Below are 144,179 nucleotides of genomic sequence, written 5' to 3' on the forward strand. Positions count from 1 at the left end.
GAACCAAATGCAGGGCAATCCTAGTAGAGACCCCAGACTTCAAACTGGGGTGGAGGTTCACCTTCCTGTAGTATATATTGCCATATCTGCACTAAACATGGTATGAAACAAAGAACCTGAATGTGTTAGAATGAATAACTCATTCAACTCACTCATTAACTCACTCATTAACAAAGCCTAGACCTCAATCTGACAAGTGCTCAACAATTATCCAAACTGACAGAGCTTGCCAAAATGCTATATCAGGAACCAGATGTGCAAAGCCGAAAAAGACATCTCAGAAGAGTTGCAAAGACTCTAAGTACTTAAACAGGCATAACATAATTATGCAACCACCAGGTTAAACAAACTTATTTGATTACGAATAATAAAGGATTCCAATGCAATCCATGTACCAGAAATATTAAGGGGGTCAACATTTCTACAGCAGTGTATAACTAAAGGAATTGACTTGGGTTCTGATATTGAAGACATATTTCTACTGATTTCTGTGAGTTTTTTAGGTCTAATGAATGGCCGAGAGCCTTAAATACTGTACATAGTGAAACGTATTCACGGTTAAATGACAAATCCTGCTGCTTTGATGTAATGCTAAATGATGCACAGTATATGATCAGGAGCATGTGCAATATGATGTTGTGCAGTTATACACAAGTTGTGTAAATGCAATATGCCGGATCTGAGAGCTCACAACTAAATATGTGGATATGTTTGGTTGTGTAAGAGAGTTGGTTACCACCTATTCAGAAAACCAGACGAAGGAATGCTGGCAGATTGAATCCTCTGGAGCAAGGTTGTGTGTGTGTTCTGCATGCATGAAAGGGCTATGCCCACTTTTAGCCTTTTTGAGTGTGGGTGTACTGCCTTTTTATTGCCGTTTAAGCAAGCTATGAGTAGGCCTACACACTTATCTGAACTTACGGATATACAAACCATCTGGCTTGTATGGAATGGAGTGGGAGTTGCGGTTTCTGGTTTATTTTTAAATCAAAGGCTTTGAGTGTTGAGATCAGCCTCAACCTCCACATATGAACCTTCAGATAGCACCACAGGGCCACAAAACCTAGCTAAGTTGAGTCATCTGTAGATTAACCGTCTCAGGGATTATTGTTAAAAAAACTGTGACTGAAGTAAGGGATTAGCTGAGTGTTGAACGACAACTAGAACCCTAAAATGACAAGAACCCTAGAATAAACCTTCAATATATAAAAGCTGGTTATGAAGAGATAACTTTGTAAAAATGTTGGGTGGTGCTTTGTGGTGGATTGCCACCATGCAGATCCAAGGTTCCCATTTACTATCTGTGTGGAGTTTTGAATGCTGTGTCCATGTCTACAAGCCTACAAAGAGACTCTGATTGCTTTCTAAGCTTCATCATCTGAATGTCAGTTGTTGTTGGTCATGTTATGGTAGATGTGAAAGTGAATGGGAGGAATGGACTGGGTCTCAACTGTCTTGGCTTAACGCTTGACTAGGGACCTGTGTCAACTTTGGACTTTACTGTTTTTACAGGGTTGACTTTGGACTTTCTGTCTGTCTTTACATTTAAGGTATTTAGCAGATGCTCTTATCCAGAGTGACTTACATTTATCTCATTTTATAAAACTGAGCATTTGAGGGTTCTAGGGCCCAGCGGTGGCAGCTTGATGATCCTGGGATTTATACCCACAATCTTCTGATCAGAAGGACAACGTCTTAACCCCTGCGCTACTATTACCACTTCTTTATCAGGGACCTGACATGTGTCTCATCTTGTTTCACTGTCCAGATATTTCACAATCCTTGGCTAAAATATTGGTAAATAATTTTAGATATTATGAACTATTTAATATGTGGGGGATGTTGTAGCTTAGTGATTAGGGTGTTGGAAAACTGATCAGAAGGTTGTGAGCTTAAATCCTAAGTCTACCAAGGGCCCTTGAGCAAGACCCTTAACCCTCAATTGCTCAGTTAAAATGAGATAAAATGTAAGTCGCACTGGATAAGGGCATCTGCCAAATTCTGGAAATGTAAGGACATCGGGTTTCGGTTGCTTGACTTGAAATTAATTTTGCACTCAACTGTTTTAACTTGGGACTTGACTTTGGATTTAACTTTTGGCTTTATTGGGAACTAATTCGGATTTGTCTGTTTAACTTGGCAGCCTGCTTTGTTAGGTACCTGATGTCAGACTTGTTTGTCTACTACCTTTGTCTTGTGTGTTATGTAAGTGATCCACACTTTTGAACAGCAGGAAAGTTGAAGGATTCATGTTAAGTGCAACACTGGGGCACACAGCATGTGCTCTTTGCAGAAACCATACTAAAATTACAACATGGGTTTGCCACGTCTCTGGGCGTATGTTGAGTGTATTGAAGCAGTCATTTAAAATGAATACCTTGACAGCTAAAATATGTATGTCTCATACATTTGCCGCATACAAATATCCTTTGTATTCAGTGTGTGTGTGATGTGATGTGTAATACCTGCATTCTGGTGATACTAGGTTTCTTTTTCTTCACCTGACATTTAATTATTCGGTGGCTAGTACCTTTTCCTTGCTCTTCCATATCTGCATCTGTTTTGCTCTGTCCCTGTAGCATTACCTTCACTGCTCCTGCAATCGTTACTCACAATACATGCACCACCAAAACCCGCCACCCACCTACCCACCCACCCTCACTCCCACACCTCATGAATGCATTTATTTAAGTTCCAACCAGTGTAGACATATTTCATTTTCTATTCAGCATCTTTGACCCATCCCTGTCACAGACCGTGTTCTTCAGAACAGGTCTTTGCTTTGGGATTTGGCACGTTCATACATAGTTAATGAAATCCAGTCCTGGTGTCCTGTGATTCTGAAATCTTCTTCGGTCCACAAGCTTCTCAAAGCTTCAAGCTATGTACACACACATGCTATCTTGGGCTACACAATTTTCCTACTGAACGTGGAAAATGACATTTACTAGACTGTAGAAACAGAGATAAGTGAGACAGAGTGTGTTGTAGCCCTCAGAACCAGGGTGCCAGGAAGGAAATTTCTGCATGTTATCAATATTTCATGATGTAATAATCCAGATCAGACAGAGATGCATACACATGTTTGCTTCAGTCTGCATGTTTTGGAAATTTGAACTTGAACTGTCCAATTGTGTCTTGATTTCTGACCTTACAAACCAGTGTGTTTTGAATTTCTGTAATTCTGTTCCAGCACATTAATAAACAACAGCAGCTGCTGGCTTGGTTTGTTGTTTTCGACAATCCAGTCCCGCTGTTTGCGTTTTGATGAAGTTAAGGTCAAGTGACAAACCATTACATAAGGCCGGTCTATACCAAATGGTAGTTTGAACAATCCCAAGCATTCAAAACAAGTCTAGCAAACTGAGTTATAACCGAATGTCTAAGGGCAGAAGTTGAATTTCATCAATAAATATTTTATGCATGGTTCATAATACAGTACATGTGTATCTGTGGCAGGAATCTTCCCCTCACACAGAGCAGATTATTCTGAGTTTGATTATATCTCCATCGGTGTTTGGTCTTATCTCCATCTATGTCTTGTCACAGGTTGTATCCCTCACAGGTCCTTATTCCTCACACCTGTTTTAAGTTTCCCACTTAATTAGTTCCTACATTTCAACCCTTATGTGCATTTGATCAGGGCAAAGTACATGCTCAGTTACAACACTGACAAAACCAAACATTTGATCTGTTTATGTTTATCCGGTTCTTCCCTTTGCCTCATTCGCCCTGCTTGAAAAGTGCCTGAGCTGTACTTGTTCTCTGATTTTCAGATTGTTTGCTGAACTTTAATTAAAGCTGACTAACCTGAACTTCTATCTCAGCCTCTTTGATTTGACAATTTGTAGACATAAGCGTATCATAAATGTGTCCTTATACCTGCATGCAACACAAATGAGTCCACTAGGGGGCTCGAAATAAAAAACTAGATAAAATTCTCACTAAAGAATTAATCGGTAATAAAGTAGTGGATGTGTGTCTGTTTCAATATTTGCTGCTATGATCTAAATACTTAGGACTGCGCTAAAGTCAACCAGACCAGGGGCAGTTTTGCTCACAGAAAATAACAAATCAAGAGTGTAGTGTGTTGATATAGCGGCAAGTCGAGACGTCCCCTACGTTCTTTCCAGTGTCCCATAAAAATCCCTGGCAGGAGACTCCTATTGGTCACCAATGTCGTGATTTCACACGGGTTGCCAAAGATGGATAGCTTTGCAGGCACCGAGGGTGAGCCTAAGAAGAGAGAACAAAAGAGAGAAAGAAAGAGGAGGAAAAAAACACAGACACACCCACAAGGGCGAAACACCATACTAAATAAATATACCCACCCAATGCATAATAGAGTATTCATGTTATACCACAAATATTTCCCTCAGAAAGAGCTATATATATTCTCTTCAATGCAAAAAGGCTTTGGCTAGAAATAGGTCAAAGAAAAAAATGCTGCTGTGTTCCTTTAAGAAAATCCAGAGAATTCTGCTGTCTTAAATGTGGCCTTATGTTTAGCGGGGTCGTAAGTCAGCTTGTCAGATCCTGTTAATGCAAATTCTCAATCTCAAAATGGCAACTCTGTATTTCAAATTCTCAACCGTGAAGTTCTTTCTGACGCTATGATGCTGCACTCCGGTGCCAGGATGCTAATCCGTGCTACAGTGACTGTGCAGATGGGGGGTGTGATAATTAGGGCTAATTTTTTTCCATTTCATAATTGTGAGGATCATAAACATGGAGTGCCTAATGAGGAAACTCCACTGTGAGTGACATGAGAACTGAAGAGAGTGTCTAGAAAGTTCCAGAAAGACCACAGGGTTTATCTCATGCTGATACCAAGTCAAGACATCAGTGTTTTTGTTACGTCAGATAACCAGCTCAGGGTGGATTGTGTGTGTGTGTGTGTGTGTGTTCATATAATTAAGAGCATGCTGTGTGTATGTTAGGGCATTTGTCTCTGTTTGTGTAAGCAGATTTAGAAGTTAAAAGGAACTACAAAGTTTACTCGTTAGCAAAGCCAGTGATGTGCTTCACGCACAACCCCAATTACTGCTACTGCTAGTATTACTGTTTAAAAAAAACCCAAAACAAAACACTGTCCAGTGAAATCTTGTTTGTTCACCCGGTCCAGTGCCCTTTCAATTCAGTTACCTGTACAGCAAGTAAATCATCAAGGTGGCTGTTTTCTGGTATTTTCATATCAATTCCCCAGTGTTTAATAATCTATCTGTATGTGAGATAAGTATTGCGTTTTTCCTCTTAAACCCTTTCCCCCCTAAAACCCTTGCATATTAATTTTTATAATTAACATGTGACCTTCAAATGCATCCAAGATTTTTTATAAGTAGTTTAGACTTCTTTCATTGGCATGTCGTTCTATGTTTATGTTCTGAAATTACCCACAATACTCTCTGGCTACAAGTTCATAGCGGTGATAGTGGTGCAGTGGGATTTAACCCTCTACCTAAAGCGTGTTCCTTTAAAGAGGCGGGTTAGTACTTTAATCTCTCCGGTTCTCTCACTTCACCCTCACCATCTGTGTGCTCTGCTCATCTCATCTCAGTCTCAGCTGAGACTCTTCTGCTATACCAGAAATACTGCTTGACCAATCAAATGCTTTGTTATACAGTCCCTACACCAATCAGAAGTCTGTCCATTCAGCTGCAGGATGTGTGTATTAACACTTTTTCAAAGAATAGATTCCTTTCTTTGGAGGAAACAATCACTCTTTCATCCTATTTTTTCTATTGATGTCTTTTTTTTCTCAAATTAGCATAATCCCTTCAATGAATAACTGTGCTGAAAAAGTACAGTTGCCTGAAATGAGAATTTTCATATCAGGCAGGAAATAATAGTTTTTTGCCTGCAAAATAAAGATATTAATTTTTTTGGGGGGGGGCAGCTATGTCCAGATATTCCTCCTACCCTGCTATTCAGAAGGTGAAAAGCAATATGCCAAAGAAGTAGTATGTCAGGATTCTCAGTATTCATAAAAGAGTAGGTGAGAAAAACACAGATGTACTGCTGCGTCCTTCCGCCGAGATTCTGCCGTATAGAATGAATGGACACTGTTCTATCCCATAATGCAGCGGGACTGGTGTGGAAGAACTGGAGTGTAAGTGCTATAGTTATAAAACATGTAGCATGTAACATGCAACTTTCATGTAGTTAAACCGTACTTGTTTAATAACACCTAAGTAAATTATTAACTTGTTAAAGGTTTAAATATCAACAACAACAAAAAATTTTTTGAAAAATAATTTTGTGGTTATTACTATGTTGTAGATCGTATGACAATACTAGCATGGTGGATTCTATTTATGCAACACACATATACTTATCAGTACATACTGTATCAACGTTCAAGCAGCGGGTACTGAATAGAATGCAGTAGATACTGAATAGAATGCACTACGTAATGGATGGAATACATTAGGTAGTGAATAGAATGCAGTAAGTAGTGAATGGAATCCATTAGATATGGAATAGAATGCACTAGGTACTAAATGGAATGCATTAGATACTGAATTGAATGAGTTAGATACTGAATGGAATACAGTAGGTACCTGTACTGAATGGAATGCATTGGGTACTGAATTTAATGCAATAGCTACTGAATGTAGTGCATTGGAACACATTAGGTACTGAATAGAATGCATTAGGTACTGCATGGAATGCATTAGATAGTAAATGGAATGCAGTAGGTACTGAATGGAATACATTAGATAGTGAATGGAATGTATTAGATACTGAATGGATTACATTAGGTATTGCATAGAATGCATTAGGTGCTGAATGAAATACATTAGATATTGAATGGAATACACTGAATACTATTTAGAATGCAGTAGGTACTGAATGGAATGCATTGGGTACTGAATGGAATGCAATAGGTACTGAATAATTTGCAGTAGGTACCGAATGAAATGCAGTAGGTACTGAATGGACTGCATTAGATAGTAAATGGAATGCAGTATGAACTGAATGAAAAGCATTAGATACTGAATCAAATGTATTAGGTACTGAATGGAATGCATTAGATACTGTTCATGCATTGGATACTGAATGGACTGCATTAGTTACTAAGTCGAATGCATTAGTCGAATGTATCAGGTACTGAATGGAATGGGTACTGGGTACTGGTAGCTCTGCCAAGACCTGTTGATATCTTAACTAGTAAGTGTCTACTCACATACTTTTATTGTTCTGTTACATTCTTAACCTCACTTTGACCAAGCCACAGACATGTGCCTCGAATCCATTTCTGTTGTTACCTCTTACAGACACAGGCACTTTCACCCACGAAGCAGAGGTCATGTTTCCAGCAATTTTATCCACCCTCCCCTGTTGTCTCAGTCTCAAACAGCGGTGGTAGGTGGGTTTTGGAACTGCCAGTCTGCTGTAAGGAAGGCTGATTTCATCTCAGCTTTAGCCTCCCACTATTCCTTTGATTTTCTGGCACTAACCGAGACCTGGATATCCCCACAGAACACTGCTACACCGACTGCTCTATCCTCTGCCTATGCTTTTTCTCACTCACCACGAGAATCAGGCAGGGGTGGTGGCACAGGTCTGCTGTTGTCACGGAGATGGTGTTTCACACCTCTCCCCTTGTCTCATCTAACCATCTCTTCTTTTGAATTCCATGCAGTTTCAATTACCGCTCCAATCAACCTCTTCATCATTGTCATCTATTCTCCTGGTCCCCTAGGAGACTTCATGGAAGAAATGGACACACTCCTTAGTGTCTTCCCTTCTGACAGCACCCCTCTGATGGTCCTGGGAGATTTCAACCTCCCATCTGACAAGCTTCAATCTTCTGGCCTTCTGACTCTTCTGAATTCGTTCTCCTTGTCATTCAACAGTTGCCCTCCGACACACAAGGGAGGAAACGTCCTGAATTTGGTCTTTACCTGCCCTTCACCAGCTACAGACATGACTGCTACCCCACTTCACATCTCAGATCATCACTTGGTATCCTTCACTATCAATCTCCCTGTCCTACCCAAACGTAACTCCCAGCATCCTTCTCTCATCCGCCGAAACCTTCACTCTATCTCTCCTTCCTCTGTAGCTTCCTGCACTCTTTCATCTCTTCCTGACTACAACTCCTTTTCCTCCCTACTCGTAGACTCAGCTACAGACACTATACTCTCCACTCTTTCATCAACCATGGACCTTCTGTGCCCTTTATCCACTAAATGCAGGAAGACTTCTTGTCCTGCTCCTTGGCTGTCAGATTTGCTTCGCAACAATCAGAGAGAACTACGAACAGCAGAGAGGAAATGGAAGAAATCTCAACTGGACACAGCTCTCACCTCTTCTTGTACGCTGTCCAGATTTTCTTCGGACGTGACTTCTACTAAGACTTCCTTCTACAAGGAAAATCTTGAAGCTTCTGCACAAGAACCCCGAAAGCTCCACAACATCTTCTCTGCACTACTCAACCCTTCGACTCCACCTGCTCCATCCTCCCTGACCGCTGAAGATTTCGCCACTTTTTACACAGAGAAGATTGAGAATATCTTCCAGACCTTCACTTCTGCCCCAACTTCATCTACATTACACAGTCAGGACTCAGCTACTCGTTTACTGAAGCATCTCTCAACCAGAGCAGCGGAAGAGGTTTTGCAAATCATCCCCTCCTGTAATCCTACCACCTGCCTGCTGGATCCAATCCCTTTTACCTGACCATTTCACCTGACCTCCTGCCCTTCATCACCACAGTCATCAGTGGATCCATAACATCTGGTCAGGTACCAACTGCCTTTTAGAAAGCAAGGGTTATCCCTATACAGAAGAAACCTGCTTTAGATACCTCTGACATCAGTAATTACAGACCGGTATCAGTTCTCCCCTTTCTTTCAAAAATTCTCAAATGAATTGTTCATAATCAGCTGTCTGACTATCTCTTGCAGAATAACCTCCATGACCTCCAAACCAGTCTGGCTTCAAAGCAGAGACTGCCCTTTTGGGAAACTACATGCTGCTAGATCAGCCAAGCTTTCATCGGTCCTCATCCTCCTCGACTTTTCTGCAGCATTTGACACGGTTAACCACAAGACTCTCTTGTCCATCCTCAGAAGTCTTGGAATTTGTGGAACAGCATGGGAATGGTTTGCTTCCTACCTGGAGGGTCACTCATATCAGGTAACATGGAAGGGATTGACATCTGCTCCATGCAGACTCTCTACTGGTGTCCCACAAGGCTCAGTACTTGGTCCTCTCCTTTTCTCCCTCTACACCCACTCTCTTGGCAAAGCTATATCCTCACATGGCTTTTCATACCACTGCTATGCTGATGACATCCAGCTTATCTTCTCCTTCCCTCCCTCAGATACTACAGCTTCAGCTTGGATCTCAGTGTGTCTGGAGGACATTTCATCTTGGATGACAGCTCATCAGCTGAAACTTAATCCCAGCAAAACTGAACTGCTGGTCATCCCAGGTGATTCATCCCCAGCCCAGGATCTTGCATTATCTCTGAACAACTCAATGATTTCCCCTTCAGCCACTGCTTACAACCTTGGGGTAATCATGGACAATCAACTGTCCTTTTCCTCCCATGTTGCTAATGTGACACGCTGATGTAGGTTTCTTCTGTACAACATTAGAAGGATTCGACCATTCCTATCCACACAGGCTACTCAAGTACTTGTTCAGTCTCTGGTTATTTCGAGACTGGACTATTGCAACTCTTTACTGGCATGTCTTCCTCTGAATGCAATTTGTCCACTGCAAATGATCCTGTGTTACCTCCACTGACTTCCAGTAGCTGCACGCATCAGATTCAAAGCACTGATGCTTGCCTACAAAGCCAAGAATGGACCAGCACCATCTGACCTCAAAGATCTTATTACTCCTCACACTGCACCTCGTTCCCTCAGGTCAGTGCCCACTTGCACTGCTTGACTGATCCCACCCTCTCTCAGGGTAAATGGTAGGTATACATATAGACTCTTCTCTGTTCTGGCACCAAGGTGGTGGAATGCACTTCCAATAGAAGTCTGTACAGCCGAGTCACTGACTGTCTTCAAACGACGTCTGAAGACCTACCTTTTCCTGAAGCACTTAAACTAGCTCTTATTTTTCCCTGTTTTTTATGTATAGTTATTAAAAAATAAAAATAAAAAAAATTCAATTTTAGGCTGATGGTATCCTAAGTCTTTAACCTATTGAACCAGAGTTAATATATTCATTGATAGAGACTTAAAGCACTTTTGTATGTCGCTCTGGATAAGAGAGTCTGCCAAATGCCAGAAATGTAAATGTAAATGAATGGAATACATTAGGTACTGAATAGAATGTAGTAGATACTGATTGGAATGCATTTCGTACTGAATGGAATGCAGAAGATACCGTCACAGTACGCCAGTTCGGATGAACACAATGTTTGTTTTTTTGAAATTTAGCTGCATATGGAGAATATTTTCAGAAAGCTCCTTTAGTTTCCCTGTTTTGACAGGAGCTGAAAATGGAGGCAAAGACTTTTTACATGACTTTCATATTAGTGTGAACAAGGCCTAAAAGGAAATAAAAGATTCCGGGATTAAACAAAGTATTATGATGCATGAAATAAACAGAGTTTCTCAAAGGAAATAAGCTTACCGCTCTCACTTTATTGTGTTTGTGTGTGCTGAAAGCATGTTAATAGGAGATACTGTCACATATGCGGAGTGGGTGGTGTAACCTAAGTCATTTTGAATTTTTTTTATCATGGCAGTGGCGGACGCCTGGGGGCATGTAATGCAAAATGCAAACACAGGCGTATATATATACACTACTCACAAAAAGTTAAGGATATTTGGCTTTCGGGTGAAATTTCAGGATGCACCTAAAATGCACTATAACCTTTGCATGTGAACTTAATATGACCTTCTCTACACTTTTGAATGCACATGTCCAACTGTTCAGTGTTTCAGTACTTTTTGCATAACTTGCTGTTCTGTAACAAGGTGCTTAATGGCAAAATTCACAACTGGTGTTTGATCCATGAATCGACCAATAAAGTTTCTGGTTCAATTAGAATTGGTATTTAAACAGTCCTCTTCATCATGCTGTTCACATTTTGACATCATAAGACCAAGACAACACCTAACAATTGATCAACAGTACCTCGCCATTGCGAGGCTTCAAACAGGATGTTCTCAGAGGGAAGTGGCCACTGAGCTTAAAGTATCACAGAGTGTCATCAGCAGGTTGTGACAGAGATACAAAGAGACTGGAAGAGTCACAGAAAGGCCTAGAAGTGGACTTCCTTTGGCCACATCCCACATTGACGACCGCTTCATTGTGAACAGTGCCCTGCGGAACCGGATGATGAATGCCACTCAACTCCAGGCACATTTAAGGGAGGTGAGAGGTACCCAAGTGTCATGTCAGACCATTCGAAACTGTTTACATCAGCGTGGTCTGCAAGGGTACCTGACCACACCACCAGACACAGGCGTGATCGTCTTGCATGGGCCAGGGAGCATTTACGCTGGACGAGGGACCAGTGGGCCTCAGTGCTATTCTCTGATGAAAGTCGATTCACGTTGAGCAGAAATGATGGCCACCAACAATGTTGGAGACGTCAAGGAGAGCGCTATGCATCAGCCACTGGTGGTGGTGGTGTTACAGTCTGGGCAGGTGTGTCTACTCAATACAGAACTGCCCTACATCTTGTGAATGGTACAGTGACAAGCCAATACTACCTGAATAACACCATTAATCCAGTCATTGTGCCCCTGCATGAACAACACAGGCCTGATTTCATCTTCATGGACAACAATGCTCCAGCTCATCAAGGCCGCATCATTAGAGAACGGCTGCTGGAGGCTGGGGTACCTCAAATGGAGTGGCCTGCACTTTCTCCAGACCTGAATCCCATAGAAAACCTATGGGATCAGCTGAGTCGGCGTGTAGAGGCTCGTAACCCTGCACCCCAGAACCTCAATGACCTGAGGGCCACCTCAGCAGACAATAAGTCGACCCGTGAACAGCATGAGACGTCGTTGTCAAGCTGTAATTGATGGTCAAGGGCACATGACAAATTATTGAGACATTGACATTTTTTGTTGTGGTATACCCACCACTGTTATTGCCTTTTGTTTCAATAAATTGTTTGAGATGAGGAAATCACCATTGCATGCTTCTACTTAAATGCCCTACTTTCATGATATGATATCAATGTAGCGTGAACTTTTTACATTTTCCATAGATTTCATCCAAAAGCCAAATATCCTTAACTTTTTGTGAGGAGTGTATACACTACCAGTCAAAAGTTTGGACACACCTTTTAATTCAATGTTTTTTGTTTAGGGATTTATTTTCTACATTCTAGAACAATAATGGAGATTTCAGAACAATGAAATAACACACATGGACTTCAGTAATCCATATGTAATGACAACAAAAAACAGTCAGTTGTTATTTTAAGACACGAAGGTCAGGTGTTCTGGAATAGTTCTTGCAAGAACAGTATTGTCAAGTGCATTTACAAAACCCATCAAGCACCATGATGAAACTGGCTCACATGAAGACCATCCCAGTAAAGCAAGACCAAAACTGACCTCTGCTGCAGAGGAGAAGTTCATTTAGAGTTACCAGCCTCAGAAATCACCAATTAACAGCACCTCAGATTAGAGCCGTTATGAAGGCTTTACAGAGCATCAGTAGCAGACATATCTCAATATCAACTATCCAAAGGACATTATTGTGGATTTCGGCCGCCTTCAGCATTCAGCATACAATGTAGAAAGAAATAAACATCAGGAAAGACCATGGAATTAGAAGGTGTGTCCAAACTTTTGACTGGTAGTGTATATATATATATATATATATATATATATATATATATATATATATATACTATATATTTGGTCCCCCGTTTGGTGTGTGTGTGTTTGTGCATGCTTGAGGCAGTGTGTCAGGACAGAGTGAGAAGCTCTGATAATTACCCCTGTACCACTGCACAGTACGCCACTGCCATTCCTCTGCTTGTTGTCATTAACAGATCTGATCCATAGGAGGCCATATAAAGCAGTTTCATGTGACTCTTCTCCATTTATTTTAATGTCTTCCACATTAAGGCTTATATAGCTGTTTATTACATATAAAAGATGCTGTAACATGAACTTCCAAGCTCCTCTTTCAGAACTAAACAGCTGAATATAGATTCTTACTAGATGAAGAAGCACCAATGAAAGCTAGAAGGAATGTAAAAATGCCAGTTTGGGTTTTTCAGAACCGATGATGCTGCAGCCAGTGACCTTTAGTCTTAAAAAGAGAAATGGGGAAAAAACAGGAAACATGACTACACAGTCTCCCTGATGGCTCTCTCTCCCTTCATGAGTCAATATGTTTAAAAGCATCTTCCACTTTACAGAGTTTCCACTTAATGGTTATGTCAGGGTTATTTTCATTTGGCACATATACGTATACTTTCCAAGAGCGGGAAATGAAATGCTTCTGCTTTACCTTTACGGTCAGTATTTACGCTGACGCCTGGTTGAGATAGTAGATCATTAGATTAGATAATTTCTGGAATCTAATATTGATTAATAATTGATAATGAAGCTATGAGGTATGGGTGGTGCAATGTGTTATGTCACAGTGTCTAACCAATGGAATAATAATAATAATAATAATAATAATAATAATAATAATAATTGAAATCACACTCTCCCAGCCTGCACTGCAGCCTATAGACATGATATGACCACTCTGATCAGACCTGTTTCCAATCCAATTATTTTCTGATATAAAATTAGTTTCATTTTTAGCTACTTATGAACAAGCAATTGGGGCATCTCAGAGAGCAGAAATAGGTTTGATATCATTATTTACTTTGAAAATAGAAACATTTATGTGAAACTTTTCTATAAACATATTGCCCCTAGTGGGATGGATAGTGTCTGGTTTTATATGAGCTTCATATTAACCACCACTGTAGAGTGTGACATGGCAAACACATTTATTGCTAAAATCAGGCAGGAATTACATTTTTTGTCTCCTAGTTTAACACACATTTCAGCTGTGACCGGTTTTTGACTACACCAATACTTTTTTTAGAGTGTATTTTGTATTCCTTTGCTGGTTTGATCTCTCCTAGTTACCTCTGTTCACACCTAACTGACTGCCTGTCTGCTAACATTTTAATAACGCTGCCTTACCTGCACTTCATCTGTCTCACACTCCCTGTTGTGACAAATAATAATAACAATATTAAGAAGAAGAAGAAATATTATTTCACTATTTCACAGACACTTAAAGGCAGATAGAGATCTACATTCCTGAATTAATTAAGTATTTCAAGTCAGTAATGCTCGATTGAATCCATGCTGGACATCAAACACCACTATAATAAAAGGTGGAATTCTTTAATACAAACCAAACAAACATTAAACTTACATTTTTGTCATCTGTCATTTTTGTGTTTTCTACTTTTTGCACTTGTTCTACCTATTTTTTCCTTCATTGTGTTTCCTTCAAAGGCTTAAAGGGTAAATAATCCAACTAAAGAACATCACACCTACGACTGGATCTGTACCTTGACTGTAAATCTCAGCCTGAACGAAGATCACATGACTCTGAACGTATCATCTGTAACACTTAAAATCTTTATTTAGAAGGTTTCTTTGCTGCATTTGGTTGTTGTTAAGTTGTCTTTATTTGTCACATATACATTACTGCACAGTAACATTCTTTCTTCGCATATCCCATCCTTGGGGGTTGGGGTCAGAGCTCAGGGTCAGCCATGATGCAGCAACCCTGGAGCAGGGTGGGTTGGGGGCCTTGCTCCCTTGAAGCCCAATCTTTCCGGTCAACGACCCAGAGCCTTAACCACTTGAGCTACCACCAAGTGTCGTTGTTGTTGGCATAGCACTGGCAAATTCACAAAATGGCATCCATGGGAATGAAATCAGGACATTAATGCCATTCTGCTTCGATCTACTAAATTGTTTACCTGAACAATTTATATCTAAAACCTCATTTTCATGACATCACTGAAATAATCACAAAAAAATTATGAACTTACTTTTCTTCTTTACAGAATCTCCAGGGAATTCAGATGATCCAACTTCCTCTTGAAGATGGTGAAGACTTATGGTATATATCACAGGGTGAATGTGTTCAGGTAACAGGGTTAAGGAACTAAAATGTGCATTTTTTATAACCTATAATGGATGACTCGTGGAAAAGGACGTTTCAAGGATTGCCTTTAAATATTTATGTTTTAATGATTATATCTCAAGCTAAAGTGTAGTTATAGTTGGCAGGATTAGACAAAATCCAAAGAGGTACAGAGGTTTTATTAATGTTTAATGCTATTTATTTGAAATATGCACAAAGGATGAGGTAAAGGATGCTTTATACTGTATGTGAGATCAGCTCAGCGAGAATTCTGTAATTATTTACAATTATAATACTGTTTGTATTTTACTTGGTTAGACATTTATTTATTAATTCTGTTGCCTGTATGATCTTTGAGCTTTCCCAGTCTACTGTATATCCTGCATAATCAATTGACTGATTCACTTTTAGCCCATTACCCCTTTGTTCTAATTTGTTACACATAAAATTCAGGAAGTCATGTGACATTAAGGCTTTTAGACCTGTCTGTAGTTTGGGCTTCAGAGGTTTTCTGTATTGACTTGGATTTGCCTTGGACACACAGTGGAACTATGGCATACAAATTTATTTGGTTGTGGGGGCGAGTTCTTAAGGCAAAAATTTGTATTGAGAAATTAATTTTCCCATAAGAAATAATGTAAATGCAGATAATCCGTTCCAGCAACCCAAAAATATTACCAATTTCCAACACTATAATCATATTCTTGCAAGCATTCCATGTCAAGGGTCCTCACAGGAAGTCATGCCACCAAGCTTGGGCTAAAAATAGAACAGGCACCCATGCCATCAATCTGTCAACAAAGAAACATGCAAAAATCATGTAGCTTTCAAACGCATGCGAAAGGCAGTCGTTCATGGTATCATGGGTTGACTCTTTCAAAACAGCTTTCGCTGACTGAGAAAAAATTTGCAAAATTCATAAACTCGCTTTGGTTGGCTTCGCTTGCCTTTCCACTGACACAAAATTTTGAATGGCTCCCGGATGTACACACAACTTTGGTGGCGCTCGGTTCAGTTCGTTTCGTTCGTATGCTGAAAATGCTTTGTATGGGATGCAAATTTCTTGCAAAATTTTAATTCTTAAGGTGAAAATTCATAAGGGAGGGCATTCATATGCCTAGGTTCCACTGTAACATCATTTTTTGCTTGGACTTGGTCTCAGTCTTGGTATCAGACTCAATAAATATGATTTTGGTCAATTTTGAGTTTTGAACAATTTGTAGATTTTGAATGTTATAAACTCTCTTGCATTGTTTTATAAAGTGTTTTTAATGTACTTCATGTCTGAGTCCATGATCTGATTTAAAGCTAGACATGATTACCATATTTATACATTTCTTGCATTGTGCCATTTTAGAAATGTCAGTGATTAGAGCTGATGATGCTAATTAAGCAATGAGATTTCTGGCTAAACCTCTCCAGGCGTCTAAGAACTGCTGCTCCGTCTCTAGACAGAATCCCACGAAACAGGACGAGCAGAAATAGCGAAATGTGGAGGACAGGGATTTGAGCCATGGCCAGATTTGACAAAGCAGTGGGTCATCATCCGCAAACAATGAGCATATCACAGCAAGGCACGCCATCTGTTTCAGGGAGTGGAGAGGAGAAGAGCCCAGGCCGTCGCAGTGTGTTTTCTGTGTGTACATCGGCTTATGAAGACGTTCATGTTGGAGACCGAATCTCAATCCAAACTGGGGAAAATAACAAGTGTGGCAAAATTGCAAAAAGACAAACAAAAGAATTAGAGCGTTATTGAGGATTAAGTGATGTTTGTGGTCGTCTAATGTTCCAAAAAAAATCCAAAAAATTTCCTAAACTACCAGATGGCCTTTAAAAAAATTTCTTGGAATGATGAAGTAATGTTTTAAGAGGGGGATTTTAAGGGAAATAAAACGTGTGGAAATAATATTTTTCCTGCAAGTATCAGGGACACAGCAATGTTTAATTAAATTCTAACATGAGAAACATGCTGTTTGGAAATGTTTGAATTGTTAAATTCACACCACAGGGCTAGAACAAAGTGTGCATAATTAACACTTTAGCAGTGATCTGACTTAAAGCAGAAGGAAATTACTGGTGGAAAAGTCTATTCTGTTCAATAAGGAAAAGATAGAACCAACAAAAGCATTGAGAAACGAGTCCCAATAACTGTGGAGTGCCAATACTTTTGAAACCACCATTTTGAAAAGTTTAAAATGAATTTATACTGAATTGCCATGTGTTTGAATTGGACACATTATTTTCTTAAGCATCAGGAGAGAAAGAGATCAAAAACAGAAAGTGTTAATGTGTGGGAATTCTGACACATGCATCACTCCTTTAATTGATCATGTAGAAATTCTGTTGATTAAATGAACTCTCCAATGTCCACTTGAATATAACGTCTCTGGAAAATGCAATAACTAGTAATATCATGCTGAGAGAATGACTCAAAAATGAAGAACGCTGAACATTATGCATGCTAGGAAATGATGTGTGCTAAATAATGCTAAATAAATTCACATAAATGTCGTAATTACGGTTATTTAAGACCTGGAGTGCCAGGTGCAAGCAATTTTGCTTGGAGGAAATGGAGGTTCTTCATTTACTTCAGCGTTAAAGAGCCGACATCCTCACGTCTAGGTACTCGCTGGAGGTCTCGAGTGTGTTCCAACCTTTTTATAACCAAAGAGCTCAATTAATTAGCAGAAAAGAGAAGCTAATTAGTTCAATTAGATTCTGGCCAGTGGATAGTTAGAAATGAGGACCTATAGGCACTGCTGCTCTTAATAGACAGAATAGAGCACTTTTGTGTAGTAATTCAACATACAGACCTCAGAGAGTTGCTTGAAATTAAAGGCATGTTGCTTGTCATTATCGACATGCTAATTATAACACTGCACTGATGAACTCTCGAATCGGAAAGTGTGGATTACGTTTCTTGATCAGTCTGAAAGGAGCTGAAAGGAATTCTGGCTGTACCGTGATTGTTAGGTTTATATGAATTCATTCTATGTTATCATTTCCACAGTAACAGCTTACATAGCTTGGAGAGCAGACATATAAATGTGTACTGTTTTGTTTTCTTATTCAGCATTGAATGTCTTTGTCATGTTACTCCACAGTGGTGCTTAATATGATTCTCATATGAAAGTAGACACAATTTTTCTGTTTTTCTAGGGGCAATATATTTGTAAAAAGGCTCCAAAAACCCCAAAACAGTTCATTTTTCCACACAGATGTTTCTATCTTCAAAGTAAACCATGATATCAAACACAATTCTGCTCTCTGAGATGCCCCAAGTGCTTGTTCATCTAAAAAGTGTCCAAAATTTAAAGGTGTTTATCTTCAATCAGTAAAATTCTGTGTAAAGTTATCCAACAGAGGGAAAAACACACAAAGTCCTGACTCATTTTATATCAGACTCAGTGCCAGAAAATAATTTGTTTGTTTAAACTGATTGAAAATATAAAAGTGTACTGGTAAAAAAGGGTTAAGAGTTATGGAAGGAGACTCCAGTTTCAGGATGCAGATTTTGCAAAGATCTTTGAACAAAGTTTTGAGTGAAAATAGGAACTCTTTGTGTTCCAAAACTTAGGAATAAAAAAAATTATCAAATTCATTGGAGGTTGTGTAATAAAACTCTAGGACTCTAAAGTGGTCACAGAACTCCGCTTCTCAGTGGGCAATATCACGCCACCTCATCACTGATTATTTTCCTATTCCATCACATTACTTTTATATGACTTCATTACCAGTTCTGTTCGTTCCCTTTAATGAACCTGATTCTAGACATTAATGAACCACATAAAATTGAACATTTGTTCTTCAACCTCTCACTTCCTTGAAGATGGATCTGTTTTTGCCTGTCATGGCTTGCTGATTTGATCATACAGGCTTCTAATGACACCTTTATGCATCGTCATTCTTTACTTCTGCTGGACAGCAGGTAAAAATTGCAATGACAGGTTGCATAATAAAAAAGCCGCTATACAAAATGAGATATTTTATTTGTAATATATTTATGCTTGTACACCAGTAAAATAAAATGCATATCTATAATTCCATCGCAATCTCAGTGAACAGATAGACAGCATTCCGTTGACGGTCGCCACCTGTAAAAATCATGTTGTGACGCAGACAGAATGCTGCATGTTTTAGGGAGAAATAAACATTTTTTATCTTTACAGAAATACTTATAAACATAAAAAACATAACAGTATTGAACAAATGTATCACTCTTTGAAGAATAACACTGGCAACGGAAATCTTCGTCTCGCACCTTCAACATTCTTGTGTGCTTTCGGCTCTCTGGTTTTGTTTAAAGATCTTTCTTTTTTTTTAGGATTTTTTTAAGTGTGTTTTCGGTAGTCACTTTCTGGTCAGTGTAAGCTTTTGCGGGTAAAGGGGAAGAGGACTCTCTCTGCGGTGTTGCTTAAACACGGCACATTTAAAGTTTACATAGAACAAACATTTGGGCACTGAGTTTTTATATACATTAAATCATATGGGTTTTGTAAAGGCATCCATTTCTTTAAATGTGTCTTTAGCTTTATATTTTGTTCATTCTCAACCGTGCAGGTTAACCTCGCAACCCATTCTACAGTCTCTGTCTGTAACTCTAGGTTACCAAAGGTATTTTTTGTGCCATTGTCATGAGCAAGACTGATCCGAGAATTTGGTCCTCTTTAAACTAAGACATGGTTAAGGACAACCAGAACATGGGAAAAAAGAGAAGGCCCAATGCTCTAAGAGTAGATCCATGGCCCTTCAGACATGACTGATCTGATTTGGGCTTTTTGGAGCACTTTTTTTTCCTTTTAGGTGCTGTTGAGGGTTCCATATCCAACAGGTCTGGGTTGAGTTTGTCCAGGGACTGATCTAGGTTGTTGGAAAGGGTTGCCAATGGCCCATCATTGAGACTTACTCCTTGCTTGCTGCGAGTGTCGTTCTTTAACCGTTCTGTTTCTAGGACCTTCGTCTTCGAAATGTTCTCCTTCTCCTTCTGGGGGTTGTTTGTGATTTGGCGGCTGTTATAGGATGAGGGGTCAGGTAGGGTCTTGCTGGAAATGATGGAGGATTTGTCGTTATCTGAAAGGCAGCATCTTGGAATACTCTCCCCCATGGGGTCGTCAAAGGACAGGAACTTTCCAGAGTGAGGATTGGTCTCGATACATCCTTCCAGGTCATTGCTTTTAAGTCGTTTCAGGTCCTTCCCCACTAGAGTGACTGGAAGGTGGCATTCAAGATCAGAGCTGGAACCTTTGAAGCGTTTGAACCAATCCCACAGAGGCCTAGCTCGGCAGTCACAAATCCACTGGTTCCCATTGAGACGTAAATACTGAAGTGATACCAATGGTTCCATCGTTTCACCACTCAACATAGTGAGATTGTTGAAAAACAGAAACAAGGTAGTGAGCTTCCCGAGGTCGTTAAAAGCTCGCTGCTGTACATGAATGATACGGTTTTGATGCAGGAGCAAGCGGTCAAGGTGGATCAACCCTCTTAACATGTGGTCCGTCACCACCTTGATCTTGTTGTTGTGCAGGAACAGGTAGGTAAGGTTGGCCAGATCCACAAAAGTGTCATCGTGCAGGGCTAGCAGATTGTTGTCCTGCAAATACAGGTACTGAAGTGAGTAGAGTCCGCGAAACACCCCAATAGGAAGTTCAGACAGTCCACATCTGTGCAGGTGTAAAGTATGCAGCTTGGTCAGACCTCGAAAGGCAGAGGGACTGATGATCCGAAGGTTACTGTTGTCACCGATATCCAGCTCTTCCAGTCTCTCCAGGCCATAGAAGGCCCCAGACTCAATGTGGCTGATGTTGTTGGAATACATCCAGAGGACGGTGAGGTTATGCACGGAGCTAAAGCTGGTGGAACGGACCACTGTGAGTTTGTTGCTCTGGAGGAATATCCGCTGGCTACGGACAGGGATTTCGGTAGGAATAGAGAACAGGCCTTGCTGCTGACAGGCCATGGTTGGTCTCGGCTCACTGTAGCACACACACTTTGCTGGGCAGCCATTCAATACTGGCACAACATTCAGCCATAGCACCAGGCAGAAGAGTCGGCCTCCTGTAGAAAGAGGACAGAGAAGTATGGGTCAGTCTGGGCATATTTGGTTTCAGTTCATATTTGTGTACCTTTTTAACATACATGAAAGGTTCTTTGCATGGTTAAGCTTCCTGATGGGACACTACTAGGGTGTCAAGCAATCTGCTGAAAAGCTCTTTAAAAACCTTTTTGTAAACCAATTCCAGAAAAGACAATAGGATTATTATTGTTATGAAAATGTTCAAATCATCCTCCCCTCTACATTTGCCTGTTTATCCAGACCACTCCAAGCAACAATTCTGATTTGGATTTGGTAACAGCCATCAAATTTGTTACAATTATCTGCTTCATAGCACAACACCTTCAAAATTGCCAGCTGTAGCGTTCCAGTTAAAAAAGCACTACCAGCGGATATCTTCATCATGGCACCAATTCCATCTATCAGCCAGTGAAAGCATGAGGACCCAGGCAATTGGGAATGCTGATAAATTAAACAAGGAAGTGGGCCTGCCACAAAATTAGCTGGCACTAACAGGAGTGGTGGAACTAATCAGATTCCTGCATGACAGAAGAGTTGACCTTTTAGTCTGTCTAAAGAATGTCAAGTGCTTTGACGAGTCTCTTCATGACTTTGTGGCTGGATCGGTCAGGGGGAGGTTAGATATAAGTCCCTTGATCATGTTGAAGTTTTGGAGTGTTGTATTAAGATAAGATGGCCTGAGACCTTATAATCTTTGTAATTTATTTAATAGAAGTTGGGGTTAGATGCTAGGTAACCAGCATATTCTGTAGGTTCCATCAGGCAACACATTAATCTGGAATTTTAAGTAATATGAACATTTGCTTTAAATGCCATGAAAATACATTTTTTCTATTCTATTACATCCAGATTTTCCTTCATATCAGCTAATGGGCAGAAAAGTACAATGTGCTGAATAGAGATAGAAGCATGGCTATGTTTCTAGCATCTTGCCAGCCCTCAGCTCATCTATGTGTCTGTCCCTCCATCCTGCGGCTTGTTAAATGGAGCTTGCTTGAGGCTTGACAGCAATCCTGTGCTACACTTTCCCTCAAAACCTGTCTTCTCTTTTTCCCTCTTTCTCTCCCTCATCCCCTCTCCCATCAGCCTCTACTGCCGAAAAGCTGTCAGACTTTCACTCTTTCTGCTTCGCAGAGGATAAAAATATTCTATTGCCAGGCTGTTCTGCGTTAGGCTTCATGAATCCATCAGGCCTGCCTTTTTTATCCGCTAGTCATTAGCAGACTATGCACAACCTTACACAAAGCATAGCCAAGATTTGCTTTCAACTCCCTTTTCTCTTTGCCTTAGCTGCTTGTGCTAACCTGCATGCAGCCTCTTTTGCCTTTCATCTAGTTAGTTTTAATGGAGTTTCTTGAAATGTCATCTACTGTCCTCCAATTATTTTAAAGCACCGTCTGGTCTGCTGGATGGTCATATATCCATACCCTTTATGGTTAGCCACCCTTGATATTAAAAGGCCATTTGATCGACATCAGCCACATGTTCTTTTGTATTACATTCTGTTTTCCTCCTATCCACTTCTATCTTCTCTGATCGGCATCACATCCTTTCTACTTTCACCCTCATCTTTCATATTCAGAACCAAGGTTGTATAGAAAAGTCAGCTAATATGTTCACTAGTTGGCACTGTAAGTTGAAAATAGTGAGACGGTTAAGAAAGCAAGCTAAGTGTACATGAAAATATTTTGGAGTTGATGAAACCAATTCTCAATTAATGGCCAAAAAGCTGAATTAATACTAATAAGACAATACAGAGGAACCTCAACAAATGAATGCCCTCCTTTACGAATTTTTGGCTTAAGAATTGAAATTTTGCAAGAAATTTGCATCGGTATACGAAGCATCTTTGGCATACGAATGAACTGAGCCAAACCAAACTGGGAGCTGTTTAAAACTTGTTTGCGTCAGTGGAAAGCCAAGCCAACCAAAGCGAGTTTACAATTTTTACCAATTTTTTTTCAGTCAGCGAAAGCTGTTTGGCGTCACCAACATTGCCTTCAGCTTGTGTTCAAAAGCTAGTTGTTTTTTCGTGCATTGTTTTGTTGACAGATCGGTGGCATGGGTGGCATTGGGCTAGTTTTAGCCCAAGTTTGGTGGCACGACTTCCTGTAAGGAGCCTTGACATGGAAGGCTTGGCTTGGGCCAGTACTTTGTAAGCAACAATACAGTTTATACACTTCGTATTGGTCATATTGGTAATAATTTTGGGTGCCTGGAATGGATTATCTGCATTTACATTATTTCTTATGGGAAATTCCCAATAAGTTCCGCAATAAAATTTTTGCCTTAAGAACTCCAGAACAAATTAATGACGAAATACATATGCTGAGGTTCCACGGTGCTAATAATAAACTAATGAAGAGCTTATCTTATGTATTCATACATGAATAAATAACGACCACCTCAAGTACGTTCCTCAAGTACGTTAGTACACATTTGTTAGTTAATATATTAATTAACACGTAAACTAAATATCAAACCTGCTTTATGAAAGAATTAAAAGTGCATCATTTCAAATTGCTTTGTACACAAAAGTCATTGAATGGCGCTGAATCGCTTATATCATTTACTATGACCCTCCTTAGCACAAGAGAAAAATGGGTGACTGTTCATGATAAACACAACATAATATACACAGCGACACATACAACTAAAACATGGAAAAAAGCATCTGCTAAATAAGTAAAAGTTAATTTCACCCTTTGGGGTAAAGGCCTGAGCTAACCAGAGCACATACTAGCACGTTAGTGAGATTTGAAGAGAAATGGAGGAAGAACGATGATAAAAACGAGTTAAAATGGAACAATTGGTGAGTCTATAAGAATCAGTGTAAATTCTGAAAGTAATCCAGCTCCATCTACTGACTTTTATCCTTTCTCTTCCGTTGTTGGAGCCTAGGGTTTCACACCAGTATCCAGTCTCACTCAGCTAGATGAGAGTTAGATCAGACGCACAAGGCGGCTTGACGGAGCCGATCCAGACTCATTTTCGCATGTTTTTATTGAACATGGTGGAAAAACCTCTCAGACACTGTTGTAGATATTATTTAAGCTTTAAAGAGGCTTAATTCCCTGCCATGGTCTCAGCATCGGAATCAATACCTTCAGCTTTTCAAGTATCAGTCAGGAAGTCAGGAATTGGTATAATATGACTAATTGGTGGATTATGTTCTTTGCTGCACAGATAAAACACCCTAAATATTTCCTGAAACATATTTTGCTTTACCTTATGGAAAAGGCAACTAGTCAACTCCTTTTTTCACACCACCAATCAACTAGCAGCTCTAACTCGGAATAGCTCGACAGCCTTTAAACATTAATGCATGTAATAATGTAATCACTGTATAGAATAACATCCTTGAGAGTTGTCTGGTTCTGAAAAAGCTGCTTTGAATTGCCTTTCAAATATTTCTCTAATTACAGAAAGCACGATGCATAATGACACGGTTTCTTTCTTTCTTTCTTTTTTTAAAATTCTACAGCTCGTGGATTTGACACTGCGGAAGAGTGAGGCAGTATTCTCGAGTGACAAGAATATTAGGATGCCTCTTAGCATGACGAGGACCTCTCTGACTCATTACAGGGAAAGCTGCACTCGGCACTCGGCTTTGCATGAAACGCATTGATCGATGTTCTCTCTTTCTTTCTTTCTCTGTCTCTCTCTCTACATATATATATGTGCAAAAAAAAACACTCATCCTGATAAAAAAAAAAAAAATCAAAGATACATCTAACACACCACAGATGAACCAGGATGGAAAAAAAAAAAAAATCAAAAACACTTCTCTTGCATCTAATTAAATTATTTGTGAGGACAACAAAAAAGAGGAGCACTACAGAGCAGGCACTTGAGATAACTGTGAGTGCAGAAGGGGAGAGGGATAGAATAAGAGGGAGGGAGGGATCTTGTTGACTTTGAGCAGTGAAGTGTGGCAATCCTTGCCGCCGTGTTCATTTGCATGTGTCCCTGCAGAGCGCGGGGTGAATACAGAGACGTTTCCAAGTTTATCTCCTCCTCACGAGCACTGCAACATGGCCTGCCCATTTCCTAACCGATATTGTCCTGGTGCCACCGGAGGCATGTTGAAAGGGGGACAATACATGTCCTGCGGGACTCTGGGAGTTATTGATCATGTTTGGAATGAATAAAGGCTTGCAGATGAGGCATAATGGGCTAAAATGTAGAGAACTGAGAAACCGCTGAGGTTGATTGCTTCTAATGGAAAGTCTAATAGAGCTCGAACATTAATGGGTTATCCTAGTTACAACTAGTCAGATCTCTAACATCTCTGTCAACAGTGTAGAATTACAGCGGAAACTCTGCATGCGAATTTAATTCCTCCTGGAGGCAAGTTCTTAAGGCGAAAATTTGTATTGCAAAACGAATTTTCCTATAAAATAATGTAAATGCAGATACTCTGTTCCAGCCGCCCAGAAATATGACCAATATTACCAATATGAAGCGTATGTAAACTGTATGGCTGCTAACAAAGAACTGACCCAAGCCAAGCATTCTGTGTCAAGGCTCCTCACAGGAAGTTGTGCCACCAAGCTATAACATGATCAAATCTAAAGCATGTGTATCAGCTTAAAGCACATGTGGATTAAGAGGGTGGGAAAACCTGTTACAAAAATTATATTCTGGTCCTGAATGCAGGACGTGCCTCCTGTCAATCATTTTAAAGCCACTCTATGGGCCACTATAGATGCTGGGAGGCGGTGCTTCATGAATGGGGTGGAAATTATTAAAATCTTACAAAATAATAACTATGTGTCTGGGAAGTCATGTGGCCTAAATGTTATATAAATCCACTTGGACATAAAGTGATATAATCTGAAATTTTTTAACCAGTATTTCATATGCCTTGTTAAAATATAATTTAGGTCACATGACCCAAATGTTGATTCCATAAAGCCGTATGACCAGAAAATTCTACTGCTACATTTAATCTACATGACCATAAAGGCTTATGACCCAAGCTTTATGTTAAAGCCATGTGAGCATTAAGTAATATAAACATGCTATCATGTTAAAGCCAGTTCACCATATAATCTCATCTTAAAACTATATGAGCCAATATTATATTTAATCAATAAGACTTGAACATATGAAGTCTAATTATCATGTTGTAAAATCTGACCATAAAAGCATAAAACCATGATGACCATAACACCAGATGAAGATAATGCAGAACATAAAGCTTGGCTCTGAACCCATACAGCAAAGGTTTCATGTTCAACTATATGGTGAATTATATAACGATATCTTTAATCTATATAATGAAATATGACCCAAACATTATATATTAAACCCATATAACTAAAATACCACATACTTTAAATTTATAAGGCATCATTACAGTTAATAACTTAACATCTTAAAGTTTAAGCATAACCTTAAGTCCATATGTCCTGAACCTTTTCTCAAATCCACATGAAGATCACAAAACTTTATTTCACTTCTTCAGTCTTGCCCACTCAAACACTCTCTGGTTCTTATCCAGTGTTTGGTGTTTCTGTAGTTATGGTGACAATAGCACCGAATACATTACACACACACACACACACACACACACACACACATAATCGCTGAATAACCAGATCTCACTATATATTTCTTTCACACTTGTGAGCATACAAGACAAGGGCTGAGAGTTTAAAATTAGCATGTCTGAACACCAGCACTGTTGATTTGACGCTTTGAGTGTTAAAGCCGTCAGCAGCTACATCGCAGAGGAGTTGCACCTCCGAAATTCGACATGTGAAAAAATTAACGCTAAATTAACACAAGACAAGATGGTGTTAGAACATGAACTGACTTAGACTCTGTGGTGTTAAATAAACCTCTATAACCTCACATCACCCTATCTATCTATCTATCTATCTATCTATCTATCTATCTATCTATCTATCTATCTATCTATCTATCTATCTATCTATCTATCTATCTATCTATCTGCCTGTCTGTCTGTCTGTCTGTCTGTCTTTCTGCCAGCCTGCATGTATATCTAACTGTGTCTGTTGGTTTATTTGTTTGTAAGTTATTTACTTATTTATTTATTTTTACTATCTATCTATCTATCTATCTATCTATCTATCTATCTATCTATCTATCTATCTATCTATCTATCTATCTATCTATCTATCTATCTATCTAATTATTATTATTTCTTCATAAAAAATTTTCTTTTAGTTACAAATCTACAGTCTCCCCATAATTGAGGCTCGGGCTTAATTTTGGGATCGGAAAGTAAGTCGCAAATACACAAATTAGAATCATGAACCATTGTGAGCAAGGTTTCCATTATTCCAGTAGAAAGACAAAGTACTTAATCCCCCCCCCAAACTGCCCCCCCCAAAAATAAAATTACGATCGTGATTTTGAATGTGTAAATATAATTTATCCCGCTGATTTAATTACCCAGATATGTATTTCTCTGCTGATAGAAAAATGAAAGCATCACCTCATGCATCTTATTTGTGCACATGTACCCGAGTTGATTGCTGAGAAAAAGAACGAGGGGGGATTCAGACGGATGCAAACGAGACACAGTAGGAACTAAAGAGTAAATAACCTTCTGTTGAATTTACTTCAGAGAGATTTCCGTTTGAGCAGTTAGTACAGCTTCAGATTGCTTTTTTTTGAGATCTCATAATTTTTATATCGATGAATTGTCTTTGTGGACTGGATGAAAGAAAGGGGTTAATAATTCGGAGACACACAGAGAGAGAGAGTGAGAGAGAGAGAGAGAGAGAGTAACTAAAATGATTTCAGGAGCATGTTCTTTGGCATACAGACGTTAATCCTACTAGCACTGAGAAGCAAAACAAGTGACTCTGCGAGCGTTTATTTCTGCCTGCTGTCCCTTATTGTACCAGCCAAGCAGATGGCTCATGAATAACAGAGACTCACGGTTCATAGAGAATCAAAATAACCAGGGGGTGGGGGATAAAACACGTGCACGTGTGCTCTAAATACTTGTAAAGTAAATGCCACAGTGGACACAAGGGATGCCCTGAATCTGACCGAAGAAAGGATTGGAAATGTCACTCATGTAGGCAGAGTGTGAAGGTAAAGATAAATACTGTGCACGGTTTCTTATATAATCGAATGAAGCAAACTTCCTGGAACTGCAAATGGCAACTGAATGAAATGCAGTGATATGGTCATGAAGGGGGTACGTTCTCTAGGATGTCAAATTCTCCCGTTAGTCCAGACTCCTCCTGCGTCTGTGTATGCAAAAATTAACAGATATAGAGAATGCAGGGTACAAAACATGACAAATAAAGATGGCATTGGTTATAAACCTGACATGAATAGTAGCATTATTTGTGTAACTTCAAGCTGGATTTGCCATCTGGCTCACGGGGCGCTGGTCATCAGTCAAACTCGAATGACATTCACTGCCTCAGGGTTGGTCTCGAAACTATTTGTTGCTGCCAGAGTCTATTGTACGCAGTAACTGTTCTAAGAGCTGTTGCCAAGTCAAGCAACTGATTTAGTGACATACGAAACTGCATTGCAAAGACAGAGCGTAGCTCTAGAGACTCCTGCCATGGGTGCTCATATTAAAACAAATCACAAATATGTGCTTCACAAATAGAGGATACAAATCATAACTATGCGAATGCATGCTACATTTAGACTCTGGCTTATATGCCCTTGCCAAGGGTTCCTGCCTAAAGGCATGATTGATTCCCCTCCATTTGTTATATGAGTCATGCTGCCACCTAAAATATGACAGTTTATTCTTCCTTTTTTTGGGGCCATAGTCCTGTTTATGTCTTGATTCTGGAGGCATCCGGAGCAAATTACATTTTTAACTGAGCAATTGAGGGTTAAGGGCCTTGCTCCGGGGCCCAGCAGTGGCAGCTTGGTGGCCCTGGGAGTTGAGCTCACAACCTTCTGATTAGTAGTCCAACACCTTAACCACTAAGTTACTACATCCCTCACTAAACCACCACATCCCCCACTTTAATGTTCCTTCATGCTGCTCATGAAGTCACCCTATTACACAAAAACACCAATAATCTGAGTACATGGTGAAAAACAAATTGACAAAATTGCTGGAGAGAGAGAGAGAGAGAGTGTAACTAAAATGATTTCAGGAGCATGTTCTTTGGCATACAGGCATTAATCCTACTAGCACTACAATGGCATTGCCATAGTGAGAAATAAGAACATCTCCAGCACTAATGATCCAGTTGAGGAACAGTGCAAACTTCTCGCTTTGTTCCATAACACATTACTGCATTTACACAATAAAAGCCACAATGAGACAATAAACCACAACAATCATTGATTTTCCAGCTCTGAATCTTGTGATACAAATTTTTATGGTGTACTGTATAACTCTTTATTTTTATTTAGCTGCTCATTTCTTGTACATTTCTAATACATGCTAACAAAAGCCTTGCTCTGATATAACAGTTTATGGAAATAAATTGAATTGGCCCATGTATTTTCCAAACTACTGATTTTGTAATGAGTGGAAAATGTAATGCGTGTGAAGAAAATGCTGCGTCCTAATCATCTAGTCTAGACGCTATCACTTGTGCTTCTGTTGGACTTGATCTCTCTACATTATTTTTGTTGTGTTTTGTTGTTTTTTTTCTCACAGAGGTCTAAAAGGTCTCAGAGGAAATTGGTCTTTTTGTTAAGATTGTACAGGAAACCAGGTAGTACAAAAAGCAGTTAAAATCCTGAAAGAAAACAATGCTGAAAGCCTGTGGTAAACACCTGAATCTGGGGCAGAGTTTTCATCATTTAGCAGGTCAGAGATCCAAGCCAGAATGCACAAGCCCTATAAATGGGGCCCCAGCAGGCCCTTATAAATATATTTGCTCCAGCGCAGGGGATCACCTCCCTGTAAGCAGGCCTAGGATTCTGAAATAGAGCTTGGATAGGTGAGAGAAATATCAAAATATTTGAAAAAGATTTGTTGGTGAATAAGATGACAATGCAAGGCAAGTGATAGATCAGCAGGTCTGGATTCTGGCAGGTGTGGGATTAGGTACTTAAACTCACAACCTTCCCACAGAACCCCAACTTCTGCCTTACCATTGGCCTTTAACACTTACATTTCTGGCATTTGGCAAACATGCTTATCCAGAGCGACTTATGTTCTATCTCATTTTATTTAACTGAGCAATTTTGGCCCTTGCTCAAGGGCCCAGCAGTGGCAACTTGGTGGAGCTGGGATTCAACTCCCAACCTTCCAATCAGTAGTCCAACACCTTAACCAATAAGCAACCACATCCCCCATTAACCATTGTTTTGTTCCTCTACCAATTTATCAAAGGTTTAGACCTGTCCCAGGGGCATTCGATGGAATTTGCTTTCCCTCACTGAGTCGAGACCCCAGCAGCCTGGACAATGTTTGACCCCCTTATAGTAACTCTGCACCAGGCTTTGTCTTTCAGCCTATTATTCATCTTCATTAAAGACTTGTTGGATCTGGAGTATGTCCCAGGGCAGTGGACACAAGATGGGAATCCACCTTGGATGTGGTGCTAGTCCATGATCCACACACTTGTTCACACTAAAGTGTGATTTTGTTTTGCAGGTCCACCTCAGAAACTAAACAATAGGAGTTTAAGGCTCTGGGTTACCTGTTGGATGGTTGGAGGTTCAAGCTACAGCACTGCCAAACTGCCACTGTTGGACCCTTAAGCAAGGCTCTTTACAATCTCTGCACCAGGAGTGATATATCACGGCTGACCATGAAAACCCACTTGAACACAGGGAGCAAATGCAACTCTCCAGACAGACGGTATCCTAAGCTCAGTATTGACATTTGGACCCTGAAGCTGTGAACTCTGGAGTCGTGCCAAAATACAAAATCACATATGCAAATAGCATAATCCACACCATATCCATCAAACCAGTAAGAACTCACAGAGCTTCCCATTTTCTTAATGGCACTTCAACTGAGTGCCAAATGTGGTACTTTCATCACTGTATAAAGAATTAATTTCCCTACAAGTCAAGGTAGATGTTGGAAGCCTCCCAAAATCCGCAGATTGACTTCCTGTAGGTGCCAAACATAATGAGATATTGGATTAGCAAATAGGCTTACTAATTCAGTTTAGTGTGATCAAGTGATTTTAGGACCAGCATGGAGCATATGTATGTTTGTAAATTATGTAGCCTGCAATGCAATTAGCTACTGCAGTGCTTATTAATATCATAAGTTAAAACAAGCCCTGCTTAAAATGTACTACATCTGTTAAGTCAGGCTCTTGAAAATCTTCATCCAATGAGCAATATAAATGTATTTCTTAATTGCTACTGTTGCAAAATCCACTATGAAATCCACCCACATCATTTTTCGAAGACATTCTGGTTATAATGCTGGTGATACCCATGACATCGTGTCTGTGCTTTACTCAGAAACAATGAGAGCATGGCATTTTAATGCATTATCTCCTCTGAATCATTTGCAATGCTGGCTATAGACCGCAAAACCCTTCATGCTGGCGTCTGTCTTCTTGTACTCAGCACCAGGGGCTAAAACAACTGCGTATCACGTTGCAATGAACTGCAGCGCAAAGTAGGCGAGCACCAGAGAATGGAGCTGTCAGCTGCCAATATTTAGCTCCTATGATGAAGGGGGTGAGGAAGAGCTGTGGCTACACGGCTCGTTAGATGATGGGGATCAAACTGTAGCACAGACTAAACACCACACTGAGTAAAAATATTTCAAGGAAGTACAGGCAAGTTCAAATACTTGGATAGTGAGTCATGGAAATCTAGCACCCTGGAATGTTCTTCAGTTTGTCCATCTCAAAAAAATCTTAATTCAAAATGAAGCAATCTTAGAAATTTAGTATCACTGCCCAAATTAAAGCCACGCCTCTAATCAGAGCTTAAATAACCATAGCTTTGGAATGTTTCTGTTAGAAACATTTCGAGTTTAAGTGAACTCTATAGCGAATTCTACTTATTCCAAATCCATCACCACAAAAACATGCAGCTATGTGAAAACAGTGAAATAAAAAAACAAGAAATAGTCATATTATTGTCCTAGAATACCAAAACCAGCCACCTAATGGTAAAATAATAAATAACGATGCTAGCTAAACAGGTAACAGCTAATTAGCCACAAAAACAAAACAATAACAAAACAAACAAACAAAAAAAATGTTTCGCTACATTAGAACCTTTATTAGATGATGATGATAATCACAAAATCATTGATTTTCATCTGTATTAATGCATCTAACATGTTAATTCTGCATACTTAACAAACTGACATTTCGTTAGCTACCACTTTTTAGCCTGACCAGCTGTGTTTCCATGGGATTGTGCAAGACACATGAGCTTTTCCTTGCTCTGATGGTGAGCTAATGAATTTATGATTTGTCCATTCCTGTGTTGTGTTTTTTAACCAAGTCCCTTAACTCTCATCTTAACGGCTCATCTGTTTTTCGATTGCAATTTTTTCCCCCTCACTTGTGAGTCACTTCAGCTAAAAGCATCTGACACCAAACGAATCAATGCAAATGAATCAAATCAAATGGTGTGTGAACAATATATTTAAATTAGATTTAAATCTGTCCAATTTAGTTTACAAAAAACGCGTATCAGCCAAGTAAAAGGAATAAAAACCTCGAATTAGTTTTGATAAGCGATTAAGTAGACAGCTGTTGGTAATTTTCAGCTGTTTTGCATTCCCACTCTGATTATATTCATTAAGTGGTCGAGAACTTTTTTTTTTTCAGTTACGCAACTTTTCCAGAGCATCTCGTGGGAAATTACTCCCATTTAGCTCTATATTACACAAACCTAATCTCTTAGAAAATCGTAGCATCCTGTAAATCTTTACAAAGCTACGATTTTAACCTGACATCCGATGTCTGTTTATAGCTTTGTCTTCTCCCTCTGCATAGTTCATCCACTGGGGAATCAAGTTTTCATGACTACCGTAGGCACTTTTTGCCTTCCTCATAAATATTTCAGTGGTGATGCTAACCTGTGCATGCTGCACTCAAATGCTATCAACATTTAAGAAACAGTAAGAAAAGAATCTGGAATAGGAGGACGTCATGAACAGACCGTTTCCTTGGAGAAAATCCAAGATCCAAGAAATAAGATCTTCAGACTAATCTAAAACACGTTGGTAAATACAATACAGGTTGTGTTTGACTACGTGTGGTTTTAGTTGTTGCTATACCACCTCCGTATGCTTCGAGGATGATGCCGAGTGCTGTAACATACTGCCGACAGCATAAACAGAAGGCGAGGTGAACGCGGCAGGAGCCATCAAAAGTGCTGGATGATTTCTTCCCATGTCTCATGAGAGGAAAGAAATACTGGATCACCTTAAAGCCATGAACTGGAACCGTACTCCTGAATGTTTCAATTAAAGCCTGTAAAATTAATCACATAATTTGCAATTTAATTTAATGAACAATTTGCTTGCTCCAGTCTGCTAATTGCAAATTCTAAAATTCGCTCTGGATTGTAGTTAGAAATAAAACATCCACATGATACATAATAAACACGGAAGAAAACATGCTGTTACAGGAAAATGGTCAGATTGGTCAGAAGGTCTTGTGTAATTTTCCGTAGCTCTGAGAGTACTTCCTGCTTCACAATATTGTTTCTATAGCAATGGCTTACACGGCAACTTGTAGGCTGGAATTTTTTTCAAATATCTGTAAGGAGAAGTTTATTTAATATTTTATAGAAGGAGTATAAAGTGTAACTGCTTAGTAACCGTAGGTTCTCAGACACGGGGAAGTCTTGACTGAAGGGGATAATGCTTTCTGATTGTCTGTAGCATGTCTTTCTGATTGTCTGTAGCACCCTATTGTGAGGCAAAAGAGAAGTGATGGAAAGCTGCTATAATGTAAGTGATAACAGGAAGTTAGTTTCCCAACATTACATGTTACTGCAAATGGATAAAACTATGACATAGTTGTTATTAGTAGTAAAAACTTTTTTTTGTTGTCTCGTCTTACCTCAGAAATCAGAGCTCGTAATTTTTTTAGTAGACGAAAAGCATAGATGCCTCTTTATTGGTCTTTAGTTAGCCAGCTAGCAGTGAAGAGTCATGGTCATGTCATGTTCATCCTCAAAGACAGTAAACTCTAGAGTCAGTATTATAAACTGAACAAGTGAATATGTCAACTGATCGACAGCTAATGCTAAGTCTATAATGAACTCAGAAATTACGCTGACCTATTAGTTCCTCAGGAACTCTTGGTTGCACAACTGCCTGTGAATATAAACGTTTGAAGAAACTTTAAATTATTTACTGTCTGATGTCACTTAAATGAGAATGAGGTTCCTTTCTGAGTATGGTTCCTTTCATGGTTTCTTCCTCATATCCTCAGTGAGTTTTTCCTTGCCACCATCACCTCAGGCTTCCTCATTAGGATAAATGTTAGAGATAAATAGTACCTTAACCTTAAACTTCATCATGTTTTCTATGTTTCTCTACTTCTTTGAAGCTGCTTTGAGACAAGCAGCAATTGTCCGTTGTTAAAAGTGTTACACAAATAAATTGTATTGAATATACATTAAAACTCACATAAGGGTAAGAAGTGCTGCTATGGTTACTGCTGATGCTGATGTGAGCAGCCATGTTGAATTGGTGCCACTTGCTGAACTCAGAGGTGAGAAGACCATCCTGAGTTCTTTTACAGGAATTCTGAATCAAGCGGGTCAGGAATTCCAGGATACAAGATCAAGTCAAATACAGAATTAGCCCCGTCCTATTTTAGGGTATTATTTCATGGTACAACATTTTCTAACTTTAGCCGTGCACATGTCAAAGGCTAACATGAGCTTGCTTTGTCGTTCTCCTGAATTGCGAAGCAACCATCATGCGGTTTTCCAAACGATTAAAAAGATGTTCCTTCCATTCTGCTAGACTGACTAACTGCTTCGCTCACCATTTTCCCAGAGCTTTTATTAGCAATAAAATTCAATTTGGAGTTGGTGGGTTTGCCAGCCTTGAGGGTGGAAAAATGCATTACCCCAGAATAAAAGGGAAATGGCTAGTAATGACTCAGTGCTGTATGATCTGAGAGCCTCTCCATCATTCCTGCTGAATTACTGGTCTGATGCTGCTGTGTTTATGCATGTGTGTGTGTGTGTATGTGTGTGTTCGAGTGTGTGTGTTGGCTTGTGGGCTAGACAGCTTTGTTCTCAAGTCTTTAAAACAGTCCTCATATGTCTTTCCATACACCGGTGCTGTCCCTGAAGCCGTGAAAACGTCTCGTGTTGCAGGAGCTGAATTACACTACGGCTTATTGAATTGTATCGCAGATTGGCTTGAGCGAAGGTTTACAGACCTGAAATGATGTGCTCCTCAGATCTAAAATGGAAAAAAAGGCTACTGGATCATTTTCTACCTGACCTGCTCTTGCTGGTGCACATCATCAGAGGTAAATGTCAGCGTGTGGCCGATAATATTACAAGAGCTGCCATCTAAAAAGATATCTGAGATCCCTCTCTATCTCTTTCTCTCTCTCTCTCTCTCTCTCTATGTGTGTGTGTGTGTGTGAAATTTCTCCATATTTTGAATGGAGAGGAGGCACATCCTGGTCACAGTCTTTATATAAAAAGAAGAGTATTAGTATCAATTTTCCAGCAGAAACCTTTGACTTTAATTCAACCGGACACATTTACACTCTGCACGCTGATCACTATTTTTAATCTAGTAAACTGAATCATGTTTGTAAAGGCACTGCATTAGATTCTAGTATAAAAAAAATTAAAAATCAGCCAAATACTTTACAGACAATCGCTAATTTGTCATACTGACCCCTCCTCTGATTTCCATTTAGCTCCACCCCCTGCTGAGGAAGAGGGAAGAGATTGTGTTTATTAGAATAACAATTGCAGTTCTCCTCACTGCCAGCAGAGGGTATTAAATATAGTGGAACCTTCGGCATACGAAAGCACTCCCTTATGAATTTTCGCCTTAAGAATTTCGCCTTAAGAAAATTTAGCAAGAATTGTGCATGGGCATACGAAGCATTTTCAGCAAACAAACAAACCGAACCAAACGCCAGCTAAGTGTACGTGTATGCGTGTACATCCAGTAGGAGTTACAATTACAAATTTTACAGATATTTTTCCTGTCAGTGAAAGGTGTTTTGAAAGAGTCAACCTACAATATCAACGTTGCCCCTTGATTTTTCATGTGTTTTTTTGTTGACAGATTGGTAATGTGAGTGGTCTCTTCTATTTTTAGCCCAAGCTTGGTGGCATGACTTCTTCTGATGACCCTTGACATGGAATGCTTGGCTTGGGTCAGTTCTTTGTAAGCAGCCATACAGTTGACATACGTTTTGTATTGGTAATATGGGTCACATTTTTGGGTGGCTGGAACAGATGATGTGCATTTACATTGTTTCTTGTGGAAAAATTCGTTGCGCAATACAAATTGTTGCCTTAACAACTCGCCTACAGAATGAAATAAATTTGTTTGCCGAGGTTCCACTGTATTACACACTGCTCCTTTAACTGTTAGATCCTTTTACCTTGCATGTAGAATTACTTGGGGTTTTGGTTTAACTCAATAAGGAGTGAGAAATCACTCCTAAGCTCAGCTATTAACAAGCTCATTCTCCACAATCCTGCGGTTTGGAAACTAAATCAGAATTGACATGTGCTTTAAGTTGGTGATTGTGGAAGCCATGCTTTTCTTCAACAGTTCTGCACTCTCAAACACTAGCCACAAAAGTGGATAACATGTCGCTAATATCGTCTGTCATTAACTCTGAGTTAACATAAAATTCTGTGTGTATGTGTAGGTGTGTTATCTTTTACTTGAAAAGCTTTGCTCCAGACTATCATTCTGAATATGGATAACCTTATGTTTACATAATACTTATGATATTACAAATTGAAGAATTTCTTGGCTGGATTGATGTGTATATTAGTACACACTTTTCCTATGAGATTCCACCTTTGCCCCATCCATATATTCGTTACCTTAACTCAAGCACTCAAACAGATACCTGATATCTCATACGCTTCTCTGAGTTCCAGGTTCTTACCATGAAACACTAGTACACACATTTAGAGCTGTAGCAATGGTCAGGTTGGTGTCAGCTCTCATGTTAGCACTGAGAGAGAATCAGCTAAGCTTTGAGGTTGTTGTCATCACTACTAAACCAGCAGCATTGAATTTGATCTCAGATATGAATGACAAGGGAACAAAACCGACATGTGATATTCTAGCTATAACGATATGTAGTATCTGTAGTGGGGTTCTGTGTGTCTATGGCTTATTGTTATGCCACATGTACATTAATCAATGTTTGGTCATTATGATACATGGCATACAATCAATTGGAATCAGTCATTATTGATATTGGAAACTAGGGAAGCCATTTGAAATTAGCAAGTTTATTTGTTGTGTCTGGTCTGACAAGGATACCTGAAAGCTCATGTGGTTAACACTCTGGGTTGTTGATCAGATGATTAGGGTTCAAGCCCCAGCATGGACAAGCTGCCACTGTGAGTCCTTGAGCAAGGCCCTTTGTAAGTGACAATCCCACTCCAGACCACCAGAGGTCACTATCACCAGAAGACTGCTGCTTTTGGATTCAGTCACTGTTTGTTTGCCATTTTGTGTTTTGACCAATCCTGGTCCCCAGCGATTTGGTGTATACAGTAAACTCTGTACTTTGGACCATATTCTGTCATTGTGTCAGTGTTACAGGTGTCACTGAAACAAGGGTGAAACTTAGGGAATGGATTGTTAATGACATGAAGAATGATTGTGTAACTAAACTTCTACACCTCAAGAAAGCTACTGCTTTGTACTAATGAAAAAAGTCAGACGGGGGAAAGTACAGACACTGAGCGAGTAGAGGGAGTTCTGTGTTCTTCTTATAGCACAAATTAGACTCTACATAGAATCAGTGGATCTTACACAAATGCTAATCTCAAAAATGAGTGGAGGGATTAAAATAAACCGGAAATATGGTCTCGATCAGTGTTTCTCAGGACCTAAGTGGTTTCCCCAGACGAGGATCTGCGTAGGATTTAGTCGACGCACATATAACCCACACAGTGCATCAACCTCAGTTCTTCCATGGCAGCTTCTCACTGATCTCTTTTTTTCTCATTTTCTCTTTAGCATGTGTAAACACCCTGGAGACAAATTGACCTGAAAAAAAAACTCCTTTTATCTCTTTTCAGCTCTCTGAACAGGCTACGAAACACATTAAGGCCAGCGCGAATGATAGACTATTTTCTGCATCTGTGGTTAACACTGGGAGAGCTTAGCTTTCTTGCTAGCAGAGAAGCTACAGAGTGCTTTGCTTTATAAGATAAGGACTGATACAGGTAAATCTGCAGTCCATGAGGTTTATGATAGACCCTTTGCTACTGTGATCTGGGAGATCCCTGAAAAATGACGCTTTTGTGCTTTTTCAGTAGTAGCTAGACCAAAACAAATAAAACTCCTTTACTAAAAACATCTATTCACTGAAGGGGAAAGGATGTGATTACTTTCACTTTACTCTGAAATTTGACCTATGGATTAACAAACCTGTGTCTATACACCAACAGAAATCAGGTGGGTGAGACCTTTTGATTGGTACAAAATGGAGAAACTTGGAGATTACCTCACACCAAGCATTAGCTCACAGAAAAAAAAGAAAAGTGACACTGTTTTTTTCTTTTTGCCTGCTAGGGTTTTCTTAATAGCCATGTTAGCAAGTCTGGGAGCAGAAGGTCTATCATGCAATTGCATCACCTTCGAAGCTTTACAATCCCTTTTTATTTAATTTTTTTAAATGAATTAGCATTTTCCCACAATCATCCTTTTGAGAAAGAAGTCAGTATCTAGGGATTTATAGTAAAGTCCCTGGTTAAATTGGCTCCCTTCACTGTTCTAGAAAGTTCCAGAGAAAATAGAGAAGAGAAAATGAGTTGAACAAATCAAAATGATGCCCTTTCTGCACTATTACCACTCTGAGGTGAGACGAGAGAGAATTAAGGACTGCAGAGGAGAGATTGTAGAGCACAGCAGGAGAGCAGAGGATAGATAAGAAAGAGGAAAAAAGAGGAAAGTGTAAGCATGGCAGCTAGAATAGGGGACAAAATATAGACAGAAAGAGACAGACAGGAAGAAAGAGCCAAAAGGAAGGAGCAAAAAACTACAGAAGTGACGGCAAGACAGCAGGAGGCCTTAAAGCACTTGAACTTGAATTCAATCAAGTGTTTCCAATCCCTTCCAGAGAAGGACGTGAGAGGCGGGACCATCTGTCTCCTGTTTGATGTTCACTGCTGTCCGCACTGTAAGCCGACAATTACAAGGCAAATCAGCCTGAACAATACCCCCACATCCCCACCCATCCTCCAGCCCCCATGTTCTCTCACTACCCATCACATCAGACCCAGCAGAGACACAGGTGTGGCTCTGTAGGCAAGTAAGAACGCTGTTCAAATGTGTTGCTTTTGAGCGAGGTGGTCTCGGTTCACTTCTAAGTGTACTCTAGTGTGAGGTAATTGCAACAAGAACATGATGAGCCCCTGATTCAACTGAAAATGCTATATTCTTGTGATTTGTATGCACACTTGCCAAAGAATTCTGACCTTTTTCAGTCAATATATTATTACCCAAGGAACAAAAGTGTTTTACCAACCTGTTGTCAGCTCTATACACACTTGTCTGCTATATGAAACCAAATAGCAAACAAACCAAAAGCATCAATCGTACTTGATTTGGTCTAATTGGTGTGAAGGTGCCCTAAAGCAAGAATGTGTCTTATAATTGCCATTTGGAGTGGCCTGGTCCGGAGCCATTACTTTAGCTGACATTATTACAAGTCTCCTGGTGGCTCGAGGGTTATAAGCGACTGGTTATAGCTAGAAATGGCCCTTGCTTTCAAAGATTCTGGGGTTTGGATGGCTAATATGGTAACAGGTGTGGTAAGGCTTATTTCATTTGGCCGCACCCTTAGCAAGCAGATTTGCTCACTTACATCATACTAACTGCTTGGGAGTGGACAGTACCGTATGGCTTGTCTATTGTGTGGACTATGATTTGGCTCCTGTATGTATTTTGGTGTAAGTATCAAATCATCTGAGGGGCCACATGGGCAGTTCATTGGACATCATGCCTTGACAATTCTTAAAGTCAATCAAGGGGTTTAAGTTAAGGTTAGCTTAAGGTAATGCAGGTTATTGGGAATTATTCCAAGTAACCATAGTAGAAGGGTCCTGTATAACAAAAAACAGTTGGGTGAAGGATCCCATTGCATCACATTGTCAAGGGCACCAATATTTTTACATCCACCCTAGTTTTCACTTATCCTTATTTCCGATTTACATACTTGCTCCACCAACCTGGTTTAAAAGATCTAGAAATAGCCAAAATCTTTCTACCGGTCTGAACAACCACAAATTTAAGAAGCTCCCTAAAGTACTTGTGATGAAGGTTAATACATCTCAGAAGCTTAATAATACAAGTATATGTGCATGTCAGATTTACTGATGGTATATGACAGCAATTGCCTCGCGGGTACTGCCGAAATAGAAATCTCTACAGCCATTTAGTTCTCTGTAAATGGTCTTAAAGCATACCATATACAGAGCGCCATTTTCTTTTAAAGGTCAAACCTCTGCTCCTTGAGTTCCCAGTACAGAGAGCCAATCAGTCCTTGCTAAAATTAATAACGGCATCTGCATTATTTAGCACCTGCCTGTGTTCCTCCATGCTGGGCCATTCAGATAAAGCTCTCTCTGCTGCAGCGAGACAGATTTAGTGCGGGAATGGCAAAGGAGGAATGGACGACCAGAGGACTGAGACAGACTCTGAGCTCCTCCACCCCACCTTTTCGTACTATTCCCTTTGGCCATCCTCTTTGAAATCTGTGAAATCTTTTCCTTCCATTCTTATCTCTCTTGCTTTGCTACTTTTCCTCTGTATCTCATCTGTTCTCCCTGTGTTTCCACACCAAATTTCTCTATCTCACTCTCTTTTGCACGCTTCGTTTTTCATCGCCTCGCCCCGTCTCTCCGTTGCCATGCCTGATAAGTGCTCGTCCTATATGTACCCTCACCATGGATCACTCCCCTTTTCTCTTAAAGGTCACAACTCTGCTCCTCGCTCTTCCTGATGCACAGAGAGCTTATCAGCCAGGCTTTTATCTCCTGTCTGACAGTAAAACAGAGAGGGAGGTCGATCCACACTCCCGTACACACATCTCGCTAAAAGGATGAAGGGTTTACGTGGAGGGTGCCGCGACCTAGGCTTCAGATAAGAGGAAATATTCTCTGGCTGAACACAGCCATGTCAGTGAGAAGGATGATTTCTGGTTTGATTGCTTATCTGCAATGTAATGTATTGTATTCCCAGAGGTATTATGGGCAAACGTATAAATCCGTAGCAAAGTCAAGCGCAAAGTGGTGTAAAGTAGCAGTCATGCCACTATTTTTTTCCACCAAGATAACACAAAACTCACAGTCCTTATGGAGCGATAAGAGATTGGAGGGAACACAGTGATTCAATAACATCTAAAGTTAGATAGCTAGGTATATATTTTCTTTTTTTTTTTTGTGAGCAAGTGGCAAAAAAACTTTTTTTGTTTTTCCATCTAGCTAAGTTAACCACAAAAATAACCACCAGATTCCTTTCACACATTCTAGTATCATTTACAATTCAAGCTAATTTGATTTGTGCTCCCTCTGACTGTAGCTTCCCTCCTTTTTCACATCTCCTTTGAGTCCAAAGAAGCTAGTAACATTTATAAAATGTAACCAGTTCCGAATGAGGGACTCAAACGTACACCATGTCCAACCCTTATCCAGTTATACATTGTGTTCTAACACACAAACTTTTGGAGAAGGATCTTAGCACAAATAGCGTTTTTTTTTTTCAGCTGAGAGTGATGTGCTAGTACTAAATCCGATTGTGCTTTTTGGTAGCCATAAGCTGGTATACTTCAAATCTAAATGCTATTTTAATGCTAAAAACTGGGCACTTTCACTCTGTGTCCCTATTTCTTTCAGTATCATGTATCAAAATCATCCAGAAAGGGATGTAGTACAAAAGCTTTCCTACTTAATGCTACATTTCTTCTACTAAATATACTGCAAAATAGCATCTTCATCTATGTAGCACTTACTGATCCAAGTTGCTAGACTGTGAGGACTAATTAGCTAGCAAGTACAAAGATTCCTCTGGAAATGGATCTGTGTTTTTTCTCTTGCAATCACTTGGCTGTGCACATCTGCAATATATACACGTGTAATGACCTGGCTTACTCGGGTTTGTGCTTTATTGTGGTGCTAATGAGAGCTTTTGACACACAGCAACAGACCTCCATGTTCCAAACAGCCATTATCGACTTCGGAGAAAGGTGTCGTGTGAGTCTGTGTTATGGAAAGCCATTTTCAGCACCGACAGATGCTGCGTGATTGAATTAAGAAGAGAGGTAAAGAAGAAGATGAAAAAGAAAAAAGGGGAAGCATGGTTTACCTCTAGTTTAGTTAATTAGCCTTCACGCTTCAGCTAAGTGGCTTTATGTGTAGCATGGCATCAGGTGTCGCTAAGCATGACTAGAGTGCTGGAGAGACCATTAGGCCGGAGAACACACACCAGGACAGTGCTGAGGTGGATAAGGTGATTCATTCACTTCATATCGCCTTGGGTTCTTTTTTTTTTTCATCTGGTTATCCTCACAATATTGATTTCCCTCCATCTCTCGGCGTATCTTCTACTCGCTCCTAAATCAATATTATTTTCTTTCTCACACACCTTTTGTTGCACCCGATGCTGTTTGAAAGGCCTATTTTATTTCCTGTTTACTTTTCTCTGTTTTCACTAGCAATTTCAGAAAGGACACGTCCAAAGCGACAATAGCACTTTGCAGCCCTATTCATAAGCAAAGACAAGACACGGCAGGTTTTTGCTTACGAAGCCATTAGCTGTGATCACCTCCGCCTGCCGCACCTGACAAAAGACATTTCCAGAAAGTGCTGAATCGTGAACACTGCTTAGCATCGTCAGGGACAGGCTGGCTAATTTGAGACGGTGCAGTGTTCAGTGTGTCAGTACAGCCTATCTGGAAGCTAATACAACTCTCAAATCTTTCTCGAGGTTTGTTTTTCTTTGGCTATTAGCATTTCTTTTATACAGTAATGATTCGCAACTCGGATGTTTGGGAAACTTAAAGCTTTGTATGTCACCCATTTCCAATGATATATGTATTTATGTAGCTTTTTTTCCCAGCATATGAGACATATGAAGCTAGAGTAATGCTGAAGCCGTGTCTGAAAACAGCCGGAGTATGAGTCATTAAAATCGCCCTGTGTCATTGCTCTGCCCCTGCTATCAGCTCTTCCCAACACTGCTTGTTTAATGGCCCTGTGATCGTTCTCCAGTGTTTCTTAATTAGGTTTGGGTGCTTTTAAAGTTCTCTGCACAAATTCATGCTCTCACAGGGGTGGCCAGTTTTAAGAGAGTCGGCTAAACTGCTAGTACTGCTGCTTGAAATTAGCTTCCTCAAGCATCTCTTCTCAGTCTAAGAGCTTAGTGTTTGAAATATTGCATCTCCCATGTGTCCTAGTTTTGTTTGGTAGAATTTGTTTCGATTTACTTAAATAACAAATGTACTCTGATTTATAAAAGGAAACATGTTTCGCTTAATCAGGATACGCAATGGTTGCTTTTACGCCAAGTTCATTTCCATTTCTGGAGTCTGGAATTGAACACAATAGGTACTTTTGGCTCTTTGGTATTTGGTGTGGAATGGCTTCACACTATGAGGTTCACAAAAGAACCCCATCTGAAGGAATCACACTAGGGTTCGATTCAAACTGACTAAACACTGGATGTGAAAGCACACTTTTTCATAATAATAATCTCTGGTATTTATCTCAGTTAAACATGATCATGCCTTCTGAGCCTTCGGAGTGTGGTTATGTAAGTGCCTCCAGTCCAAGGCTGAGGAATGCTGATGTCAGAAAAATGATAATTCTCCAATGCATCAAATTTGAATTCGTCAGCATGTAGATTTCACTTTTTAATATGTAGCTATTCAAAAACATCGCGTTCAGTATACCAGTAATAACATGGATCTGAATCTGAAATTATGGGTCCCAGAAACACCCTCTGGTTGTATGAATTAGCCATCTTAAACAAAATATAGAGTCATCTATCAGCAGCTTCGTTACACATAGAAAATGATTCCTCAGCCCAATAGAGCTGGAGGTTTCGAAATGGATTCCTAATAGAACCATGTAAGGGAAGATCAGGTTTTTTTTTTTTACTTTCTTCCTTCATCCTGCCATCTGCTTTGCCAGTTTCTGTGGACGCGTCAGGAAGTCCCTCAACGCCAGCCTGCCTTGCTCCACTGCAAGGAAGTGTTGGAGAGCTTGGTGGCACAGGCACAAGACAAGCTAAATGTGGGCTAAAAAATAAGGCGAGAATCCCTCAGGATGCGATGCTAGCTCGGAGCCTGGATGATCAAATCAGGCCGACTCAAATAGTAATGCAAGTAGGCAGAGTATGCACAGCTTTGCATCGAGCTGCATTTTTTAGTATTGTAGAAAGAAAACCAAGTCTGCAAAACAAAAAGGAGACTAAAAGGAAGAGAGACAGGTGAGATAAGTTATGTGGACTGGACATAAGGAAGAACAGTGGCAAGTCTGAGGTAGCTAAAGCATCAGCTGAAATAAGAGAAAGAGGGGCTCTGAAAGGAGAGCTAGAGACGTAGAGTATATTAATAGGCTTCTCCGTTGCTCTCTCTCTTGCCTCAATCCTGTCGATAAGAAAAGCTCAAGCTTGCCCCCTAGTGTTTCTGGGATTCCCTAAGGACTTCCGATCAAATAATAGATGACCTCCTTTACCAGCAATATGAGATTATGCAGCTCACGCTTGACATATGATGTAGACGTTGTGGTTTAACTCGCAGTACATATCAGCCTTTTAGGGACGCCAAGACAAAGCTTGGAAGATTAAAATATTACATCTTTATACATCTTTGTTATAAACTCCTGCTCTTGGTGCAGCATAGCTCGGTCAGGATCATGCTTTTTATGTTAGCTAAAATAGATAAATGCCAGGAGTCTTTCTGAATATATTTGAAACAACTTAAAGAAAAAGTACAAGATCAGGTCTGGACAGAAAAAAACAAGCTATCCTTTGCTGTTAATCTGGGCATCTCTTGGTAGTATGTATGCCTAGAATTTGTTTTTCTTCCAAAAATCCAGACAGAGCTTCACAAACGTTGCCACGAATTTCAGAAGCACGATATGGGCTGATGCAGACGTTTTAGGGAGTGAGCCATCTGTGTGTTTTAGTCTCGGCGGAGCTGGCTAAAGGAGAGCAGCAGGAGCAGGATGGACCACAGCTCATTAGAAAGGCAGAGAGAGAAACAGCAGGTTGCCTCCCTCACTTTCTCTCTCACACACTTCCCCTGTTCTGTCTCTCTTTTGCTCTCTTCTGCAGAAAAAAAAAGATCGCCATTTACATCTACCAACATGACTCTAACGACTCCAGGGTTTTCCTTTCTGCCTTTCTCCTGTTTTGGGCACATTTGCTCACATCCTGCCTGTATTAGATAAAGCACTGAGAATCAGGGCTATTACAGTTTTAATACCAGAGCCCTGCCTGCAGGCAAGTGTTAGTGGTAGTTGCATTTATTAGCTACATCTACCCTCATCCCAAGAGGAGGCCACCAACATGGGGGATTGAATAGTTCACTTACGAGCTGAAAACAAAACACTTGCCACCACTAATGAGGACTGGCCTCCTTTTATGCATAACTAGTAAAACATCTTGGGAGCATGCAGTCATAGGGAATTAATCAACAATAGGGTGTTGTGGTGTGGTGTGGACCAATACAGTGTGGAAGTTGATTATTTTCAAACAGAATAATTAATTCCTCCTGTACTGTTTATAAAAACATCGTACTTTATATCCATTTATTGTTACAGGTACTGTTGTAGAGTATTCACAAAACAGGTCAGTAATGTTTATCCATCTTATAGCAGCTGCAAACAGCCATTTTAAAAAATTTTGTGTAGTGAATAAGACAGAAAAACTGATTTGTCATGTTACAGATAAACTGGAAAAATCAAAGAATCACTCGAAGGGAGGATACACCATGGGTCAAGTCATACAGCCTAAACTGGTAAGCTGAACTTTGCTATATTTGGCACCCTTTATATAAAGTTTCCACATGACAAATACTTATTTCTCACCTATTTCCCATAGAAATGACTTGGAGGTGGTTATGATAAAAGGCTACGCCCATTCCATTTTTTAGAAGATCATGTTCACCTTAAGCATAAAATTCCCCTGTTTTACATGGCACCTTACCCCAAGGCTTTGAGCACAGACGTAGCAGACTACAGAATACTACAACTAGGAGGCTAGACTGGATGAAGACTTTCCAGCCCGTGAACCCACATAAACAACTTCATGGCCTCTGGTTGTTTTGTTAGCTTGTTAGGGAAGAGTTTCTGTGGTTTAATCTCTACAGTGGTTGTTCTGTGGTCGAATATTGATCGACTACACACCCTTAGTGAGAGTGATCCTTCATAAACCCACACTGCTCTCTCTGATAGGCTTTGACTGATGATCAGTGTCATTGTGCCCAAGAGGACGACACCAGCTGCATCCGCCACTCTCGCCTCCTTCCTCATCCCATTCATCATCATCCTCAGTGGGGCTGAAGCAGATCCTTCCTCTTTCCTCCCCCCTCTCTTTGCCTCAAGTGACCATTGGCTGAGATTGGCAGTGATGTAGAGTCCATGTACTTTAGGTTTATTTATTGAAGTGAAGCCATGTCTTTAACTAAGCTTATAGGTCATTGATTCCCCTTGGACTGAGGCAGTGAGGGAGGAGAGGAAGCTAGCAAGGAGTCATTTATGTGTGGAAGCCTTAATTCCAGCTGTCAATACCTAATTGCTAAATGGCATTCATCTGCATTAGCCAGGATAACCTTACATGATAAGAACATGCAAGTGAACTAGATTATATAATCAAGCAGTAATGAAATCCATCAATAACTCTGACATTTTCTAATTACCAAAGGTCCTTGTTCTTCTGTCTTTTGCCAGTCTGGCATCTTTTCTGAGCTTTTTTTTGTTTGAGTCTGCTTCTTAGTAGGTTACTAGAAGACTCTACCAACCAATAAGTAAGCTTGATCTTGTGTCTCTACACTCCCTACACTCTTAGAAACAAGTTTACCGTAAAATATCTCAAGCTTTCCTTGAAGATTCTATGCAGAACAAACTGATTCCCCTTCAAGAAAGGTTTTTAAATAAAACCTGTTTAGGGGCCTAAAAAAACTTTGTAAAAACATCAATGTTTTTATAATATGCTGATTAGCTACTGTATACTCTCTGTACACTCAATAACTGGACATTTACTTATGTCTGCAATAATGAGGAATATTGCATTACTTTTATTAATGGCCATTAATCCCCTGGCCTGTCATGGAATTTTGATAACAATTACAGAAAGGGTTTTAGCCCTGCAATGGTTTGACATCCATCTCCCAGCTTGTTAGGAAGTTTTTGTCAGTGTGCAGGTTCAGCCATGATACAGCACTCCTGGGGCAGAGAGGTTTAAGGGCGATGGAGGGACTTGAACATTAAATTTGGTTACCTTTATTTGTCACATATACATTACTACACAGTGATATTCCTACTTCGCATATTCTGTCTTTGGGGGTTGATCAGAGCACAGGGGCAGCCGTGATGCAGCACCCCTGGAGCAAAGTGGGGGGGGGGGGGCATGGGGGGGTTGGGCCTTGCTCAAGGGCCCAAAAGTGGCAGCTTGGTGGTGCTGGGCTTTGAACCCCAATCAACAACCCAGAGCCTAGCCTTAACCACTTGAGCTACCACTGCCCAATCAGTGGTACCACCATCCAATCAGTGGTGGTTCAAATGATTAAGGCTCTGGGTTGATGATTAGAAAGTCATGGGTTTAAGCATTGCCAAGCTGCCATTTTTGGGCTCTTGATCAAAGCCCTTAACCCGATCTGCTCCAGGGTGCTATATCATGGCTGACCATGTGCTCTGACCCATCCTACGCTGGGATATGCAAAGAAAAGAAATTCACTGTGCCAAATAAAGGCTTTTTATCTGATCAGTAACCCAGAGCCTTTACGGTTGAGCCACCACTGCTCTGAAAGAATGAAAAGATTTAAGGGGAACATCGCTAAACATTCTCACAGTTAGCATTATAAGATTTCACAGTCACCAAGTCAACACTCCCAGAGTTTTAGTGCACTTCCAGAAAAGTGTGCTTAGAGTCCCCGGCATCGCTCTGAGTGAGTGCGCCTTGATCGATGGCAATTAATGGAAGCTCAGCCACCGTTTTCCTCTTCTCCTGAGCATGCCCTGCTTTGCTCTGTCTCCTCATTATGATTCAATAAGGCATAGCAAACAAAGCCTGAGATCCTGCAGTGATACCTAAACCTATTATCTCAGCAGTTCTGGCTCCTATGCTGTGACAAATTGGTGTGGGCTTTAAATGGAATGGAAACACTAGCCAGAATACAGAAAGTAAAATGATCCAGATGGACAATGTGTAGTTAAGCAGTGCGGCACTGGTTTGCAAAAAACCTGAATATTACACCATAGGAATGAGATTAACAATGGGGATTATGGCATGATCGATGCATGGCCAAGCAATCATCTGTACACAGCAGCCTGTAGCACATGAATAACTAAGTCAGAGAATTTACAGCATGTTTTGATAGCATTGTGCTATTATCGAACCCTATATTGAAACTTTTGCTTTTAAAACTTGTCCAAAATGGACCTTGGATGCTGCTGTGCTCAGTGCTGTCATTGATCAACAAAAAGCACTCGCCGTGTCGAGGCTGACAGGAGCCTTTAATTAGTCCATACGCGAAGGTCAAAGTCATTTGCGTGCAGCTCCAGCTGCCTGTTTGAACAGGGATCAAATCAGCTAAAGAACCAAATAGTGTGGGTGCTTGCCATTTCCCAGATTTTAAGCATTGTAAATAGGCAACCAGGGCAAGTTGCAGTTCACATCCAACTGTGGCTGATCTGCTGCTGAGCAAACATGGACATCAGCAATAGAGAATGAATCCCAAGTAATCCTGGCACATACTACATTTCATCAAAGTGCAGGCTACAGATAAAAGAGGCTTTATTTGTTTTGCACTGCTGCTGTTGCATGTGCATTATGACAAGGGATTTGGAGGTTTTACAACAGATATTTCCCATAAAGACATCCGGTGGAAAGATGGAGGGGAAAGACGGGGTGCTTCGGCAGCTCGTGTGTAAGGGCATAATCTTAATACTTTCCTCTCAAGCCCAGCAAACTGATGTTTTTTTTTTTATTCTGACAAGTTGGTAATGTTTGGAAGATGAGAGAGAGGGAGAGAGAAAGAAAGAAAGAAAGACGTTATCAGGAGTGAAAGCTTGCTTATCTTCTTGTGTTAAGTGCCCAGACTGGCCTTTAGGAGATTAAAAGAGAGGAGCTGCTTGTTCGTTTCTGGGCTAAGCCACCTGGAGGAGACCACAGTGGCAGTTCCAGCTCCTGAACTGATAACATCTGCATCCACATAAACAATGGCTTTCACTCTAGAATAAACTCAGTCACCTGCCATCTCCCACACAGTGTCTGGCATACACAAACACACTCCTTCCTTTGGGAGCAGGACATTTCTGAGGCATCAGAGAGCGGGAGAGAGAGAGTGAGAGAGGGAGAGAGAGAGAGACAAGACAGACGGCAGCCTTGTCTAAGCTCAGAAAGCCTGATAACACATGAAATGAGGTTGCTTGGAGATTTGCCGTCAACTGCTGACTGACAAGCAAGACACCCGGTGGTGGGAAAGAGCAGCTGACAGAACAAAATGGAGTTTCCTGATAACTCTCTTTGATCGGTTCATCGGCTCATTTGTCAGATCTTCACACTTGCTAATCCATCACTCATCGGGTTAAGAGCAATTCGTTCTTAATTTATAACCGTAAGAGGCATCACATATCCGAAGTGAGAGAAATATACCATCTGTGTCTGGGAATGAAAGCGATATCTCCTGGAAATCTGTTGTAAATCCTCTGCCAGAACACCACTGTGAGCCTGTCTCTTTTAAAATAAATCCAGTAGATAAATTTTCCTACATTATCTCATTCATGTCTCTCCATATCCATTCATCACCTTCTTATAGTCTGCATTATAGTAGCTATGTAATAAGTACTAGATAGATAGTGACAATCCCAAGTATCCAAACTAATCTCTAACATATAAACTAAATCAGCACAGGCAGTAGGGGCCATAATTGAGTGGTGATATGCGACATTTGACTTTGAAGCAGCTGTCTCCTGATGAAGAATGCGGTGATGAAGAGCAACATGTTGACATGTTAATCTGCAGCTACTACAAATGAGTAGTGACTAGTATCGAATGAAGGCAAATGATTTGTAGTCAATGACAACTTACAGTGTAATAGAAGTCCACTCAATCCAAATAAACTGTACATTATTCTAACAATGACAATTAAATATTGTAGACATTATAGTTTACACAAAAAAAAAGAGTTTGATGTAAAGACACATAGTTATAGAGGATCTAGTTTTAGAACCATGAATTTGATGCTCTACTTTGAGGACCATAAACATAAAGGGTTCATGGTAGACTTTGAGTACCATGGTTATAGATGACTGAGAACCATGGGAATAGATCAGGTACAGTACTTTGAGAACCAAAGGTTTAAAGCAGGGGTGCCCAATCTTATCCGCAAAGGGTGAGTGTGGGTGCGGGTTTTCATTCTAACTGAGTAGAAGCCACATGAGTCTATTGACAAGATCAGGTGATTAAACAGGTGGAATCAGGTCTGACTTAATTGGAATGATTGGACAATTGTGGTTTAGAGGATCTCTTTTGAGAAAAATAGCTGGAGAGGTTCAAATATGAGAACCAAGTGCAGGGACAACATAGTTTGTGAACAATGGGTTCAATAACTATGGATATAAATGATCTGCGAACATGGGAATAGAAGATCTACCATAAGAGCAATTGGTTTAAAGGCCTAATACCAACTTGGAATTGGATATATTGTACTTTAACAACCCTGATTAGACGATCTACATTGACAGTTTTCTTTTATGAACTGTCAATCAACCTCGGAGGAAGCAATCAACTTTTTAATAGAGGAGTAGTAATTCAAGTCAAACTAGACTAGGCTAGGTTTTAGGGGATTAGGTATTAGGAGATTAGGAGAATCCCTAAAGGTACTGTGTAAAACCTTACAAGAGTATGTCTCCTAAACAAAAAGGTTCCAAGCAGATAAGAACTCTTAATTATCCAAAGAACTCTGAAGAATCTTGTATTTCTAATAGTGCAGATGGTGCAGTAGTATTAACTGTTTATCTAGTTATACTAGCTAACTTTATTGCAAACTGGCATATGCCATTACCGTGAACAGGGGTGAAGAATCATCTGGTTGGAAGGACTGTTTTCCACATAACTAATCAACTTTCATCTTGAAACCATGCATGAAACACAGCATTGACTACTTTACTCTTAAATCTGATCTGTCCCACTGAGATAACCGTATTATGAAATAAAACCAGCAAGGAAAATGACTTGAAATAAAACTGACAAGAAAAACGATATGGAATAAAAGCAGCAAGGAAAATGACATGATATAAAACGAGCAAGAAAATAAAACAGCCACTCATATAAACAAAGTAATAAATTACATCAGATATATGTGGTCAGCTCCAGAACTACTGTATTGCCACCCTTGGTGAAGATTGGTAATATTTACTACAAATATGTATAATAGTTATTACTCATTATTACCAATGTCACCAAAAACTCTTGACATATATCATAGTATAATATAAAAATTTAATATCTAATAATATTTTACAGATAAACATTTCATTATCATCACATAGATTTCTTTTTGTCTGCTCTCCCATTCTACAGATTTGCCATGTGCTAGTCATTTGTAATATTTCACATGGCTCTCACATGTAAGCATTTTGGTTGTGTATTTTTCCAAAGTTTGTCCTATCCAAAAGGCAACACAACAGGATAGTTGTGTTTCCTCAGTTTAGGCACAGTTAAAGGCAAAATCATATGTACCTCAGAGAACACAATCTTTCTCTGAGAAGACAGTGCTAGTCACTGGATGAGAGTTCAACAAAAGTTCACCATAAAGTGTGAACCGAACATTCGGTGAGGAAAAGGGTATGACCAGGGTTGCTTCTGAACTTTTAGTGGCCCTAACTGACAGCCTACATCCTACCCTAACACTGTGTCCTACACTAGAGCTAGAAATGCCAGTGTAGTCAGCGTGGTGTGTGAATTCCAGCTCTGACAGTTCCTCTGCTTCAAATACATCAGAACAACTAGTGGGTTAGTTTTAACCGCCATTCCCAGGCAACACTCACATCACTTTCTTTTGTTGAGTATTTTGTTTAAAGGCCCAAGCTACTGCTTACTGCCACTTATATCTCCAAACCTAGATATATTAACCTGGGCTAAATGGAATATATGGAACAAAAGACAAGCGATAAAATATCCAGTACACATGCTGAGGACTTGTGATATTTAATGGTTACATTTTTTCCGTCTGTTGCCTGTGTGTCCTGGCTGAATGTGTGTGAGCGTCAGAAAGGCAGAGAGATTCACTACGTCAGCTAAAGGTGAGAAGACCTGCTGGCAGCTGCGAGTCCTCACACAGTCTAATGTACCATGAAATTTTATTCTACTCAGCTCACATTGCAACTCTGCCCTCTTCAGTAAGTGGAAATCTGATGGCTGAATTGTTTCCCCTCAAGGGCAAGAAGTGTTTTTTTTCCAGGTCTTGCTTCTGCTCAGCATGATTACAGTGATTTGAGTGGGTCGTTAATGAGTTTATGTGTTCATTGTACCTTCAAGTTTTATTACTAAGAATTTTATTTTCATAATTAATATAATATTATATTCCAGGCATCATCAGCAATAGATATTAAAAGTTGTTTCTGATGATTGGTGGTACAATTGGTGGTACAATAAAATTATTATGTTTCTAGACTCATGGCCAGTTTTCTCTCTTAATTTATTCCAATATTCAGCCACTGGTAGCCAGATCTATTTTTCTAACAATCTAAGTGGCTAAAAAATGCATCGTCCAAAATATATAAAGCCACTGAATCCCTTCAAAGCGTTGCTCATGCAACAACTGTGATTGGCTTGCATTGCTCTGATTGACAGGAGAGAGTAAGATCATCTTTCTAGCCCAGAGAGCAGGCCAGTTATGCTTTCATGGACTTCAAGACAGATGGCTGGACATCTCCAGGATTCCAACTAATGATTTGTTGAAGAGAGGGCAAATCTGGAGCAGGCACTGAAGAAATAGTACCAATCATGGTAAAAGCATGACTGCCCCTCTTTTGTCTCATGTCTTTAGTAACAGTATGGCCTTAAACACAGTAATGATAAATAAAACAATCGAGAAAAATCAAAAGAAAAAAAAAAGAAAAGAGCCTCATATTCTTGTCCAGTCTTTGCCCCTCTTATGCAACTGCTTTGCTATCCTACTGTGGTCACGTGTGCTTTATGACAGTTATTGATTAGTTTATCTTTTTATATTCTCTCATCTTTTATATGCTAAATAATGTTTTTATAGTCTCACTGCTTATTGCAGAATCTTATCATGCATCAGGTCACTTCGAATCTGAGTAGTGTTTTCCAAATTCAGGTTCCTTGTACTTCCTGTGTTTGTGCTTTGACCTCTGCTATGGACTCTGACTACAATTTTAGATTTGCTGAAATAAAACACTGTTTCTACATATATTTCTTATATTACAACACCATAAAAATGATGACTAATAATCAACCACTATACGACAGTGGGGTTTGTGCATCATGTGGAAGCTTTTTCCTGACTATCAACTCCACTGTGTTTTTTTTTTTTAAGTTGTTTTGAACATTTCACCCTAAACACACAGAAATCTACCAGACCATTTCACAAGGATAAAGTACAGTAAGGAAAACAATTCTTTGGGTGATATTTTTACCACAGTCAGGGTTAAGTGCTTTGCTCAAAGGTCTAACTGTCACAAATTACTCCTCTCAGTGCCAGACATGGTTCCTCACACAGCAAACGCTCATTCTTTTCCAATGTGCTTTTGTTTTTGTTTCACCATGTGTGTTTGTTTTGGCTCTGGTCCTGTCTCTGCCTCTGTCGAGTCATTGGTTCATCATGTAATAAGCTGTAAGGGTCGTCTTTTTGTGGATTTGATCCCTGTTAAATGACAAGATGCTGTGCAGAAATGAGTCTGACCTTTGCATCTGGGACTAATTAGAAGAAGAAGCTGCCGTTATTTGTCACTTATACATTAGATTGCAGTGAAATTCTTTTTCCCCCCTATCCTAGCTTGTTAAGAAGCTGGGGTCAGAGCGCAGGGTCAGCCACGATACAGCCCCCGGGAGCAGAGAGGGCTAAGGGTTGTGGGAAAACAAGTTTTCTAGTGTCACTAACCTATCCGGGAAATGTCGTAAACATTCTTTTTGGCAACCAAATGGGTCACAAATCTTAGTGAGTAAACATAGTCTCTAATAGGGGTACTGGAAATTAAATTATTTTTCCCCCCTATCCTATCTTGTTAAGAAGCTGGGGTCAGAGCACAGGGTCAGCCACGATACAGCCCCCGGGAGCAGAGAGAGCTAAGGGTTGTGGGAAAACAAATTTTCTAGTGTCACTAACCTATCCGGGAAATGTCATAAACATTCTTTTTGGCAACCAATTGGGTCGCAAATCTTAGTGAGTAAACATAGTCTCTAATAGGGGTACTGGAAATGAGGGGTTTACATTAACATAGCCTGAAGGACAGCCTACTAAATACCAGAGGTTTCTTGTCTGTTTGGTGGAGATCTTGATGACCACAGAAATTCTGAGTGTGCTCTAATCTTCAATAAAAGATTCCTGCAACATACTTCCAAGTCTCCTTGATCGCTCTTCTACTGGTCTTCGGTTAATTTACAACAGGGTCTTGCTCAAGGGCACAAAAGTGGCTTCTTCTGATCTGTAGCCTAGAGCCTCAAACATTGAGTCACTACTGTCCCAAAGATTGTGAAAACACAATATTTCATGTAACAATGCACTATACGAGCATATAGTCTCCAAATATCTGGAAATGGTCTAGTATATATTATATAGATCTCCTTCTGTCTTATTTGTGTTGACAGTTTCATGTCCGGGCTCAGCTATAGGCTCTACGGATACTGTTCTACCTTGTTAAATGTAACAAAACCTGGCATCCCCCTGTGCTTGTTTTCTGATCTATATGGGAAGTACAGCTCTCCAGCTCTATGACTGAGTCTCTGGGGGCGTTTTTGATGGCAGACGATGGATGGCTAGACGCTGTGGAGTTAGCTGCATCACTGATTCTCTGAACTGAAGAATTTAAAGGTAGTGTCTTATAGACAGCGAGCCTGAGAGAGGGACAAGGAGAGATAAAAGGCGATCCCTGAGTACATGAGAAAAGCATCAATATTCAATGTGCTCACCGCTTTGGATAAATCTCTGCAGCATGCACATATACAGTACCTCCACAAGCACCATCCATCATTTTAGCTGAATATTTTTTTTAATGAAGGAGAGACATTGCATGGATTCGTCAATCGGAAAAGAAATCATCTTTTCTCTGCTTGTGTAAAATGCTATCGGAGATGAAACTGGATGGAAGAAAAAAGCATGAAAGCAGGCCTATAAAAGTCCAAGCTGGGCAAACTTTCAAAGAGAGACTGCAGGTTATGAAATATGGATGTCCAAGCTGAGGAGGCGGTGTTTTTTGAGCAGTGTGTGTTCCAGGGATGTAGCACGGGGGTGTGGACTTCGCAAAAATAGATGATTCCTGTGATGGATCAGGGAAAAGGCCCTGACTTAGTAAAGCTGTTTGTGATTGAGAACGAAACGCCCTCCCACGATAAAGCCGCCTTTCGCTGTGACTCATACAGGCTTTTCTCAATCTCTCCATCACCCTTAGATTTAAGCAGACCAATTTAGTGGGCCTGAGCGTGTCCAGTGTACCGTTGCATTTTATCACCGGTTTATTTATAATTGCTCGACTCGAAGACGTCATCTGGGTATGGCCTTGCCAAGAAAAACAAGTCAGGAATAAAACAGAGAAAACACTGAGCTGTTGATTGTTTACCTATAGCAGCAAATCCTAAAGTATTTTATTACTTATACCACAGCAACCTGCCCTGGTTACAGTTTATTTTTATTTTTTTATTAATGTCACATTACTTAGCATCACAGACTATTTTTTAACAAACATGGCTGCCACAAACTCCCAGCAACCACCAGCACACAGTCAACATCCTTCTGATTCTATTCACCTATGTTTAATTATGTATGTTTGGTTTGCGCTCTTTATAAGCACCTTGGTTTCAGCTCCTTGTTATGAGGTATACGCTACTTTTAATACCTGATTAACTGCTGATGATTTTGGATTGTTCACTGTTCCCAGTTACAATTTCCTGAACGGTTCCTAATTTTTTCAAACTGTTCCTATTTTCATTTAACTCTTCCTAATTTTCCGAACTCTTCCTAGATTTTCTAACTCGTCCCTTTTTTTTTAACTATTTCATAATTTTCTGAACTTTTGCTAATTTCCTGAACATTTTTGGAACTGTTCCTAATTTTTCAAGCTGTTCCCAAGCTTCTGAACTGTTTTTAATTTTCAAACTATTCCTAATTTTTCGAACTGTTCTTAATTTTCTGAACTCTTCCCAATTTTCTGTTTTTCTGTTCTTATTTTGTTCTTTTCCTATTCCTATTTTTTTTTTTTGACTAACTCATTACCATGTTTTGAACTATTTCATAAGTTTCTGAACGTCTGCTAATTTCCTGAACATTTTCTAATTTCCTGAACATTTTCTAATTTCCTGAACATTTTCTAATTTTTCACACTGTTCCTAATGTTTTTTTTTTTTCACTGTTCCTATTTTTTTTGACATTTGTTATTAAACACCTTGCACTTGCATCCAATCCTCAGTGTCTTCTCTGTGACAATTAGTGCATGACAAGTTTTAGCTTTGTTTAATCTTAGTTTTTTGTTTTTTTTTATGGTTACTTTAGCATATGTTAAAAAAAAAAAAAACTCAGTTCCTGTTATCATTATCATTAAAGCAGCTTCACTCATCTTTCTTTTTTTCACTCTCTTGAAGGTATAATAAGACAAAAAGAAATAAATAAATGCAGTTTGTCATGTTAGTGAGAAACCACACAACCCTCCTGAATGTTCTTGAACATTTCCCCAGGTGTTCCGTTAGACTGGGCGCACTGCCTATGCGTACACTATTTAAGAGTTTCTCTTCAATATTAGCCTTTTCAAAAGAAAAAAGTCAGCAATATGCAAATGAGCTCTTGATGCCGTGACAATTCCAAGGTTCATTTTTTCCCCATAAAATGCTGTTCAGTCAAAACGGCACAGTAACTGACATGTCGTCAGTTTTTAATAATGTGATGTAATGATAATTTTGTAACCTGTAATAAAATCTTGGCAGTTTTAATCAAACAACTATCATGCAAAAAAAAACACAAACGGAGAAGAGACTCAGGATGAAACCGACTGAACTACGCAACAAAATCACATCAAATCTTGCTAGTTTTATATTAAGTAGCTTTATTTATTTTATATTTTATATTAGAATTAGATACTAATATTCAGCCAAACTTGTAGTGGCTCTTTATGAGTAGATATTGAATTAAAATTAAAAAAATTTATTAGTCACACACAATCATACCTAGTACGACAAGCCATGAATGTTTTATAATGTCATAAAAATAAATTCTAAATAATAACAGAATCTGAATGGAATTTAAAAATAATAAAAATAAGAATAAAATGTAATTAAATTACAAAAATAAAATAAAATAGAGCTAAATTAAATTAAATTAAATTAGCTGTACAGAACAGAAAATATTGAACAAATCTAAAATTATTTAAAAAAAAAAAAATATACAACATATGAATACAATAAAATGACTGATGTTACGAATACCGATATGGTGATATGACTATAGTATGTTTACAAATAAAGTGCATTTGTGTGTAATGTGTGTGCAATTTCAGTATTTTAATATAATTGTATTTTATCATAGGCCTTTGTTTCCATCAAGGAAGTACTTTAAGTTGTACTTCATTACCGTTGATGCTAGATACTTTTAATAATAATCTTTTCTTTATAATTATCTACTAAAAGAATTTTGTTGCAATATATATATAAACATGAAATAAAAAAGCTTTTTGCTTTTCTTCTTTAACATCAATACATTTTCTACAGCCATGGAATTAATATTGTTGATTGGACATGCAATATACATTTCTTGTGTGTGTGTGTGTGTGTGTGTGTGTGTGAACATGCAATATCCTATAACTGAAAAAGAACCGATTGTGCATTTTTCATCTAATCGATGTTAATATCCTGCTGCTATTTTTTATCGTTTTCTGTAGTGGATGTTTACTACACTGTTATTTATTCCTCTGTAGTTTATTTTCCAAGACACTGGTGTTCCTTCACTCGTGGAAGAACAATCCTGGTATGATTCATGGTTTTTATTTTTAACTTGAACTAAACCTCCTGATCAGAGAGCAGTTGGGCTCCAGGTTACAGCCGGAGAAGGCTCAGCTCAGGTGTAGGGAAGAAGCTGAAGCGTGGATCACTCGCGCTCTCATTAACGCAGAGTTCGTACTCCAGTCTCTGGGTGAATGTCCGTCCTAAACCACAACACGACTAAAGGTGAATTCCACATGGAGGTTTCTCACTGTGAGATTCATTAACAAGAACTAGAGCTTTCATTCCTCTCTCAGCAGCACCTTGATTTCCATTCCTCATTCTCATCAGTTCTCTCTCTCTCTCTCTCTCTCTCTCTCTCACACTCATTCTCTTTCTTTCTCTCACTGTATAAATCTTGGATAGCAAATTCTTGATGATTTTAAAATAACAGAAAAGTAAAATGGCTGTGACCTTGTCTTTTATTAAAAAAATATATCTTTGATCACCAAGAGTATAAATTTCAACATTTGTCTGCTCCCTCTATCTTCCCCTCCTTATCTCTCCCTCTTTCCCTCCCCTTCTCGCTCTCTCACTCTCTCTCTCCCTCCTTCCCTCTCCCTCTTTCCCTTCCCTTCCTCTCTCTCTCTCTCTCTCCCCCTCCTTCCCTCTCTCTAACTCTTTGTCTTTCTTTCCCCCTCCTTCCTCCCCCCTTCCCTTTCCCTTTCTCTCTCTCGTTCTTATTCTCTCTCTCTCTCTCCTTCCCTCTTCCCTCCTCTCTCTCTCTTCTCTTCCACACCTTCCCTCTTCCCACCTTCCCTTGCCCCCCCCCCTCAGTCTGGGTTATGAACTATAACTGAACTGAACTGTTATATAATCAGATGTTGGAGTTTTATAAAACATCAAAAGTCTAACCTCTGGCATGTTTTAATCTTTCAAAGTCAAAGCCTTCAGCATTTGCAATTAAACGTAAGAAATACATTTTTTGAGTTTTAGATATTTATTCACTGGATAAAAAAAGGAGCAGAAGATTAACTAGCATTATTATAAGTCTTCTTCTTCTAATTATTATTATTATTGTTATGATTACATTGCACAGTTTAGTTTATTGAAATTGCCATTAAAACTCAACCATTAGACACAGTTGTGATATTCAGATTCATAGATGTCTCACTGAAATTAAGTTAATATGATGCCGTACTCTTCGTTCCTCATCTCTGTGTGAATTCCCTGCTAGTACACTCTCAAACTGTCAGAAAGTACAAAAGGGGTTTTCATTGTTTTTTTATTCACAATGATGCCACAGAAGAACTATTTTTTGGTTCCCCAAAGAACTTTTCAGTAAATGTTTCTTGAAAGAAACCCTTTGTACTGCTATACAGCAGAAAACTATAAAACTTTTTATGGTCTAAAGAACCTTTTTTCCACAACAAAGAACGTTATATGCAATACAGGATTGCTCTATGAATGTTAAAGGTTCCTCGTGTTACTCCTGTTAGAACCAAACACCCTAACAAAGAACCATTTAAGAATCTTTATTTTGAAGAGTGTAGCTGCTTAACCATCCTTTGCATGGCTCTAGGTGTCCAACTGATTCTTCCAATCGCTCCATTCAGGATTTCATGTAGTTTTTTGTGATAGTTACGGCCAAAAACGATCGATTTTGCAGCTGATTTCCCTCCCCAAAAAATTTCCAATACAACATTTTTGTGCCTTTTTCTTTTTTTTTTTCCACAAAAGAAACTGGTGAATTGGTGTAATCACAAGCCCAGGAATCTTCTTTTAAACTCTTCTCAGTGAAGACATACAGTATGTAATGGGTTTTCTATGACACCTGTACTCATTCCACACATGTGAATGGAAGAGGGATTCGGCTGAATGTGTGGTGATGATGTCACACGACAGGTCCCGGAACAAATTTGTGCCGTTTTTGCAAAAATAAAATCTCCAAAAATTTCAAGAAGTTTCCTTGAAATCTTGTTCAAATGGAATTACATTTACATTTGACAGATGCCCTTATCCAGAGTGACATACAATTTATCTCATTTTATACAACTGAGGGTGAAGGGCCTTGCTCAGGGGCCCAGCAGTGGCAGCTCAGTGGTCCTTGGAATCAAACTCACAACCTTTTGATCAGTAGTCCAACCCCTTAACCACTAAGCTACCACATCCCCAAAAGTGACCATAATGCATATGATTGTAACATAAACATAGGTAGATTTCTTGCCCTATTTACCCCCATGAGTTCAACTGTACTGCACATGTGGCTCAGAGTTTCTCATCTAGTAAACCACAGCGTTGTGTCTCTTTAAGAACACACATTTTACTTTCGTTGTGTGGATTCACTCCAGGTGTGTTTGTAATTCGTTTTTGATTAGGCTTGCAGTTTTATTCTGGTCCTGGTCCTGTGAGGCTTTATTGTGTGCTAGAGGTCCAGTAGTGCAACAATATCAGGGAGCATCTTACTATTTTAAGTGCTTTCTAACCTGATCTGATGTGAATTTAGTGCAAATTTGGTACAAACTCTATCCCTGGTCTTGATCCTAAAATAAACCTATAGAGCAATCGTTATGAATTTGCATGCAAGATCATGCTGGTGTTTTTATTAATTTATTTATTTATTTATTTATTTATTTATTTATTTTTGGCACTAATGCCCATGTTTGCTTTTTGTTTTTGTGCTCTAATGAACCTACAATGCTTTCAAAACTACACAAAGGTCATGTGCATGTGTCAGTTGTCCCATTTTTCCAAGTTCTTCCAAATTTGTACACACTTTACTTCTAAAAGAAAACAAAAAAGGCCAACGAGGTCAATTACTGACCCAAATATTTGGCTCAGGTTTTAACTGGAAACTCATACAAATGTGTTGCTTTGATTTGTGTCTTTTTGTTCCTATGGTAACGGCTCGTTCACATTGACCTGTATGATCCAGATGATCCACGTTAACGTATTTTGTAAAAAATGTGAGCAGATGATATAATAGGTGACTAATACTGTATGTTAATGTTTTCTGTGATGTTTCTTTTGCATATTTGAAAGGAGTCTCCAGTGTCGGTGTTTTGTAAACATCAAAGCTGTAACTTTTAGTTTTCAGACATTTGCTTGACAAATGAGGATCTTGGTAACATCACAGGCTGATTGATTGATTGATTGATTGATTTGATCATAATAGCTTCTAACAAGAGAAAATGGTGATGCTGGTGAGGAAATGATTGTTTATTGTGGCTATAACATAAGTGTTAACAGGATCCTTGCTTCTCAGACGTTCCCCAACATTAAACATAACTATAAATGAATAAAAAGTGTGTTGTTCTTAAATAAGCTGAAGAATTTAATCAATGGCAAATAAAGAAATTATTAGAGGAATAAAACATTTCAGGATTTAATATTTTTTGCTATAGTGCTTTTAATAATAGACATTGTTGCAAAGAAGCTTTACCAAAATATAAAAATTCAGGATAAATAATATTTTTGAAATATAAATTGATCTCTGTTGAGCAAGTCAGAGGTGATGGTTGGTGAGGAAAAAGTTCCTCAAACGATATGAGGAAGAAACCAGAAACTGCGTAACGTAAGGATGTGATTTTGTTCGAAAAAATAATGATCTTTACAGCTGAAATTTTACAGATTAATTTGATTACATCAATTCATTCTTTAATTCTTGTTGAACAAAAGGAATAAATAAAGAGCTCTAAGGTCTTTGCTTATTTGTTGCTGTAATTATAAAGTTGCATTGGGTTCAAGCTGCAGCCCTGCCACACTTTCTCACCCCTCTGAGATCCGACTAGTTTCTTTTATTGCCATTGATTTGATGAGGTAATACACCTTCTTGAGTGAATCAATGAAGCACCAATCACCATTAAAGCAGCATCTCACTCACAGGACGAAATCCCTGGCTTCTCAAGTCAATTCTTTAAGTGAGAAAGATGCAGGAGAATTTTTGCAAAGTCGGTTGATCAGATGGAGTTTACTGCATACTGCTGTGTCATGGTGCATTATAAACTCTGACGTTTTGTTTAGGAAGGAATTTTCTTCCACCATTTTTGTTGGTTATAGCTGTTGTCTTTGGCAGGTCTTTTGTCTTTGGCAGGTCACAGTATGGGCAGTAAAATCAGTGTATCAAATGTACAACACCATAGGCATATTGTACAGCAGTCTTGTATGTTTCATTGTGGCAAAAATAAATCAGATATTTATTTGATTTTTACATTTATTTGTTTTTTTGTTTATGTCTTTGTTCACTGATTTGTTCATTCATTCATTCATTCATTCATTCATTTGACCACACTTTTTTTCATCCATTTGTTCTTCTAATCATTTATTATTAATATGTATTTGCTTATCCATGCATTCATTCATTTATTCATTCAAATTTATTTATTTATTTATTTATTTATTTATTTATTTATTTATTAAATGTATTCACATATTTATTCTTCTATTTTTTTAATTTAGTTTATTTATTCTTCTATTTAATTTTGCATTTGCTCATTAAATCATTTATTTGTTTACCCCTTTTATTCTTTCTTTTATTTATTTGTTTGTTTGCTCATTTATCTATTATTGTTTTTACTCAGTTAATCAAAAGCACTACTTTTTATCAAACAAAATATTAAATGCATCTTTTTTCATGGGAAGACCATTAACATCTATTACAAAATCATTCAATCTACTGCTAGTAATTTCTATTTTTTTCTCCCTAAATCCCTAAGTGCTCGATGGTATTGATTCCTCTTGTAGGAGAAGAAGTTGGTGTTGGAAATTCTATGAGTTTCTATTCATCAGTCCAAAAATGAGCTCTTTTAATTCTGGCTTATTAATTCTGCCCATGTTGTGTATCTCTTTGGTTTGCTTCACAGTATGAAATCCTGACAGTAAGATTGCTTCTTTCTTTCTCTCTCTGTTGTGTATTTTTAGTCTTTTTCTTGTGCTGAATTTGAAGTTTCACCTGCTATCCTTGAAACTAATGTGGAGATAAAAGGGATCCACGGCTGTGTTAATTCCTCTTTGAAGATGTAGTCGAGTTGGCCGAAGAATCCCCGGCTTTTCTCCTCCTCCTCCTCCTCCTCCTCCTGTGGAATATGCGATGAGACGATCCTGCTTCGTCAGCTCCGGAAAGAACGACAGATCAGGCACGGTTTCCTCTCCTCTTTATCCTCCATCAATCATGCTCAAGAAATCTCCTTCCTCATATATTTCCCCTCCGTACAACAGGCACGTCTGCCTCACAGCCTGTCTGTCTCTTCATCCGTCTGTCTTTCATTTTCTTTCCCATGTAGTGTGTTTAAGCCGACGCTGAGAGTCTGTTTATTCTCTGCGGATGTGATAAGCATCTCAATTCAACGCTGAAGACAGACAAGAAAGCAAAAATAGGAGCAAGGCCTCCAGATCCGAGTAGCAAACAGGCCGCTATCACGAACGCCCTGTGCACATTAACGAGACGTGATGTCTGCCTCATGAATATTCAAACAGCAAGGGCTTTGATCAAACACTCTGACACTTTCGCTCGCTTTCCCTCTCTTTCTTTTCCTATCAGTTTTATTAAGTCTCCCTTACCAGATTTTCTAGCTGATAGCGGTGCTGATTGCAACCGTGAACAGTTATCTGGCTCTTGATATCACGCTGAGCTGAGGACATCTCATGAGGACGTCTGTGACAAGATCCTGGCTGAATAAAATATACTGTATATACTCACAAAACCAGAACATAAAAAAACAACAAGTACGTCTTTTCAGCTCTTCTCTGCAGACCGTTGAGGTTCATTGGTGCTGAAAAGAAAAGACTAGCCAGTTTGAGAGGCGGACATGCAGATGGATTGTAAGTTGACTCAAACAGGAAGTCAGAGTGAGGGTGTGTTGAAGAGCAGATTCAGCAGATGTCCTTATACAGAGAGACTTACATTCATATCATTTTTTTAAAGTACAGTTGAGGGTTTAGGGCCTTTCTAAAGGGCCAAGCAGTGGCAGCTTGGTGGACTGGAGATTACAGCCATCCAATCAGTCATCAATCAACACCTTAACCACTGAGCTACTACTTCTCCACTGTTGATGTATGAGTTAATCTCTGAGCATTACCAACAGCCATGATGTTGTCACCAGGAGGCATCTAAAGCATATGCGCTTTAATATTGTGCTATTTGAGAAACTAATACAGTGGAACCTTGGCATACAAATTAAATTAAATCTGGAGGTGAGTTCTTAAGGCTAAAATTTGCATTATGAAACAAATTTTTCCATAAGAAATAATGTAAATGTAGATAATCCGTTCCAGGCACCCAAAAATATTACCAATATCACCAATATTAAAGTGTAAAGTGTATGGCTGCTTACAAAGAACTGACCCAAGCCATGCATTCCATGTCAAGGGTCCTCACAGAGTCACAAGTCATGCCGTCAAGCTTGGGCTAAAAACAGAACAGACCACCACTCTGTCAACAAAAAAACGCCAGAAAGTAGTTTTTGAACGCATGCTGAAGGCAATGTTGGTATAATGGGTTGACTCTTTTGATACAGCTTTTGCTGACTGAAAAAAAAAATGTCTTAAAATTTGTGTACTTGCTTCAGTTGGCTTCGCTTGGCTTTCCACTGATGCAAACAAGTTTTGAACGGCTCCCGGATGTATGCGCAAGCCGGCGTTCGTTTCGTTTAGTTCGTTTGCCGAAAATGCTCTGTATGCCCAATTTCAGTTTTAATTGTCAAGGCGAAAAATTTGTAAGGGAGGGCATTCGTATCTCAAGGTTCCAATGTATTACTTACTCTTCTGGATGGAGAAGCTTCGACTGTGTATAAAGATACAATAAAATTCAGTCGGAATAACAGCATTGAACATCCACAAACTAGAGTAGTGTGGAGCAAATCCTGCCCTAGTGGGTGGCACAAATATCTTCAAGTGAGCATTTAATCGAATGAACAAATGAAAAGTGAAGAATAACTCCCATGTCTGTGGGAGGGAGGAAACAACGTTAGTCTCTCTTCTGTCAATCAGTCAATGTGACATCAGTCCATCATGCGTCTCCGTCAGGTCATGTGTTAAGCTGTGCTGTGATGTCGCATGAGCAACCGTGTGCAAAGATGTCATGGCTTTTTTTACGTGTCATATGCTAGTCTCCACCTAGGTGTGTAGTTCTCAAGATGATTTAGATTTATTGGCCTGTTGTTTGTATTTAGACTTGGGTGTTGGTCTCGCTAAGAAATATACTATTTTGATTAAGAGATTGTGAGAGTTTGTGTTGTTGTTTCTTGCATGTTCAACAAACACAACATATGACAAGAAATTCAATGGTACAATTCACAAATGACACCAACTCGATGACTTGACTTTGACCTGATAAATCTCAGTTACTCCTGGTTTTGACAACTGTCCTACTTTAACCCTTCTCACCAATACTCTGACATTCGAATGGAAATCGACTTATTTTCAATCAGTATAAAGAAATGAATGATGTTCTGGCTGTGAGTCTGATATAAAATGAGTCAGGACTCTGTTGGCTTTCAGTGTGAGACGTGTGTTCTTATCTCTGTTGGATAACCTTACACTGAATTTTAGTAGTTGAAGATAAACAACTTTAAATTTTAGCTGCTTATGAACAAGCACTTGGGGCATCTCAGAGAGTGGAAATGGGTTTGATATCACGTTAAAGATGACTTTTTATGACTTGTCTAAGTTACTCTTATACTACATGTACAACATATGGCAGATGCTCTTATCCAGAGTGCCCTACCTTTATCTCATTTATACAACTAAGCAATTAAGGGTTAAGGTCTTGCTCAGGGGTCCAGCAGTGGCAGATTGGTTGGTCCTGGGATTTGAACTCACAACTTTCTGATCAGTAGGACAAATTCTTAACCACTGAGCTCCCACATCTCTAATTCATAGTAGTCCCAATGTTTTGCCACACACCTATATTTTGTTCAATTTCCTCTACATTCCTATTGATACAGTTCAAATGCTATATTTATTTTTTAATTTAAAAAAGAGCAACAGGCTCCAATGTTGCCAAAATAGCTGAAAATTTTAGCAGGCAGGGGGAAAAAAAAATAATTCAGTTTAGTTTTATTTGAATAGCACAAAAAAGATTTACAAGAATATAGGATAGAAATTTTAGCTTGTATAGATAGCATTTTGTTTTTAGAATTAAACATAGAGTTTTATCCCAAAAAAACTGAGAGTATGTAGGTTTTTTTCCCCTCTATTCTATTTTTATGACAGTCGAAAAAGCCTTTCACTGCATGTCGTACTGTGCGTGGTTGTGTACGTGACAAAAAATATTTGAATTTGGCTAACATTAATGGAGGTTAAAAAAAGCTCAGGTTTAATTTCATGGCCACTTTAAAGAACACTCAGGACTAAAATGCAACTGGAAAAAAAACACCACCGTATCAGAGCACAAAACAGATATTTTTTGCACCTATCAGCTCCCTCCCTGTGCCCTTGTTTCTTCTAAGGCCTCTTAAGCAATAAAAATGGCATTGTGAAGGTTTAATCACCGGTTAATGACTCTGCTCTCGACCCGCGGTGCACGCCGCATGAGCCGGAGACGCTATCTGTGTAAAACGCATTAGTTCACGCTTTCCGTGATTGCCTTAATTAGTCAAAATGAAAATCCTGAGCAGTCTAAACAGAACGGCTGATATGCAGATAATACACGAGTCAAAAGGAGGATATTTTCTCACATTCTGTTTACTCAGTCATAAACCATCAGTCACGAACACATCAGCGAGTTTTTAATTTAGTAACGACGACTCAGAAACGTTGTCAAAGTCATTGAGTAAGTAATGTCAACTCGAATCGAATGAAATTTTAATAAAAATGTGTTACAACCTATACAACTATACAACCAATAAACAGCCAGAATGGAATTTATTACATTTAAATAATCAGCCTGATATTTACACAGTGGGATTCTGTTCATAAAGTTAATCTGTATTATAAAATGTCTCCAACTGCCCTATGATCCTGTGTACAGATCAAACAGATGGGCTCCTGTAAGTATCTGTAGACCTACAAAGTGACCTATATGTAGACACAAAAAGAAAGAAAGGGGTTCCTCTAGGGTTCTTTAGACAAAGAGTGTCACTCACTATAAATTTTTTTGAAAAAATAAAAAATTAGAGCACTAAGTGTTCTTACTGTGTCAAAAAATATCCCATCTGGAATAAGGGATTATTTCAACAACTTTTCAGACCAATTTTCAATGTTCTGCTAATCCAATTTTCAATGTTCTGCTAATCTTATCTTGCAATATGGATAGCTTTCTTGGAATGCCTTTCTGATAGAGTTTAAAGTTTTTTGTATTTTCCTTTGAAGGAGCAAATTGAAGCAGGACTTTATAGTCTTACACTCTCTAAGCTGTGATTGGTTAATCTTTGTTTGGAGGAGGGGTTTGTAGTCTTAGAGCTAGATTTATACTTTTTTAACTTGTAACTTTTATATCTGCAGTAATGTTAGCTCTGGGTGGTGGTAGATCAGTGGGGTAGGGTGGTGGTAGCTCAGGCTGGTGGTAGGTCAGTAGTGTGGGGTGGTGGTAACTCAGTGGTTTAGGGTGATGGTAGCTCTATGTGGTGGTAGCTTAGTGGTGTAGGGTGGTTGTAGCTCTAAGTGGTGGCAGCTCAGGATTGCAGGGTGGTGGTAGTTCAGGGTGGCAGTAGCTCAGTAGTGTAGGGTGGTAGTAGTTCATGGTGGTGGTAGCTCAGGATGTTGGTGGCTCAGTGGCTATTCCATTGGATCAGAAGTCTTGAGTTCCAATCCCAGCACTGCCAAGCTTCCACTTCTTGACCCTTAACCCTCAACTCCAATCAGTCAGTAAACTAAGTTGCTCTGGACAAAATCCCTGAATGTAAATATTTTAACTTTTTCCTCTATGGTGAGGTTCTTTCGGCCAGTGTGAACACACCAATTACTCTTGGGTGCAAGTCAAAATCAGGTGGGCTCGGTCTGTTTTTCAAGTCCACCCCAATGAGCAAACGATTTGACTTGTCCACAGGAAATGAATCAAACCTGCTAGATTGTAGGTTTATTACAGATGCGAGATATTAAACGGATGCCAAAGGACAAAGCTGTAGTGCTACAGAAACGCAGGATTCTGGGCTTTTGGACCAACAATTAAACAATTTGAAGGAGAAAATAAATGCTGGATGGGCCACACAAAATGTTTTAAGTGAATTATTACTATAACTGTCGAATGATTTATTTCACAGTGAATCAGTGTTCTCCAAGCTGTGGTGATTTCTGAGCACTTTGCAAAGGTTTGTTTTTCTGTTTTACATGTTTAATGAGTACACGACCCTCAGCCAACAGCGTGAAACCAAACCAAACAGAAAACAAAGCAAAAGTATCAATTGCTTCTGACTCAGCAAACAGACTAATAGGTCTGAATGAAAGCAGCTGAAGTGTTTACTGCCTGTTTGGGCTTGTTTATTAGGCATAAATATAAAAAGTCTAAAATTAATCTTGAACTTTATGTTTTATACATTTCTTATGTTCTGTAAAGATTATGTTCTTTAAGACAATGTCTACTGTAAAAAGCGCTATACAAATACTAAAAAGTAAACTGAAAAATTTAATTAAAAATAAATACAAATTGAATACAAACACAAACTGAAATTGTTAGTATAGTTTAATATGCAAATTCTATACACTGTAGAAGTAAAAGTTCTCTTTTTGCCAGGAGCTAAAAAGGTCTTAAGAGTACAGTTACTCACTGGTTAAAAGGTTATGTGGTCGTTTGTGTTGAAAAGGAGTTCATTGTGATTTTTGTTGTTGTTTAAGCTAAACTGTACTGTAATTGTGTGCAACAGCTTTGAAGGAAGAAACAGAATATGCTCTGTGTTCCAGTGGGAATATCCTTTATATTAAAAGTGTGATAGAGTTTCTGTGGGAGGGATATCAACCAGCATAGTGATGGAGTGAATAAAGTGAGAAGGGAGGACAGCAAGGACGGAGAAACTGAGAACGAAAACTCAACGATGACTAATAGAGTCTGTCATAAGCAAAACAGCAGGGGTTCCAGTTTGCAGGTATGTGATTATTATTATTATTATTATTACTACTGCTATTGTTTTCTTTGGTTTCTCCTTCAATTAGATCACTGATATATTTGGTATATGGTCCATCTGCATGTATGGTCCAATACTGGTGACGAGCATCCGCTCATATTCAGCTGTTTGGTAACGCAACGTAATTGGTAATGCAAGAGATGAGTCAAACGCTATAATAATAATATTTACATATTTAAATAATATTTATATATTCCGATGTTTAAAAAAATCTACATTCATAATTTCGGTTTTATACTTGTGATATGATTATTTTTAACACTAAATATAAGAGAATAAATAGATGAAGAAAGGTGTGTCATTTGTGGTATGCTTCACTAACATGACATGACTTCACTGACATGACATGACAAAACACAAGATACTGCTAAATCATAAATGCTTTGACCTTTGAAATTATGTATCCTAAAAATAATTTTTATTTTTTTAATTTCCAGTAATCACTTACTGGAGTCTTATTTTCTGTACCTGAACTTCAGATGATGGTTTGTCCATGCCACATTATACACTATGTAATGAAGATACATATTGTGTGTGGTGGAGATTTGGGATTTGGCCTCACTTCATTTTAGAAAAAAAAATTTAACAATGGACATTGTCTCAAAGCAGCTTAACAGAAGAATAGAAGCATAGAATAAGGATGATCAAGTTTAATATTATGTTACTATTTATCTCTAACATTTATTCCTAATGAGAAGCCTGAGGTGAAGGTGATAAGGAAAAACTCCCTGAGATGATGTGAGGAAGAAACCTTGAGAGGAACCAGGCTCAGAAAGGAACCTCATCCTCATTTGGGTGACACTGGACAGTAAATAATGTAAATGTAACTAATGTCCTTTCGACATATTCTTGCATGAAGACATGTTGAAAATCTTTGCTTTGGTCCCAAGTAGGCTAAACTATTTTTATTTTCTTTTTATGTAGCACCTTGATACGTAATAGAAGACATGTAAAAAATTGAATAAATGTCTAAGATAATTCTCAGTATAAAAGTACAGGACAATTCATTTCTGAATGCATTCCAGTGCTAAATATTTTTTTTAATTAAATTGCAATTTTGAAGGAATTTCACAGTCCTGGTGCTCTCTTGGCTCCTGTATCTGAGCTGCTCATTCAAGCGATGCCTTTTCCAAATGCGGAAATAGCTCCGCTCTAAGGCACTAAATCCAATTTACTGAAACTCTTCTCACAGCAAACAGAAAAACAGTAAAAGAGACCAGGCATGGTGGATCACTAATTTTTAATTCTCTGAAAAATCTCAGCCATTTGAGACCACACTGGAAGGAAGGAGGACAGGGACTCTGTTGATTAGCTGCCACGGCCTCGGTTTTTCAGCACATTTTTTTTTTTTTTTACAAGGCAGTAATAAACAACAAGGGCAAATTTTAATGCTGTTATCAGTGACACATGGAAAGGAACGGTGCCAATATCGCCAGCCTCAAACCAACAGAGATGCAGTCAAACCTCCAGCATGGAGCTGTTTACTTACAAACACCAATGCTGGAGCCAATCGTAGGCTGAACTGGTCACTGGGTCATTTTTTTTTTCTCACTTTCATTTCCTTTCTACTCATTCCTGCAATTTCATTTATGCAGTATTTACTATGTGGGTTTATTTTATTTTTATTTTATTTTATTATAAAAAAAAATGCACAGAGAATAAAATTATGCTATTGGCTTTATCAGAAGTTAAAAGTTAAAAGTCCATCCAAATTTGAGTGATATTGAACTGTGATATCAGTTGGATATTGGCTCTCGGTTGCTCTTGTAAAAAGGACATTATAAGCATTTACATTATTTACTGTCCAGTGTCACCCAAATGAGGATGAAGTTCCCTTCTGAGCCTGGTTCCTCTCAAGGTTTCTTCCTCTTATCATCTCAGGGAGTTTTTCTTCGCCACCGTTGCCTCAAGCTTTTCATTAGGGATAAAATTGTAATGTAACTTTAAACTTTATCAATTTAAAATTTAATAAATTATATAAATGTATAATTTTTTTCTATGTTCATAATTCTGTAAAGCTGCTTTGAGGCACTGTCCATTGTTAAAAGCGCTATACAAATAAATTGTATTGAAAAAATTGAATTGATATGCCAGTGCGAAGCTAGTTTTAGGCTATATATATATATATTCTATCCTACAAAAAAAGCTTATGTCCTGGAAAAATCCTTCCCAATTTTTGTTGAGTAGATTTCACTAAACCCCACTTCGGACTCATCACATTTTGTATTTATTTGTTCTCAGTAAAGACTTCGGAATTGATTCTGAATGTCATGTGATTTTGAATAGTTAATGCTTATATTGATTCATCACAAAAATCTTTGTCAGGCTCTGAGACTGAATGGCAGTTTATTTATTTTTTTTTCATTTTCTTCCTCTACTAATTTACTTACCGTCAGTAGAAATCGAGATGCTATAGGCACGACTCTTTAGTATGTCTGGTTTCTGAATTAATTCCATTTCCAGCTGACCGGAAACTCCTGAATCTGAGACAACGCCGATCTTCCATCGGAGTCACAAAAGTATCCGTATTATTTACATGGAATCTGTTTTATTCGGAGCAGAGCACTCGATCACGTGTCCTCGCCCACAAAGACACCTGCTGTGTCCGACACTAATGGGCTTCTCATTTTACCCCCCAATCACATGCTTTTTTAAAGCTTCTTTTATGCGTGTAAGCGGCGCTTCGCTACAAAGAATGGACTTTGATTTGACTATTATGATCAAACCGTGAGAAATTATTTCCCTTCTGCAAATCATTTTCGTTCTTCTGCCTTGCCAGTCGATGGCTTGTCTCGTTTTTCTAGGAGCTCATAGAAAATGGATGCTAATGCAAAATGAAATCTAGTGTCCTTCCATGACCTTGGCTCATCGCAACAGTTTACTACATTTGTCGTATTCACATTGACCCTCACTTAGAGGTCATGAGTTTGTGCTGGTTTTCTAAAGCTGAATAAAAAAATAAAATAAAACTAACGACAAAGCTATACAAATTCAAGCAAGCATTTGGATGCTGTAGATTCTATTTTTGTTCCAAATCATGTAGGTAAGAAAAGCTCACTACATTTTTTACAACTGATGGTTAAGGGCCTTACTCAGGGGCCCAGCAGTGGCAGCTTAGTGGATCTGGGATTCAGACTCACAACCTTCTGATCAGTAATCCAACACCTTAACCACTAAGCCAAACCAGACATCCCATTACTACACAGTTACCCACAGTAATTGTAACCTTCTTAACCTTAAATACCAATCGAGTTGTACAACTAAGACCATGTGTATGATGTCATGTGCGTGTGTTTAGGAGGTGTGGCTAATTGATGTTCAATAAAATTGCGAAATTGCTGAAAAGGCTTAAAATTGGTTGTTCATACTGATACGTTGCTCTGGGACTTTGTATCTTCATTCATTAGGATCTGTGTAGAGGATCTGTGCAGTGTAATATATAATGTAATAGTCTTTAACTTTCAGAGAATGTCCTAGATTTAGTCCAAACACCTGAACCTACTATGGCTTGGGGTTGGCACAGAGTAACTGATGTAAGCAAAAACTGGACTCTGGAGTAAGAGATGAAAAATTTGTGACATCATACAGCTCCAGATATCAAGACTAGCAAAAAAAAAAGCCTTGGTTGTGAGTTTTAATCCCAGGACCACCAAGCTGCCACTGCTGGGCCCTTGAGCAAGCCTCAATTGCTCAGTTGTATAAAATGAGATAAAATGTAAGTCAGTCTGGATAAGGACATATGGCAAATGCCTGAAATGCAAAAACTGTTACAGTACATGATGTGTAAATTTCAAGCTAGCATGTTTCTGAGTTTGTTCTCATAAAATTGCACGTCATATTATGTTTCTAATGCATTTAAATTGATATGCTGTGTGATTAAATCAACGGAAATGTGCAAAATGTTTAAACCAAGGCTTGTTCTAATCACTCAGTCATGTGGTGACGTATACTCAGATCCTGCTCTGTGCTATTTATTCTGTACCCGAATTGTCCCATCTTGCTTTGGAAAATTCATAACAGTCCTCCGGTGCAGGATTTGCAAGCTCTGATCTATATTCTCCCTCGCCTAACCTTCTCTATCTTCCTACCACATATAAACACATGCTCTCTCCTCTCCCGCAAAAGACCTGATCGCATTATAATGGACATTCTGGCAAGGGCGCTGTGGTCACATTTAATTTGCCATTTCATTTGTAACATCTATATACTAAATAATCGGCGACTAGGCTATCTAGGATTATCAACTGCAGACACACACATGCCCGCAAGCTCACTTGGAGAGGCATTGGTAAAACACAGCTGGAGTGTACTCATGATTGCTGAATAACAATAATGCTCTTCACACTCCACAGCCTCCTGTTCGAACGTACTCTCTCTTCTCTCTGTCCTTCAATGATCATTTTGCTTTATATTCTGAAAAGGGACTAAACTGTAGTGTTGTGGTACTCAAGAGTAAGACCGGTCTTAAGACTACAAATCAATGGTCTTGCTCTTGTTAACACTCAGGAGGAAATTTCACTCACTGTTGACCTACAAAGATTCAAAATATTTTTCCAACTCCTTCTGGGAATGCAACATCGTATCAGGGAGTTTTTTCTGGCTTGTTAATTGGGGATAAATATAAATTGAAATTAAATTATTTTCTGAATTTTCTTAATATATATTCCTTTACAACTGTTTTGCGACAACGCACTATAAAAATAAAATGGAATTGAATTGAAATTCTAGGAACAAATAGGGTTGTGGTAGCTGGGTGAGGTGGGGATGTGGTAGCTTAGTGGTTGAAGTGTTGGACTATAGCTAGAAAGGTTGTGAGTTTGAACTCCAGGGCCAACAAGCTGCCACTGCTGGGCCCCTGAGTAAGGCCCTTAACCCTCAGTTGTATAAAATGAGATGCATTGTAAATCCCTCTGGATAAGGTTGTCTGCCAAATGGCAGAAATGTAAGTGCTGTTATGGTAAAAGATGTATAAATTTCAAGCTAGCATGTTTCTACATCCTCTTATGTTTATAGCTGTATTTACTCACAGAAAATGGTGCATCAAATTCTAGTTTTTAATGCATTTCAGTTGACATGCTGTGTGTTTAAATCAACTGAAACATGTTGATTTAAATGCTAGCTACAAGAATGCTAAGTCTGTATTTGTGTATTCTATTTGTAGTACCTGGGTTCTTGTAGTTCATTCAATTAAATTTTGCCTTGGTCTCAGTCTTGATTTGGACTGAACCATCTGTGGTGTTGGTCTCATCTTGGTCTCAATAGAGACCACCTTACAGCACTCCCAGTCTGATCCTGAGCTCCATGTCCATGTGTGTTTTCACTGGTTTCCTCCACCTTACAAAAACATCCTGGTCTGTCTATAGTCTTTACCCCTCAGCTAACACGAACATGCTAGCATGATGTTATGCTGTGTTCTTCTCTCCTGTCCCTTAGTGCCTGGATCTAAATGCTGGTTTCATGGTTTCATTCTTTTTTTTTGACCCTGGCACGGGCACTACGTGAAATGCAGAGCAATTTCAGTGTGTTGTGTTGTGCGTATGTTCAGGGGGCGGATGAGGAGGTAAAACATGTCATCCACCATTCAGTGTTTTCACACGCTGTAATTTGGTTCCTTTTGATCTAATCACACTCTGGCTCGTCCTTCCACTCCTCGCTTCCTCTCTGTGTCAGGAGCATCAATGATTTAACTGGTTGGAATGATGAAATCTTCACGCTGAGGATCGGCTTCGGCAAAGCGTCTCTTTTTCTCTTGACAGCTTCCCGTCTTTCCCTCCGAGACTCTCCCAAATTTCTCTCCTGAAGTACTATTTCCACCGCCTGTATTCATGGCTTTTTTCAGTCCACAGGTAAGGACAAGAATGCTAGTAAACAGAGAGATTTGTCTGCAAACTGAGCTGCAAACTGTTTCTCCACCACATACCAGTGCAGAAGCTTTAACACCACATACCACTGATCCAATCTGCTCACCACGATGAGAAAGCCTTCCATTCAGGAAGAAGCTGCCTTTGTAGGCGAAATTTTGGCCAACCCAAGGTAAAGTCCTTTAATACCCCATATATCTATTTTCTAAGCTTTCTTATCTTGGACAAATTTGTGCGCAGCATCACATGAGCCTTTCTCCTTAAATTGAATCCCATAATCCTGTTCTGATAATGGATCTGAAATGAGATTCTCTCTATCTGAGGTTCCTGAGGTTTTCAGTTCAAATAAAAAAATGACTGACCGAGAAAACAGTCATTTTTAAAAAAGAAAACAACAATATTGGAATATTTTTTTATTGTAAAAATCTTAAATCAGCTTATATCTCTTCAGAGGAGCAGGAGTCTGGCTTCATCTACTGCATCTTTTTCACTCGATGCTCTGTATATGAAATATGAAATCTCATCCGCGGAGATGCTCTCATAGATCTCTTTCATAAATGTTATTGCTGGAATCGTTCATCATTTGAAGGTGTTTGGGCAAATGCAGTTGCTTATACACTTGCCAAATAACATCTAATGTGTTTACTAGTCATAGAACGACCTCCGTATCTGTTCCACCCACGAAGCGATGTGACAGTCTAAATGGACTCTGTGCTATACGGCCTCAGCTTGCTAGAAACTCTTTTGTCTTCTAAATATAACACAGTAGTCCGATTGTTTATTTATTTATTTAGTATATCTTTCATTAAAGTTTCACATTAAACAGATGGATTGTTCTGGAACAATCCGAAGTTGAGGAACTCAGTGTACAGCTTTCTTTTCGATCGAGAACAGTGGTACCTTTATTGAGTAAGGATGCAGATCTAATTATAATAAATCAACTCGAGTCATTACCTTTAAATGAACCTTTAAACTGTCCGATGCTGGTTCCGTGCTCCAAGTTCATAAAGATTTGCTTAAAGCAACTAGCATGGAGAATTGATCTTTAGCTTTTCTAATTATGCTATACAGCCAGATGTATGTGGACACCTGACCATCATGTACATATGTGATTGCTGAGCATCCCATAATAGTTTTAGTCCCCCTGAGATATTTTCATATAAACATATTGGAAGAGATCAGAACAAAAATATTTGGCTTAAATGTAACCTGCTAACAGCACATTTTCCAGGTACAGAAAAAGTATTACATGTGCAAAAGTTTGTGCACCCCTGTCCATCACACCTATAACTGCTGAACACCCAATTCCAGATTTATTCCCCTATTCCCAGTTATAATAAGCTCCACTCTTCTGGGAAGGCTTTCCACTAGATGTTGGAGATTGCATGGCTGTGAGGATTTGTGTTCATTCAGCTTCAAGAGCATTACTGAGATCAGACCCTGATGTCAGGTGAGGAGGTCTGGGGTGCAGTCGGTGTTCCAGTTCATCGGTTGAGTCAGAGTCAGGGCTCTGTGCAGGACACTCGAGATCTTCCACTCCAACCTTGTCTTCATGGAGCTTGCTTTTCTTGCTTTGTGCACAGGTGCATTGTCATTGTCAAATAGGTTCGGGTTCCATGAAATGGAAATGATATAGTACAGTACAGCCTACAAAGACATTCTATACAGTTGTGTTCTTCCAGTTTTGTGGAAGACCCACATATCGGTCATACGTTTAGTCACATACTGTACTTTAATCACACCGACGAACAGTTCCATGGCATGAATGGTGCATTATTTTTAGCGTAATTTAAAATTATCTCTGCAAGAACAGCCTGTAACATTAAAAAGTTTTATAGGCCCTGGATCTGCTGTGACCCTGACTAGGATAGAGGGATAATTGAATGAATGGAAAATCATTGCACAGCATTGAAAACGTATCCAGAATATCATGAATGCATCGGTTTAAACTGGTAACACTGATACAGGAACGTTGAGAAGATTGGAAAGAGTGGACTAAAACATTCATCTTTTCGTAAATGGAATGAAAAAAAAGACTTGCTGCACTTGATAAAAGCAACGGTCTTCACTACCATGATAAAACTACATGCATCTCAAATGAAGACAAATCAATGTTTGGTGCTTTTATAGGCTCTCTTATGTTGTAATGTGTCTTACAAATCTGCTTTTAGCTTGCCCTGCAGTGGAAAGATAAAATATCCCTAAAAACTAAGGCATTAAATATGACTTAAAAAAAAACTATACAGGATTTGATGTAGTGACTTTTGCTGGATCCGGTGTCATCCTGATCAATTGCTGTAATTGAGTAAATGTCATCGAGGTCTGTGGGATTAATAAAAAGTCAAAAAGTCACCTTCAAAACAGCCTACACCAAAAGCCACCGATTTCCGATATATCTATGTCTGTGATGTACGAATGTGTGCACTACAGCTGCCTGACACACTTCTACATTTCCACTGCTGTGGCTCCTCTCACTTCTCAGACCTGCCTGATTCATCCTGATGCTCTACTTTTGCACTTGGATCTCAATGGTCCCACATGAACACCGTAAAAACAGACCTGGGCATTTTATGGCCCCTGGGCCACATCCGACCCTTTGGCTGTCCCTGTCTGGCCCGTGTCAATCTGTCAATCAGAATTTAGAAATCAGATGAAAATATGTATTTTTATGAAGCAAAATAATGTTTTTTTTTAATTAAAAAAAAATCTTTCCAAAACACCAATGATCTGTCCAAATATATCATTCAGATCAAATAGATATTGTGTTCAAAATGGATCATTTTTTTTTTTTAGAAATGTTGCTTGAAAGGTTCAAAGGGTACTGAGATTGGAAAGCTGTAGAAAAAAGGTCATGTGATAGGAAGTTTTTTTACTCAGTAGAAAAGGAGTCTGGCTTCATCTGCTGCACATTTCTCACTCGATGCTCAGTATATGAAATCTCATCCGCGGAGATGCTCTCATAGATCTCTTTCATAAATGTTATTGCTGGAATCGTTCATCATTGGAAGGTGTTTGGGCAAATGCGGTTGCTTATACACTTGCCAAATTACATCTGATGTGTTTACTAATCATAGAACGACCTCCGTATCCGTTCTACCCAAGAAGCAAGGTGACAGTCTAAATGGACTCAGATATACTCAGTGCTATACAGACTCAGCTTGCTAGAAAGAACTCTGGGACTGGTATTCTGTAAAGGAAAATTGTCACGTGATTGGAAACGCTTTTTTTAATTTCATGTTTAGCTTGCAGAAAAAAGACCGACCAGTTCTCTGTAATGCATTTATATACTGCATCTTTAGTACAGTGGAACCTCAGCATACGAATGCCCTCCCTTACGAATTTTTGCTTTAAGATTTGAAATTTTGCAAGAAATTTGCATCGGCATACAAAGCATATGAACGAACCGAACACAGGCTAAGTTGCACATCCATCCGGGACCATTCAAAACTTTTTGCATATGTGTCCACTAGGTACCAAGATCTACAGATAGTGGCCCATCTGGTACAGAAGAGAATGGCTTCCCTTGTTCCTGAGTTTGGTTCCTTTTGATATTTCTTCCCAATGCTGTCATCTTTCCATCTGGCTTGTTTATTAGGGCTCAATTCCATATTTTTGTGTCATTGTCTATTTTTTTATGAATAAAATGGATTCGAATTGTTGTTTAAAAGGGTGTATAATATAATCTGTTGTGTGTTTGACCTGGTCAGGCTTCAAACAAAGAGAAACCTACAACAGAGAAGCATCGAAATCGCACCTTTATCTTTCATACCTGCTTCCTTTTAAACTTTAATAGGCCTCATTTCTCTAAGTGATGGCATGGAGGCACTAATGGATTTGTGGGTTTTACTATCAGAACAAATGTGTGTGTGTGTGTGTGTGTGTGTGAGTGAATGAGAGATGGGAATATAGATGGACAAAGGTATTAAGAGATAGATGAATACAGCGGCGAGGATGAAATATAGAGACGATAAGCTAAAAAAAAATGTCTAGGAGAGACTGAATTATTGTCCTGACAAAGACTCCAGTTGTGCGACTAATTTTAGGTCCTCCTCTGCTGTGTCTGATTAACTATTTACCACACCATCCGTCATGTGCACTAGTGGGCCCTGATGATCCTCTTTGATGAGGCACACTTTCTTCAACTCCCCCTTTTTCAGCATCGGATTAAACGATAAAAGTTTCATAGCCTCTGTTTGGCTCCAAACAGTCGTTAGCTTGGTTAGCTGTAGCATTCCTGTCCACGTGCCGTGACAGGGAGACTGGCCTCATTGAACAAACATCAATTAGCTTCTATAGGGACAAAGCAAGGCCACTGGAGCCTGAAAAGAGCAGGAGGATCCGGTCATTAGCTTAAAGATTTATGTGGAGTAAATTTTTAAAGCTAAAGCAATCCCGGAGTGGTGCGGAGCTGCAGCTAGCATATATTAGCAGCTTAGCTTGATTGGACTTTTCACTCAGGAGCCTTTTTGTGGAACTTGCTTTCTGTTTGAGTTTCATCATTTTGAGCAGATTTTCCAAGTGCTTGTTCATGTAAAAAGCAGCTAAAATTTTAAGGTGTTTATCTTCAACTACTAAAATTCTGTGTAAGGTTATCCAACAGAGGGAAAAACACACATCTCACACTGAAAGCCAACAGAGTACTGACTCATTTTATATCAGACTCACAGCCAGAAAATCATTCGTTTCTTTATACTGATTGAAAACGTCCCATAAGTCGATTTCCATTCGAACACTAGCGTACTCATGGAAAGGATTAAGAAACACTGGAAGTTTCGGGTCAGATTTTGAATCGTGTTCTGGAAATTGTTGACTAGAATAGATCCTGTTTAGAGTGTTTTGCCCTTTGCTTGCCCATGAGCCTCTCTAAACATGCATTTCACGCTCGCTGCTGTCCGACATGGCCTCTGCTGTCCTTTAATGGATTACCATCCAGTCTGAGCTGAGCTGGGCTTTTAAAACACCACAACTAAAATCCTTTGCCTTTAGCTTGTTTTTTTTTTTTTCATTTTTTATAAAAAGATTAGCAGATTCTACTGGGGTTTATTTTATGCCTTGTTTATCTGACAGCTCCAACATTTATTTTCTCTTTGGAGAATATGTACACACAGATATATGGACATATCTTGAACATCATCTTGATACATGACTCTGTTTTGCCGTCTCTAGGCCTGTGCAGACGTATCTGCATCTATCTGCTTATAGTCTGTCAGTCAGCAGTGTCTGATACAGCGCTCTGCGATACAGAAGAGGAACGCACCCAGTCTGCTGCGCTTGGCACATTATTTCCTGCGGTTTATTTTTGAGAGCAGCCATTTTGTCTCCCCACAGCCTTCACGGTCTCTGAATCAACTTTTTTTTTTTTGCTTTGCAGAAACCTGGTGCTTCTCCGCAGTCTATCAGCAATGTTTTAACAGACAGTCTTCTCTCTGACAATTGCAGAGTGTAACTGGAATCTTACTGAGAACTTGTTAAACCCCTATGGGCTTGTTACTGGAACACCACAGGTGCCTGATCTTAGTGAAAACTGCAAATTTATGCCTGTCAGTGAGTCTGCGTTCCTACGTCTTCGCTCTCATTCATTCATTCAGTACATTTTTTATCCTGATCAGGGTCAGAGGTAAATTTAGCTAATTTATCCATAACCAATCTGGATGTCTATAACAGTGGACTGTAACAGTGGAACCTCAGCATAATGCGAATGCCCACCCTTACGAATTTTCACATTAGGAACTGAAATTTTGCAAGCAATTTGCATCGGCATACGGAGTATTTTCGGCATACGAACAAACTAAATCGAGCTCCGGCGTAAACTTAAAGTTGTGCGTACATCTGAGAGCCAGAGGAAATCCAAGCGAAGCAAGTTTACAAATTTTTTTTCAGTCAGCGAAAGCTGTTTTGAAAGAGTCAACCCACAAAACCAACGTTGCCTTCAACATGCGTTTAAAAGCTAGGTGATTTTTCACACGTTTTTTGTTGACAGATTGGGGGTGTGGGTGGTTCTATTTTTAGCCCAAGCTTGGTGGCACAACTCCCTGTGAGGAGCTTTGACATGGAATGCTTGATTCCAAAATATGACTATATTGTTGGAAATTGGTAATATTGGTAATATTTTTGGGTGGCTGGAATGGATTATCTGTATTTACATTATGGGAAAATTCATTTCACAATACAAACTTTCACCTTTACAACTCGCCTCCAGAACAAATTAAATTTGTATGCCTTTGGACTTACATTTTCTTATAAGCTCTCTGGGATTGATGAAGAAATCAGCAATGGCAGTTTTCTGGTATCGAAATTCTTTTCCTCTATGCTACAACACAGTAGATAAACAGTTATAATGAAAAGATGAATCAAAATCAATGTTTCAGAGCTTCAGGTACGAGTTCTGCCCCATGGATGCAAGTAAGCTGCAGTATATCCAAAAAACACCAAACATGTATTCTGATCATTTTTTAAAGATTTATCATTTCTGGGGAAATTTTTGCAGAAAGTTTCCCTGACTCATGCTGTACTCACAAATCTACGTCCAATCAAATACTCTCTAGAGCCGGTAAACCCCATTCCTGTAAACAAACTGTGGCTATCGCTCTACAGTAGCAGCTAATTAGCAGAAAACACGGGTCATTTGTGTAGTTAATTTCTCTTCCAAACTATCCCTTGAGTGTTGAAAAGTTGGCTGCACTGACTAACGGTCTATGAGGTACAAAGCACAGTTAAGTTACACCTAATGTGTGTCGACACTGAGAGCAAACAAGATATCGAACCGTGTTAGTGTGTGTAAGTTGTTCAGAAACCTGATTTCTCAATATAGGTTTTTTTTTTCAGTCTATTGAGTTGAATGACACCCTTTACTGTGGGCTAGTAAGAAACAACTCACCAATCCAATACCCAGTGGTTGGAAAATTTCTGCTCTTAGATGCTAAATTTGATGGAAAACCTTTTCTAAGCCACTATGTGTATTTCAAAGGCTATTGGATGTTGTAGAGATGTTGAACAAACTCATTCCCCAATCCTCCCCTGACTTCTCCCCAGTATCGCTAATGAATATGTCCACATATGGAATATAGAAAACCAGTTACAACGTTCAAACTTGGTCACTTTTCTAACAAAGTGTTTAAATGTGAAATGTTACACACAGTTTTTTGTGATTGGTCAGAATGCTCACATTAACAAAAAAAAAAAGTCGATTCTTATGAAACTGTGTGTATTAGTGTGACTAATCCCAAGTGGAAACAGATTCTTAGTTTCAGCTACTATGAAGGTAAATAGTTCATATACTACATTTGATAGCTAGATCTCACTGCAAAGTACAGGTACATAGCAAAGAAATGCAAAATGTTTAGCATCTACCAGAAGTGCAACTGTAGAAATTGTGCAAATGAATAAATGCAGATAAATATGTCAATATATGTACATCAAATAAATAAGGATATGGCATGTAGTACATAAAAATATGTGCAAATTGTATTTACAGCACATCATGTGTGAAGAAAAAATATAATTATAATGTATATTTGTGCAATATATGTGCATTAAGTACATGTATGTACAGTGTACAGCAGTAACAGATATATGGGCAGTGGTGGCTCAAGTGGTTAAAGCTCTGGGTCGTTGACTGGAAGCTTGGGGTTTAAGCCCCAGCACCGCCAAGCTGCCACCGCTGGGCCCTTAAGCAAGGCCCCCAACCCACTCTGCTCCATCCACTGCATCATGGCTGACCCTGCGCTCTGACCCCAACCCCCAAGGATGGGATATACGAAGAAAGAATTTCACTGATTTCACTAATGTATATGTGACAAATAAAGATAACTTCTCTATAATATACAGATAGTATACACATATATTAAGGATAAATATAGTTAATACACAAACCTAGAACCCAATTATTTACTGCTCAAATTATGAAAAATGCAGTCACATCTGCCCTACTTCTGACCCCTTTTGTGCTCCATATTCCCATTTTGCTTATTTGGTCGTAGTTTCCTGTATGATTGCTGGTTTCACCTGTGTCTTTTCACAAGCAAGTGCATTTACACTGCTTTGTTTGTTTGCTAGCGTTTTATCCTCCAAGCTGTTTTCTGGTTGATTTTAAGCTTTTTTTTTCCATCTCCTTTTACTTCGTATTCCTTTCTTGTTGTTCCAAGAAATATATATATATATCTCATTGGCAATTACTATTCAGTGCTTGTTTGCTCACTATATGGATTTGTTAGTAAAACTAAAACAGTTCAAGCAAACTGAAGAAACTAGAATTCTCTTTGTCTAGTTTTTGATGGTACATAAGCTAAAATCTAATGTAAACCAAATATAAAAGTCCTTGAATAAAGACTTCAGTCTTCATAAACTAAATGTGCTCTGTTGGCTATTAGCTTAATGTAATTAAAATGAACTGAATAAATGGCCTTATGGAAGTGATAGTGTGGAGTCTCTTATCCACATCAATGCATAATGCATTTTTTTAATATAAAATTCAAAATATTTGGTAACTAGACATATCTCTGGTCATGCAGTTACAACATCGAGGTGTATTATCCCTCCGGGAGCTTGTTATTTTGATTTTTCAGCATAGCTACAAATCAAATCAGCGTTTTTTTCCAGTCATTTTATAAGAAGAAGAAGAAGAAGGATTTTTTTTTTCATATTCTGGTTTTCAAACCTACTTGTCCTATGAAAAGCAAATAATCTCTTCTTGCCCCAGGCTGGTGATTCAATCCACCACCATTACTAAGAAGTACAATGACTATACTTAAAAAATCTAGGTTATAGTCACAGATACAGATTTAATACATCAAATGGTTGAATTAAAGTTCAATTACATTTCACAGGAAGCTCCAAGTACCATAGATTTTTGGTTTATTTTCTGGTTCGTGTGTATTTAGTGCCTGAATTCTAAACCCTATGTTTATCATTTGCTTGAGAAATGAAATGTAAATCTAAAATAAATTATATTTCTAGGCGACCAAATAAGAAACCCTAAACATGAGGCTTTTCTACGTAAAAGTAAAGATTTTTTTGATTTAAAATATATTTCTATCATTGATATTCCACAAGCAAAATGAGAGGCGACATGAACCGATTTACACCTGCTGTGATAAATGAATCGAACTCCCCAGTGACTCATTCACGCACATGTAGACGTGCAGAACGGAGCTTACTGGTGTCTGAGCAAGCTCGCTCTCTTGCTTTCTCTCTCTCTATCTTTGACATGCTTTCGTATCATGCCCATAATTTGACTGGTAAATAATGAGGAATGCATTGCTACTTGCTGCTTCTCTAAATGAGCCATCATATTGACTCCATAGTTTCCAGTGTCAGTGTGTGTGTGTGTGTGTGTGTGTGTATGTGTTAGCAGGCTGGGCTGAAAGAGGCTCATTATAACATGCTGTAAAGGAGGAAATGAGAGAATGAAGATGGCATTTAGAAGCCATTAATATAATTAGATAAAAGGAAGGATAGAAACTGTTTTCCTTGCTTACCTCCAAAATGGCCTGTTTACACGAAACTAATATAAAGTCATCAAGCCGTGAGCTCAAATCTCAATTAAAATACCGTTTAGGAAAACTCCTATTAACGGCAGGTGAATGTGTGTTAGTATGGATTTATCAGGTTGGGCTACAGCAGGCTTGTTAGGAGACGCTAGGAGGTAGGAAGTCAGAGAGACACACACACACATTATTCTGACACACATACAGTAAGTCCACTGGACTGTCGCCAATCAGTGCTTTCACAGACCGGGTGCTGCCTTGCTCTACAGCTCTCTCACGGCCAAAACACACCAGCAGAGATCAGCAAAATGCACGTCGTCAACCACTTTTCCTTTCTTTCTCTCTTACTTTCACCCATTTTATTTCCTCTCAAATTTCTGTGAAACTTCCCAGACATTACATTCTGGTTAAGGTCAACAACGTTGGTGGATGTTTTGGAAATATTGACTAATCCCACACTGAAAAAAAAAAAAGGAATATGGGGTCAGTCAGACTGAAGAAAAAAAATATATTATGTCTAGTTTTCATAAAAATATTTAAGAAAAAAAATATTATGTCTAGTTTTTCTAAAAACACTTAAGAAAAAAATATTATGTCTAGTGTTCCTAAAAAATTATTATGTCTTTTAATATTACTTATGCTAAACTTTCTTTCAATCGGTTTCTAATGACTAAATGAATGAATTATGGTGAATGTGATCAATTCACCTAATATTAACATAAACCAGTTATATGGTGCAATCTCATGTGAATGCTGCCACTAATGGGATCTACAGTATAACTATTGGATTAAATTTAGCAAATTAAACGAAACATGATAGAATAGTGCAGTGATAATGCACTATTCTTTACTATAAAGTGTTTGGTTTTTATTCAGGGTTTTGAACTAAAGTCCTGTTGGATGTATAAAAACTAATCATGCTACTCAGTTCCATCATGTGGAACCGATTCTTTGAATGATCTTTTTTTCCACTTGACCAATCCCATCTACTCATGCAGAAACTCTTGACTAATCCCACCCATTCTGAAGGAATCCTGACCAATCCCGTCCACCTTTCCAGAAATTCTTGACCAATCCAGCATTATTTTTGTTCAAACTTCCCAACTGGTTTCCCAATTTATAATAAATTAGTCAAACCAGAATAAAACACCAACCAATGATGAATGAACAAACACTGAAAATGCACTGCATTATTTATCCCACAAGCTTCACAGCTGACCACCCACTCCAGTCTGTATTCAAATTAAAACCGGCCATTACTTTTGATGGGTTGTGCAGGATCTCAGTCCTAATGCACACCTCTAACAGTCCCTCCAATTTAATTCATTCACTTCTCTTTAATAAACAATTCATCCTGGTCAGGGTTGCTCAGGATCCAGAGGCTATACTGGGAACAGTGAGTATGAGGTTGGAATACACTCTGAATAGGATGCCAGTCCATTGCAGAGCATCATGGACACACACATTCACACTCTTATTCTCTATAATAATACAGAGCAGTTTAGATTTGCCAATCCACCCATTGGCATGGATTTGGATGGAAGTTGGATGGAAACCAGACAACCTCAAAGAAATCTACATGGACACAAGCAAAATTTCAGAGACAGTAACCCATGTTTAGACTCAAACCTTTAACCCTGTGTAAAGTGGCAGTGCTACCACCACCATGCTGTCCTTCTTCCATTTTAATGCCACCTCTAAGGCTATTATAAACCTAGAATCTGTAAACATATTTGAAACAGATGATGACAGTTGGATTTCATTCAATTTAATTCTCAAGACACCATTCAAAATCTGTATACAATAACCCTGAGTAACTTTTTGCAAATTGAATCATGACATTGTTTTCCAAGCTGGAGACCATCATGGCCTATGCTAGAATGCCTAAATCCTGCTGTAAGAAAGGCAGCATTCTGCATTAATAAGGAAGTGAAGCCCTCTTTGTTCTTATTGGTAGGATATGGTGGTCCTCCTTTCATAAATCTACCATTTCCAGAGCCAAGCGTGGATAGAGAGGACAGACTCGGTATAAAATTTGGACAGCCACCAAAGTATAAGATGAACTTCACCAGATATTAAGAAAAGTATTCTAATTAAACATCTCACACTGCACCTTTAAAAGTCACATGACTACAGGAAACCGTCTTTAGGATAATCCATCATCTAGCCTCCACCTGAGAAGCAGATCAGTTGCTTCAGGTGCTGTGCACAAATATATTCACTCTCCTACACAGCCAGACCAATTGGCTGTCTTAATCAAATAAAGGGTTTAGTTAAAGGAGTTGGGGAATTGAGGACTCTATCCTTTTCTCCATCCAAAAGAAACAGACTTGGGATGGAGCGCCTCTTCAGTGTGTTACATAACAGCAGGGTGGAGCTCTGCTGATTTTCCCTCCCTGGTTCCTTCCTATTTTTATGGATCTTTTTTTTTTTATAAGCAAATCATCTGGTATACAACAGATCCTAGCTATGGCTGCTTGCAGTCTTGATTGAGGATGCTGCATCAGTAACGCCGCAAATCAGGCTGACATTGTCCTCTCGTCTGACCCGTTTCCTCGAGTACATGTGAGGAAAGCCAGTGCTCATAAAGCATGTGATAAGACGTTACAGATTAGATGTTGCATCCTTGTGTTGTGCTGAGCTGGGAAAATGAAAAACGAGCCGTGATTCTTGGGCAGCACTTTAATAGGACAGGAGATGAAAACAGGCAGGATGCCCAGTTTGATGTCTCACTCTTCTTGCTGGAACTGGATATCATAAATGATGAATGTCTGTCCACATACAGCGCACCCCCCCCCCCCCCCCCCACAAGCTTGCACCTATGCTTCTATGCTAAAACATATTGCATATGCCAGCAATGCATTTCAGTAACTCTTCTACACATTACATGAGAGGTTAAAAAAGAGAGGTTGAAGAATAAAATCAAGACCTAAAAAGGTACCATTTCTCCCCAGGCGAGACACTGCAAAATTTTAACTCCTGGAGTGTTGAATTAACTCGTGCATTGCTGATTTATCAGCTCAGGTGTCGGTAAACTCTAAATGTCTTAATGTTTAACACGCAATGTTGAGCTCGTGCGTTGTTGAATTCATTCTCACAGTGTCGCATTAACACCCACGTTGTTGAATTTGTGTTTAGAACTTACACAGATCTCTAACTGTTAATTCAATGTAGCATGAGTTAATTAAACACTGTGAGCATTAACACTGTGGTGGGGCGTTTTGCACTCCAATCGTGTTCAGACAAGTGTAAATTAGAGCCGAGATGGGCGCTAAATCTGCAGGAACACGTATGCACGCGCTCCGAAGCGACCAAGCGCGAGCTTTTCGTGCATTTTCTCATTAAAACAAGCTTTCTTCTTCTTTCTTTTTTTCCCTCTTGCATACTTGTATACGTATTTCCACTTCATGCATCTAAACGGGACAGGTTTATCAGGCATCAGTGATTTAATATTATTACTTTTTTTTAATTCCAATGACCCCCTCAAGAAATAAAAAGAAAATTGACTTTAGTAATAAATAATAATAATAAACTTTAGTTGAAAATAATCGTGGTGTGTATTCGGACACTTACCCTCGCGCAGGAGAGACTTCATGATTGGCAATGATAAGGATAAATCCCTTTATTTTTTAAAATTCCAGTAATTCCAGCTAAACGGTCCACGAAAACCCTCTTCGAGATCAACAAAACAACAAAAACAACAGAAAGGCGAATCCCGTATCCCGCGCGTGCTTGAGGAAGGAAGGAAAGCGCGGGTCGCGGATTCAGCCAACAGAGGCGCGAGACGGAGAGCGGAGTCTCGCGCCGACGGGTCCGCGCTCACTCATCGGGCATCGGGCACGCGAGCGCGGTTAGGATCCCGGACCGAAGACCAGATGCAGATACACGCGCACACACACACACACACGCGCGCGCGCGCACAGACGCGGAGGTTCAAACACTCACGAGCCCGATGTACTGGAGTGTATGTGAGTGAGGAAGAAAGGGAAGCAGGGGGTGCGGTAGTTGAATAATAATAATAATAATAATAATAATAATAATAATAATAATAAATGTCCGGTCTTGTAGTTGAGAACGGAATCCTAAACGAGTCAGAGGTGATCCAGAGGTGAAAAGGGAATGATTAATGTAGTATTCCAGAAAATAATGTCCATGCAAAGAGTGATAGAGGAAAGGAGACAAGCAGCGCTGCTGGGAGAGGAAAGAATTGAAGTGAGGCAGGGAAAGGGAGAGGAGGGGAGAGAGAGAGAGAGAGAGAGAGAGAGAGAGAGAGAGAGAGAGAGAGAGAGAGAGAGAGAGGAATACATGGGCTGTGTGAGAGAGTATGATTAAGAGAGAAATACTGAAAGAGAGAAAATGTTTAAGAGACGAATACACAGAGTGGAAGAAAGTGATGAGAGAGAGAGAGAGAGATACAAATAGAGGTGGGGTAGTTATAAGAGGAATACACCTAGTGAAAGAGACACAAATAAAAGTGTTAAGAAGGAGAGAGGGTGATGATTATTGAGAGATAAATATATTGATGGAGAGAGAGAGAGAGAGATGAGCTGAAAGAGGAGTGCAGAGAAAGAGAGATGATTGTTAAGAGAGGAATGGATGGAGAGATGTAGAAGGTGGGAAGAGATGAAAACATGAATGTTTTACACCAGCCATTGAGTGCTAATGAATCTTTCATGAATTTGGTGCGCTTTGAGTTGGATGGCCATTTGAATAACGACGCAGCAAAAACGTCTTCACCTTCCTATATAAAGACTATTATAAACGCCCAGGCTGTGATTTATAGAGGCGTGTAATGGACACTGCTGTCAGGGTCAAAGTCCAGGGACCAGCACCATGAATTTATAAGGCTTATAAGCAGGATCGTCAAAGAGTCAAAACGAAAGGGTAAAGGAATACTGCAGCAGTTTATTGCCAGAATAAAACGGAAATTATTAGGAAACTAATCAATGACTGGGTGGCGTGATGCATGCAGCCTGACGTGAAGCCGAGTTACTGTTATCACCACCAAGTTGATTATTTTCCAATAACAACACAACTCCAATAACATCCTGTGGACCGTCCACCATTCAAGTTCCTGTAAATGAGCTGTTACTATAGAAACTACTATAGACTCTCTATATATTATAGAGATCTGAACTGAGAGAACAGCGCTGCAATACACTACAACACAACAGTTACACTATTCCAATAAAGTGCTTAGGATGAGACAAAATCCTTGCTGGAGTTGTTCTTACAATTTGGATGCAGTACAATCAAAGGTCATTTTGCTTCATCTTTATGCTGTTGTGAATGTTTCGTGGCATCCGTGAACAATCAGGCAGAAATTGACTACTCTGATAACAAGTAGTCCCATGTCTGGAAAAAGATGAATTGTTCCAATTTTAAAGCTCATATACAAAGACCTTTGACTAAACAATTCTACTATGAAAGCGTTTTACGAAAAATGGTTTGCGCATAAATGTTTATTGACCAGGCTGCAACTGCCCCAAGACTTTCATTAGAAGAGAATTTTTTTTTTTATTTTGCTAAAATTCTTGTGGTAATTGCACACAGACTACAGATGACGAAGACAAGAGTTTTGATTATATATTTTTAAAAAAAATGGTGTACTGGTTTAACCGAGTTCTATAGTTCTTTTGTGGCACTAATGATCCATTGTAGAAATTTCTCTCTCTCTCTCTCTCTCTCTCTCTCTCTCTCTCTCTCTCTCATTCAAGCTGAAGGCTGACACATGATTCCTCCAAGACAAACCACATATGCTACTTCCTCAAAGGGCAGCATTACACCCTCTAAGGAAAGTGCATTCTACCCTCTTTCACATACCTGAGTTCACAACTATCCTTGATTGGCTATAGTTTCAATAGACAGTATAGAGCGAGAATGGTTTCCTTTCCACCATTAACATTTGCCGAAGAAGCCAGTGGAAAGCTAGCCATTTAGATGGTCATCCAACATACAGTACCCCTACTGGTGCAGCTACAACTCTTCTAAATCCTTCATAGCATCCCCCTCATGTATTTTTTTCCATCTATGCACCAAATCAGTGGCTTAAAAAATAAACCTGCCCAACATTCTTCGTAGGAGCTTCAGGTAACTGTACATAATTTAATAGATGATGCATGATGGACAAAAATAGACTATGATGGTAGATCATTGACTGAGAAAAAAAAAACAAACAAACAAAATATTGATTGCTGGAAACCGCAACGATTCACCTTCACTTACTCAATTGCCATGAGGTCCCTCTGGTCTTGGTGGTCTCTTCCAATTAAATTTAGGCAGAGTGATTTGGAAAGAGCTTCCAAGACTGCAGGGTCGATGTCGGCCTGAAAGACTTTACCATGTGATAAAGGATTGAATTGGCAATCATGGCAATATCAAGGTGTTCACTGAAATTTTGGACCGTCTGATGGACTAATGCATTGCGCCCAAGATTAGACTGTATTTATTACGATACCTTTAATCGCCCTATCTAATCCGGGCTCCTGGAATGATTTTGCATAGCCCAGATTCCCCAACATTAAATGTAACTATAAATGGACAAAAAGTACAATGTGCCCCTCTTTAAAAAAAAATAAAAAATGCAAGCACTGGCAAATTTCAGTGGTATAAGTAAAGCAAAATTCCCGTCATTGGAAGGTTTGGGATTCAGTCGTTCTGATACTCAAGGACATATTTATTTCTAGAATGTCGTAGATCAAACGGACATAAATTGCGTAGAACTGCTTGCGTTGGCTATTTTGACTGGGTCTAGCTATAGACTCTTAGGGAGAAAATGATCCTCTGGGGTTCTTTTGACGGTTAATTCATTTGTACATGAACCCTTTACTAAATAGGAAACCTTCAATTTTAGTGTTCTACTTAGAATCTCCAATAGCTTGATCTAAAATGGTAGACCGAATTATATACTGGTATTTTGGTTGTCCAAGAATCTAACAGTGTAGGTTATACTGGTTCCAACAGACTCATTTAAACAGCATCGTAGTTGGAATCTTGTCTTGGGTTTCTACTAAGACTCTTGCCAAAATTGGACAATTTGGACTGTTTTTGTGTTTGTTTGTTTTTTAACAATCTGAACTTTATTTACTCCACAATAATCCAATTATGCAGATTTCTCTTAATTGATTGCATTCCTATTTTAAGTTGCAAATTAATTTGGCATCAGCTTCATGTGCTCTTGTATGCATTTGTACAATCATGATGCTACGTGCATGTTTCAACCGTTCTAAGCTTCAGGGTTTTCTATGCTAGCGGGTGAAATGAAAATTGTCCATTTACAGTCCTCGAGCTTAATCATGCGACTCACAGGTTAATTGCTTAATTTTGTCTTTTGAGTTTAAAAAAAAAAATAGCTGGCATCTTCAGCAAAATGTCCAAAGCACAAACCGAGATGAGGAAGAAATAAATTAGCCAGGGAAATTGAAGGGATCCCTGGGAAATCTAGAGCTCATTCTTGAGCACAATACGCCCCCCAGCGACTAGTGAGAGAGAGAGAGAGAGAGAGAGAGAGAGGAGAGAGCGAGCATGAGAGAAAGAGGGAGGGAAAGATGAGAAGAGAGAAGGGGGGGAGTTAGAGAAAGAGAAAGGGAGCTGCAGCACTTACAATAAAAGAGCCTGATATTGAAATATTTAACACATGGGCTAAATATCCAAATGGCTCCCTTTTATATACCATGGAATAATGGCTTCTACATCCTGTGGAGTGCACTATATGTCCAACATGATGCCGTGATGTGACTATTGATCAGGAAATGATTAACCCCCTCAGAGAATGAATGAAAACCATCAACTACCACTGGAATATTGGCTATACGGCGTCAATATTCTGGAATCTAATTGGCCTGAAGGTGTTGACTAATTTTCTAGCAGCTCTGGCAGTAGTTTCGGCTGTGATACAAATAGCAGGTTACAGTAACAACCTACACAGAAATCATCAAAACATCTGGTTTTGTGGAAACTGCATGACATTGACTATAAACGTAAAATGTAGCTAATTATTTGATAAATCTAAATTGCAGCACCGTGCTCCATTCTGTGTTTTATTCTTTACTGGATGAAGCAAGTAGTCCTAACCATTCACACCACTTGAGAAACCCTTTATCTGTAGATGTAGAATGTGTAGATCCTTTTCTGAAGAAGTGACCATCCAAAGTGTGGAGAGAACAATTATAATCATCAACACCACCTCCTAAAAGGGTTCTGCTTTTATTTAAGAACACTGTCTGATGTGGAAACCTTAAATAATTGATTTCTTTATAGACTCTTTAAGAGATCCACATTCTTCCAGTCCTGCAAAGAAATCCATCTGGTTAGTGTATCACATTTGGTTAGTGAAAAAACAAACACATTTTTTTAATTCACTTTTAGTAAGCACTTTATCCTGGTCCGAGTGTTGATGGATCTCGAGAACATTGTGTGTGAGGCTGGATGTGAGGAATTCAGCCTGGATGGGATGCCAGCATCATAAATTCACACCTATCAGCAATTTCCCAGTGGTTTAGGGAAGTGCAAGGAAAGCGATGAAACCCACAGGGACACTGGGAGAACATATGAAACCCCAGACACTAGCCTGAGGTCAGGATCTATAGACTACAGAGCTAGAGCTATAGACTCTTAGAAAGAAAAAGATTCATAGGGGTTCTTTTAATGTTTAATTCATTCTCACTTTGACCCTTTTGTTAATAAGAAACCCTTAGTACTTAGAACCTTATAAGGTCTTCTTCAATGGCTCAGTCTAAGGTATAATTTTTTACTGCCATTTTGGATGTCCAAGAATCCAAGCCTTTTTAAAGTATAAGTCATACTGGGTCATCTAAAGGAAAGTGTAAGTGTCGGAGCGCAAACTCATGATCGAACCTGGGGATCATTGCGCTGTGAGGTGTTTGCCGATGCAATTTTTTGCAAAATTTAAATTCTTAAGGCGAAAATTCGTAAGGGAGGGCATTCGTACGCCGAGGTTCCACTGTATTACATAACAGATGATTGTTCAAGCCATGCTGTGAAGTCTTTGAGTTACAGTAAACAGCACATCTGCTTAAAATAAGTCTGGGATGATAGACGATGTCGATATCTCCTATCCCCGTGCTTTCAAAGAGCTAAAAGGGTGTCTTATTACTGATGCTCTTTAACACATACTCATGATGACTGACTCACCGGACTAAATTACAGTGATCAAGGAGGCACATATGCTGTTCATTTGAGTAAATGGAGAAGTGACTCGAACTATAGAAAAAAACCCATCCCCATACAATCTATAAAGACATATGAGCCATAAGCTTCTGATATGTGTTTGGATATTACATCAGGAAAAACAATGTCTGATCTCTTCATGTCACCGGCCATCAGAAAAGCTGCTTAGATTAGCTTTTGATTCCCCTCGGACCTACTGACATCATGTCACTCTTATTGTTTTATGATGAGATTTGAGGGATATACTAAAGTAACTGACACAGTAGCCAAACTACAAGAAAAAGAAGTAATTAACCTTGTGAATTAGTTCTTTATAATAGCTTTAAATAAATGAAGTCTAGCAAGTTTGTAGTCCTTGAGGTCCTTTATGTTTATTTTATAATTTTTTCATTACTTCTAGTAATTTTCATAGATTTGTTTTTTAATTAATTTCCGATTTGATACTATTTCATGTAAAGAAAGCAGACTCGAGCCAGAGCATAGAATTTTTTTTCCCCCCAAAGCATCCTTATTTCTGAGTATGTTATTTATGCAGAACAGGGAATATGAATTACTTTAAAACTGCTAATATGTGAAACTGCCAACGATCAGTCTTCATCAAGCCATCAAACATTAGCAAATGTAATAAGTAGGAAATAAAACACAGCATGTATATGCTAAACAACTTGACAGCTCTAAGTGGTTTAGATCTTAGATCACGAAAGTTGATCATTTTTATTATTGATACCACAAATGCCTGAGAAATACGTTCAGTCTTGTTCTTATTTACATACTAGCTACTGTAACTAACTGTTCCTTCACTATTCACTATTTTGCCTTCCTTTCTTATATTACATTGATTAAATTAATATACTTTAAAATATTCATTTATTTATATTTAATTAAATTCATAGACATCATGCTGTTTTTGGAAATAAATCAAAATCTCATGACTAAACAGAAATGGAAATTATTTTAAATTAAATAAATGCAGAATTAAATCATATATTTCTGATTATATAACTGTAAATTGTTGTGTGTGTTTGTTCTCAGGATGACACAAAGGTCAATTTGTAGAGGAAACTCCACCCTGTCAGGCTGCTCAAAAAGCCAAAGGCACTGCTTACTAGAAGCTTGTTTAAGAGAAAGCATCTGTCCTTTGAGGTAGTGATAAGGCTAAATAACTTTTCCAAAACCTCCTAATAGGCAGCTCATTGCAGGCTGTTAGTAGTTTCTTGGGTCACATTTATATAATCCATGCATTAAAAAACATTTGAAATGTTATCACATTGTATAAAACATTGACATTGAACAAGATTATATTGGACGTTCTCCCTGTGTCTGTGCGTGATGAGCTGGTGTCGTGTCCACGATGCATTCCTTCATTCTCATGATAGGCTTCAGGTGTGGTATGTGACACAGCGAGTCCTTCATTACTCTTCATCCTGTGTCCACAAGGAATTCTTCTGGATTCTATGGTTTTCTCCCACCTTCCAAAAACATGGCAGTGTTGATTCTACATCTACAATGGTGATTCTACATTGCCCCTGTATCTGCGTCATGCTCTGCAGTCAACTGGTAGAGCTGAGTTCTTAAGTCTGTGACCAGGCCCAGCTAACACTGAGTATTAAGTGAGTTGAGGCCAAGTGAAGATTGGGTCCAAATGAAAGAGACCAAGCCAGGATTAAAACCAACTGAGACCATGCCTTTACTTCTAATAGTTATTATTCCAGTGGACTGTACAAGTCCAATTATAAATGGTAGTATGAATATACATATTAAGATAAATGAGTGGTGGAAGTTCAACTGGACTTCAAGTGGGTTGTTGATCGGAAGTTCGGGGTTCAAGCCCCAGCACCACCAAGCTACCACTGCTAGGCAATTGAGAAAGGTCCTTAACCCTCTCTGCTCCAGGGGTGCTGTATCATAGCTGCCCCTGCGCTCTGACCCAACCTTCCTTAGCAGGGATATGTGAAGAAAAGCATTCCACTGTGCTGTAATGTATGTGTGGTTATAATAAAGGCTTCTTCTTAATTCTTATATTTTATTTTCCTTTAGATTGTACTGTAAGCAACTGCAACTTAACAATTTCACTGAGGGGATTATTAAAGTATTCTCTTGATTTGGTAAACACCCTTATCCAGAGCGACTTAAATTTATCTCATTTTATACAACTGATGGTTAAGGACCAAACTCAGGGGCCCAGCAGAGGCAGCTTGGTGGACCTGGGATTCAAACTCACAACCCTTTGATCAGTAGTCCAACATCTTACTCTACCACAGTCCGTAAAACATTACTTTTTAAAGGACAACAGCCTCAACGTTTTCTCTCTGCACTCTTGAGAAACATTCAGTATCTGAGCTGCCATTTTGTTATTCTGAAGCGCACGAGTGGAACTCTAATCGTAAAAGCCAGCCGTGCAGCCTCAAAGAGTCATAAATTGAGTCAGAACTCGGTTGAGACCGATGACGATTCAGATGGAACCGTTATATGACAAGTTGACAAATGTTGAAACACTCTAAAGAACATTAAATGGTCTGAATCTCAACCACTTAAACGCTTTTACTCTTAAGAACTTTAATGTTCTTTGTCTTGCTGGAGATCAGGCACAATTCTAAAGTGTTCAGATAGGGAAAACAACTATATATTTTTTTATTTTTTTCGTTTGTTTGCTGGAGTTTAATTTGCCAATTGCACCATTTTTTGCTATGAACATTTGACAGTGAAACAATTTTTAGAATCCTAGAATCCTATTTACCATATTAAATTAACCTATTTTCATATTAAAGGAAGGTTTTGTTGCTTCACATGTGTTGCGTTTTCACATTTTAAAATACATGTGTTATGGCTAATTGCTGTGGTATGAAGTAAAGACATTTTTAGTAAATATTGCTGTGTGTCTATTGGTGGGTGCCAAGTTGGAGTGGTTCCTTCTATCCATCCAGCCTTCCATTTTTGTACCACGTATCCTATATAGGGTTGCAGGAAGCCTGGAGTCTACCCCAAGGGACTTAGGGCACAAGTCAGGGGACTCCTGGACACGGTGCCAATCCATCAGAGAGGATAACTGTGCATGCACTGACAATATCTTTGGTGGACTGTGAAGGAAACCAGAATACCTGAAGAAAACCCCCAAAAAACACAGGGATTGAACCCAACCCCAAAGATACGAGGCAAACATGCTAACCACTTAACCATCGTGTTCTCTTCAAAACTTACTCTTTCTGAAACAAAACTGTTTTGTGATGCGTTTTGTCTAGAGAATAGAACCAGGCATAATTCCCAAGTTAATTAAATATTCAGCTCATCTCTCACCCCTCTGCAGTTATTGGGGAACATCCAAGGCAGAAGCCATGTTGGCAGATACAAATCTCTATTTAATTGGTGTAATGAAATGCGCAAGCTGTTGGATTTCAAAGCTGCTAACTCGCACTAAATAATCCATTCGTGGTGAAACCACAGGGAACAGCAGTCTGAGCTGTCATTATACCCTGATCTCAGATCAATCTTGGTATTTCCTGCAGTGTTTAAGCATAAGTTCTTGGAAGTGACAAAGATTAGATGGGAGGTCTAAAATCTAATATCTACAGTATCAATAATGGGACAATGTCTCTATTAGGGAGGAGCAATCTCCTCAGTTTTCATCAAATGGAGTAATAAGAATAATGAAGAATGTGTATATAGCCAGCGTGAGTTTTGTTCATGGCAATCTGGGGAAAAGTCCATAGTGTCGGTCAATAAAGAGGAAGGCAAAAGAAAATAGGGAGGATCCATAATCAAAACAATGACAAACATGGTAAGAAACAATAATAGAAAATAAGTGACAGTAATGCATGAAAACACTTGACAAGAAGAACATCAGGGAATAAACAGGTAAAAGAACACAGGATAGGTGAAAACAATCGGGTAATCAATGACAGGACAGTGCAGAAACAGGATCAAAACAAAAACACTTTCAAATAGGAAGGAAAACACATGGAATGCTGGGAATTAAACCCTGCTGAGCTGGGAACCAGAATTCATGCTTTAAAACTTTTTACATTTCAAGTCATTGATTCTCTACTGGATTCATGCAGCATCTTTTTTGAAATATCAAATAAGGTAAACAGAAAAGTAGCAACTCCAACCAAAAAGAAAATAAACACTGACAAAATGGTTTAGTGGTTAGCAAGTTTGAGCCGGACCTCTGGGGTTGGGGGGTTTGATTCCTGGCTCTGCCCCATATGCATGGAGTTTCCCAAGGCTTTGTGGGTGTTCTCCTGGGTTCTCCAGTTTCCTCCTGCAAACCAAAGACAAATGTGGTAGGCTGATTAGTGGAGCTCTAAATTGTCCATAGTGTGTGCTTGTGTCTTGTGATGGATTGGAGCCAGGTTCAGGGTGTCCCCTGTCTTGTGCCCTGGGATAGACTCCAGGTTCTCCTGCAGTAAACAAAATGGATGGATGGATGGATGGATGGATGGTTAACTTGTCTGTCTTTTGTGTACTTTGATTAGACAAAGCTTTCTCAGATTATCTGCTTTACCTGCAATGGCATTTTGGAGAAAATTCGAGATAAAATTTAGGGATAGATAGATAGATAGATAGATAGATAGATAGATAGATAGATAGATAGATAGATAGATAGATAGATAGATAGATAGATAGATAGATACCAGAGGAAAATCAAGAAGCTGCATGAATCTACAGTCTGTGGTAGAAGGAATTCAGCCCTGCCCTTCCTTCTTTATACTTTCACTCTTCTATACTCTTGAGCTTAGCTCCACAAATTTTCAATATGATTCACTTTAAAATCTTGTGTTGTATATATTTTACTTTTAATGACAAGGAAGGCAAATTTATTCCAGAATGTCCTAGCTCTGGCTGAGTCTTTTGGTTGTCTTTAAAAGGGACACTTAAAAAAAAGTCAATGATGAATGTTCTTCTTGGAAATGGCAGATGTTTTCAGGCCACACAGCTCCATACAGACAACTGGCAAACATCAAGAGCCTTTCAGAGATTCTAAGATTATGGCACTTTAGGGAAATTCGCCCTGGTGCTTGGAATGCCAGTGGAAGTCAGTCATAAGTCATAAACCATGGCTATATATACTGCGATGGCTTCTGAGGTCACAAAGCTCTATCTGGGACACAGTGACAAAGCGGTTGTGTAATATGTCGTCCTGGTGGCTCATTTAAAGACATGCTATTTGTTGTTTATTTAGTGTAGCACTTCCATCTATGCAAAATGTCACGTATATGTTAAGTGCAGCAGAAAAGCAGCTTTTAAAATGACAAAAAAGTGGCGCTTGGAATCGTGTGACAAGCCGGCGACGTGGAAGTGTATTCATCTGACATCCTTTAACAGCCATATAATCAGGAGAGACCACTTTCATTTACATGTCGCGTCAACATCCACTGGAGGCCTATTATCCAGGGATAAGTTTCTGTGGCGTGACAAACGGCGTTCTGCCACTTCTCTGCTGGTTCTGCACTCACACACTGGCACATTTCCATTCATTCTGGCAGATCTGCTCCCCTCTGCGTCGCGACACTGCCGTCGTGGCGGCACGTTCAGCGACGAGGCCAGAGAAGGCAATTTCCATGATGGAGCTGTTTTTGCGCTCTGTCCAAAACTCATTAACTCATTGGAATAAAGACAATGTCGACTCGTTCACATTAAGTTGTAATTACACAGATCTGATTCCCTCTCGCTGCCTAGCTCTCTCGTTTTTTCCCGTCTCACTTTTGCCTCCTCATTCGCCCTTTCTCTACTTCCATTTTGTCTTGTTAATTAGAATCTGGAACATGGCAGTATGAGTTAACCTGCCTTGAAGAAAAATGGCTAGACTTCTTCCAATGCTTCACTTTACTGCTTAGCATAAAATGCAAATAACTTTTCTATAATAAATATAGTGAAAACTCATGATTGGAAGAAACTTCCTGCTGATTTTAGAGTTTTTATAATATGTTTAAAAAATTATGGTTGCTGGAAAATCAAAAGAGAGGAAACAAGGTTTACTTATAAAATAAATTAAGTTAATGATTTTCATGTAAATTAGCCATCTACAGCCGGAGGAGCTAAACTGGCCTGCTGTTTAGGTGGGAGGGGCATTCTCTCTCTCTCTCTCTCTCTCCTTCTCTCTCTCCCTCTTTCTCTTGTCAATCACAGAGACACCCTATTATGGGATTCGATATGTGGAAGAGGGCAGATAGCGCGTTTGTCTGAGTGTCTTACTCTGCCCTATGATCCATCATAATCAGCATGTCTTGGGGGTAATAGCATGTGCTATTTTTGCCTCTTAAAAACCTAAGGACAGAAGATGAAAATTATCCAAGATTCTGCAGATTTATGTCACAAAAAAGTGATGTTGATTAACGTTTGTTGTACCCGACTAATGCTGATTAACGTGCATTGTCCCTGTTAAACAAATAATTAAATAAACAAAAAAATTTCACTTTCTGAAGTGGAGGGTTGTGGATGATGCATAATTACCAGCAATTCATTTGAAAGAGCACTTTCTGTCTCAAAGAGGAAATTAGCAGTTTTTTGTAATGTCTCCGCAATCAACAGCTTGCCTAGTGCAATCCCTTTGACTATTTCTGTCACCTTGCTTTGCATTGCACCTGTAAGTGTTAATGATGGGTGGAAATGGTTGGTCACATCATTAGAGTTAAGAAAAATTAATATGAAAATTGTGAAAATACAGTCTAGCAGATTCTATAGATCAGCAGTATTTGGAAGGTCTGAATACATTGGTATGGACTTTAATTGTCCATACCAATGTATTTACATAATGGATAAGCAACTAACATGACTCGATGACAACAGTAAGCTTTTAATACTTTTGGTGTTTGAGATGTTTGTACCTCACTTTTAGTGCAATGGAACTAGAATAAAGCTGTGGGCATGTTCTTGTTTTCATTTTACAGTTCACTTCTTGGAAATCATTCAAACGTTTTGCTGAAGTAAATCTCAGGCACTCTAGAACCATATACACTACATAGCCAACACAGATGCAGGTAATAATCACACAAGAACAACCTAAAATGGCATGAAAAAAGGCAAGGTCCAGGTCAATGGGCAGATGCAAGTCAAGAACTTGTGAAAATGAACTATTGGCCTGAGTGTGTACTTCAGGATGACTGTGAGTGTGAGAGTCTTTAAAGTCAGTCTGTGAAAATGTATGCGTTCAATCAGTAGCTTGGTAGCGAACATGGAAATGTTCTTGTGAGTGTGGTCCATGGTAGCCATGTAAGCATGCCATCGTGGATTGCCATGTCGTGACAGTGGATCTGACCACTACACTCTAATGGACATGAACCAGTCAGGATTTATTCACTTCACTTTACTGTCATGTTCTGTTAAGCTCCACTAGATGTTGGAGAGTGCATGTGTTCCATTTAACCAAAAATATCAAAATAGATCTACGAAGCCGTTTCATAGGAATTGAATCATTAATCTTTTTTTATTTATAGCCATGTGAATCTTTTGGCTGGTTATGTTTTGTTTTGTAATCACACTTCATGCTAGCACACTTTTACCACACTACTGGCACAAAGTCTGAACACATTAGTTGTCTGATTTGTGCTAAAATAAATGTGTCAGGAATCCGCCATTCAGCCTGCGCCTCTATGGCACTCGCTTCCTCGTTGTTCTGTGTTGTTTACATCACTGCATGTGTTTTGTTTCGATTCACCCATGTCTTGTCATTGGTTGTTTCTTTTATAAGTCCTTTAAGTCCATCTCTTATAAACACTTGTGTATTTGCTCAGTCCATTACCTAGCAGTTGGATCATCTGCTGTTCCTAAAATACTGACTACCTGTGACAAAATGCACACTTTTTCACTTTTTCCATGTCATCAGTCAGAGCAAACAGGGTAAAAACTTCTTCTTTTTTCAGCTTTTCCCTTCAGGGGTTGCCCTAGCAAATCATCTCTCTCCACCTATCCCTATCTTCTGCATCCTCAATACCTCAATACAATACCCACTAGCTTCATATCCTCATTTATTACATCCATATACCTCCTCTTTGGCCTTCCTCTTTGACTCCTGCCTGGCAGCTCCATGTCCAACATTCTCCTACCAATATACTCACTGTCCCTCCTCTGAACATGTCCAAACCATCTTAATCTGGCCTCCTTAACTTCGTCCCCCCAAACGTCTAACATGAGCTGTCCCTCTGATGTACTCGTTCCTAATCCTGTCCAACCGTATCACTCCCAAAGAGAACCTTAACATCTTCAGATCTGCTACCTCCAGCTCTGACTCCTGTCTCTTCCTCAGTGACACTGCCTCTAAACCATACAGCATGGCCGGCCTCACCGCTGTCTTGTACACCTTCCCCTTGATTCTTGCTGATAGTTTTCCATCACAACTACTGACACCTTTCTCCACCCATTCCAACCTGCCTGCACTTGCTTCTTTACCTCTTTCCCAAACTCTCCATTACTCTGGATTGTTGACTCCAAGTCAACTTCTTCACCTCTTCACCCTGTAATCTTACTGTTCCACTTCCCTCCCTTTCATTCACACACATGTACTCAGTCTTACTACGACTGACTTTCAATCCTCTTCTCTCCAGCGCAAACCTCCACCTCTCCAGGTTTTCCTCCACCTGCTCCCTGCTCTCACTACAGATCAAATCTCATCTGCAAACATCATTGTCCAAGGAGACTCCTGTCTGACCTCCTCTGACAACTGGTCTATCATCATAGCAAACAGGAAGGGGCTCAGAGCCGATCCCTGATGCAGTCCCACCTCCACTTTGAACTCCTCTGTCTGCCCTACAGAACACCTCACCACTGTCCTGCTCCTCTCATACATGTCCTGCACCAATCTGACATACTTCTCTGCTACTCCTGACTTCCTCATACAGTACCACAGCTCTTCTCTTGGCACCCTGTCATACGCTTTCTCCAAGTCTACAAACACACAGTGCAACTCTCTCTGACCGTCCCTATACTTCTCCATCAACATTCTCAGATCAAAAATTGCATCTGTTGTGCTCTTTCTGGGCATGAAGCCATACTGCTGCTCATAAATGTCCACTACATTCCTTAACCTACCTTCCACTACTCTTTCCCATAGCATCATTGTATGGCTCATCAACTTTATCCCCCTATAGTTGCAGCAACTCTGCACGTCACCCTAATTCTTAAAGATCGGCACTAATACACTTCTTCTCCATTCCTCAGGCATCTTCTCACTCTCTAAAACCCTATTAAACAAACTAGTTAAAAATTCCACTGCCGCCTCTCCTAGACACTTCCAGACCTCCACTGTGATGTTGTCAGGACCAACTGCCTTTCCACTTTTCATCCTCTTCAAAGTCTTCCTGACTTCATCCTTTCTAATCTTATCTACTTTCTGTGCCACAGAGTTCACCCCTTCTACTCTTTTTTCCCTCTCATTTTACTTATTCCTCAACTCTTCAAAATACTCCTTCCATCTCCTCTGTACACTCTCCTCACTTGTGAGCACCTTTCCATCTCTATCCTTAATAACTCTAACTTGCCGCACATCCTCCCCATCTCGATCCCTCTATCTAGCAAACCTGTACAAGTCCTTCTCTCCATCTCTAGTGTCTAACCTAGAGTACAACTCATTATACGCCTTCTGCTTGGCCTCCCTCTTCACTCTGTGCTGTAACTCCTTGTATTCCTGTCTATTCTCTTCAGTCCTGTCCATGTCCCACTTCTTCTTGGCTAACCTCTTTCTCTGAATACTATCCTGAACTTCCTCATTCCACCACCAAGTCTCCTTATCTTCTTTCCTCCTTCCAGATGACACACCCAGCACCTTTCTTCCTGTCTCCCCGATCTCTGCTGTAGTTTCCAAGTCATCTGGCAGCACTACCTGACCACCCAGAGCCTGCCTCAACTTCTGTTTAAATTCCTCACAGCAAATCCTCCTTTTTCAGCTTCCATCACTTGGTTTTCTTCTCTACCTCTATCTTTGACCTATTCTTCTTACAGACCATCAAAGTCATCCTACACACCACCATCCTATGTTGTCTGGCTACACTCTCTCCCACTACCACTTTACAGTCACTAATCCCTTTCAGATTGCCTCTTCTACATAGGATGTAGTCTACCTGTGTGCTCCTACCTCCACTCTTGTAAGTCACTCTATGCTCCTCCCTCTTCTGAAAATAAGTGTTAACCACAGCCATGTCCATCCTCTTAGCAAAGTCTACTACCATCTGTCCTTAAAGGTTCCTTTCCTTCACTCCAAACTTGCCCATCACCTCATCATGTGTTCCCCTCACCATCATGTGTTCCCCTCACCAACATGTCCATTAAAATCTGCTCCTATCAGCACTCTCTCACCTGTGGGAATACTCTCTATCACTTCATCTAATTCACTCAAGAATCTCTCTTTCTCCTCTAACTCACAACATACCTGTGGGGCATAACCACTAACAACATTCAACATTACACCTTCAATCTCTAACTTCAGACTCATCAAACTGTCTAACACTCTCTTCACCTCCAGAACATTTCTCACAAACAGCCCTGTAGGTCAACGGCGCCAATGGTGGTCATTGTTAACCCAGGCCACGACCGATCTGGGATGAAATTCAGAGTATTCATGATTCACATGGTTAAGTTTGTCAATGTTTTACGCCGGATGCCCTTCCTGATGCAACCCTCTCTATTTATCCAGGCTTGGGACCAACACAGAAGTCACTGGACTGTGACCCCCATGGCTAGACTTGAACCCCGATCAACAAGCCAGAGCTTTAACCACTTGAGCTACCACTGTCCCCCCTAATTTTGGAAAACTAGCTGAAAAACCTCGCTGTATATTTTACACATTTGTTCTCCTGATCCAGAAAATGGAATCTAATCTCATGGAAATTGGTTAGATCTGATTGGTTTGATTTGATTCTGATTGTGAAGTTTTCCAAAATCCAAACCAAACCAGCATCTCAGTCTCAGTGTCCTCTCGAAAGCAGAAAAGGTGGAAGCTTTGAGACTCAGAAGCACTTCTGTAGCCTTTAAACAGTTGAGAGTGACTGACTGACTCAGAGCTGCCCGAGTTCTCCTGTGAATCACTTTGTGTGTGTAAATTGAATTCATAAATCATTATTCAGCCAGAAGCTTGCAGATGGGAGAATCACTGAATCATAAACAGGACTTTGGTTTAGGTTTCAGCTGATGAACATCACAAACCTGTGAGCTGAATGTGTTTTCTACAGAACTGAGAGCTGCAACTGAACAAAACCAGAGCACTGAAAACATCACTTCACTTCTTAATGTAAGTATAACCCGGGGCTCATGCTGTCTTTCCGTCTTTCTTTCTTCTTTCTTCCTTCCTTTAGTTTTTGCTTATATATATATATATATATATATATATATATATACACCGATCAGGCATAACATTTTGTCCTCAAAGTTGATGTGTTAGAAGCAGGAAAAATGGACAAGTGTAAAGATTTGAACGAGTTTGACCAAGGGCCAGATTGTGATGGCTAGACAAATGGATCAGAGCATCTCCAGCTCTTGTGGGGTGTTCCCGGTCTGCAGTGGTCAGTATCTATCAAAAGTGGTCAAGGAAGGAACAGTGGTGAACCGGTGACAGGGTATTTGACATGTACCACCTACCTAAGCATTGTTGCAGACCATGTACACCCTTTCATGGAAACAGTATTCCCTGATGGCTGTGGCCTCTTTCAGCAGGATAATGCACCGTGCCACAAAGCAGAAATGGTTCAGGAATGGTTTGATGAGCACAGCAGTGAGTTTGAGGTGTTGACTTGGCCTCCAAATTCCCCAGATCTCAATCCAATTGAGCATGTGTTTGATGTACTAAACAAACAAGTCCAATCCATGGAGGCCCCACCTCACAACTTGCTAACATCTTGGTGCCAGATACCACAGCACCTTCAGGGATCTGTTTTGGCAGCAAAAGGGGGACCAACACAATATTAGTCAGGTGGACATAATGTTATGCCTGATCAGTGTGTATATATATATATATATATATATATATATATATATATATAGATATATATATATATATATATATATATATATATATATATATCTTTATCTTTAATTTATCTTTCTCTATTTCTTTCTGCAATTTCACCTTTTTCGGTTTCTTTCTTTCTTTCTTTCTTTCTTTCTTTCTTTCTTTCTTTCTTTCTTTCTTTCTTTCTTTCTTTCTTCAGTATTTGCTTCCCTGCTTTCTTCACATTTTTCTTTCTTAATTTGTCTTTGCTCTCTTTCTTTCTTTCTTTCTTTCTTTCTTTCTTTCTTTCTTTCTTTCTTTCTTTCTTTCTTTCTTTCTCAAGTTCTTTTTTTCCATTTCTTTTTATGCAGGACTTTTTTATTTTCATTATTTCTTTCTCCATTCCTTTGCCCATTTCTTCCTTCCCTCCTCCTCTCCCTCCCAAAGCTCATACTTCAGTCTTGCTGTATGATGTGACAGGGATTTAAGTGAGGACAAGGTTCCAAGAAGCACCACCTGTGTACGATTCCTTAGTTTATTTTCACAAATCCCTCTCTCTCTCTCTCTCTCTCTCTCTCTCTCTCCGTCTCTCTCTCTCTGTCTCAAAAGATTACTCGATTCCTAATATTCCTATCACAGCAGATTACGGTTACAGTTAATCTCTGACAGCAGCTTTCAAAGCACTTGATCTTTCAGAAAGCTCTGCTCTGCTCATCACAAACTGCATTTCTCTTTCTGTGTTTCATAACTTTCTCCATTTTGACAGTGAGTGTATCCGGGGGCAGCTGGGAAATTACAGCCATGCGATGGAGACACTATCACGAAACATGTAAATTACAGGTATTATCCGTCATCTACAGATGAGAGCACACTTACAGACAAGACACAAAGCAAACACAAGTCCATCGTGCACAATAGAGAGCTGTTTTTTAATTCAAAGATGGAGGCTTAGGAGAAAAAAAACTCAAAGGAAATGGATGAAAAGTGCTCTTCAAGATAAAGGCCTGAATTGCATAACCGCTGAAGAAAATGTCAGATGAAATAAGACGAGTGTGCGATTGTGAAGCACGTATGTATTTGACTCTCATTTGTGTCCACTGTGTCGCTGTAACATTCATGGTATAAGGTGAAACCCACTCATTTTCTCCTTTAGACAGGGGAATTATTATAAATACAGTGGAACCTTGGCATACAAATACTCTCCCTTACGAATTTTCACCTTAAGAATTGAAATTTTGCATGAAATTTGCATCAGCATACAAAGCATTTTTGGCATACGAACGAACCGAACCGAACACCAGCTAAGTTGTTCGTACGTCTTGGAGCCGTTCAAAACTTGTTTGCATCAGTGGAAAGCCAACCAAAGGGAGTTTACAAGTTTTATGAATTTTTTCAGGCAGCAAAAGCTGTTTGGAAGCAGTCAACCCACGATACCAACATTACTTTTGGCATGCGTTCAAAAGCTAGGTGATTTTTCGGGTGTTTTTTTATTGACAGATTGATGGCGTGGGTGATCTGTTCTATTTTTAGCCCAAGCTTGGTGGCACGACTTCCTGTGAGGAGCCTTGACATAGAATGCTTGGCTTGGGACAGTTCTTTGTAAGCAGCCATACTGTTTACATACGCTTCGTATTAGTAATATTGGTCATATTTTGGCTGGAACGAATGTCTGGAACGAATTATCTGTATTTACATTATTTCTAATGAGAAAATTCATCTTACAATATAAATTTTCGCCTTAAGAATTCGCCTCCAGATCAAATTAAATTCGTATGCCAAGGTTTCACTGTATTACAAAAAAAGCTCAGCTCCAGCTTGAGTTCACAATGGACAAGAACTGAAAAAAATATCTACAGTAATATCATACCAACTAAATCAACTGAACACTAAAAAGCCACTAAAAGTGTTGCAGAGTCAAAGCATTATCAAAATGTTACTAACAGATTCATAACATTTTCTGTTTCAGTGAAGTTTTTGTGCAGGATTCGTCACTTTCTACCTCTAAAGATAAATTAGAGAAATTAGATAGATGGGTTTTCAGAGTTCTACACTATGGCAGGAAAATCCATGTAGAAGATATTTGTTTATCCGAACCAGCAGAGCTAACACTGGAGACTCCTTCCATAAATATTAGTCTGTACATAAAACTTCATATCAAGAAAACAACAAAACTACAATACCTCACAGAGCTGCTGTTATAGAAAATGAATCACCTTCTGACCAATCAGAATTCTCAATAACAATGTGAAATATATATATATATATATATATATATATATATATATATATATATATATATATATATTATACACATTATGTTCTGTAAATGCAACATCTATCAAAGGAGAAATATATTTCAGTTCAACGAAATTTGATATTACAATTCTGATAAAACTATGAGAAGGTAATTAGGGAGATAATACTTCATTTTGGACGCAACTCCTCACATGCTGCTGATTGTTCTCTTTCAGGCGTTTTCTTTTTTTTGGCAGACCGTCGTAGATGTGCATAGTAATCAGTAATAGTTACATAACTCCTTTCATATGCTCTCTCTAGTGCTTTGCACAGCCTAAAGCCTCTTAGTGTGAGGCAAAGGAAAAACGGATAGATGATTTGGGGGTCATGAGCTGCTCTGCCAAAGTTGCATACAATGTTTTAGCTTCGTATTTACAAGCAACCATTTCCAGGGTTAAGAAAATGTGTTCTGGCTTCAGAGAATTTTTGTTTAATGAAAATCAGGCAGTGATCATCGCAAGCTAGAGAGTGAGAGGATTTGCATGTTGAAAATGTGCAGGTCTAAATCTCAAAGTTAAATCTCAATCTCTTTCTCTCTCGCTCTCTCTCTCTCTCTCTCTCTCTCTCGGTCTATTTCAGCTTTGCATAATGATGTGCTGCACGGTCACATATCGAGGCTTAAGCATTTTTTGATTGCAATTGGGAAAACCTGATACTGGTCAAGTGTACATAGGATGAAAATATGGCTTTGACAAAAAAAAGCCTATAAAAAGTAAAAAAAACAAAAAACAATTCTGTACAGTTTCCTAAAGTGTGTTTTTAATCAGCGGATTTAAAATGTGACTTCAGAGCAGAAAGCATCATGACATAGTTTAGTTAATTAAAGGCAATTAAATTTCATTAAATTGCTGCTTAGGATATATATTTCAGTAACTAAATCTCCATTGTACCCAATATTATATTCTAATATATCTATCATTGAGATCTTTGCAGCACTGGGGTGTCATTTGTGTCGTAATAATGTCATCAATATTAACTTTGAATACACAATCCTAGACATGCATTGAAATGTCTATGACTTTATGACTGGCCATGCTTTAAAAATAGAAAAGAAATAAAATAACAAAAGTGGATAGATAGATAGATAGATAGATAGATAGATAGATAGATAGATAGATAGATAGATAGATAGATAGATAGATAGATAGATAGATAGATAGATAGATAGATAGATAGATAGTTCTTTTAACCAGGTTACTTATTTAAAAGCAAAATGCAAAGAAACCTTGGACAAAGTAAGCAATTGTTGCCTGAGATGGATTAACACATATTTCTGAAGGGTTACTTGCAAGTTAGATTAATATTAGCATCATTTAAAAAACATTTTACAAGGATTTAAAGACACCTGAATCATGGAATCACATATACAGTAGATAACTGACATCAACCATGTAACTGCACCTTTATTAAGGACAAACCTTCTGATCATAGCTTGAGAACAATCCTCATGACATAAGGTTAAGAATCACCATAATGGTTCTTCATAGTATCCCATGCAGCTAAGATCTGAGCAGGTCTTGCAGATGACTGTGCCTTTTGTCTCTAAGCAGGCAGTGAGCAATGGTAACAGAGAGCTCATGACAGCCATGTCCTTCATTTCAGGTTCTATCATAAATTTCAGCCTCAGCAAATTGAGAAAGTTAACTCGGCCTTGTTCGCTCTGGGCCAGAATTATGACTTCGCCATATTAGATCTATATTATCAATTCATATTTAGTTATGTTTTATTATTTGGCTGACAATTTCATCCAAAGTGACCTACAACAGAAGCAGGATCCAATCCAAATATATAGCACAGTAGTTCATGGTCTTGCTCAAATGTTGAGCATGGATGAAGATTAGAGTAGGGTTCATGGGTTTGCTTAAAGGTGTACCATGGATGGAGATTAGAGTAGGGCTCAAGGTTTTACTTAAAGGTGCATTATGGATGGAGGTCAGAGTAGGGATCAATGGTTTGCATAAAGGTGCAACATAGATGGAGGTCAGAGTAGGGTTCAAGGTCTTGCTCAAAGGTCTATCATGGACGGAGGTCATGGATATTTTAGCAGTCATTGAATTTGATTAAAATGACAATAAATGCTCCTTGACTTGACTTGAAAATGTCAATGCAGGTCGAAGACCTTGGGACAATTTTGGATGACCAGTCGACATTACTGAGATATTGCAAAAAGCATTAACATTAGAAGGATTTCTGTCCAAGAAAACCCCTCAGCTGCTTGACCAGTCCCTTGTTTTCTTCCAACTTAACTACTGTCACTTTATCCTGGCTGACCTTTCTGGTCAGATCATTAGGAGATATCCAGATTGCATCAATCTCACTTCTTTCAACCTTCCTAAGTTTACTCACCTCAATGCATTGCTGTGTTCCTCCACATAACTACCTGTATTAGATTTAAAGCCTTGATGCTTGCCTACAAAACCAAAAATTGACCAGCCTAAAGGCAAGGGTCAAATCCTTCACCATAACTCAAAGAATTGGTGCCACAAGAGTAGCTCAAATTCACTGACCTTCCTTCAAGACACAAGGACAGTTCTCTGTAATGATGCTCTGGTGGTTGAATAAAGTTCCCGAGAATGTCTTATGATCTGAATCCCTATTGGAGCATAGATTGTCCACTGTCTATGTGAACCCTGAATCAAGGCAAGAACCATGGGTTCACCAACAGTTTCTTTCATTTATTCATTTTAAAAATGATTTTATCCTAGATCCAGAGCCTATCCTGGGGTGTGGTGCAGGAACAAACTCTGTATGGGATGTCATTTCATTGCAGGAGACCATAAATTCATCAATCCCATTCATTCACTCCTCCAGGCAACCTACTAACAGGTGGGAAGAAATTCATTGTGGGTTTCCTCCAGGTCCTCTGACGCAGGAACTGAATATGCTAAACGTCACACAGGCACTAAGCCAAGCTCAGAATTGAACCTGGGTAACCAGAGCTGTGAGGAAGCAACAGTACCCAGTGCTTGCCAGATATTATTACAAAATATACAGTATAAATATGTACATAACTCCTGCATTCCTGTGGGGCTCCCTGAAGGCTTGGGGGGTCCTTAAGCAAGTAGAATACCATTTATTGCTAGAAACAGCTCTACTCCTCACAGTCTCAGAGTCAGACTTCCTCCCTGATTAGTTTTCCGGGGAGTGAAGCTGTGCCGAGGAATACACACTACCCCAAAAGGTCAGCCTATACCCTGCATGTTCACAAGAATAGTCCAATTAAGAGAAGCCTGCTGGATCAGCATTATTTATTTAGTGAGGAGCAGGAGGAGAGGGGAAGAAGATCAATGGAGTGCTGGAACTTAATCACCGCTCTCTCGGCAAGGCTTCTTTTGCCAGGGCGTAATCCCTCTGCACACTACAGGGGGCTTAGACACCATTAAATGCCAGTACAACTGTTAGACTAGGCAACAATTAGACCACTGTAATAGTATTTGCTTATAAAACCGTAATGCATACTCAAATGAACAAATGAGCTACCAGTTTCAAGAGAGAGCTCTTGCATCTGAGAATCATAAAGACATGACGACATGGATGGATTTGATTTAGCAAGTAATTACCTTGTTTTAGCAAGTAATATTTCAGGCAAAAGTTCATTTTTTGGTCGGAAAAGACCATAAACAAACCATCAAACATGCATTAGCAATAATAACAGTGAGGCATTAAAGTTTGATTCGAGACCCATTGAGTCTTTAAAAGTAATGAAATTTCTCTCTACACCACAGTGCACCATAATCAGCTTTGTCAAAGCCAACTAGAATCTGAGTTTCTATTTTTCTCTGTGGCTCTGTTCAAATCCATTTCATTACTGTGTTATTGACGCAGCTCCTACAAAGTAGTCTGTAAACGCTGTTTTTAAAACGGAATTCAGACAGAATGATTATCGGCCCTCTTTGTAAGGTGATGGTTCTGTTCTTTAGATACCATATCAGGAACTAAGACCAATCTGAAAGGAGTATTAGGAACATAATGTACAGAATTAATAGCAAACAATAAACAAAAAACAAACACATAACTAAATATAATAACACAAAATATGCTTTTGTACTTGCAGCTTTTTTGTTTCCACTACAAATGTTTCCTTTGACTCGGTTCCAAATGCCCTCCAACTGACCATATAGCGAACCATATGGTCTGGAAGCCGTTATGTTATGCCTTAAATAGTGAGCAAGTGAGTAGATGACCATTTGGAATGAATCCTGAAGAGAACATGAAGCCAAGTGGAAAATGGTGAAGTGTATTTTTACAGAAAAATCAACATTAATATCCAAGTTAATCATGATTTCTGAGTATTTCCAAAACTGCTGGTTTCCTGCGAGGCAGCAATCTATAGAACTTGCACAGAATACTGTGGAAAAACTAACCTACAGAGGCAGAAACACCTTGATGATGAGAGATCTCCGAGGAGAACAGACTTGTTCAAGCTGTCAGGAAGCCTACTGTAACTAAGATAATCACTCTTTACAACTGTGGTGAGAAGAACAGCATCTCAAAACACACAACACACCAAACCTTGAGCAGCTCAGCTACCACAACATGTCAGGTTCCTCTCCTGTCAACCAGGATTATCAGTACAATACACTGGGTCCATGATCACCCGGAAAGCGGAAAGTTGTCTTCAGTCTTCAGCTCTTAACGTATTCGGAATGCAAATTTCGCACACTATGATTACTGACCTTTCTAATAGGATCATCGATATATATGTCATGGATAATCAATAAATAATACATTAAATGTCTGTTTGGTCAGAACAAACCCATAATAGGTTTGTGCTGACCTATGAGCCAGTTTAGGTTTAGAGTTGTTTTAATGATTAGAGCTTAAATCAATCGGTGAAATCATGTACCATGTCTAATATAGTAGTAATAATCATTTTTTATTTTCTTTGCTTTATGTTTTTGGGTGATAATGGTGACTTCACAACACACAGCATTCACAACATAATCTTTAATTATTTCCTATACCAGCAAGCCACTGAGCAATATTTATATAGAAATATTTCACGTAGTTATGTAGATGTATACTTTTTTTACTTTCGTCTAATTTTCATTGTTACATTCACGTCACTTTGAAATTAAAAATTAATTTTACAGAACAGTCATTAAAGTTTAAATTACCGGGCGACTGAAAGAACTTTTTTAGCCTTTATTCTGTGTAAAATTAATTGCTTATGCATGGCCTTTGGTGGAGCTAAGAATAGCAGCTTTGCCTTAAGACAATTCAGTGAATATTTTTCAACTTGTTGAAGATTTAATTAATGAACCTCACTGTATGCAAAGCAGATGATACAGCAATGTGTATAGGGTGACCACTGGATTAATCAAGCACAAGTGTGTGTGTGTGTCTGTGTGTTTACATAAAATCCTCGCCCTTACCATCTGTGTGAGAGAGAATTAAAGTATTATGTGTGGATTTGATTTTTGCTAGGTATCACTCATCTTTAGGTGGCCGCCGTCAACAGATTGCAGCCCAGATTAAAAAGCCATGATCACATTTGCAGCCTCGTGTGTCGAAGCGTGCTCCTCACGCCTTGGCCGCTGATTAATGAGAACATATTAGATGGAGCTTAATAGGGCATTACACATTACGGCGGCTGGAGCACATTATCGTCTCTATGGCCTGTAAAGTTCAACATGTTCCTTAGGAGAACGTGTATTGATGGATGGACCAAAGGTTATGTCACATTCATTAACCTTCTCTTATACGTAGAGCTTTCAGAAAAAGAGCTGGAAGAAATTCAGGACTGTTTTTTGTTTTTTTTGTCAGGGTGAAACGACCAGTAATGTGAACAATAAGCTTCGCTGTCAGTATTGGATAAACAGCTTCAAAACAATAAGTATGGTCGGATTAGGAGGTGTGTGTGTGTGCGTGTGTCTTTGGCATGTTATATACTTCTAGATAAATAGCGTGAATCTTGCACAATAACAATAAGTATGGCGAAAATGGATGTTTTTGCCCAGAAACTGCAGAATATTACTATGCTTTAGAAACAGAAAAAGGCCTTTGGGTCATGAGACAATGTACGTGTTTAATGATCGCCATCCATCATATTAAGATGGCGGGGGGATAAGTAGGGGAAGGAAATATTATTTCTGTGTAGTGACCTTAACCCTTTCGTGCACAGTGTCCACATCTGTTCAGTTGCTGTCTAGATTCAGTGCATAATGTTTACAATTTTCCTCTGTATAGAACTGTTGTGTGGTTATACTGGGAATCTAACAGGTTTAATCACAATCCTGTTTGTGAAATATTACCTAATTCTATAGTTTTTACATTCCAGAATAAATATTTAAAATTCTGACCTCTGATTAGCTTTTTTAATTGTTGACTATAAATTGTTGCTATACATCTAATGCATTTCATTAGGAATGAAATTCAGAAGAATTCACATGGATTCTAGATGAAGATCAGCCTTTCACAGAGAAAAGTAAAATTATTACATATCTAAAATAAGTGAGGGGAAAAAAAATTGTTGTCTTAAAAGATCAAGTGATCTACAAAGCATTTTCATGTTCTGGTAATAGTCTTGGTCTTCCTCATCCTAGTTTCTGTTAAAATATGTCGATGCTTCTCTTCATAAGCTTGTGTAAACATATTCCTGCATGTACTTAATGAATCGAAGCAAAATTACACCTCCATTTCCATCCCACAAATCCCTCCAGGCAGTCGTCTGATTGGTAAATATAATACCACTGAATCTCTCTGAAGTAATATCAGTAATATAATGCAGGAAATACGATGAGGATGATGAGAAATTTTGCTTTCTGTTTGCTTTTCACTTTCTTTTTTTTAGTGTGGATAACATCCTGAACAACCTTTTTCAAAAAATCTTCACAGATAAACAAAGTGCTGAGTGAGGAGAGAAAGCCTTAGAGACCTTGATGTCTGTAACATGTCTGTTGCTTAATAATAATAATTTCACCACACATAGCGTGATCATGAAATCCTCATGTCCAAGTGATGGTTTCTTGAGGGACCTGAAAGCTCGGAACAGACCGGAGGCATCGGGTTCATCCTGAATAAAAAATAATGCGTAAAGCTTACACCAGACCATGAGCGTGATCATCCTGCTGTCTGAGGAATGAAATTTGATGAGAGTTCATTTAAAAAAAAAACAACAACCTTTTATTTATTGACCATGCTATATTTTGATGTAGACTGCATTACCTTTACATTTATAGATGATTATACCATCATGGACCACTAATTTTACATTATACTTTTTCTTGCAGGTACAGTTGCGCATTATTTCCCTTCTCCCTCCATCTGTTTGCAATATTTTTGTGTTTCCCTGTTTAAATTATGCCAAAAGTTGCTGTAGAAGTCGCAGGGTGAGAATCTCATTGTACTGTATTAACAGACTGTTCCTGTACATATGACAATAAACTACAACAAAGTGGCATCGTTTTATGTTGTCTTTCTTTTGGTCTAGACTGTGTAGAATTGTGTATATATAGTGAGATAAGACTGTGTAGAAATGTATATACATTGAGGTAGAAATGTGTATATACGGTAAGTGAAGACTGTGCAAAAAAGTGTATGTAAATGGTGAGTTAAGACTGTGTAGGAATGTGTATATGTACGGTGAGATAAGACTGTGTAGAAATGTGTATATAGAGTGAGGAGAGTGTGTAGAAATGTGTATACAAGGTGAGTTTAGAATGTGCAGAAATGTGTATATATGCAATGAAATAAGACTGTGTAGAAATGTGTATATACAGTGATTTAAAATTATTTAGAAATGAGTATATAGAGTGAGAAGGGTGTGTAGAAATGTGTATATATACGGTGAGTGAAGACTGTGCAGAAATGTGTATATACAGTGATTTAAGATTATTTAGAAATGTGTATATAGAGTGAGAAGGGTGTGTAGAAATGTGTATATACGGTGAGTGAAGACTGTGCAGAAATGTGTATATAAATGGTGAGTTAAGAGTGTGTAGAAATGTGTATATGTAGGGTGAGTGAAGACTGTGCAGAAATGTGTACATATGGTGAGTTAAGACTGTAGAATTGTGTATATAGAGTGAGATAATACTGTGTAGAAATGTGTATATACAGTAAGATAAACTGTGTAGAAATGTGTATATAGAGTGAGGAGAGTGTGTAGAAATGTGTATACAAGGTGAGTTTAGAATGTGTAGAAATGTATATATATGCAATGACAAGAGACTGTGTAGAAATGTGTATATACAGTGACTATTTAGAAACATGTATATAGAGTAAGCTAAGACTGTGTAGAAATGTTTAAATATGCAATGAGATAAGAGTATTCAGAGTTGAGATGCAGTGATGAATTAATGAATGAATGAATGAATGATTAATAATAGACTTGTGCACATCAGTATTCAGATCTCAGCTCTAACTACAGACTTCAGTGCAACTCTGACGGTTTAGTTCCAGACATGTCCATAAGCGTCCATAAGAGTTTAACCGAACCAGATGTGTGTCTTAGTGATGCATGATTTTGACCTTGAACTTAAATCAGTATTTCTGACATATAGAGTGAATTAACATCATGAAATGAACCCCATCAATTTGTCTGATCAAAAGAAGTGCTTAGTCAGCTAGTCATCCATTAAACTGGGGACACGTTTGATTTCATGGCCCATTTACTAGAGCAGTACACACATAAAAAAAAAAATATATAAATCATTTCAACCAGTCATTTCAGTGCTTTCTGCTGCTGTTGGAACAAATGAATAGGCTACTTCCAGGTCTTGTGTTTATGCTAGTTTGTACTGCCCTCAGCGGGGGGAAAATTGATCTGCTTTAGCACTTCTAATTTTCTTTTCCCTCTTGTTTGGGCTTAAAGACCAGAGCTTGCAACACAAATAAAAAAAAAACAAAAACTTGTGTCTCAAGAACTTTAAAGAAGAAACATACTGCCATTTTAAAGGTGGAATTATACAGTAGATGAGTTATTGTAGTCATCAGAATGAGCCAGTGAAAAAAATAGCTTAAGCAAATATATAGTGTGAATGTAAATAATGTAGATAATATTCCTGTTTAAATACTGACATATTCACACAATTATTGAACGTTATTCACCAGCTAGGGGCATTGGTGGCTCAGTGGTAGGTTTCTCTACCGCTCTATGAGGTTTCTCAGGTTCAATTCTCAGCCAGTGGCCAAACCCAGGCCACTGGATGCAGGGCCGATCCCAAGCCTGGATAAAAATGGGAGGGTTGTGTCAGGAACGACATCCGGTGTAAAACCTGAGCCAAGTTGTTGTGCGGACCGGTTGGTCTGTTGTGGTGACCCCTTATACTCGTAGGGAGTGGCCAAAAGAGCAACAGCATTTACCAGCTAGGGGCCTAGTAGCTGGTAAACAACTTTTGCATCTGACAGACATTCTTCATCCTAGAGCAACTTACATTTATCTCATTTAAATATTTGGGAAATTGAGGCTCAAGGGTCTTGCTCAAGGCGTAGCAGTGGCAGGTTGGTGGTCCTTGGATTTGAACTCACAACTTTTTGATCTGTAGTCCAACACCAAAACTGGGGAGCTACCACTTCCTATTGCTGCTGTTGTTGTTGCTCGTGGTGGTGGTTGTTGTTGAGTGGTGGTTGTTTTTGGTGTTGGTATTGGTGGTTATTGTTGTTGGTGGTGCTGGTTGTTGTGTTTGTTGTTGTTGGTGGTAGTTGTTGTTTTTGTTCTTGGTGGTTGTGGTGTTTGTTGTTGGTGTTGTTTTTGTTATTTGTGGTTGTTATTTTTGTTGGTGGTGCTAGTGGAGGTTGTTGTGTTTTATGGTGGTTATTTTTGTTATTGGTGCTGGTTGTTGTTCTGTTTGTTGGTGGTGCTGGTGGTGGTTGTTGTTTTTGTTGTTATTGGTTGTTGACTTTGTTGTGGTGGTGGTGATGGTGGTTGTTGTGGTGGTGGTGTTTGTTGTTATGTTTGTTGTTGCTGGTTGTTGTTTTTGTTGTTGCGGTGGTGGTTGTTGTGGTGGTGTTTGTTGTTATGTTTGCTGTTGCTGGTTGTTGTTTTTGTTGTTGCGGTGGTGGTTGTTGTGGTGGTGTTTGTTGTTATGTTTGCTGTTGCTGGTTGTTGTTTTTGTTGTTGTGGTGGTGGTTGTTGTGGTGGTGTTTGTTGTTATGTTTGTTGTTGCTGGTTGTTGTTTTTGTTGTTGCGGTGGTGGTTGTTGTGGTGGTGTTTGTTGTTATGTTTGCTGTTGCTGGTTGTTGTTTTTGTTGTTGTGGTGGTGGTTGATGTGGTGGTGTTTGTTGTTATGTTTGCTGTTGCTGGTTGTTGTTTTTGTTGTTGCGGTGGTGGTTGTTGTGGTGGTGTTTGTTGTTATGTTTGCTGTTGCTGGTTGTTGTTTTTGTTGTTGCAGTGGTGGTTGTTGTGGTGGTGTTTGTTGTTATGTTTGCTGTTGCTGGTTGTTGTTTTTGCTGTTGTTGTGGTGGTGGTGTTTGTTAAGGCTGGAATAACTTATTTACCATACAATACAGAATGCTCAATTTAATTGGCTTCAGACTGAAGGTTTTTAGTCCTATGATTGGCTGTTCAGCCTAGTGAATCAGTATATTATTAATATATTTTTTTGTTTTTACCTCATGTACTGGTACACAAATGATTCTATCCAAAGTAAATGTTGATATAAAACCCACTTCTGCTCTCTGAGATGCCCCAAGTGCCTGTTCATAAGCAGCTAAAATTTTATCTTCAACCATTAAGTTAACCAACAGAGGGAAAAAGCGCACATCTCACACTGAAAGCTAACGGAGTCCTGACTCATTTTATATCCAACTCACAGCCAGAAAATCATTCATTTCTTTAAACCGATTGAAAATGTCCCATCAGTTGATTTCTGAATGCCAGCCTACTGGTGAAAAAGGGTTGATATGATTACCATGAAAATGTTAGCTAGTCTAGTGTATTTGGGAATGTACCAAGCTAACAGGGCTCAGTTTTTAAAAATAAAAGCACTGCAGTTTAAAACCTCTTATTAAATTCTATTGAGCTCTATTTCTATCAGTTAAAATCATATTACTTATAATGTCTTTTGGAAACCTGATGAAATACTACATCACTGTAGATACTGATAGTAGTAACTGGTGAAATATTTTGATGTAGTGCAGTGATATTGCCATTTTCCTTGAGGTATGCATTTCCACAGAGACCAGAATCAACAGTGTGTGATCTTCACTGAGCTGTGGTTGATGCTAGATGGTAGATGCTCTCTGAAGCTGGCTCAATTGATCGCTTTGGTTGAACGCTTTTAGGACTGCTTTTCACCTACAGAGAGCTAAACAAGCTGCTCCACTCATTTTCACGCTGTCTTCTTGTAACAAAGCTGAGCTGAAATCCCAGCAAACACAAGGGTCTCGTCGAAAACCGAGGAAGAGGTCGCACTTCATGTTGAGATGGATTATAAAAGGGAAAGGCTAATTACCTGGGTAGCGCTGACCATTTAGCCTCCTCGTGGCTTGCTATAGATAACTAAGACATTATTGTGCAATAATACGGTCTGGAAAAAGTTATTATGGCTGCTACAAGATGGTGGAGGAAAAAAGAAAAAGAAAAAAAACAAACTAAAATACCCACCACTGTCTACAAAGGAATGCATATGTGGGAAGTGGGAAGAAAGAAGACATTTTTACTGTGTACTGAGATGTACTGAGATCAAAATCCAAACAAAGTAAGCATGCTTTAAAATCCGGTCTTGTCCAGTCATTGTGCTTTATAACTTCTCGTGTTATATTAGTGTGGCTGTTATTAGCGGTTTATTACAGTTCTTACCTACATTAACCTTGTAGCTCCAGTGCAGAACTAAAGAAGTAAATCTCAGACACTTCCAAGTTTTTCCTTGTGTAAATCATACATGTGCAGTAGTCAGAGCACGGGTTAGCCGCCTAAAGCAGACTCCACTGTTAGGATGCTGGAGAGGAAGAAGTTCATCATGCCCCAGGGAAACATCATTGTGAGGCGGGGAAAAAAATGGAACGTGATCATGAGAGCTTCTGTCTCTGTACTGGACATTCAAGCAAGAGTGCTGAACAGCTTGGAAAGAGGTTCATTCCGTTCTTCCTCTCTCTCAATCTCTCTCTCTCTCTCTCTCTCTCTCTCTCTCTGTATCACTCTTTCTTAGCCTGTCTGTCTCAATCTCTCACTGTATCATGTCCTGTCTGTCTGTGTCTGTCTGTCTGTGTCTCTCTCTGTATCCCTTTCTGTCTGTCTGTCTCTCTGTATCACATCCTCTCTGTCTAGCTGCCTGCCTGTCTGTCTCTCTGCATGATGTCCTCTCTGACTGTCTATGTCTCTCTGTATCACTTTCTATCTGTCTGTCTCTCTCTTTCTCTTTGTCTGTCCGTCTCTCTCTATGTGTGTCACTTTCTCTCAGTCTGTCTGTCTCTCTGTATAACTTTCTCTCAGTCTGTCTGTCTCTCTCTGTGTGATTTTCTCTCCATCTGCCTCTCTCATTTTCTTTGTTTCCGTCTGTCCTTCTGTCCACCTGTCTGTCTCTCTCTCTGTCTAACTTTCTCTCTGTCTGTGTGCCTGTCTATCTCTCTCTCTGTATCACTTTTTCTGTTTGTCTCTCTTTATAACTTTCTCTCTCTCTCTCTCTCTCTCTCTCTCTGTATATATGAGTGAACATGTTAAGAAACTAGAGTTGACAATTCACTTTTTTTGCCATGCTCTGATGTTTTTCATCCTCTGAATAAGAGACTGAGAGTTAAAACAGATTCCTGGCCAAACCCAAACCTAATTTATGCCCAAACCCTCCCGAGCTAACATGCCAAACACACCACTGCAACTCATTTTCTCGTTGTTTGGTGAGTGTTTTGGTTTAATTATTCTCATAGCAATACTTTATTCAGAACAGCACAAGCTCCATAATAATATGAGCACATTTAAGACCTCGGTGATGGAACAATTAACAGAAATGGTGTTTTAACTGCTTTGTTAAAATGGAGATTATTACTTTAAAAATTACAAAGTGTTCGGTAGTGAGAGTTCCTGATCTTGGAATTTAAATTGGTCTTCCTACAAGACCATGCCTTGAAATGTTTTATTCCTCTTCCACCACAGCAATTTACCAACCAACAATTTTTTAAATTGTCATGGCTCCCATATCTCCACATCCAGTGGATGCCACGGTCTTCTGATATGGACCCTGTTTCCCTCTGATTAACCCTTTGCTCCTGGTTGACCTTGAGCAGGTACGCGAACCATTTACATGCCCTTTCTCGTTGATCTGTTCCAATACTTTTGAGCACACCGTGATGGTTTCATTTTGTCTCCACACTTTTGCCAGTCCTTTGCCAACATTTCTTTGCTGTTCAGTTTTGAAGTTTTTCTCTGTGACCTTTTGATGTTAAGCAACTCATCCTACATTTGCATCCAACCCCTGAGAGTCTGCCTTCTTGACATTTTTAATTAATTAATTAATATTTAATATAGTTTGGCAAAGCAACTATAAGCCTTTTCTCAGGAAACAAATATTTTGACACTGGAGACTCCTTCCGGAAATTTTCAAATGTCCTTCTCTTTTTCTATTTCTCTCTGTATGAAGTCCCAGTGTAAGTCGTTACTATAGAAACGATAACCTACAGTACGTTAATATGAACCAGTGATTTGTCTTGCAGCTGAAAATACTGTCAGAGCTGCTCTTGTAGAAAATTAATCAACACTTTCCGACCAAGTCGAATAAAGAATAGAGTTCAACAATAAATCCTGCAGACTAAAGCTAATTACCGGAGTCTCAGAGAAAGCCATTTAGCATGCTCGTTCCTCTCTCTCTCTCTCTCTCTCCCTTTCCATTTTTCCTTTCACTGCCTTTTTGTCATGTTCACCGGTGCCTCATTTGTCTGTATCGCTCGTCTCTGCATACCTTGAACATGGAAAAGGTCACTTCATTCCTTGAAGCGAAGCATGAGCAGCACTCGTGGGAAATTAATGGGTTGGGTCTGCAATTGCACACCCTCCTTCACCAGGATAATATTTTTGCCTTATTTAAAGGACACGTTTATGGAAGGAATATAAATATGGAGTGGTGACAGGCACTTAGTCTGATTTATTCAGATACCAAGCATTTTGTTTCAGGCTTCAGTTCTCACCGAAGACCATGCCAGGAGATCAAGTGTTACAGCAGCACTGACCTGCTGTCAGATGAGCAGGGTACAGAGGAACAGCAGTCGTCTTCCAGTCACATGGTCCTTCTGCTATGCTTTCCTCTTTACGATTATCTTTCATGTCATTCTGTAGATGAATGAAATATATATTTTTTGCTCTCGTCAGATGTGACTTGAACTACTTGTTGTAAAAATGTAGTAGAATGGCAGTAAATCCAGGTGATTTGGGGCTTAATCTTGACATTTGGGATATTAATCTTGAGGATATAAAACAATAATTATAACTGATGAGCAATATCTTAAAAAGATTAAACCGTCGCCTTAGTAAGAAGGATTTCTGTAAAACTGAACTGAAAATAAAATCGTGCCATTTTCTCAAATTGTTGCAATTATTTTCATTTGAGAGCATCTAGGGTACAGTGTTTTCTCACAAATGTTTTCAGCTTTTCATTTGTTTATTTATTTTTATTTTATTATTATTTTTTTTAAAAAGCATGAACCATGTATTCTGGATATACACTATATTGCCAAAAGTATTCGCTCACCTGCCTTGACTCGCATATGAACTTAAGTGACATCCCATTCCTAATCCATAGGGTTCAATATGACATCAGTCCACCCTTTGCAGCTATAACAGCTTCAACTCTTCTGGGAAGGCTGTCCACAAGGTTTAGGAGTGTGTTTATGGGAATTTTTGACCATTCTTCCAGAAGCGCATTTGTGAGGTCACACACTGATGTTGGACGAGAAGGCCTGGCTCTCAGTCTCCGCTCTAATTCATCCCAAAGGTGTTCTATCGGGTTGAGGTCAGGACTCTGTGCAGGCCAGTCAAGTTCATCCCCACCAGGCTCTGTCATCCATGTCTTTATGGACCTTGCTTTGGTCACTGGTGCACAGTCATGTTGGAAGAGGAAGGGGCCAGCTCCAAACTGTTCCCACAAAGTTGGGAGCATGGAATTGTCCAAAATGTCTTGGTATGTTGAAGCATTCAGAGTTCCTTTCACTGGAACTAAGGGGCCAAGCCCAGCTCCTGAAAAACAACCCCACACCATAATCCCCCCTCCACCAAACTTTACACTTGGCACAATGCAGTCAGACAAGTACCGTTCTCCTGGCAACCGCCAAACCCAGACTCGTCCATCAGATTGCCAGATGGAGAAGCGCGATTCGTCACTCCAGAGAACGCGTCTCCACTGCTCTAGAGTCCAGTGGCGGCGTGCTTTACACCACTGCATCCGACGCTTTGCATTGCACTTGGTGATGTATGGCTTGGATGCAGCTGCTCGGCCATGAAAACCCATTCCATGAAGCTCTCTGCGCACTGTTCTTGAGCTAATCTGAAGGCCACATGAAGTTTGGAGGTCTGTAGCGATTGACTCTGCAGAAAGTTGGCGACCTCTTCGCACTATGCGCCTCAGCGTCCGCTGACCCCGCTCCGTCAGTTTATGTGGCCTACCACTTCGTGGCTGAGTTGCTGTCGTTCCCAAACACTTCCACGTTCTTATAATACAGCTGACAGTTGACTGTGGAATATTTAGGAGCGAGGAAATTTCACGACTGGATTTGTTGCACAGGTGGCATCCTATCACAGTTCCACGCTGGAATTCACTGAGCTCCTGAGAGCGACCCATTCTTTCACAAATGTTTGTAAAAACAGTCTGCATGCCTAGGTGCTTGATTTTATACACCTGTGGCCATGGAAGTGATTGGAACACTTGATTCTGATTATTTGGATGGGTGAGCGAATACTTTTGGCAATATAGTGTATATATAATTCTGGTAAATATATATATATTTCCATTTTGTTAATAATTTTTTATATAGACTATAAAATCATATATTTTTTATTTCCCCCCATTGTTACCAGATCAAATGTATCCTATTGCACATATTATTTGGAATTTCAGCAAAATCGGTAGCTGAGAGCGTTTTATCACAGAAAACCACTGCAACCTGTAGAAAACCACTGCTTTCAAGTATTCTACTTTTTAATTTGATGCACCGCAGAGGAAAACCTTCAAACTATTATGTGCATTCTGTTTGGATAACACCACCATCTCTTGTGAAAAGATGAGTCACCTTTTTCATTCCAGCCGTCTAGACAGATTGTCTGAATAGTCCGACTTTTACAGAAGCACATCTGTGAGTTCTCTGAAGTACAAAGTCGCAGGTCAAAGTTGATACATAGGAATAAATGCAGAACGTGACCCTCCCACCACTGCGACTCATCCACGAGGGCTCGTCTCATGCCTCCTCCTGATTCATTACCATCTGCTAACTATGGCCTTGACTGTCCAGTTGTTACATTAGAGCTTCGCCGTCACTTCACCCTGCTCAATAAATCAAGCCAGCCTCCTCCGTGCCTCCTCAAGCATTTATAATTTGTCCTTTGCTGCAGGGGAGAGACAAGGCCCAGGTAGACAGTGTCATGAGTCAGTGTGTGTGTGTGTGTGTGTGTGTATGTGTGGTTAGTGATGTAATTTACTGATGGTGCAAAAAAAGTTAACAGTTAAAAGGAACTGGACTTCAGGTGAATGATCAATACTTAACTGTCCATCATTAAGTGCTGCATGACCTCTTACTCTAGGAGTCGATCCAATACTGAGGATTTTCTTTGGACAAACATTTCCTTGAAATTCTGAAAAAACATTAGATTTGATATATTTATCTGTTCAGCACACTGCTGGTGTTTTTTTGTGTGTGTATAAAACCAAACTTTTGCACATTAGTAACCTTTAACTTTTTGAAACTTTTGTGTGTGTGTGTGTGTGTGTGTGTGTGAACATACTGGCCAATTGAACCTGATAGTCAAATTTCCTTACCGTGTCATAAAATACAAGGGCCAATCACATCTAAATATTTAAATGAGGTGCGTGTGTGTGTGTGTTTTTCTAGTACACATTTGTGTTTTTAGTCTTAATTTATTTGTTGTATTATATATGCAATTCCTGTTCCTCTTTCTTTCTTTCTTTCTTTCTTTCTTTCTTTCTTTCTTTCTTTCTTTCTTTCTTTCTTTCTTTCTTTCTTGCTTTCTTTCTTTCTTTCTTTCTTTCTTTCTTTCACCATAGCTTGCTTTTAATCCAAAAGCCTCTTTTGGAGTTCAAGCCTCCTGCTTTTATTTCCCTCCCAATGTTTTATTCACTTGATTTATCTAGTCCTATCTTCTGCAGGCTACACATTCCTTTCAACATACCTTTTCTAAAACTTTAAATTGGTTGAACTTACTTCACATGACTTCCTCGCATAACTCGCTGCGCTCCAGGAAGTAAATCATTCTCGCACATGCAATTCCAAGCTCACTTGAAGTGAACCCCAGAGCAGCATTTTTTCGCTTTTAAACTAAACTTTCAGTGTAAACTCGACTGGGGTGAAGGAAACAGTGTTTAAATTGAAAATAATTCTGTGCATATTTTACCGTGTAAGCAATTTCAAATGAGTTTCTTTGCTGTTTTATCAGTTTAAAAAAAAAATAAAATAAAAAATACAAAGTAATGTAAATGAATATGTCTGTAAATTGATCAAGAAGCTTTTATTGTCATTTCAGCCATATACAGCTGGTACAGTAGTCAATAAATAGTTCAGTAGACAGTAAATGGTACAGTAGACAGTAAAATGAGACAGCTTTCATCCAGGACCATAATGCTACATAAAAACACAGACTGCATAAAGTGCTCGTGTACACCAAAGCGGTCTTTATTCACTGTAAACTAACATTATCCAGCATTCCAAAAAATGTTCAAAGCTTCCCAGATGATAGTGTGCAACATAATATTGTTTAACATAATTCATGTAAGACTATGTTCATGCTCAGTCACAGTGATTAAAAATTAATAACTCCCCTAAAATTTATTTATTTATTTGTTTGTTTGATTATTTATTTATTGCTTGTTTTTCTGTTTTTTTGTTGTTTTAACTAGAGCACTTGATTTGAGAAAAGTCCACAACATACACATTATTGTGATTTATTACATTTACATTCACAGCATTTATCAGACACCGTCATCATCCACTGTGACTTACCTTTATCTCATTTATACAACTGAGCAATTGAGGGTCAAGGGCCTTGTTTAAGGGCCCAGCATTGGCAGCGTTTGGTGTTCCTGGGATTTGAACTCACAACCTTCCGATTATTAGTTGCAGAATCTTCACATTCATCACTCTGGATTCCACACTGTTGTCATACTGTCTATTGTTCACCACTGTAATTGTGCCCATCCAAATTCAAATTCAGCTCACAAGCACCCTGAAAATTAGCTGATGAACTAAATCTGGGTGCTTAGCGAAGACCATAAAAGAACTGGAAAAAGAACGATTATCCCGGAATCTGAGACATAATACTGCGTCTCTTGAAAAGAGTGGGATTTGAGGAAAGGACAATAAAGCAGATGATTGCCCTGATCTCTGTTCTCCAACATGGTAAGGCTAGATTACTTTTTTCTTTTTTTTCCCCTTAGGAGGACTCATGATATAAATTGAAGCTTATGGCAATTTTTTTTTTATACTGTAGCTGTATCAACACATCTTGGCTTCCTCAAGGAGTTTTGCTTGAAGTGCTATCTGAGAGCAGACAAATTCTAGGGTCTTTTTTCATGATTGTACAATGTAGTCGTCATAGCAGTATGTGTGATTACAGTAAACAAGATTTTAGACATTTTCAAAAAACAAAACATTTCGAAGAAATAAAGCTTTAAGAATGGCTATTAAGGCCAGCTTAACAAACATATTTTTGTAGAACGAATTCATGAATTGTCTTCTTAAAGACTTATATCCAAGAGGTCACAAAAGTTCAACAAAAACCAAGAGAGGACAATACACGGAAACATGCACCTACCGTTAAAAATCTGCAAGTAGTCTGCAAATCGGCAAGATGGCGTAAGAATTAGCGTCAGAATCGGTTTCGTTGGCTAAGCAAGAATCAACTGACAAGAAATTTGGCTTGGCTGTCACTCAGACTGACAGACTGTTACAGGCAAAATAGGAAGAAGCGATATACAATACAGTAATGAAGAGTTTGTATAGCAAGTTTCAAAATTGCAATATTTTGTAAGATTTCCACAATATTTCCACAATATGTTAAAAGTAGCACACTGACAGCATTTAGGGAATTGGCTACATTTCATTTAATCCAGTATCAAGTGGACCAAAATAACCAGTTTAATGACCAATACCACAATAACACTTCCTGTTAAATGGGTTTGTTTATCTCCATTCCGAACTGATTGATCGACTGCAATTCAGCCAAAATTAGGGGATTAAAATGAATTAATCTGGAAAGAGACATGGTTTCAGCAACAAATCTTTAGCTTGCTAATGAAGAATTGCATATCATTAGCACATTTTGTCAGTTGCTGAGTTTACAACCTTGAGTTTATTGCTCTATTTTTCTCCCTGGTGGAATAACAAAGCCTAGCTCTTTTCTTTTAAATCTTTCAATTCAATTACAGTCCACAAGACCGTTTTAATTTAGGACACGGGTTGTAAATACACTTGGTGGGCCAGATTAGAAGCTTTATCGTATGGGCTGTATGTTTGACATCCCTGCTTTATAGTGTGTAAGGTGTTTTATATAGAGTGTGTGTGTGCTGGGTTCTAATCAGCTTTATCTTTGTAGGGTTTGGTTGTTCTTCTGTACTAACAACCTCCCTGTCTGTCTCAGGTAAATGGATGTATCAATCCCCTTTCCAATTAATCAGACAGGCGTGTTTCTGTTACTACTGTTTATTAGGAGCACCATTCTGATCCTGAGTAAGATTCCACTTTGCTCAGAGAACAGCCTCAATTCTTCCTGGTACAGATTCGCACAAGGATATAGAAACATTCCTTGTCCGTGTTATTTGTCAGTCACCAAGAGACGTTTCTCACACAAAAAAGTGAAAAAAAGTGCTTTATTGGGTTTAGGAGGATGTTGATGTAGATGTCATGTTTATGGAACCAGTTGGGCATGACTTGTTCAAGAGGCTCAATATTCCAAGAAAACATTTCCTACACCACCCCCACCACCACCAGTCTGAACTGTTGACAGAAGGCAGATTTGGTAACTGGATTTGTGCGTTCGATGCCAAATTCTGCATTAAAAAGTAAGACCAGGCCAAATGGTAATGTTTTGCAAGTTCTGGTGAAGCCAAATTTCTTGTCAGTTGATTTTTGCTTAGCCAACGATTCTGACTCTAATTCTTACGCCAACTTGTCAATTTGCAGACTACTTGCAGATTTTTAACAGTAGGTCCATGTTTCTGTATTTTGTCCTCTACTGGTTTAGACCCTGACTTCCCACTCCATTACCACCACCACCACCACCAGAAGTCTGAACTGTTCACACAAGGCAGATTTGGTCATTAGATTCATGCTCTTGAGGCCATATTCTGCATCATAATGTAAGACCAAACCAAGTGATAATGTTTTGCAAGTTCTGGTGAATCCGTTCCCAACGAAGATTAAGATTCCTAGAGCACAATAAAAAAGTCAACAATGAGTTCTGAGCAGTGACTATTAAGTCGACGTGTTGTGTGTTTTGAGATGCTTTTATGCTCACTATGGTAGACTCAAAAGGTTAGTTGCACCTTACTGTCATTTCAAACCAGTCTGGTTATTCTCATCAGGAAGGAATTTCTACCTGCAGATTTGGATACTTTTTTCCCATAACATTCTGTATACAGGCTGGTGTGTGTGTGTGAAATCCCAGGAGATCAGAAGTATCTGAAATACTCAAACCAGACTGTCTGGCATTTAAACCATGCCATGGTCAAAGTCACCGAGCTCACATTATTTCCTATGTTTGACGTGAAAACTTTTCTAACTCTTCACCTGCATGCTGAATTTTATGCTTTGCACTCCTGCCAGATGATTGGTTGATTGGATAATCACATGAATAAGCAGGGAGCATTGCATGCCTATGGTCATTTTAGTGCTGTAGAAGCAAAGTACCCCTAATGCTGTGTAATAAATATTCTCATAATCTATTTTCTTAATTGCAGATGGCTAGAAACATTGTGTAAGAAATATCCCCTTAATCCTCCCACCTAATTCCAGTCAGATGGATTGTACAGTGCAAAGTACGATTGCTTTTCTCATCATGGCAAGCTGAGGCAAGAGTGCGTGTTGCTGATAATTTGCTTAATCTAAAAGCAATTGCCTCTCTGCCTCCCTACATCTTCCCCAAGCTGGAAGGGCCGAGCATGTTTAAACCTGTTGTGCTGTCCCATGTCCCTGCATGCAATCAATACTAATGTGACTAGTGGCACGGCTCGCTACGGTATCGATTTCACTAGTGGAGAAGTGAAAAACAAAAACACGCTGCTTGCTTTTCACACTCAGCTTCCTGTGTGGGTGAGCGGACGTCGTGGCACCATGTGAGATGTGGCAACAACAAAACGTGCCTCAAACTTCTGGATTTTAAGAAGCAGAAGGACATTAAATTAAGTCCCTGCTTCACAAAAACTAACTAACATTTATCAAACCTTCCAGCTAAATGTATAAAATAGTCCTGGTTCTTCCTTTCATTTCCCTGATCTTTCATCTCTCTCATACGCTTTACATTGATATAATAATTACATATCCTAGCATCGATAATGCACCACTTAGCTCTCTGCACATTGGTCAAGGCCTGGTGCTTGAAAATGGTGGTTGATCTGTGGCAAGATGTTCATTCTTGCACTTTTCTCATAATATAATTCACTTTAAAGGAGAGGGGCCATGTTGGATCGATGCAGGGTCATTCCATGATGGATGAGACTGCATTTAACTAATTTCGCCTCAAGACAGATTACTCAGCTCCAAATGCAGAGGCTGCCTGCTTTTGTGTGTCTCTTCTTGCTCTCCCATCTTTCTCTATCAGTCTTATGCAGCAGAGACCAAGTCATCAAGTCTTCATGGTTGGTTCTGTTTGTTGTTGTTTTTTTTTTTTTTACTGATCAGTGCGGTTCCTGATGGACCTTCTTGCTAGATTTCATTGTCCTGTAAATCAGATTACATTTGATATATATAAAAAAAAAACTTTAAGGTTTTCACCCTGCACGGTGCTCTGGCTTGACCTTGATCATGCTCCTGTTAGCCAGTTTCACACCTGTCTCATTGTCTTTCATTTCATCTTGCTTTTTTTCTTGTGCTTCTAGGAATAGGGTCTCTGAAATGGACAATTTATTTCTTTTTAAAACTTTCAAGTGACATGGCATAATTTCAGCTCTCCTTTACAACTATTACTTATCACATATTCTATGATAGATAGATAGATAGATAGATAGATAGATAGATAGATAGATAGATAGATAGATAGATAGATAGATAAGAACAGGACTGCTGGATGATAACAGGCAATAAAACATCAGTGGTCTAACAGATCATTTGTGGTGAGGAAGCTGGTCCTAAGCCTAATGGTTCTGGGATTGGAGGAGTCCCTGATGATGATGATGATGATGATGATGATGATGATGATGATGATGCATGCTCTATGCAGATGTCTCCTGTGGTAAAGATGTTTAGTGGCTGGAAACTGAGCCAGCTGTTTACTATGCTACATCCTGTTTAGATGTGAAGATGTGCATAGTGGTCCTCTCTTTGTGCACATACCTAAACATGCTTTAACACAGACATGCTATATGTCCAATTTTTTTATTTTCTGGTTTTAACCTCTGCTCTAGGTATGTTGAATTATTCTGCCACATGATTATTACATAATAAGCCAAAAAAATAAAGAGCTAGCATAGCTATTGGTCTCATTGTGGGGAAAAAAACATGGGTTCTATGTCTTAGGGCAAATTTTACTGCAAATACTTTTTGTTTGTTCATCTTGGTGTCAATTCTGTAAGCATGTCTGTGGAAAATGTTACATATGGCTGTAAATGACCAACCTAGTTAGTGATCTACTGTATGTTCCACCTAAACTGATGAGTTAGTGTGTGGACAGACAGAGATGGCTGATAACAACGAGGTCAGACCTACATGTCAAACTTTGCAAGGCTCTGATGCTGAGATAAACTCATGAGAAGTGAATCAAGCTTATTGATCGTCACTTTTCTCACCACTTTCTCTGGGAGAGGGAAGCCACTAAATCAGTTTAAATGGGTCTCTGGGGCAGTAGTGCCATTCTCCAGTATCTTTCACCTGCTTTCATTTGCACTAATCATACTATGACTTCACAGTGCATAATACTGTAATTTTAGAAGAAAGCTTACAAACTATGTGACTGCACAGAACGTGAAATATTTCAGGACTGTAAACCATTGATTCAGAAGAACCCTCGGTGGTCGACAATACTGCAGAACAGGCTGGTGCACAATCTGGACAATATATCATCTGTAAACTTTGCCATTGATTGCAGGTCCTTGCTGGATCAGAGATACCACCATTTGAAATGATTTGCTCAAATTAGCCCTATCCTTGGACAATGACTTTTACTACAACGTTATGTTTTACAATAGGTCAGTTTTCTTGGTCATTGCTTTTCATGGCTAAATACTGGAGATCTGTTGTTCTACTAGGGTTATCTCCAACCCTGCTTTAGATAACCCTGATGTAGTGTTTAGCTACATTCTTTCCCCTGGGCAGCTATCATTCAGAGTAATCTAATTCTTAATTCTTCTTCCAGAGACCCAAGGGATCTAAGCATAGTATAGTTCCAACAGTTTTTCTGGAAATATTTCAAACTATGTAGTCTAGTTCTAGCTCCATAACCATGTGGAGTTTATGCATAGACCTGGGCATGTACCATCCTGTGAGATCTGGTACCCTCTCTCTCCTGGTACCATATAGAATTCTATCCCTTCTCCTATGTACATCACCCTGAAAAGTGTAGGTCTAACTTTGTTCCAGGAGCATACAGCAGAGTTTACTCCCATTTATTAATTATCATAGAATTTGAGTCAAACTATGTAGCAGGCTAATAGATCTACAGGAATATGTTTTAAATTCCTTCTTGGTCAGCAAGAGGTCTATATTGTAGCAACAAGACAACTAGCTGCAGAGGTCAGCTTGGAGGTCTGCTTCTTGAGATCTTACATCCTTCAGAATTTCATTCAAAAGCTTCCCTTGGACATCCATCCCCCTGAAGAATTTAGCTCCAACAAGTTTCATCCTTCCACAGGCAATGTAAAACCATGCCATGTTTATCTCCAACCCTGCTTCAGAAGATCTAGGGCCTTGCTGGGTTTAATTCCACCTTAACACACTCAGAACTTTAGTAGTATGGTATTAGTAGAATGTTTTAACTGCATTGCAAGCTGGTAGATCTTTAGAATCAGGGATGAACAAGATTCTTGGTGATCTAGGACCATGCTGGGTTCAATTCCACCTTAATGCACCTGGGCCAGCTCAAGACCTTTAGTAGTATGGTACTGGTAGAATGTTATAACTGAATTGCAAGCTGGTAGATCTTTAGAAACTGGTATGAACAAGATTCTTTGTGATCTTAAACAAGATTCCTGGTGATCTGTAGTAAAGGATAGCAGAGTAAAGATGTGCGTGGATTGACTCTTTGACCTCCAACCCTTGAAGAGTGAGTACTTTGGGATGTGTGGCTCCATTTATTGCTCTTCAGTAAATGATTTATTCTGCTCAGAATTGCAGGGCACCCTAGACAGGATACCAGTCCATCACAGGACACCACTTTCACAGTAACCTGAGCTCAGTATCAAACTTGGGGCCTTGGAGCTGCAAAATAGCAATGATATCCATTGGACCAATCTGCCACACACTGGATGAGATCAGTCCATCACCAGGAATCACACTTTTATTCACAAACCCATGTGGACACAGGGTGCAACAATCAAACTGCATAGCATTGTTTCTAAGTTACAAATGATACCATCAAAATTCAAGGCATATTCTCTTTCATGTTAACCGATTATTCTATGTTTTGCTTTTGTCAGGGCAGATAAGCACCATACAGATACAAAGGTTTTATTTATTAATGCATTCTGGTATCGTCTCTGTTCCATGCGGAAATACATGCTGTGTTGTCAGAATAAAGGGTCTGGTCAAAATGATGAAGGCTTTTAATATCACAAATGCACAGGAGCGCTGTGAACTGAGAAATATGTTTGTCTCCCGTTTAACCGAATGCTTAGAGATGTCTGGTAGTGTCTTATCATTATGCTAACTCTACCACATGATCAGAACTTTAGAAATAAAACTTTATATTGTCTTCTTCTTTATTTCATCTTAGGGAATATTTCTCTCTGCCATCGCTAAGTTGCACCCTGGAGGGTTAAGCTGCTTAAAAAATAAAAGGTATTTAAAAATAAAATTCTATTTTATGCCACAGTACTTCTTAAGCTTAAAAATGACACAAGCATGCCTTGAAAATCAATTAAAAATGAGCTGATGTTTGCATAACTCAATCCAGCAGAAAAGTTACAAAGGTTAAGGCTAGAGTAAGGGCGGAGTTAGCCTTCACTGCTAATGGAATGATGTTAATGCAAAATCCTTTTGTCGTGTACATGTGAAAATTTGAAGGTCACTAAAAAAAAAGTCTTCCACTTCTATGAAGTTTGGAGAACGAGAATCCTCTTAGATCGAACAGTCCCTACTGTGACTTATCTGTAATTAGAGTGTATTACATCTCTGAGCAGGATAGCTCACAGTGTTCAGAAGAAGAATCTGGAAACCAGACAAAATCTAAAAACTAATGGCTAAAACCAGAATGTGCAAGGATTTTAGCCATCCAATAGAATAACTACATCTATAAAGGTTTATACAGTATTAATGCACTGATTTGTGTACGTTATCGTTTCTATAGCAACAGCTCGGTCAATTGAGTGGTGGACATTCCACATAATCTAAGCATAATAATAAGTGGATTTGTTGTTATTTAATATGGAATGTCCAAAGTTTATAACACTTTTGGAAGGAGTCTCCAGTGTCAGCATTTTGTAACACGAGCTTTTTAACTTGACACGCTGTGTCTTTAGCTACATTTACGGCATTTTGGAGACGCCTTTATCCAGAGCGACTTACAATTTATCTCATTTTCTTTTTATACAGCTGAGCAAATGAGGGTTAACGGCCTTGCCTTGTTAAAGGCCTCAGCTTTGATTTGAAAAATTAATTCCAGAATAATTCCAGAAATAAATGGATTTAAAATATGACAAGGAGATTTTTAATCTATAAAAATTAAACCAGTTGACAGTATACCAGACATAAAACATGTAGAAGGTCATTGGAACATAAGCAGTTGACCACATTGTAACATGTGGTCAGAAACTCTAGAGGTTCTAGGCAATGAATAATAATAATCTTCCTCTCCCTCTTATATATCATACCCATTGCTGTATATCTATTCGTAATTTATTGTAAATATACCACTATGTACTTCTGGTTTGATGCTAAATGTATTTAATTGGCACAATGACAATAAAGTTGAATCTAATCTAATCTAATCTAATCTAATCTAATAAAACACACTGTACATAAAAGACAAGTTGACCGTAGTAGAAAGATAATGTCTAATTTGGGTTCCTGTTGTGACCCAAAGAGGAAAACAAATGAGTATTTCTATCCATCCATCCATCCATCCTCTACACTGCTTATTCTACTGGCTCCAGGTTCATGGAGAACCTCGAACCTATCACAGACACACACACTCTAGACAATTTATAGATGTCTTTGCACTAGGGGAGGAAACCGGAGTACCCAGAGGAAACCCCTGGGGCATGGGGAGAACATGCAAACTCCATACACACACACACCAAAGGTAGGAATCAAACCCTCAACCATACCCAGCATGCAATGTCTACTTTTCTTATTAAGAACAAGCGTATATTTCTTGGCCATTGTCACTCAGAGACGAAAAAAGGACAAAAACAAAACACATTTATCACTCCTCCTGCTCCTGTTCTCTTTCTCTCTCTCACATGTGTTGCATACACACCCTTATACTTATACTTTCTGTAACTTTAGGTGGATTGATGTTTTATCAACACTCAATAAAGACACAGGTCCAGTTCTGTCTCCAGTCATACATACCAATGTGTTTGTACATGTTTCAGTGAAGGTCACAGCTCAGGCTTTAGAATTGCCTGCAGTATGAGTGAGATTTTTTTTTTGGGACCAATCATTAGCCAAAAGAAAAGAGAGAGAGAGAGAGAGAGAGAGAGAGAGAGAGAAAGGAAGATAGTGTGAAAGTGATGCACTTTGTCTTTCTGCTGACTCTCCATAGCAGCTCAGGCGAGGGAAGCTGCAAACATACTGGCATTGATGACTCTCCTCTTCCACCTGAGTGTGTGTGTGTGTGTGTGTGTAGAGGTGGAAGTCTGTAAATAGAAACATCATCTCTCTTGAGTCACTTCTGCTGACTCTTTTGTTTCCCCCCTGCAGTGCTGCACACACACTCAGCACAGGCAGTCATTAACACTAATTAACACAACGTCAGGTCAGATTACAGTTTTTCTGTAACTGTATATACATTAGAGTCTGTTAACAAGATTTTTTTTTTAATTCAAGGATTCATTTCATCAGTTAATCAATAATACTTTTGTAATACCTTGTGATACATGAACCTATTCGACTTTATTTCGTGTTGAATTTTGAATTCTGATTGTTCTGGGCAGGAGCTGGTATTCTGGAGAGTTGAAGATTGGATCTGAAGATTAAGATCTCGGTCTTTTTCTCATCTCTAGCTCACCAGCCTGTTTCTGCTGAAGCATCAGTCACATCCTGTTCTTGGCTGACATGAGTGAAACCTGAACTTTTAGTCTTCTCTTTTTGTAGCTTTTAGGTTTGGTGTGTTTTGGTGCTTTTCTGCTCACCACGGATGTAAAGAGTGATCATTTAAGTTACCCAAGGCTTCCTGATAATATGCCCTGCCCTTCACTGAAAGTTTGTTTTTTGTTTTTTGCACCATTCTGTGTAACCTCGACATATTGTTGTAGGTGAAAGATTTCTAAAATGCACAAACCAGCAAATTTGTCATGCCACGCTGCCAAGTCACTGAGATGGCAGTTTTTTTCCACACATTCTCATGTTTGTTGTGAATAAAAAAACGGAAGCTCTTGACTTATCTACATGATTTTCTGATTGGAAAATTGTGGTCTGATTGAAAAGAAAAATGGATTTCCAATCCATTGGAGTTTCTGATTCGTTAGCAAAACCTTTATTTCTGGCCAAATAGACACTGTAAGAATAATGACCAAGACCAAATATTCAGTAAAATTTCATGAAATTTTAAGGTCTCTCTCAACAAATCAATAATTATATAAGGACTTTCAAAAGAATACCTTGTAGAGGAACATGTCTCATATTCGTAATAAAATAAAGACCGTTCCTGCAAGTAGACTCAATATATAGCTATGATTTATAGTAAACCGTCACAACATATGGCACAGCTAAAGACGATGAGAGTCGAGGTGGACTTTATAATAGGAATTCACTGGGTTTAATGAACTCCTATTTACAACTTTAACATCCCCAACCCCATAATGTTGGTCATATATCCTCGCTCTGGAGGTGAAATTACCCAGTTAATTTTCAGCACGAACATTAAGAGCCGTACCAGCCTATTCCTCTGACACTGTGTTATCAAATATTAATGCTAAAAGAGCCATCGCATGACTCGGATTAGTGCGATCCTGTCTCATTAAAGGTGTTCTTAGTGTTACTTTCAAGGGTCAAGGGTTTTCTTTCCTTTTTTTTGTGCTCTGTATCACATGTACTCGTTCCTTTTTTCTCTCTTTCTCTCGTTTTCCCATTTACACCTCTCCTTCCTCTCCTGACACCTAAACACAGGTGATGGCTTGGGGGAAAAAATAGTCAGTTTTGAATTTCCTGTCCTCTGCTAGCTTTGTTTCGAGCTAATAATATAATCAACACTGCAGCATTTGTTGTGCTTTCCTGTTACTTTCGAATGCATCATCAATTTGCTTCCTCATCTATATTTCTAAATATGGAATTTTGTCTGTTATTTTCTTCTGACCAGATTGAGGTCAATCTTACTGCATAAGACTTTTAAATTGGCCGCTTAGGTCTTTATTTACCTGCTGTTATTGAATCTTTAAGGAAATTGAATCACTTCACCATCAGTATGAGGCTGGTTTGGACTGAGAACAGCATGTTACAGTCACCCACAATGTCGTCATGTAGCTCTGTGTTGTTTCTCTGTAGCACCGTGGTCCTGGAGGAACGCTTGATATGTTGTTCTGATGCTTTTCTGAGATGCTTTTCTGCTTACCACATATGTAACGAGTGATTATTTGAGTAACACAAGGCCTCCCATCGCTCTCCTCGGACCTCTCTTGTCAACAAGATGTTTTCAGCTTTGTACTTTTCTTGTATTCCACACTATTATGTGGCGTATTGTGTTCGGAGATGCTTTTCTGCCCACCACCACCCACCATTTGACTCCCTCTGATCAACATCCTGCACAACTGACCTTCACTAAATGTAGGGCTGGAACGAGAACAACATGCGAATGAATATGAGCTTGAATATTTGAATGAAGAAAGCATTGTATTGTATTTTAGAAAGAAATTTTCACTGGAAGATTCACTGCCAAAATAAATAAAAAAAAGGTTAAAATAACAACCAAGAACCAAGCACTTAGGGCATCTCAGAGAGTAGAAATGGGTTTGATATCAACATTTACTTTGAAGAAAGGATTTTTATGGAACTTTTCTATGAATAGATTCCTAGTAGGCTAGGTATGAACAGAAATACTGATAAAATACTACAAATCTTTAAAACCCTGAGTATCTTTTTTTATATGAGCTTCATATTAAGCACCACTGTGGTGTGAGACACGACAAAAACATTCGATGCTGAACATGGACACAATAAAACAGAAGCAAATTCCAGTTTTTGGCGACTGGAATAAAATATTTAATTCTTTGTGCGTCTGTGTTCACGTGCCAGCATTTCGTTCATTGTCTTGTCACAACAACCATCTCTGTACAGAGTCTGTGCCAGTAGTTCAGAGTAGTAAAATGAAGTGTCACTACAAACCAAAACACAAACACATTAGACTGTTTAAGCATTTAAAGCTTACCTCTGTCAATATTCTGTCATGTAAGCATGCAAAATTCGCAAGTTTTAGTTGGGATCGTGTCTTAGCATGAAGCTCCACTGCTTAGGTTTCATTTATAGACTCTTTGGTTAAAGCAATGACTCAGACAGAGCAACAATCAGGTAATGGAGTCACAAGCTGTGTATCATTTTTCTCCCCTCCATTTCTGTTCATCTTATTGATTTGTTTCTGAGCTCTCGCGATGTGACTCCTAGTGAATCCTTACCCTCTGCTTTCACACTCCACACATGTGAAAATAACTTTTCCCTCAATGAAAAAAAACTCAATTAACTCTGCACCACGCGCTTGTGAAAGGAACTGAGTGGGAGTCACTCGCTCTCATGTCACAACCACCATTATTTCTCAGCATGTAGACCTTGGAAAATGTCAGAAACTATTCCAGACACCATCATGAACTCTCCATCACGGCAGGAAAACCTTCACTTTCCCAACAGGGGGTTGGTTACATGAATAAACTGGTTATTACCCATCTGTTTGACTGTTTTGCTTTGTCCTCATCAAACCAAGCCTGAGTATGACTTCATGGTGTGAGTTGCCTTGAGCTTCCACCATTTCCTGCGGTTCAACAAGCCAATTAAAAAGCAGATACACACCAGAGCATTGGGCAGGTGCAGGTGAGAGCAGATCTTTCGTGCTCCTGAGTAGTCAGAAATGAAGCAAGCCACATTCGAGATCAATGATTTCGATTAATGATGAATTATCTCAGTGTGTGGAATCTGCAGAATTGTGGAAGATGGGTACGGATCGTGTCATGTGATTGTGCCGTAACGTTTGCTTACTTCACCTCTCGGTGCGTGTAATTATACAGCGCAGTGAGCCGAACATTTAATATTTGCATAGACATTGCATTTCTGCCCACCTAGAGCCCAATTACTGGAGTCAGGTCTTCTGTGCTGTCCACCTGCCACAGGCTTTACACTGAAGGTAAGAGCAGAAATAAATAATGAAGAAGGAGGAAAGAAGAAAACTTGAAGTCACCCTGTCCTATTCTATCTATGTTGATTTGATACAATCCACCTGCATGTTAATGCTTTATTTGACCATTTTGACTTGATCAAAGAAAGCCACCTCACTTTTCAAGGCATACTATTGGGTTGAATAATAGCGCTTTGGGAGTAATCCATGATAAGCTATGCAGCTTATCAAAGTTTATAAATTGATATAAATGTTATATCGGGCTTTAACATGAACGTCTACACACAGAAACATTTACATGACATTTCCTGGATTGTAAAATAATTTTTTTTTTTTTTACATATATCGCATTCAGAAAATAATCATTTAAGAAAAAACATTCAGAAAATACTATGTATTTAATGTAATTTATTTATATATTCTCTTAATTGTGATAATGAAATACGTTGAATATATTTATATACAGAATAATTTTCTATCGCATTTTTGTATTCATTTTGTCATGGGGTGTACAAACTTTTGCCCTAAAGCACAAATACAGTACTACAGACATTTACATGGTCGATCGATGATGTCATGTGTTTCCATGGTATTTTCCTTATACTTCCTGTCTGTTGATCTTGTGCCTAGTTGTTGTCAATGTCCAGCTTTTAATTTTATTGTTATAGAAAAAATGTAAAAAAAAATAAAATAAAAAAAATACTGTATAATTTGGATTTACTATGGTGTTAAGATTTGTTTTAAAAAAGGTTTTTATTAAGAGCAATGAGATATTATTTTAGCCAAATCTCTAGTCAAACCTTTTTACATATTATATTACATTTTTAAAAAATATTCCTTCCTTCCAACTTTATTTCCTTCCCAGCAGTTCACCTGCCAATTCTCACCCACTAACCAGCTCTCCCTTAACACATCACAGCTAACAACCGGGAAACAGTGAAGTCTAACACATGCTTCCTCTGAGACATGTGAAACCAGACAAGGGAATGTGTTCAAACTGCTGCTCATGCTCCACAGAGCAGTGTAACACACCTCAGAGGAAAGCTGTCAGGTCAAGTAATACTCCAGACTACATTTCCCATAATACACCGCAGCCTACAAACAGTTGTACAGTGGAACTTCGGCATACGAATGGCATCCCTTACGAATTTTCACCTTACGAATTGAAATGTTGCAAGAAATTTGCATCGGCATACAAAGCATTTTTGGCATACGAACGAACCAAACCAAACTGAACGCCAGCTAGGCTGCGTGGACGTCCGGGAGCCATTCAAAACTTGTTTGTGTCAGTGGAAAGCCAACCGAAACGAGTTTTATGATTTTCTTCTGGCAGCGAAAGCTGTTTGGAAAGAGTAAACCCACGATACCAACGTTGCCTGCAGTATACGTTCAAAAGCTAGGTGATTTTTTGATTGTTTTTTTGTTGACAGATTGGTGGTGTGGGCGGTCTGTTCTATTTTTAGCTCAACTTGGTGGCACAACTTCCTGTGAGGAGCCTTGACATGGAATGCTTGGCTTGGGTCAGTTCTTTGTAAACAGCCATACAGTTTACATACGCTACATATTGGGAATTTTGGTCATATTTTTAGGTGGCTGCATTTACATTATTTCTTATTGGGAAAATTCGTTTTGCAATGCCTTAAGAACTCGCCTCCTGAACAAATTAAATTTGTATGCTGAGATTTCACTGTACATTTATGGCATTTTGGCAGATGCTCTTATCCAGAGTGACATACATTTATCTCATGTATACAGCAGAACATGTGAGGGTAGAGTCCCAGCAGTGACAGATTGGAAGGGCTGGGATTTGAACTCCAAACCTTCCAAGCAGTTGTCTAGCATTTTAACCAGTAAGCTGCCACTTCCCACTTCAAACACGTCCACACCAGACACCATTCCCTACAACACGCCTGCACCCTCATATTTACATTCACCTTCAACATTTACATTACATTAACATTCAACTTTTGATGTTCCTCCCTTGTGTGCCCAATTTATCTCAGGTGCCGTATCGGTGCTTAAACTACATTTCCCATCATACCTTGCACATTTTACTATCATATCTTTTTTTTTGGTCACTTTGCCTTCCATATCCTTGCTCACAATTTGTGTGTTTAGATATCTTCATTTGCAGTCGCCGTTTGTTGATATTTTTATTCATTCTCACGTTAAAAGTCGGCACTCGCACTACGCACATCGACACAGATGGCTGTAGAGTGGTAGGGATTTCTGTTCTGCCACTCGGGAACCTGGATCTGATCTTAAATATAGAGCTCATGTCTGTATTTTTGAGGATTTTACTGTGTTAGGGTGTGTAAGTGTGAATGTGGGACATGATGACATGAGGTTTCAGGCTGCATAATGTGCCATGTGATAATGCAAAGATGATAGCCATCACTCCCTACTGTGTTATTGGGTTCTTAATAGTAGAAGAAGTGCAAAGCTCCTGTCTCTCTCTCTCTCTCTCTCTCTCTCTCACTCTTTCTCTATTTCTTGATCTGTCTCTGTTTCTCTCTCTCTCTCTCTCTCTCTCTCTCTTGACCATTTGGTTTTTCACTATACACATCTTTCTCACACCTTCCCCATTGTCTCCCTCTCCCCCTCCTTCTCTCGGTCTCTGAGCCACTGAGCTACTTTATCTTCATCCCGGATTTTCTTCCCCCTGCTTTGCTTTTAGTATACGGCGAGAACAGAGGAGAGGAGCAAATCTACCATGAGCTGCCATCATCATATCTTGTTTCAATGACCTACACAGAGTTGCACAGCTAAACACTGCCATGCTGCAGTATTATATAACCACATAATACAGACCTCCTTAATCAAATACTTACACACACACTCCTCTCTCTCTCACACACACACAAAGCAAAAAACAAGAACGAGAGCACCACCATCTTTCAGGATCAATTTTAACGTGACTGATCTGCTGATCAATGAATACAAGGTGAGCAGACCTGAAAAAGCAAGCAGGGCATGCTGCCCATTCTCATTTCCTGTTGTGAAGGTGAGTGCACGTGATCGCGAGCCAACACGTCGACCTCGTATGGTCAAGTTTATAGACAAGCAATACAAATCAGTTTATGCACAGCTTACGGGGTTTTTTGTAAATCGTCTTAGCCCGTGCCTTAGATATCCTGAAGCTCCAAAGGAAAATGACATGTCAGGGTTTCCCTACCTGCAACACATTTTATTCCACAGTGGTCCTGAATCCTCTAATCTGATTGGTTCGAAGGTGTTGATGAATTTGCCATCACAGTGGCTTTGACAGTAGCACAGCTGCACATCACGGGTTTATATGAATGCTCTCATTCTAATACATGCCGTGTCTGTACTGTAGTGACATCTTACACAGAGGCTTGTATGGGGTTTTAAGATTTACATAAACAGATTAAAGCGATTTTAGAAGGAGTCTTCAGTGTTGGGTAACAGTCAGAGGTAGGTTTTCTAACACAGACAAGAGATATTAAGCCTTGCAATTTCTAAAAAAGATTAATTTGCGCCTGTTTTGTTGTGTCCATGTTCAACATTGAATGTCTTTGTCATGTCTCACTCCACAGTGGTGCTTAATATGAAAGTCGGCACTCACAGCTTCAAGTATTTGAAGTTTTGTAAGTATTTCTGTTTTTATCTATCTTACTAGAGGTGATATATTCATAGTAAAGTTCCAAAAAAACAAAAAAACGCTTAGTATTTTTCCACACACATGTTTCTATCTTCAAAGTAAATGATGATATCCAACCCATTTCTGCTCTCTGAGATGCTCCAAGTGCTTGTTCATCTAAAAAGCAGCTCAAATTGAAAGGTGTTTATCTTCAACCAATAAAATTCTGTGTAATGTTATCCAACGGAGGGGAAAAAAAAACACTGACAGCTAAAAGCATCCTGACTTTAAGAGGCTTATTAATAGCCCTATTTAGAATGACAATTTATAGCTACGATCATGTAAGCAATTACAAGAATTAATTTGATTTTTATGAACGCTCCACATCATTAAATGTAACTATATACACATTAAATGCACATGCTGATCTTTATTAAATAAAAAAAAAAAATAAAAACACAGGCGAATATCTGTCATATAAGAGGAATAAAACACTTTATTACTCATGATGCATTGTTATACTTTCCATTAGGTTTTGGAGATTTGGCTGTGGGGATTTGCTCGTTCAGCCATAAGAGCATTAGATTGCTTGTTTTATAGCTACAGTAACTAATTTAGCTTACGAAGCTAAAGTAGAAAGAGTTTTAGTGTAAACTTTGAGAGAGTATTTTTGCATGCATGTATTCTTTTGCTAGACAAACGTCAAACTAGAGCTGTAATATATTAATAAGGAGACCTGGAAGACTGTGAATTTAATATTGTGAAAAAAAATTTGTGTAACTCTTATTTTGTATATCTCACATTTTTTAACCCATTTTTTTGTACCATTTCACACTGATGAAATGCAAAAGGAATTATGGGACATTTTCAATCAGTATAAAGTAACAAATGATTTTCTGGCTGTGAGTCTGATATAAAACGAGTCAGGATTCTGTTGTCTTTCAGTGTGTTTTTACCGCTGTTGGAGAACCTTACACAGAATTTTAGTGGTTGATGATAAACACCTTAAAACTTTAGCTGCTTTTTAGATGAACAAGCACTTGGAGCATCCTGGAGAACAGAAATGGGTTCGATGTCAACATTTACTCTGAAGATAAAAATTAACCGTTTTTGGTTTTTTGGAAC

The 144,179-nt window shown here is 39.0% G+C and overlaps 1 protein-coding gene across 1 annotated transcript; it reads right to left on the reverse strand.

Annotated features, from left to right (window-relative positions):
• Nucleotides 1-19,081: 19,081 nt before the first annotated feature.
• rtn4r (reticulon 4 receptor) lies at nt 19,082-89,266 on the reverse strand. Its single transcript, XM_058375614.1, has 2 exons — nt 88,629-89,266; nt 19,082-21,168 (listed from the first exon to the last, which is right to left on the reverse strand). Exons 1-2 carry the CDS (start codon nt 88,648-88,650, stop codon nt 19,784-19,786), a joined length of 1,407 nt encoding a protein of 468 aa, XP_058231597.1. The 5' UTR covers nt 88,651-89,266; the 3' UTR covers nt 19,082-19,783.
• Between the last annotated feature and the right edge of the window lie 54,913 nt (nt 89,267-144,179).

Source organism: Hemibagrus wyckioides, linkage group LG22 (genome assembly GCF_019097595.1).
Source record: "Hemibagrus wyckioides isolate EC202008001 linkage group LG22, SWU_Hwy_1.0, whole genome shotgun sequence".
Classification (NCBI taxonomy): domain Eukaryota; kingdom Metazoa; phylum Chordata; class Actinopteri; order Siluriformes; family Bagridae; genus Hemibagrus; species Hemibagrus wyckioides.

Bases quoted from the DNA above. Each gene is read 5' to 3' on its own strand.
- rtn4r (XM_058375614.1), bottom strand. From the start codon at position 88,650: ATGAAGTCTCTCCTGCGCGAGG. The intron at 21,169-88,628 runs GTAAGTGTCCGA...CTCTTTCTACAG, and splicing joins GAAGTCTCTCCTGCGCGAGG to GAGGCCGACTCTTCTGCCTG.